The sequence below is a fragment of the Loxodonta africana genome, chromosome 18 (assembly GCF_030014295.1).
Source record: "Loxodonta africana isolate mLoxAfr1 chromosome 18, mLoxAfr1.hap2, whole genome shotgun sequence".
Classification (NCBI taxonomy): Eukaryota; Metazoa; Chordata; class Mammalia; order Proboscidea; family Elephantidae; genus Loxodonta; species Loxodonta africana.
Window position 1 is genome coordinate 11,739,285 of NC_087359.1, and position 139,750 is coordinate 11,879,034.

Consider the following 139,750-nt stretch of genomic DNA (forward strand, 5'->3'; position numbering starts at 1 on the left):
TCCTTCTCAAATCTTGAGCCAGACATGGTACCCAGAGCCACAGGGGAGACCTTCCAGAGTCATTGCCCAGGGATCTGAGCTAGGCTGAGAGAAGCATCAGTGGGAGTGGGGACAGGCAGAGTAAAAAGACCAAGGGGGGTGTCACAGGCAGAGGGGGCCAGGGAGGGCACAAGGGAGGCCTGATGGCCCATCCCCAGCATGGATGCACCTCATTGCTGCATCTAAGGGCAAGGCTGGGGTCACCCTTTAAATTTTGGGTGGATGCTGAGTGGGGAGTTACTGTGCTGGTTAGTAAGCCCCACCTCCCACAGGGCTTTGGGGCTTCGGAACATCTCCAACCCTGGTGAGGAGATGGGGTGCGGCTCACCTGGCCAAGCAGGGGGCTTATTTCCCCTCTCTCCATCCTCCACCAGAAGGGAAAGCCCTTAGCCCAAGAGTAGGGCAGGCCTTCCAGTCTCTGTGCCTCTCTGGAGCCTCTGCCAGACACAGTGGTCACAGGCCGATCATGTGAGGCATCACATTCTAGGACTTACAGCAGACTTGGCCTATAGAGATGCAAGTGGTCTTTCTTGCCCACCTGAGTCCTCGCCTGGTCTCTGCATAACCCCAGTGCCTGGGGTACTTGGGGGCTGGCCTCAGGAACACCATGCAGGGCCCAGCAAGGGGGGGGCCTCAGCTTTGCTCTGTCAGTGTTGTGGATTGAATTGTGTCTCCCTCAAAAGAAATGTGAGTCCTAAACCCTGTTCCTGTGAGTATGACCCTGTTTGGAAATGGGGGTTTTCTTTTGTGATGCTAATGAGGCCATAGGGGATGGAGTAGATCCTAAAGGTAATCACTTTCAAATCATATAAAGGTCAGAATAGAGAAACACTCATGCAGGGGGAGGGCAGACACCATGTCGCAGTGGAGACAGATGCATCTACAAGCCCAGGAAGGCCAAGGATCGCTGGCGGCTACAAGGAGTGCTGGTGGAGCAATGGTTAAGTCCCTAGCTGCCAACTGAAGGGTCAGCAGTTTGAACCCACCCAGTGACTCCTCAGAAGAAAGACTTGTTGATCTAGTTCTGTAGTAAAGATTACAGCCCAGAAAACCCTACGCTCTCATATGGGGTCACTGTCAGTTAGAATCGACTCGACAGCATCTAACAACAGCGTTAGGAGCTGAAAGAGACAAGAAGGACCTTCCCCTACAGCCAGCCCCTTTATTTGATAAGAGAAAGCAGGAAATAACCTTAACTGCAGTAGGAATAACAGGCCAAGACTGACTCTAGGTTGTCTGGGTAAGAAACTGGAGCACTATGATATCCTTGCAAATGAGATGGGCCTTGTTCAAAGTGTGCTGTCAAAATAATTCTTTGTGCTTTGACACTGTTGGGCTGCGACAAAACATCGCAGAAAACATGTCCCTCGTTTGAACCTCTTCCCCCAGTGTCAAGACCTCCACACCTGGCTCCCCTAGATGCCACCCCATCTTGTTGAACGGCTCCATTTCCACTCATATGTCTCAAAAACCTTGGTTCAGCCCTTTGTTTTTCTCCTATGCCCAGTTCATCAGCTAATCCTGTCATCTCCAGCGTTTGTTCTGGAACCAGCCACCTCTTGACCTTAGCTGCCTCAGGGGTCTCCCTGCTTGTCCTCCTGCCACTTCTCATCTATTCCCCATTTAGCCTCCAGAAGGATCCTTCTAAGATATAACAGAGAGCACGTTTCTCCTCTGCTCTCAACCCTCCAAAGGCTTCCCATCATGCTTACAAAACAAGATCCACAGGCCATTCTGCCCACTGTGGCTATTCCTTACTCAGCTCTACCCTTCTCCTCATTCATAGCCTGACAGCCACATTGTCCCCTTCGTTGTTCCCAGAGCATCCAAACACGTCCCACACCACTGGACCTTTATACCTGCTATGTCCCCATCCTGTACCTGCATAGGTCCCTTCATCTGGGACCACAAACCTCACCTCTTGGAGGTCTTTCTTGACCATCTTATTTAAAATAGCTTCATCATTCCATCCCCTTCCTTGCTTTGGTGGTCTGCATAGCACTTCTCATTATCCCACATTACACATTTATGTGCTGATCTCTTTATTGTCTGCTCCTGCTGGTAAATTTCATCAAGGCAGGGATTGCTCTGCCCTTTCCTCAGGATGCAGACATGCCACGCATGAAGTAGACACTTAGTAAATGGCTGTTGGTGGCACGAATAAGCCAAGTTCAAATAACTGCTGCAACCGAGGCCATAGAACAGAAGGTATCATCAACACTGACACTGTAGTAGTAATGAGTGTGAAAGAAACGAAGCAGTGAGGGAAGAGAAGGAAGTGACAGTAACAGTGTCCTGGCCCTTTCAGCAAGGGAGATAAGCAAAGACAATTTGAAATTGAACCAAACGCAGATTTTAATCTCTTAGAGGTTTTCATAACTTTTTAAAAATTGTTTTGTTGTTGTTAGGTGCCATCGAGTTGGTCCGACTCAGCGACCCTGCGTACCACGGACGGAAATACTGCTCGGTCCTACGCTATTCTTATAATCAGTGCTATGCTTGAGCACATTGTTGCAGCCGCTGTGTCAAGCCATCTCATTGAGGGTCTTCCTCTTTTCTGCTGACCCTGTACTTTACCAAGCATGATGTCCCTCTCCAGGGACTGATCCCTCCTGACAACATGTCTGAAGTATGTAAGATGCAGTCTCACCATCCTTGCTTCTAAGGAGCATTCTGGTTGTGGCAGATTTGTTCATTCTTTTGGCAGACCAGAGTATATTCAATATTCTTCGCCAACACCACAATTCAAAGGTGTCAATTCTTCTTCGGTCTTCCTTATTCTTTGTCCAGCTCTCACATGCGTATAATGCTGTTGAAAATACCATGGCTTGGGTCAGGGGCACCTTAGTCTTCAAGGTGACATCTTTGCTTTTCAACACTTTAAAGAGGTCCTTCGCGGCACATTTGCCCTAAGCAATGAGCCTTTTGATTTATTATGGTAATTGTTTTATAAATTAAAATTGTTTTATTATGGTAAAAATATACATACAACAAAGTATTTGCCAATTCAACATTTTTTACATGCACAACTCAGTAAACGTTGGTACGTTCATCATGCTGTGCAGCCATCACCACTATCCATTTCCAGAATATTCCATCACCATTAACAGAAACTCAGTGCCCCCTAAACTAAGACTCCCCCTTCTCACCCGCCCTGCCACCCCAGGTAACCCCTAATAAACTTGAGTCTCTAACATTTGCCTATTCTGATACCTCATATAAGTGGGATCACACAATACTTGTCCATTTGTGTCTGGCTTGTCTTGCTTGGCATAGTGGTTTCCTGGTTCATTCATGTTGTAGCATGTATCAGGGCTTTGTTTATCCTATGGCTTAGTATTGTGGCATCATGTGGATAGACCACATCTTGTTCATCTATTCGTCTGCTGAAGGACACTTGAATTGTTTCCATGTTTTGGCTCCTGTGTACAGTGTTCCAATGAACACTGATGTACAAGCTCTCATAGCTTCCCCCCACCAAGTATAGGCAAGATCAGCCAGTAGGTGCAAAATGAAAATGTGGGGCAAGGCCCTTATTCAATAACTATTAAGAATTTCAAGATGTTGTCAGCAGAGCATGAAACCAAGCACCAGGCTCTTCTAAGCAGCCCAGGTCACCAGCCCATGAAGCTCCCCCTCATTATATATTAAAAAATAGTTATGTTTTAGAATATTATACCGCTCGTGGGGAAGAAACATTTATCTCAAATTACATTTAGATTCATTTATTTTTCTTATGTCAAATTCAGGGGAAATACTTTTTTTAAAAAAATAGCATGAAGGTGTGATCTCACCTCCCTGAACCTTCCTCTATTTATACGCACATAGCACATGTTTTGAACACTATTTTCCCCAGATGTAACCCAGCAATGATTATTTCTGCGTGAGATTTCGCATGCTTGCTTTTGTTTCTTCGTTGGACTTCTCCGCATTGCTAGAATCTTTAACAACTGGCACATGTCATTAGTAAAAATTACGCCATCTTTCAAAATCGTTCCTCGTCGCGTGATGAGCTGAACTTCACGCAGCTGGGCGCCGCGGGCCGGGGCGTGGCCAGGCAGGGAGAGGGGCGGGGCCCCGCGGTACGGCTCCGCCCGCTGGCCCAGTGCCGCGCTGCGCATGTGCGAGCCGTTGGTGGGCCGGAACCTAGTTTGCGGGGCTGGGCGCTGGGGGGAGCAAGTTGAGCGAGGCGCTGGGACGTCGGCGCTGGTGGAGGCCCGGCGGGTGAAGCTGGAGCGGCGGTGGCGGCGGCGGAGGGAGGCCGGGGCCGGGGCTGAGGCCGGGGCTGGGACTGCGAGGCCTTCGGGGCGGCAGGCGGCGGCGGCGGCCCGGGGCTCGAGCCCGGAGGGAGGAGCGGCCGCCATGGCCGAGAGCATCGTGAGTGGCTGCGGCCGGGCGGGAGCGGGGCGCCGGGATGAGGCAGCAGATTTACCGGCCTCGGCCTGTGGGGAGGCGGCCCGCGACCCGGCCCGTTCCTCTTCCCGTCGGCTTTCTCCGCGGTGGCCGGGCTCCCCTCGCCGGCTTTGATTTCCCTTGGCTTCTGCGGTCCCTGACCCCCCAGCGGAGGATTAGCTGCCCGGGTTCTGCCCGGCTCTGCCCCGGGTGGGGAAGGGAAGGGCCGGGCCTCCAGCCGGGAGATCGATCTGCCCTAACGGGAAAGCTTGGTCCTCGCAGGCATCCCTGTCTGAGGAGACGTTCGCGGCTTCCACTGGGGTCCTCCCAGCCGCTCCTCACCCCTCTCACTCCCTTCTGCCTGCCCACCCCCGGGCCGGTAGGTGCCTCGTCGTGAGTCTGGGGGAGCAGCTTCCACAGACGGGGTCGACGGGCGTCCTCCCCGGGTCAGGGAGACCTTGACAACTGCTTACTTAAAAGGATTGCTGTAGAGAAAGTTGATTTCAGTTTTTACCTTAGAGTAGGAAGTGGCACGTTCTCCTTTCCCCTTAAGATGAAAAAGTCGGTGCGAATCAGAAAACAGACTGATGGTTCCTGAACTTGTGAAAAGTTTCCCTTCAGAAGTAAATGAGGCAGGAAAATGAAACAGAGCGTCAGGCCTGAAGAAGTGTGTTAGCATGAAGGACGCTGTGGGATTTCAGGGAGCACAGCAGGACGGGGTGACAGGTGGCGTCCAGACCTGAGCACTGCGACCCCACTTTGCCAGGTGTCTGGCCTGCTGTCGGTACTTGTTTCTGGGAGTCTTGGGTCTGCCAGAAACTCCAGTGCTCGGGTGTAAGCGTTTCTCCAATCCCTTCTTCTCCTTACTCAGCACTGCAGGGGCCTTGGTGTGTCCTCCGTGTTTCCCAACGTGGAGATGAGCAGGAGGAATAAATGGCCCAGAGGAACTTTAGAAAAGCTGACTTCTTTAAAAATCAGACTTACTTAGACTAGGAAGAGACTATAGGGTCACGATGAGTCAGAATCGACTCGACAGCAGTGAGTTTAGCGTCAGAACCTGCTTTCAAAATTTGTTTTTAACTGTGATACTTTAAACTGAGTTAAAGTAACCGGGCACAAATGAGTTCGATTATATAGGAGGCCAGGTTTTCTCACTGATAGCATTGAGTATCTTGTCAAATTTACTCAATTTGTGAGGAATTAAAACAGACCCTTCTTGTAAAATTCATTTCAAAAGGTTTTCTTCTAAAAACTTATGTGGGTATGATTGATTTTTAACTTATCAATACTTCGACACCCCCAAGAAGGATTCTGGGCTTATTATCTTATTAATAGGTTAACTGAGTTACCGAGAGGCTGTGCTCATCTGTTTAATCTGTGCTCTTAGGTCTGTTTCTTCTAGGGTATTTAATTTTGTAGCCTATGCCAGAGGCCAAGCCAGCTTCCCTCAGCACACATCTTTGTTTCTTGTTAAATGGTGGACTGGTCTTGGAAAGCTGGACTGTTGCAGGTGATCAGTTTGTAGAACTCTCCAGAAACATTCAAGCCAGACCTTTAGTTCCTCTGCATGGAGGACCTGCCCTCGTTCCTCCATGATCAAAGAAGCAGGTCACAGAATCCCCCACTAAGAAGAGAGACAGAGCTCTTTTCTTAACGTGCTTCAGCGTCGGAGACGCATTTCAGAAACGAGGGGAAGTGTTTCCCTAATGCCTGTGCTGTGCATTCTGAAAAATGCTTTTCCCAGGTACCGAGTCCAGGGTGGAGTGCCATGGAATCAAAAGCTAAAAAAATTAATTTGTATTTGTTCTCCACACAGATGAGTGAGAAAATTAAATTAAAAATATTCTGTGCTTTTCATCCTTGGAATATTCATAGGCATCATTGAAAACAAACTGTAAAAGTTGAGAACAACATGGGGCCCAAGTGTTTTTAGTCAAGTGAAAGTTTTCAGAAAACCAGAAAGACACAGGATCCAACCATTAAGAAAATTTATATTATTAGTTAGTTTGATCCCAAAATGGACAAGTTCAGAAGATCATAAGCTTTTGTGGCATTTTCCAATTTATCAGTGAGACTTTTTTCCTTACATGGCTTGTGACATTTTTCATCTGCAATTGTTTTAAATACAATGCCCAGTGCAGGGGCTGCCGAGAGTGCTGACATGAGCCCTTTTTGGCATGTTCTTGTCTGCTGTCCTCCCGTCCCTCTGGTGGTTGGAGCAGCCTTTGCCATGCTGTGTGCAGCGGGCATGCCCTTTCACGCTCCTCGACTTCAGAGCAGAGGCTTTGGTCAAAGTAAACGGCAAGTCATAGAGTGCGAAGCTTGTGCACCTGGAACATGACGCTCGTTGTCCACTGCTCTTCCAGGCCTCCCCCATTTCTGGCTGGCCATGAAAATACTTTTTAAAACCCACTAAGTTTTACAATGATATTAAAAGCCTTAATTTTCTTTTAATCTTTTTATTAAAGATAAATCACACATAACAGATTTTCTTTGATTTTTTTTTAAGTCAGTCTAGTATATGTGTGGAAACCCTGGTGGCGTAGTGATTAAGTGCTACGGCTGCTAACCAAAAGGTCAGCAGTTCAAATCCACCAGGCTCTCCTTGGAAACCATATGGGGCCGTTCTACTCTGACCTATAGGGTCAGTATGAGTCGGAATCGACTCGACGGCAGTGGGTTTGGGTTTTTTTTGGTTAGTATCTGTATATACATTTTGGAACAAAGTGAAATTGTTTTTAAAGAAGCCAGTCATTAATGATTTGATGGTGTTTGTCTTTGTAATTCTCAAAGTCTGGAGAGAAAGATGCTTTTTTTAGTGGTTAAAGACTGACGTTGTATTTTTCTGACTAAAACAGGCTAAGACTTGAGAATCAGGGCAGTACTCAGGCTGTCTTCTGACCTCTCAGATGCTGATGAACCACACCCCTCTGCTTTATCTAGAAAGATTGGGTTGGGTGTTGAAAGGGGAAAGGTGCTTTGACTTTCAGTTTCAGTGACCCAGGTGCCGAAAGGCTGTAGCACATTGGTCCTAACACCCAGTCAGGACCTTACTATTCCCTGCAGTCACCACCTTGTTTCATTTACAACAGATAATCCGTGTCCAGTCCCCAGAGGGGGTGAAGCGAATCACAGCAACAAAGAGAGAAACAGCTGCAGCGTTTTTGAAAAAGGTACCCTTGGCTTTGGCTTGCACCTGTTGGGCTCCCCCCCATACCCCCATCATCCCTACTCTGTGCCTTTTCTCCTTCCTCGGGTCCTGATCTCCCCCCAGTTCAGTCTCCTGCGTTGCCTTTCTCTGTGATGACTGGGTTGGATTGCTGCAGGATAAGATGTGTGTCTCAGCAGATCTCCACGTGAAATCGTGGGACCAAGTGTCCCGAGGCAAGTGTAAAAGTATTTCACTGGAGCAATAGATGTTTTTTTTTTGTGTGTGAAAATATGCATAACAGAACATGCCATCTCACTAATTTCTTTTTTTTATTATTTTTTTTTTATTGTACTTTAGATGAAGGTTCAGAGAACAAACTAGTTTCTCATTAAACAGTTAATACACATATTGTTTTGTGACATTGGTTGCCAACCCCAGGATGTAGCAACACTCTCCGCTTCTTGACCTTGAGTTCCTCAATACCAGCTTTCCTGTCCCCTCCTGTCTTATTGGCTTTGCCCTTGGTCTGTTGTGCCCATTTAGTCTCATTTTGTTTTAGGGCCCATCTAATCTTTGGCTGAAGGGCAAACCTCAGGAGTGAAGTGACTTCATTACTGAGCTATAAGAGTGTCTGGGGGCCATACTCTTGGGGTTTTTCCAGTCTTTGTCAGAACAGTAAGTCTGGTCTTTTTCTTTTTTTGAGTTAGAATTTTGTTCTACATTTTTCTCCATACGAGGTGAGACCAGTGGAGTATCTTAGATGGCCACTTACAAGCTTTTAAGACCCCAGATGCTATTCACCAAAGTAGAGTGTAGAATATTTTCTTTATAAACTATGTTTTGCCAGTTGAGCTAGATGTACCCTGAGACCATCTCAGCAATTTCTACGTGTACAATTCAGTAACATTGATTCATTCCTCAAGTTGTACAGCCATTCCTGCTGTCTGCTTCCAGATCATTCCACCACCATGAACATAACCTAAGTGCCTCCCCTTCCCCCTCTCCCCGTAACCACTAACGATCTTCAATTTCTATATGTTTACTTGTTTGGTATAAGTGAAGTTGTACAGCATTTGTCCTTCTGTGACTGATGTATTTTGTTCAGCATGATGTTTTCAGGGTTCGTCTGTGTTGTGACATGCGTCAGGACTTCATTCCTCTTTGTAGCTGAGTAGTAGTCCATTATGTGTATACACATATTTTATCTGTCATCTGTTGATGGACACTTGGATCGTCTCCAGAGTTTGACTGCATTGAAAAGTGCTGCGGCGAACACTGGTGTACGGGTTTTCATTTGCGTTCCTGCCTTCACTTCTTCTGGGTATATATCCAGGGTTGGGATTGCTGGGTCATATAGTACTTCTCTGTTCAACTTTTTGAGGAACCATCAAACTTTTCCACAGCAACTGTACCATTTTGCATTCCCACCAGCAATGGATGAGGGTTACGGTTTCTCTACGACCTCGCCAACACCTGTTTTTCATCCTTGCCGTTCTAATAGAGGTGAGGTGATTTGGACCAATATTTTTAAGAGCGGAAAACCTTAGTGGTCCTTTGAAGGGGTGGTTACAGTTCATGCTAGGGCAGGCCACACTCTTTAAAGAGAAAGATGTGGATCTGTGTATTCTGAGTGGATTATTGAGTGGGAAAAGCAGGGTGCAGAGAAAAGCCATGTGTAGAATGTTCCCACTCAGTTTTCTAAAAAAACAAAGTCACATGCACACGTCTGTTTGTGGGAGTGCAGAAAGGTATGAGAGAACACATGCTGAACTTGGGGTGACCCCAGTAGGAGAGGCCTGGTTTTGCTTTATACGTCATACTGGGGGTTGACAAACCACAGCCTAGGGGCCAGCCCCTAATTTTGTAAATGAAGTTGTATTGTAACCCAGCCACACTCACTTGGTTATGTATAGTCTTTGGTTACTTTTGAGCTACTATGGCAGAGTTGAGTAGTTGCTAGAGAGGCCGTATGGCCCGCAGAGATGAAAATATTTACGATCTGGCTCTTCAGGAAAACGTTTGCAACCCCTACTTTGTGCATTTCTGTGTCTGAATTTCTTGTGAGCAGGTGTTATCTTTGTAATGATAAAAATTAGCGTTTTTCTTGTTAAATGAGCAGAAAGAATTGTGGGGTCCTAGATGTTAGAGAGAGAGAGGGCATCTCAGGTGTTATAAGGTCTGATCTTTAAGTTTTCGCAAACGTGGAGGCTGAAGGCTGGAGGAGGAAAGAGATTTGCTGAGGGTCACATTGGGCGTGTGCTCTGCTCATGAATCCACAGCCCCTGTTTAGGACATTCAGTTTCGGAAAGGTGGTCCCTATCATGTTTCCAATAGCAGTGCTTAAGGGGCCGTTATAAGAAAGAAAGGAAAAAAAATTAGGTGCAGTAGACGGAGTGGAAGAGAACCTCTGAGTCTCTGAGACATTTGTACTAGCCCACTCTTTAGTCTTTCAGTAGCAGCTAACCACCGTCAATTTGCTGCTGGGGACAGAATTCTTGAGAGATCATCTGGGACCAAGATGAAGCATTTGGTAGCCGTTGCTGAGAAAATTGCGGGGGTATAATTAAACACCAGGAACATAAGAACTGCACGCAGGTCTTTACTTTCTTAGGCTCTGTGGTAGAGAAATTTCTTAAACGTAAATCTATGACAACTTTTTAGAGATGGTTTTGTTTTCAACTTGACACTTCTGTGCTTGGTATCAAACACAAAGTTGTCAGCAGGTTAAGTTCAGAAGGTTTCAGAAAACCCTAAAACTACAGACTTTGATTGGCTTCAGAAGCATTCCCCAAATTTGAGCTGATTGTTCCTGACCTGAGAAGGTGTGGACAGGACAGTTGTTACTGGAAGTGGTCGGAGTCGGTGAGGCATCACTTGGTGTTGACTGCTTCAACGCGGAAGGCATCATTAGCACAATAGTTGTTGCTTAGGAGATGCTTTTTTGGGGCTTTTTTTTAATAATTTTTATTGTGCTTTAAGTGAACGTTTACAAATCAAGTCAGTCTCTCACATAAAAACCCATATACACCTTGCTACATACTCCCAGTTACTCCCCCGCTAATGAGACAGCCCACTCTCCCCCCACCCTCTCTTCTCGTGTCCATTCTGCCAGCTTCTAACCCCCTCCACCCTCTCATCTCCCCTCCAGGCAGGAGATGCCAACATAGTCTCAAGTGTCCACCTGATCCAAGAAGCTCACTGCTCACCAGCATCCCTCTCCAACCCATTGTCCAGGCCAATCCATGTCTGAAGAGTTGGCTTCGGGAATGGTTCCTGTCGTGGGCCAACAGAAGGTCTGGGGGCCATGACTACCGGGATCCTTCTAGTCTCAGACCATTAAGTCTGGTCTTATGAGAATTTGGGGTCTGCAGCCCACTGCTCTCCTGCTCCCTCAGGGGTTCTCTGTTGTGTTCCCTGTCAGGGTAGTCATCAGTTGTAGGCAGGCACCATCTAGTTCTTCTGGTCTCAGGATTTTTTTTTTTTTTTTTTAATTGTGCTTTAGGTGAAAGTTTACAGCTCAAGTTAATTTCTCGTACAAAAATTTATACACGTATTGTTATGTGACCCTAGTTGCAATCCCTATAATGTGACAGCACGTTCCACCTTTCCACCCCGGGCTTCCCGTGTCCATTCAACCAGGTCCTGTCACTTTATGCCTTCTCACCTCTCATCCAGACAGGAACTGCCCATTTAGTCTCATGTATCTACTTGAACTAAGAAGCACACTCTTCACAAGTGTTATTTTGTGTTTTATAATCCAGTCTAATCTTTGAAGAGTTGGCTTTGAGAATGGTTTTAGCTCTGGGTTGACAGAGTATCCGGGGGCCGTGTCTTCTGGGGTTCCTCAGACCATTAAATCTGGTGTTTTTACTAGAATTTGAGTTCTGCACCCCACTTTTCTCCTGCTCCGTCAGGGACTCTCTGTTGTGTTCCCTGTCAGGGCGGTCATAGATGGTAGCCAGGCACCATCTAGTTCTGGTCACAGGCTGATGGAGTCTCTGGTTCATGTGGCCCTTTTGTCTCTTGGGCTAATTTTTCCTTGTGTCTTTGGTGTTCTTTATTCTCCTTTGCTCCAAGTGGGTTGGGACCAATTGATACATTTTAGATGGCCACTCGCAAGTTTTTAAGACCCCGGATGCCGCTCACCAAAGTGGGATGCAGAACATTTTCTTGATAAACTTTGTTATTCCAGTTGACCTAGATGTTTCTTGAAACCATGGTCCCCAGATCCTAGCCCAGCTACTTTGTCCCTCAAAGCGTTCGGTTGTGTTCAGGAAACTTCTTAGCTTTTGGTTTAGTCTAGTTGTGCTGACTTTCCCTGTGTTGTGTGTGGTCCTTCCTTTGCTTCATCTAAGATAGTTCTTGTGTACTATCTAGTTAGTGAGTTCCCCTCTCCCTCCCTCCCTAACCTCGTAACCTGTCAAAGAGTATTTTTTTCTGTATTTAACCCTTTTCTTGAGTTCTCTTAATAGTGTCCTTTTGTGACTAATTTCCCTCAGCATAATGCTGTCCAGATTCATCCATGTTTTGAGATGTTTCATGGATTCATCATTGTTCTCTGTCGTCGTGTGTAGGTACCATAATTTGTTTATCCATTCGTCTGTTGATGGGCACTTAGGTCGTTTCCATCTTTTTGCTGTTGTAAACAGTGCTGCAGTGAACATGACGTGTATATATCTATTCGTGTGAGGGCTTTTTATTTCTCTAGGATATATTCCAAGGAGTGGGATTGCTGGATTGTGTGGCACTTCTATTTCTAGCATTTTAAGAAAGTGCCAGATTGATTTCTGAAGTGGTTGTACCATTTTACATTCCCACCAGCAGTGCATAAGTGTTCCAGCCTCCCTACAACCTCTCCAACATTTATTATTTTGTGTTTTTTGGATTAATGCCAGCCTTGTTGGGGTGAGGTGGTATCTCATTGTAGTTTTGATTTGCATTTTTCTAATGGCTAATGTTCATGAGCATTTCCTCATGTATCTGTCAGCTGCCTGAATGTCTTCTTTGGTGAAGTGTCTGTTCATATTCTGCCCACTTTTTAATTGGATTTTTTGTCTTGTTGTTGAGGTGTTGCTGTATATTGTAGATTTTAGAGATTAGACTCTTACTGGACATGTTGTAGCCAAAATTTTTTTCCCAGGTTGTCTTTTTACTCTTTTGGTGAAGTATTTCTATGAGCATAAGTGTTTGATTTTTAGGAGCTCCCAGTTATCTAGTTTTTCTTCTGGTGTTTGTGCGGTGATAGTTATGGTTTGTATTCTGTTTATGCCATGTATTAAGGCTCCTGGCATTGTCCCAATTTTTCCTTCCATCATCTTTATCATTTATATTGAGGTCTTTGATCCATTTTTTGTTAGTTTTTGTGCATGGTATATGAGGTATGGGTCTTGTTTCATTTTTTTGCAGATAGATATCCAGTTATGCCAGCACCATTTGTTAAAGAGACTGTCTTTTCCCTGTTTAACGGACTTTGGTGGACCTTTGTCAAATATCAGCTCCTCACAGATGGATGAATTTACGTCTGGATTCTCAATTCTGTTCTGCTGGTTTCTGTATCCATTGTTGTACCAGTACCAGGCTGTTTTGATTACCATGGCAGGGTACTAGGTTCTAAAATCAGGTAGTGCGAGGCCTCCCACTTTGTTGTTCTTTTTCAGTAATGCATTATTTATCCAGGGCCTCTTCTTTTTTTTTTTTATTAAGCTTCAAGTGAACATTTACCATTCCAATCAGTCTGTCACATGTAGGTTTACATACATCTTACTCCCTTCTCCCACTTGCTCTCCCCCTATTGAGTCAGCCCTTACAGTCTCTCGTTTCGTGCCAATTTTGCCATCTTCCCTCTCTCTCTATCTTCCCGTCCCCCCTCCAGTCAAGAGTTGCCAGCACACTCTCCAGTGTCCACCTGAGTTAATTAGCTCACTCTTCATCAGCATCTCTCTCCCCCCTCACTGACCAGTCCTTTTCATGCCTGATGATTTGTCTTCGGGGATGGTTCCTGTCCTGTGCCATCAGAAGTTCTGGGGAGCATTGTCTCTGGGATTCCTCTAGTCGCAATCATACCATTAGGTATGGTCTTTTCATGAGAATTTGGGGTCTGTATCCCATTGGTCTCCTGCTCCCTCAGTCCAGGGCCTCTTCTTGATCTTACCAGTGGGGCTCAACTGCCAAGGCTTGGACCCCCTCCTTGACGAATCATTAAATGGCTTGTTTGACGGAAACGTTGAGGGGTCCAGCTGTGGACCTTGAATGACAAGCAGTTTGACATCAGCCCAGGTGGGGAGAGGTGCGTCACTGCTGATGCCTGGCAGGCATGCTTGTAGGACGCAGTTGACTGTGAGATGTATCCTGATGGCTAACAGTAGAAAGAAGACGTCTTACATGTGACCATTTGTGACCTGCTGTTTTTCACTTGACAAGAGGTTATGGACATGACTCTGTGTCAATAAATGTAGATATACATTGTTTTTTAATAATAAACCATTTCTCTGTCCACATATACCTTGTAAACTGTGCTTTAAGATGACCTTCCTCTCCCCTCACCCGTTTCTTAAAAATGTGAGCTGATACGGGAAATGTTGGCAGCTGACTCTTGTTTCTTCGCTTAGTAACCTTGAGAGCTGAGTTAATATGAGGCATTCTGTCTTCTGAAGAAGTTGATGTTTGCAAGTGTGATAAAATGACTTATGTCATAAATATCTCACAGAGCCTTAGAATTATCAGTTCCTTTGGGTTCATGAAATACTTCTCAAAATTCCTTCTCTCTGAATCATCAAAAAAGCTATGAGGACAAGTTCCTCTGTCTCTTTCGCTGTTGTCACAGCCCTGGAGTGAGTGTCTGCGTGCTCAGCCTATCCCCTGCCCCCGTGCACTCTTCAGCTTGCACTTCCGCAAGCTGCCCAAGCTCATCAGTCATCCAGGCCCTCCTGCCCACCATGGTAGGCACTTCTTACCTCCTGTGACTTGAGCCCTGTCTTAGTCATTTGGTGTTGCTATAACATAAATACCATAAATAGGTGGCTTTAACAAACAAAAGTTTATTCTCTCACATTCTGGAAGGCTAGAAGTCCAAATTCAGGGTGGCAGCTCCAGGGGAGGGCTTTCTCATCTGCTGTGCGTGAAGGTCCTGGTCATCAATCTTCCCCTAGTCGAGGAGCTTCTCAGCACAGGGACCCTGGGTCCAAATAATGCACTATGCTCCCGGGCTTCTTTCTTGGTGGTATGAGGTCCCTGTGTCTCTCTGCTCATTTCTGTGTTATATATCTCAAAAGAGATTGGCTTAATGGCCATCTAAGATGCATAAATTGGTCCCAACCCACTTGGAGCAAAGGAGAATGAAGAACACCAAAGACACAAGGAAAATATGAGCCCAAGAGACAGAAAGGGCCACATAAACCAGAGACTCCACTAGTCTGAAACCAGAACTAGATGGTGCCCGGCTACCACCAATGACCTCCCTGACAGGGAACACAACAGAGAGTCCCTGGTGGAGTGAGAGAAAAGTAGGGTGCAGAACTCACATTCTAGTAAAAAGACCAGACTCAATGGTCTGAGACTGGAGGGACCCCAGAAGACATGGCCCCCAGACTTTCATTAGCCCAAAACTAAAACCATTCCCGAAGCTAACTCTTTAGACAAAGATTAGACTGGACTGTAAGACAGTGAATGATACTTGTGAAGAGTGTGCTTCTTAGTTCAAGTAGATACATGAGACTAAATGGGCAGCTCTTGTCTGGAGGAGAGATGAGAAAGCAGAAAGGGACAGGAGCTGGTTGAATGGACAAAGGAAACCCAGGGTGGGAAGGAGGAGTGTGCTGTGACAGGGAGAGCAACTAGGGTCACATAACAATGTGTGTGTAAATTTTTGTATGAGAAACTAATTTGAACTGTAAACTTTCACTTAAAGCACAATTTAAAAAAAGATTGGCTTAAGACACAACCTAATCTTGTAGATTGCCTACCATCTCCTTAACTGCCACCAATCCCATCTCATTAACATCATAGAGGCAGGATTTACAGCACACAGTAAAATCACATCAGATGACAAAATGGGGGGCAGTCACAATACTGAGAACCATGGCCCAACCAAATTGATACACATATTTTGGGGGGACACAATTCAATCTGTGACAAGCCCCCAACAGTGTACGATTCCCTCCTTAGAACACATAAGCTTTTCTTTTTACACCGTGAGCTAAAATATAGGCAAAAGGTGCTTAAGATACATGCAGCCCAGTGACCTGTTATAAAGTGAAAACCCAGGTCAAGACTGCAGTCCCAGGCTCCAGAAGCCATCTGAGGCCCTGGTTCCAGCCCTGCCCCCTCCCCACCTTCTTACTGCCTTTCTCTTCACTGTGTGGATTGCCCCCTCCCCTTTTTTTAAAGTCTCATAACCTTAGTATGCCTTCCTAAACCCCTACATTTTAGCTTAGTTTTGCCTGTTTTTTGAACTTAACATAAATGGACTCACGCTATGTATTCTTTTTGTTATCCTTCACTGTAAACGGTAACCTTAGTTTCTGTTCCATACCGTTTCTTGTTTCACTCCAGTAATTATACATCAAGGTCACACCAGGTGTGAGCGTAAAGCTGTAAGGTTTTAATTCTGCACCTGTGAGGCTCTGCTAAGCTGTTTTTTTACACACTCTGTGCGTTATGTTAGATTTGTCGGTAGATAAAAATATCACAGAGTTCACAGAAACAGCCATTTTTGTAGGAGTACCACAAGAAAGCCTAACATATGTATCTCTGCATTCCTTCAAAATGGAATTCAACGTACATGAAATGCTACTGCTGGTTATCATATTTGAAAATGCAGTTCCATCTCATAGAAACCATGTATAAAATGTGAAACTCAGCCTTATAGTCACGTGGGAGTTAGGTTTATTTCATACTCAAAGGGGGCTGGTCGTATGGTCCTCACCCCGCTTTTTGGATTTTGTATTTATTTATTTATTTTTAGTCTAGGAGTGTTGTGGTCACTTTCATAAAGTTAAAGCTCCTGGTAAAAGATTTCTCATTCTTGGCAATAGTTTGCAATGCTTGTCTACAGAAAAGCATTTTATGTTTTTGTAGAATAAACGAAATATCAAAATTTGTTGGTTTGTATTTAAGCTATTTGACAGAAAAGAAAAATTAAAGGTATTGTTTTCAGTCTTCTATACAAGCAGAATGCTCCTTAGAAGCAAGGATGGCGAGACTACGTCTCACATACTTCGGACATGTTACTAGGAGATATCAGTCCCTGGAGAAGGACATCATGCTAGGTAGAGGGTCAGTGAAAAACAGGAAGACCCTCAACAAGATGGATTGTTACAGTGACTACAGTAGTGGGCTCAAGCATAATAACCATTGTGAGGATGACCCAGGACCAGGCAGTGTTTCATTCTGTCGTACATAGTGTTGGTATAAGTTGGAACTGACTCGATGGCACCTAACACCACCAGAATCATACCTTTTTTTTTTTTTTTGCCTGTGGGAAAACAAGTTTCATGGCCTTCATTTTCTGACGCTGTATTTTATTTTATTTATTTATTAATATTTTATTGTGTTTTTGGTGAAAACTTACACAGGAAATTAGGTTCTCATTTAACAATCTCTATACATATTGTTCACTGACATTGGTTATACTCTTCACAATAAATCAGCGTGCTTGTTATTTCTGCTTAGGTTGTTCTGTTTCTGTTAATCTAGCTTCCCTGTCCCCCCTTGCCTTCTCATCTTTGGTCTATGGTAAATGTTGACCATTTGGTTTCATCTAGGTGATTTTTTTGAGGAGCACGGTACTTAAGGGTGACAGTATTTATTTTATAAGCCAGCCTGTCCTTTGACTGAAAGGTGACCTCTGGGAGTAGTTTGAGTTCCAAGTTTAAAGAGTATCTCAGGGTGATAGTCTCGAGGGTTCATCTAGTTTCTACTGGTCCAGTAAGTCTGGCCTTTTTTTTTTTTTTAGGAATTTGAGTTTTGTTCTACATTTTTCTCCCATTCTACCTGGGACCGTTTATTGGGTACACGGTCGGAATGGCCGGTCATGGTAGCCGGACACCATCTAGTTCTTCTGGTCTCAAGGTAGATAATGTCATTGTTTGTGTAGACTGTTGGCTCTGTGGACCAGTTTCTTTTTGAGTCTTTGGTTTTGTTCTTTCTCCTTAGCTCTGGATGAATAGAGACAGATCAGTAATTGTATCTTAGGTGGCCGCTCACAAGTTTTTAAGACTGTAGATGCTACTCACCGAACTAGGACGTGGAACATTGTCTTTATGGACTGTATTATGCCAGCTGACTGAGTTGCCCCATAAGACTATGGTCCTAAGCCCTCAAAACCAGTAGACCCGATGAGATTCCATCTCACACCAGCAAGGCTGGCATTAATCCAAAAAACACAAAATAATAAATGTTGGAGAGGCTGCGGAGAGATTGGAACTCTCATACACTGCTGGTGGGAATGTAAAATGGTACAACCACTTTGGAAATCTATCTGGCGTTATCTTAAACAGTTAGAAATAGAACTACCATACAACCCAGAAATCCCACTCCTCGGAATATACCCTAGAGATACAAGAGCCTTCATACAAACAGATATATGCACACCCATGTTTATTGCAGCTCTGTTTACAATAGCAAAAAGTTGGAAGCAACCAAGGTGTCCATCAACGGATGAATGGGTAAATAAATTGTGGTATATTCACACAATGGAATACTACGCATCGATAAAGAACAGTGACGAATCTCTGAAACATTTCATAACATGGAGGAACCTGGAAGGCATTATGCTGAGCGAAATGAGTCAGAGGCAAAAGGACAAATATTGTATAAGACCACTATTATAAGATCTTGAGAAATAGTAAACCTGAGAAGAACACATACTTTTGTGGTTACGGGGGGGGGGGGGGGAGGGAGGGAGGGTGGGAGAGGGTTTTTTATTGATTAATCAGTAGATAAGAACTGCTTTAGGTGAAGGGAAAGACAACACTCAATACATGGAAGGTCAGCTCAATTGGACTGGACCAAAAGCAAAGAAGTTTCCGGGATAAAATGAATGCTTCAAAGCTCAGCGGAGCAAGCGCGGGGGTCTGGGGAACATGGTTTGCGGGGACTTCTAAGTCAATTGGCAAAATAATTCTACTATGAAATCATTCTGCATCCCACTTTGAAATGTGGCGTCTGGGGTCTTAAATGCTAACAAGCAGCCATCTAAGATGCAGCAATTGGTCTCAACCCACCTGGAGCAAAGGAAAATGAAGAACACCAAGCCCACATGACAACTAAGAGCCCAAGAGACAGAAAGGGCCACATGAACCAGAGACCTACATCATCCTGAGACCAGAAGAACTAGTTGGTGCCCGGCCACAATCGATGACTGCCCTGACAGGGAGCTCAGCAGAGGACCCTTGAGGGAGCAGGAGAGCAGTGGGATGCAGACCCCAAATTCTCATAAGAAGACCAAACTTAATGGTCTGACTGAGACTGGAGGAATCCCGGCGGTCATGCTCTCCAGACCTTCTGTTGACACAGGACAGGAACCATCCCTGAAGACAACTCATCAGACATGAAAGGGACTGGTCAGCGGGTGGGAGAGAGACGCTGATGAAGAGTGAGCTAATTATATCAGGTGTACACTTGAGATTGTGTTGGCAACTCTTGTCTGGAGGGGGGATGGGAGGATAGAGAGAGAGGGAAGCCGGCAAAATTGTCAAGAAAGGAGAGACTGAAAGGGCTGACTCAAGACGGGGAGAGTAAGTGGGAGTAGGGAGTGAGATGTATGTAAACTTATATGTGACAGACTGATTGGATTTGTAAACGTTCACTTGAAGCTTAATAAAAGTTATTATAAAAAAAAAAAAAAACCAGTAGACCAATCCCGTGAGTTGTTGGTTATATCTAGGAAGTATCCATAATTGTGCCCCCTGTATACTTTATTTTGTGCTTGAAAATACATGCAGCACACATAAACATGTTTATACATATGCCTGCAGTTATTCATATATGCCTTCTTCTACATATTTATAGGAAACCCTGGTGGCATAGTGGTTAAATGCTACGGCCGCTAACCAAAAAAGGTCAGTTCAAATCCACCAGGCGCTCCTTGGAAACTCTACGGGGCAGTTGTGTTCTGACTTATAGGGCCACTATGAGTCGGAATGGACTCCACAGCGATGGGGTTTTTTTTTTTTTTGGTTACATACTTATGCCTACTTATATATCTATGTAACCAAACACTTTTTTTTTTTAATACCTCAGATGAAGCTTTACAAAGCAAACTAGTTTCTCGTTAAACAGTTAATACTCATATTTTTTTGTGACACTGGTTGCCAACCCCACGACATGTCAAAACTCTCTCCTTCTCAGTCTTGTTGTTGTTGTCATTGTTAGGTGCTGATGAGTCACCTAACAACGACAACAACAAGATTGAGGAGGGGAGATAGTTGACATGTCATACTTGAATCTTTTCTCTGTTTATCATGATGTTGCTCACTGGTCCAGTTGTGAGAATTTTTGTTTTCTTTATGTTGAGGTGCAATCCATACTGAAGGCAGTGGTCTTTGATCTTCACTAGTCAGTGCTTCAAGTCCTTTTCACTTCTAGCAAGCACGGTTGTGTCGTCTGCATAACGCAGGTTGTTAGTGAGTCTTTCTCTCATCCCGATGCCCCATTCTTCTTCATATAGTCCAGCTTCTTGGATTATTTGCTTAGCATACAGATCGAATAGGTATGGTGAAAAGATACAACCGTGACGCACACCTTTCCTGACTTTCAACCAATCAGTATCCCCTTGCTCTGTCTGAACACTGTCTCTTGATCTCTGTAAAGGTTCCTCACGAGCACAATTAAGTGTTCTGGAATTCCCATTCTTCGCAGCGTTATCCATGATTTGTTATAATCCACATAGGCGAATGCCTTTGCGTAGTCAATAAAACACAGGTAAACATCCCTATCAGAGCAGTCAATGATAGTAGCCAGGCACCAACTAGTTGTGCTGGGCTCAGTCTGGTGGAGGCCGTGGTAGTTGTGGTCCGTTAGTCTTTTGGACTGATCTTTCCCTTGTGTCTTTGGTTTTCTTCATCCTCCCTTGCTCCAGATGGGGTGAGACCAATGGAGTATCTTGAATGGCTGCTCACAAGCTTTTAAGACCCCAGACACTACTCACCAAAGTAGAATGTAGAACATTTTCTTTATGAACTATGTTATGCCAGTTGAGCTAGATGTTCCCTGAGACTGTGATCCCCACAGCCCTTATCCCAGTAATTTGGTCCCTCAGGGAGTTTGGATGCAAGGACATATTTTTTTAGTTTTTTTTTTTTATTGTTGCGAAATTGTATGTTCCCCAATGACTTTTTTTTAATACAAATTTCCAGATAAATTGTTTATTCACATTGGTTACATTTATCACAGTTAGTGTTGTCTTTAACTTTGTCTGTACCCATCTGTTTGTGCTCAGACACTGGTCTTTGCTCTGCCCACTATTCCACACTCATTAGGGTTGCATTTCCCATCACCAAAAGTGACAAACCTCTGAGTTCTAAAGTGATGATATATTTCATTAATATTAATAAAAATACACAAAGGATGGGCATCAAGCACTCAAAATTGTTACAGTACATCTGATACAGAGTCTTAGCTTTGTCTTAAAGGTCTTTTCTTGGCCCCACTTTCAGAATGACAACATGAATCTATTTTATTTTTTCACTGGTAGCAAGCAGGGATAGTATATAAAGTTCGTCATCAAACTCTTTTTCTCTAACAGTAGATGCTTTTTAGGTCTTTACAGCTTAGTTCCACATTGGAGGATAAATCAGTCATAGGTAAAAAGCAGTGGAGCGAACGAGGCATGTGTCGTAGGTAAGCTCCTGACTCAGACCTGTGCCTGCCTGTTCGCTGGCCTCTTTTCTAACCTGTATTGTCTCTTGGAGGGATTTCCATGGCAAGTCTCTGTTTTTAAACCAATCACAAATTTTCATTTAATGGGATAGCTCTTGTACAATTTAGAGTGTTCAGCTTCGTACCCCTGCTCTGCTCCTCTCTCCCGTACTCTTCTGAGGATCGTCCTTCAGCCTTGCCTGCAGTGGAGGCTGCTGATGCCGCGCTCTCAGTTTTTGCTTACCGGCAGCTGTTTTTATCCCTGGATACGAAGGATCTAGCCACTGGATATAAGATTCCTCCCATTCAGCACTTTAAAGATGCCACTCCATTGCTTTCTGGTCTCATTGTTTTTCTTACGAGAAACCAATTCTGACTTGTATGTAAGGTGCCTTTTTTCATAGGTTGCTTTCTGGATTTTCCCTTTATCTTTGGTCTTCAGCATTTTGACTGTGGTGTGCCCAGGAATTGTTTTCTTTGTGTTTATCCTATTTTGGGGTCTGCTGAGCTTCTTGGACTTGTTAGCTGGTGTTTCTCATCCATTTGGGAAGTTTTCAGCCATCCTTTCTTGGGGACGTTTTTGCTCTCACCTCCTCCTGAGACTCCTCTCACACCTGCCTTATCCTTAGACCCTCCTGAGGCTCTGGCCCTCCTGTCACACCTCTGTCCCCACCTTTACATTCACTGACCTCTTCTGGCGTCACGAGGCCTCCTCCAGCCCCGGTCAGGGGTTTTTGTTTACCTACTGTGTTTTTCAGTTCTAGAATTTCCATTTGGTCTTTTTTTTTTTTTAATCATTTCCTCTGCTGACATTTCCTGTCTCTTCATTCACCTCTGTTTTCCTTGAATTCTCTGAATGTGTCTCTGTGGGTCCTTGGAAATACTTACACTCCAGTACCAGTTACTCTGGCATCCTTGAAGAAAGCGCTGCTGTCTTTTCAGCTCAGCCTCATTGGGAGATTGGCTTGTGCGTGCTTCACTGTTCTCACTGCTGTCCAGTGTGTTACTGAAGAAACGAACCCCTGTGTGGTTGTCCTCTCTCCGGATGGTGAACATTGGGGACATGTCTGGCCCTTGGTGGTTAGGAATAGTGCTGCTGTGGGCTCCCTGAGCATTTTGTTCACTTGACTTCCAAGGCGCCTTCCAAGATACCGTGTCCTGTAGTTTTCTTGCTGCTGTACTGGCTGTTTTTCCTGGTTTCCTTTTTGGGCCCCCTCTTCTTCCTGACTTCCTATTATGGGGCCAGGGGCTGTGCTCTGACCCCTTGGTTCTGTCTGCATCATCTCAATGATTTTTTGACTTCAGAAGCTGCCTATTTACTGAGCTCCTTCAACGCAGACAGAGCTCCAGCTCTGGCCTCTCTCCTGGGCGCCTGGAGCTTCTACTAAGTTTGATGGTCATCTCAAGTCTGGATGTCCCATGGAGCCCTGGTCTTGCCCTCCAGGCTTTTCCTCCTCAGCCTTCATGGTCCCCTTCTGCCCATTTATTCAAGCCAGAAATCTGGCCTTGACTCTGGTGTCCATCCTTCCCGCCCCTCATCCCATCTGTTATCAAGGGCTGTAGGTGACACTTGCAGAGTAAGACCCGGACGCTGTGCTCCCTTCTGTATCTCCATTGTCACTGGCCCAGTCTAAAGCACCCTCACCCCTGCCGGAGCTCCTGACATGCGTCCCTGCTTCCACTCTTGCCCAGCCGAACCCTGTTCCCACCTGTCCCAGAGTGGGGCTTTAGACGCAGGACAGGCTCAGTGATGCCCCAGCCCTCAGCCCTTGGTGGCCCCCACTGCTCTTGGGATGGGATACAGACTCCCCTTCCCAGCCGCTGGGTCTCCGTCTGCAGTCTCCTTGCCCTGCTGTACTTGCTCATGTCCTGGCTTCTCTGGGCTTTCTGGCCAAGCCCTTCCTGCTCCCCGATGTGGTCCTGGCATCTCCTGTCAGTGGTGCTCTTTCCAGCTGTCAGTGGCCTGGAGTATGCTCCCGTTTGGGTCTCTGCTCAGGTGTCCTCTTGGAGAAGCCATCTCTGACCGCCCACCCAAGGCCACGCGTTCTCTGCCCTGCTCCTCTGTTGCAGCACTGCCCTCAACCGCCAGTCTCTCTTGTCTACTCTGTTTCCCGCATTTGACAGCAGGAAGCTTGGGGGTTCCAAGCACCTAGCACAGTGCCAGCACAGCAGATCCTTGTTACTGAATTCATGGCATCCTCCCACACTTCATTTTTCTTCTCTTGTCAGGTTTCAGAATTGCACTTAGGTTTTTAGAATTCATTTCAAAAGTAGAGTTAACCTTCCCAGACGTGGCCGTGACTGTCAGCCTGCTTCACACTCTTCCGTGTGTCCTACTGTCTGTCTTCTGCACAAGCGCCTTGCTTCTCTTGGGCCACCTTTCTCATTTTAATCACCATCGGTGTGAGCAGTACCATTTCCCCAAAGGAGAGCGAAATAGCAAGAGGAGTCCAGTAAACGAGGGGCAGTTTCTAAATCCACGGTGCCGGGGACTGAGTCCCAGCAGTGCCTGCCATGCTTGTTGTGTATGTAGAGATACTGACGTATTTCACTAAACCCCTGTTGTTTTGGGCTTGTTTTAGGTTGCAAAAGAATTTGGCTTCCAAAACAACGGCTTTTCAGTTTACATCAATAGAAACAAGACGGGAGAGATAACAGCATCATCCAACAAGTCCCTCAACGTGCTAAAGATCAAGTGAGTGCCAGTGGGGGGACGGGAGCAGAGAGGAGGGATGGCAGCAGCTGTCCAGCTGAGGTGCCGTCCTCACACCACTCAAGTTACATCCTGTTAATTGCCCAAGATGCAGGCCGTTGTATTTCTCACCAGTCCTTGGCGTCTTCCTGAGTCTTCAATTACTGTCGGCCAGACTTTATTGACTTTTTAGTATTCGGGTCACGTCATTGAGGAGAGAGATTTACTATCCGGGTCTGGGTCCTAAGAGGGGTAGGCTGCACACTCAGCTGCTTTTCGGCAGCGAAAGGCCTTGAACAGAGCTCTGGGGCAGAAATCATGTCAGCTGCTGTGCTGCCTCAAGACCTGTCTGCTGGGTGAATGGGAGCCCAGCGACACAGTGGCCCCATACCCAATAATTCCTGCTGGCAGTGTCCCCAGTGCACATGTTCCCTGGATGAGTAGTGTCCTTAGGGGCTCCAAGGTGCAGAGACCTGTTTTGTCGTTCTTTGGAACAGGGGGTGGGAAACTGCAGCCCACTGCCTGTTTTTATGGGTTTTATTGGGATGCAGCCATGTCCGTTTGTTGACGTGTGGTCGGTGGCTGCTTTCGTGCTACAAAGAGCTCTCACTGGCTGTGTACCTTGGGGAAGCTGCTTGACGTCCTTGCAGCTAGGATCAGTGCCTGCTCCCTTGCACGGTGTCCGCATGTGGTGGGCACTCAGGAAATGGGGACTGGGTTTAACCACCCTGATGGCTGGACACAGAGTGGGAGGTCACAGAGTGAACAGCTTTGGACAGCAGTCAAATGGTGCTGGTGTAATGCCAGCATTAGACCAGTGCTCCTGGACAGTTACAAAATCCCAGAGGTGGCACCTCGCGCACCTATTTTTACCTGTTTTCTAGAGAATATCTTTTTAATGGTAATTGTAACCCTTCCTGACCAGTGTGGATATAGACTTTGAGAACTAGACCACTGTTTGAGATTTATTTATCTGAAACATGTCTTTATTTCGCTCATGTTTTTAAGAGACTTATAGCTCTCCTCTTTGAGCTCCGGGAAGATGGAATTGCACTGTCTTCTGTCTCACGGTGTTGCTGTTCAGCAATCCATCATAACTCTAATTGTTCCTTTGTAGGGGATCAGTTTTCTCTGGCTATTTAAGGTCTGTATGTCTTGTTTAGCCCACCTTAATTTGGAAACCCTGGTGGCGTAGTGGTTAAGTGCTACAGCTGTGAACCATAAAGGTCAGCAGTTCGAATCCACCAGGCGCTCATTGGAAACTCTATGGGGCACTTCTACTCTGTACTATAGGGTCGCTATGAGTCGGAGTCGACTCGATGGCAATGGGTTTGATTTTTGGTTTTTAATGTAACTTTGGCTTTTTGTATCTGCAGATTTGTGTCTTTGATCAGTCCTTATCTTTGATCCATTGTTGGGCATTATTTCTTCAAATATTAGCTCTCCCCCATTTTTATTATGTCAAGGAATAGAATTTTTAAAACTGAAATTACATTTTTAAAAATTCTGTTTTATTTCTTTAAAAAGTTTGGTTGGTCATTAAAAAAAACTTTAATGTAGAATATTTTAAACATATATAAAATATAAAATTAGACTAATATAACGAATCCGTTCATATTCTCTCCCATCTTGAAGAATTATCAGTTCATGGCCAGTCTCCTTTTGTCTGTACCTCATCCAGCTTCCTTATCTCCCATTGCCTTTTCTTAAAACTCCTTTTTATTATTAAATAAGACATACAGAAAACCTCATAGAATATCGTGTGGCTTGATAGATGGTTACAAGATGTCTGCCTTTGCACATATCACCAGGTCAAGACAGAGAGCCCACCAGCCATCCGGGCCGTGTCCCCCTCTCAGTGTCCGCCCCTCAGCTTCCTCGATAGTCACTGCCCTGCATGTCTTGATTGTCTCATTGCCCGAGTGTCTGTCCCCAGACACTGTAGTTTGGTTGTGCTTTTTTTTTTCTTTAATTCATGTCTTTTATGACTCTGGAAACCCTGGTGGCATAGTAGTTAAGAGCTACTGGCTGGTAACCAAAGGGTCGGCAGTTCGAATCCGCCAGGCACTCCTTTGAACCTCTGTGGGGCAGTTCTACTCTGTCCTGTAGGGTGGCTATGAGTTGGAATCAACTCAACGGCACTGGGTTTGGTTTCTGGTTTTTATGACTCTTTTAATCTTCAGATTTCCCTTCCATCCTTTTCCTTTCTGTGGAATTTCCTGCCCTCTGGGTTTTGCTGCTCACCTCATCACGGGATCCTAGTTTCCTGCAGATTGGACGCTGGTGCAGAGGACCTGCCCCTAGACCACAGGGTGGTGTGCTGTTTCATCGAGGGCACATGGAGCCTGGTTTTCCCTTTTTGAAGTTAGCTGCCGCTGCTGCTCCGTGGCTCCATCCATTAACACATGGTGTTTAAAAAATGTGCTGTTCGGGCCTCATCATTCGGGTTCCGTTTGTTAGCCGGATGCTTCGATGCTTCCCTGTGTCCATCCCTGCCACCTGGGACACGGCTTGTGGAAGGGAAGGCGTGCACTATTTTGGGCTGGTCACTGTTCCCAGACCTTTTCGGTGGACAGAGCCAGGGAATTTTAAGAGACGAAATAGCTCATGAGTTCGTGCTGATATTTCCTGTTCACAGTCAAATCTTCAGGGCTTTTATGGATTTCTTCTCTATTCCATCTGTTTTCTTCCTCACTGAGTGCATTTTGGTTCTCCAGGACATGACAATGGAAGTAGAATGCCCACCGCCAGCCCCACAGGAATCTCAGAGTTGCAGCTTTCCTGGCTCTGTTCCCTACCCCCACCTCGCAGGGTTGGGCCTTCTGGCTGTTACACCGTCCTGTTCTGAGCAGGAGTCCTGGCTGCTGGCGTTGAGTACTCATGGGGCTGCACTGCTCCAGTCTTCTTCCCAATTCCAGCTTGGCTCTTGGTTTGCCCCTGGCTTCTGGTAAGCTCCAGTGTCATTTGGAGGCTCTCATGTGTTAGCGCGTTCGGCCTTGAATTGCTTCCCTCTGCTACTTCCACACGGATGCTGGCATCTCATGGGTCTCGGGCTGCTGGTGGCTTGTCTCCCCCATGGTGTTTTGGGGTGCGTGAGGACACCTTTTCTATCTTGCTGACTAGTGTAAATGTCATGTGCTGGCTGATTGCTCTGTTTGTATGACGAGATTGGGAAGATCCGGCAGCTAGGTGGCCTCTGCTCCCCAGAATCCCACCTGGTCTTTTTTTGTGTGTGTTTTAGGTGAAAGTTTATAGAGCAGTTTATTTACTCATTAAATAATTAACACACGTATTTTTTTGTTTTAGATTGGTTGCCAAACCTACCTTGTGTCAACACTCTTTCCTTCTCAACATCAGGTTCCCCATTTCCATTTATCCAGCTTTCCTGTCCCCTCCTGTCATCTCATCCTTGCCCCTGGGCTGGTGTGCCCGTTTAGTCTTGTATAAGTGGTTGATCCATGAATGTTAAAATTGTTTACTTTATAGGCCTGTCTAATCTTTGGCTGAAGAGTGACCCTCTGGAGTGACTTCGGTACTGAGTTAGAAGGATGTCAGGGGACCACATTCTCAGGGTTTCTCCAGTCTTTGTCAGACCAGTAAGTCTGGTCTTTTTTTGTGAGTTTGGGTTTTGTTCTACATTTTTTTTGCAGCTCTGTCCGGGACCCCCTATTGTGATCCCTGTCAGAGCAGTTGGTGGTGGAGCCTGTGGTAGTTGTGGTCCATTAGTCCACCTGGTCATTTTGGGGATAGTCTCTTGTTAATTGCACACATCCTCCTTCCATCGTTTATTTATCGTTTCATATATGTGTTTATATTCTGTGTCTCATAATTACAGAATCCAAAGTCCTTGGCGTTTTCTGGATCTGTTTGTTGTTCCTGCCTGCTCTTGCTCGCAGTAGCTTGTTTCTCGTGGACATGTGATTTTCTTATTGAGAGCTTGTATTTATTTGATAAATTTCCGCTTTGGGAACCCTGAAGGATGACCTTGTTTTAACTGCCTTTCCATAGGGAAGGTTTGTATTTGCTTCTCTTGGCACAAGAGGGCGCCATGGACCTAGGATGACCTTGAGTCAGTTTCCTGCCTTTGGGTTTCCTGAGCCGAGTAGCACCGGTCCTGCCTCCAGATGCATGCACAGCAGGCCTCTGGTTGCAGATTCTCAGAGGTGGATTTTTCCAGCGGCTCAGAGGTCCCTCAGACATGCTGGTTTGTCTGGGAGCCTCGGACTCGGTGACTGGCTTGGGGAGGCTGGCTCTTGACCTGGCTCCCACTGCCCAGAGAACTCTTGCGAGCTCCTCACACCAACAGCCCCGCTCTGAAGTCTGCTCCCTCCCATCCTTGTGTCAGTATGCTGTGTGTGCTTGGGACCCTTGGGGATTTCCTTTACTTTCTCTGGAGCTCAGCAGTGTGCTTGAAAATGTTTTTGTTAAGATTAATTTCTGTGGTCTTTATTTTTATTCGTTTATTTTTGGTGAAAATATGCACAACAGAACACACCCATTCAACAATTTCTGCATGTACAGATTAATGCCATTGATTACATGCTTCACATTGTGTCACTGTTCTATCTTCTCATGTGTGCTTTAGAGTTTCTGTTGTTAGTCTGATCACATATAGATAATTCTTTAGAAGAATGAACTGTTCAAGGCAGACATTCTTTATTGAGTTAAACTGTTGTTGACAGATGACTTCCTGGGGTACTTTTGGTTCAAGGTTTAAAGATTATTTCAGAATGATAGATTCAGGGGTTCCCTTGGTCTCAGTGGATCCGGTAAGTCTGGTTTTCATAGGCATTTGATGTTCTTTTCTACATTTTTCCTCCTTTTGATCAGGATCCATCTGTTGGGTCCTTGATCAAAATGTTCAGTAGTGGTAGCCACCGGGCACCATCTGTTTCTTCTGTCCTCCTGGCAAAGGACGTGGTAGTTCATGGAGGCAATTAGACCTGTAGGCCATTTCTTTCTCTAATTTCTGGGTCTCCTTCTTCTGCTTCTGCTCCAGGCAAATAGAGACCAATTGTTGTATCTTGGGTTGAGCCAAGTATCTTATAGCTGGAGGGTGTTCTGGAATATCTAATCTGCCACTAGAAAGAGATGTCTGTGATAAAGATTTGGCAGTTTTATCACCCCTAAATTATAGAAGAAAGTGTTGAGGGAGATACGTGGTTAGGGTGAAAACAGGCAAGAACAGATAGATTGAAGCGCTACGCTGGAGCCTCTTAATCACGTGTCCTCACAGTTCTTGTGCGTCTGCCTTCTGCTCTCCTTCCGTTCCTTGGTTTACTGCAAGGCAGTCTGTTATTTCCGTCTTTTTTCCTGGATATGTATCTTGTTGACAGCAGTTAAATATTTATCACGTGGCAGTGCTGTGGTATTTTCCTCTTGGCCTTGTGTTGCATTTTCAGCATTGGAGACCATCTCTGTGGTCTTAAAGTAGCAGAGAATCAGGAGCCTGCAGTGCTTGCATGAACTGTTCTGAGTCAGAAATGTTTACTTAGCACTGGTCTGGCTGTGTCGATCGGGTCCTTCAGTAAGTCCGCAGAGTGAGTCTGATCAAGGGAAGTATGTAAATAGAGAGCGAAGGAACGAGAAAAGGAAGGTGGGGGCCAAGTGGGAACAGGGCGGCTGCCCCAGACCCAGAACATGGTGTGCAGTTTCATATCCGCTCCTGTAAAGCCAGATATGTTCCAGGATGCGTAGCATGAGTTTTAAATAAAACTGATCCAAGACTGCAGCTGTGGAGAACTTGCTGCCGGTCTAGTCAGGAAGCAGACGAGACAAGGCCACAGACTCCTGCTTTGTGCAGCTGTCAGGGACCCCCACGTCCATGTCGGTGTCCGTGCAGTTCCCTGGGGGAGAGCGAGGAAGGCACCCGCCTAACGTGTGTCGTTCGCACAGACATGGCGACCTGCTGTTCCTCTTCCCCTCGAGCCTCGCTGGGCCCTCGTCTGAGATGGAGACGTCAACCCCGCTGGGGCCGAAGGCCTTTGGGGCGCCCAGTGTGGTGGAAGATGAGATCGATCAGTACCTGAGCAAGCAGGATGGGAAGATCTACCGGAGCCGCGACCCCCAGCTGTAAGTGCTCTGCGTGCCGTGGGGGCCACTTCCACGCCCCTGGACGCGTGCCCGCTGGGTCAGTAGGGCGCGCGGTGTTTGCCACGTGGCCTGCTTTAGTGTCTGAGGGAGAGATGGACATTTTGAGTATGACCATCTACTTCCAGATGAAAAAGTTACCGTGTTAGCTTTTCTCGTTTTTGGAATCTCAAAATATGTTCCATATGTACTTTAAAAATTTTTAAAGTATTTGGACATTAAGAGATTTGAAAAGTGCCCAAAGAAGAAGGAGGAGACCTTAAAAGCAGGTGTTTACTGTGCTATATCCCAGAGGTATGTGATTGCCCACGTGGCGGAAATGGGTCCTCGAAGTGTCAAAGGGCAAGAAAAGGAAGGAATGAAAGGAATTGATAACCTGGGTACCTGCTAACCAAGATGCTTCTTCGTATCATCTCCCTGAGTACTAGTGGAGTGGTTTTATTCCTGTGTACCTGTTACTGGTGGAGTGGGTTTAATACCATAGACCTACCATGGGTTTCCTGTCCTTTCAGTGCTGCTCTTTCTGTGACATCCGCTTTCTACCTAGGATTATATAAAATCCTTATGTGTGTGTACATTTGTTTATTTTAGCTTTTTTCATTCTTTTTAGAGAAGCCAGTTAGAAATATCTGAGCTCACACCTAGTGCTGCAAAACTCTGAGGGCAGGTGGCTTTTGTCTGCACTGGTGCCTTTTTTTAACTGCATAGCTCTGTCAAGATGGTGGGGTGCTGACACTGAAATACTGGGTTGCCAAATTCTGCATTAGCAACTTCTCTGTCTTAGGTTGAAGAGTCACAAATGGCGCTCAGCTGCAGCTGGCACGGGGCCACTGCGCAGCCACAGCCATTAGCTGGCACGCCTCCTCCATTTGCGTGCTCTCTGGGGGACCCAGTGCCGTCTTTCCCTCTACGGCCTGTCTCCGCAGCTTCGTTAGGAACCTTTAAGAGTGTCTGTGCGTGCGTGTGCACGCATGTTTTAATTCTGACATGTTATCTATAAGAGGCTGCCTGTTAGGAGCCACAGAGCCCATCTTTACTCTGAAGATGTTAAACTCATGTGCCTCTAGGAAGAATCCACCCTGGTTTAGAAGGTGGTCCAAGTGAGCCCCAAAGGAACTGCCAGCTTGGCTCTGCCACAGACCCCACCACTTTTCCTCACGTAAGGATGTCTCTGCTTTTAAGTTTTACATGTTGAGTTTCCAAGTTTTTACCAAAATGCACATGAATGGGTGCTTGCCAGATTTGAGTGGTGATGGCCCACCCTCAGGGTGTCTGCCATATCCACCTTCCAACCTTCTTATCATTTTTTTTTTTTTTAATTTTTATTGTGGTTTAAGTGAAAGTTTACAAATCAAGTCAGTCTCTCACACAGAAACTTGTATACACCTTGCTACATGCTCCCAATTGCTCTCCCTCTAATGAGACAGCCTGCCCCCTCCCTCCACTCTCTCTTTTCGTGTCCATTCCGCCAGCTTCTAACCCCCTCTACCCTCTCATCTCCTCCTCCAGGCAGGCAATACCAACATAGTCTCAAGTGTCCACCTGACCCAAGAAGCTCACTCCTCATCAGCATCCCTCTCCAACCCATTGTCCAGTCCAACCCCTGTCTGAAGAGTTGGCTTTGGGAGTGGTTCCTGTCCATTTACGTAACATTTTGATAAAACTGGTTTTAAGTCCCCTAGCTTTCACCTTTAACTGGTGTCCTTTAGGTAACGACATCAAGGGTTGATGTGTTGGCGAGTGTTTTCTGGTGGACGTGAAAACAAGCACCAGACTATTTAGAATGAAAAACACTCATTTGGAACAGTCTAGGATAATTTCACGTGGGTAGGGAAGCCCTTTGGTAAGTAGGAGGCATGTTTTGAACATCAGGGAAGCCTGATGTGTGTGTCTTTCTGCACAGGTGCCGCCATGGCCCTTTGGGGAAGTGTGTGCACTGTGTCCCGCTTGAGGTAAGAGTCTGACATGGGCCCCGGGGCAGGGGGGCTGGGCGGCTGCACAGAATTGTCTAAGCACTTCCCAAAAAGCTCTCCACAGCGGGAGGGGCTCAGAGGACTTACCTGTTTACTGCCCTGGGCCTTATTCCCACTGGTGAGCATATAGGAAGGGGTTGTGCCTTTATTTATAGGATTGACCTTCTTGGGGATTACAGATGGTTGGAGCATTTGTGTTGTTTGATAGAGGGGCAGCCTTCCTAGTGGCTCCCAGCCGATCCTTTTAAAGGCTGCCGTGGAGCCAGCCTGTCAGTTCGTGCTCGTCACTGTTTTGATTTACTTTGCCCAGAAACTCATGTCTCCTCTGCTGATCTGTCTGGTGAGATTGAGAGTTACCATAATAGTGCTTACCGGTAACTGGTGAGCACTGAATTTACGGCAGCAAGGCTGACCTGACTTCTCCACCAGGCTCCCCCTGCTTCATCTTGAGGCTTTTCCGTTTGCTAAATTCTCCTGAAACTTGTTTGACTTGGAACATTCTGTATTTGGTAGATAGAGATTCATTTTAATCTTGAAAAGATTACTGAAACGCAAAGGAAAACTTGATTCTGGCGCTGAATGCGTGTTAAAGCCAAGCACTGTTTCCCGTTTGCCCTCCAGGGCCTGGCCGGCCGAGGCCACGTGCCGCTCGTCTTCCTCCTGTGATGTGTGTGCCTGGCAGGTGCATGACCTTGTCGGTCTCTTTTGTTTTGGCAGCCATTCGATGAGGACTACCTGAACCATCTTGAGCCTCCTGTGAAGCACATGTCCTTCCATGCCTACATCCGCAAGCTGACCGGTGGGGCCGACAAGTAAGCACCCTGGGTGCGGGCTGTGGCTATCATCGCCTGTGGCCACTGGGTGTGTGTGTGCGAGACAAGAGGAGACCAGAGTAGGGCACCCTGGTTCTGGAGGAGAGCAGGGTGCTGGGCAACGCAGCTTTGTGGACACTGGGGTTCTTGGAGCGTTAACGGACTGTCCCATGCCACTGGTGCCCTGGCAGGTGGTCCTGTCCTGTCTCATGTCTGTGGGGTCTGAGTTCAACCTCTGGCCTTTAGAGAAACTGAACCGCCTTTGATGGTCTCAGCTCACCTATTTCAAGCCTGGGTTAACACTCTCCCCCTAGAGTGCTGCGCCTTTCCAGCTTAATTTTCACACCATAACGGGACCACAGCAGCAGCCTTGTCGGTGGATTTGGACCTGAGGCACCTTAGCAGTTTCAGCCCACAGGCTTGGCCAAATGAGTGTTACAGAGCAGGGCTGAGGCTGGGAGGAGGGTGGGGGGGGGTGGGGAGGGAACCCGGGGCTGGGAGGGAAGCTAGGATGATGAGGGATAAGAGAGGGACAAGTGAAAGCATTTTGACTTCTCCAAACCGCTTTAAGTCCTTGCCTGTGCAGTCCCCTTCATGGGTGATATGTCGCCTTACCAGAAACACAAGGGCTCCGTGCTGGTATTTATAATTCCCGTCAGCACCACAGAGGAGATGGTGGCCGCACCCGAGTCAGCTGCTTCCTGTGGAGAACTGCAAGTTCCCTGACATCCTAAAATGACTTTTTAAGAAGCTAGACCCCTGGGGAAAGCTGTGCCCTTGCCTGTAGGTGGGTTCTGGGGCAGCTTCCCTCACCAGACTTCCTCAACACAGGCAAGAGCCATCTTCTCCCTCGGGCGTCCCTGGGGCACCGAGATGAGGCTCCCTGTAGGTGTCACCCCATGACAGGCTTCCTGGGTGCCGTGACCCTGGCACATACTCTGGCTTGTGGAAGTGAAATGGGGTCGTGGGCGTGTTGTATGACAGGGTCACCGGGGTCAATGTAGGGCCCAGGGCTGCGCAGCGGCTGTCTCCTGAATATTATTTAGCAAACGCAGAGTGAAGGTGTCTTTGCCTATGTATCGTGAGCAGATCTCTCCACAGAGAGCGAGGGTGCTTCATGACTGGGAGCTCTGGCCTAACAGGGTCCTGTTGTTGCTGGTGAATTAGTGACGCGCAGGAAGAGGCTCTCTGCGTCCTCTCGGGCGTGGTGCAGACGTGTCATTTTCAGACAGTCATCAGTGTCAGAGACCGTCAAAGTAAAAGCCGCATGTCTGGGAAGGCGGTGCCTGTGCCCGTGCGGTCTGAGGGTTGGTGCTACAACTGCAGCTCGTTCTCATCACAAGGGTGGGGTCCTCACAGGCTATTTCCAGGCTCCTGCTCAGCCTTTCATCACTTGGACATCGCAGTAAGCTGCTTCTCTCACTCAGGGGGAAGTTTGTTGCCCTGGAGAACATCAGTTGCAAGATCAAATCAGGGTGTGAGGGACACCTCCCGTGGCCCAATGGCATCTGTACTAAGTGCCAGCCCAGCGCCATCACCCTAAACAGACAGGTGAGGGGTTGTCTGCGTCTGTCTCGACAGCTGCAACACCACAGCGTTATTTCATGGCTGAGGAATGAAAGTGTCTGGAAGCGACCTTCCTTGGGAAGCAATGGTCGTTAGCAGAGTACCTTACCTGCAGCAGGTGCTCAGAAAGTGTTGGTTCAATGGGTTGAGCTTTTTGTGGAAATCATATGCTGGGGACATAATTTGTAAGGTTTTTAGCTCTTGAAGCGGGAGCCTTGGGTGGGTGGATGCAGTGTTTTCTTGAGGACAGTGTAAAGTGCTGAGTGGTTGTGATCCTGCCTTTCTGAGGCTCTTGGAGCTGCAGCCCTGTGGGTGTCTCCTCCCCAGTCAGGGCTGTGACAGGTCCTCTTGGGATGTGGAGTTCCTTTCCTTAGCCAAGAGAATGCCATGGCCTCCTTGACTGGGTTTGAAACCTTCAGGACTTCATTTTTTTACCTTAGAGTTTGGGAAAACCTGCCTTTTAGGTGAAATCCCATGAGATTAATTCAAATCTATTGGTTGGTGACTCACTCACACTTCCGCCCACCCCCAGGATCTGCAGGTCAGCTGCATCAATTTGATAGGGTGCTCATTAGCAATGTGATGGCTGCAACCACCAGCCTGGGCAGCCTGCTTCTGAAGCATCTGAAGGGCAAAGTATGTGTCTTAAAACCTTTTTAAGAACGAAGTAAAAGGTGCTTACATACTAGACAAGTAGATTGCACTTGATGGCATGTTTTCGCAGCCCTTTGTTGTTGCTCTCCTCTGCAGAAGTACAGGCATGTGGACAACATCATGTTTGAGAATCACACTGTGGCAGACCGCTTCCTCGACTTCTGGAGAAAGACGGGGAACCAGCATTTCGGGTACCTGTATGGGCGGTACACGGAGCACAGAGACATCCCTCTCGGCATCAGGGCGGAGGTGGCTGCTATCTATGAGCCCCCCCAGGTAGGGACGCACGGGGCTGCCAGTGGAAACTTAGGAATGTCTATGTTTCTCTGATGGCCACCTGGGCGCCCTTTTCATATTGCGTGTCACCCATTTGTATTATCTTTTGCTCCTACTCTGTCTGTCTCGACACACAACGTACTTATTTCCTGAATTTTTGGAGAGTAAACACCCGGCGTGTATTTCCTAAGAATAAGTATCTTCTCCTCCTTACCGGTACCTTTATCAATAATAGTAAACTTAGTACTGATGAATTATTTTTATCTAATCTACCATCTGTATACCCATGGAAGCAGCAATCAAGAAATCAAAAGACACATTGCGTTGGGTAAATCTGCTGCAAAGGACCTCTTCAAAGTGTTGACAACCAAAGATGTCACCTTGAAGACTGAGGTGTGCCTGACCCGAGCCATGGTGTTTTCAGTTGCATCATATGCGTGGGAAAGCTGGACAATAAGAAAGACAGAAGAATGGACACCTTTGAGTTGCGGTGCTGGTGAAGAGTATTGAATGTACTGTGGACGGCGAACAGAACGAACAAATCCGTCTCGGAAGAAGTACGATCAGAATGTTCCCTAGAGGCAAGGATGGTGGGACCACACCTCACAGACCGTGGCCGCGTCGTCAAGAGGGGCCAGCCCCTGGAGGAGGACGTCGTGCGTGGTGTCAAGGACAGGGTTGGTGAGGAAGAGGAAGACCCTCAACGAGAGGGACTGACGCCGCGGCTTCAACAGTGGGCTCAAGCACCATGATTGCGGGCGTGGCGCAGGACTGGGCCGTACTTGGTTCTGTCGTATGTAGGGTCGCTGTCAGTTGGAACCGACGAGACAGCACGTAGCAGCAGCAGCAGCAGCCACCTACACGGCGTTCCAGTGTTGTCAGCTGCCTCAGCAGTTACTTTGGCTCTTCTCTGACATTTCTGTATCTCATCCATGTGACAGTCCTGTTTCTCAACTATACCGGGAAGGATAGAATTAGAATATCACAGAATTACTCACTTCTTTTTCTCATGCTACTTGCACAACAATCTCAGAATAACCGTACCAAAACCAGCACCAAAATAGGACAAAACAGTGCGAGATGGGAGGAGGGGGGTTGTCCTCAGGTGTGTTCCACTAGGGATGGCTGCTCAGTGCCTGTGGTGTAAACTAACTGGGGTAGCTCCCTTTTGTGTGGTTGTGCCACAGCTAGCTTGTTTTGTAGTTATACACATACTTACATGGTGCATTTCATGATATAGAAATCTTACTACAAAAGCAAAAACTGTAAACATTCAATTCTAGGTAATGATATATGTGCTGAAGTATTTAGGGAGAAGTGTACTTTTACCTGGAGCCTTGTTGGTGTAGTAGTTAAGAGCTCGGCTGCTAATCAAAAGGTCAGTACTTTTTTAATAATTTTTATTGCACTTTAAGTGAAACTTTACAAATCAAGTCAGTCTCTCACATAAAAACCCATATACACCTTGCTACACACTCCCAATTACTCTCTACCTAATGAGACAGCTCGGTCTTTCCCTCCACTCTCTCTTTTCATGTCCATTTTGCCAGCTTCTAACCCCCTCCACCCTCTCATCTCCCCTCCAGGCAGGAGATGCCAACATAGTCTCAAGTGTCCACCTGATCCAAGAAGCTCACTCCTCACCAGCATCCCTCTCCAACCCATTGTCCAGTCCAATCCATGTCTGAAGAGTTGTCTTTGGGAATGGTTCCTGTCGTGGGCCAACAGAAGGTCTGGGGGCCATGACTACCGGGATCCTTCCCGTCTCAGTCAGACCATTAAGTCTGGTCTTATGAGAATTTGGGGTCTGCATCCCACTGCTGTCCTGCTCCCTCAGGGGTTCCCTGTTGTGCTCCCTGTCAGGGCAGTCATCGGTTGTAGCCGGGCACCATCTAGTTCTTCTGGTCTCAGGATGATGTAGTCTCTGGTTCATGTGGCCCTTTCTGTCTCTTGGGCTCGTAATTGCCTTGTATCCTTGGTTTTCTTCATTCTCCTTTGATCCAGGTGGGTTGAGACCAATTGATGCATCTTAGATGGCTGCTTGCTAGCGTTTAAGACCCCAGACGAAAGGTCGACAGTTAGAACCCACCAGCCATTCCTGTCGGGCAGTGAGCACTCTGTCCTATAGGGTCGCTATGTGTCGGAATCAACTCAATGGCATTGGGTGTATAAGTCTGTGGTTTACTTGGAAATGCAAGAACAAAAAAAATTAGATGGATTGATGGATTTGGATAGAGAGTTGGATAGAAACCCAAAAACCCATTGCCATCGAGTCGATTCTGACTCACAGCGACCCTGAAGGACAGAATAGAACTGCCCCATAGGGTTTCCAAGGAGCAACTAGTGGATTCAAACTGCTGACCTTTTAGTTAGCAGCTGAGCTCTTAACCACCGTGCCACCAGAGCTCTCCGTTTGGTTAGCAACCACAGCAGTTAACCACTGTACCACCAGAGCTCCCCAGTTGGTTAGCAACCACTACATTTAACCACTGCATCACCAGGGTTTCCAGGTAGAGAATGGTAAACGTTAATGGCAGAATCTAGGATGTGGGCCATGGTGTTCCCTGTAAAATTCTTAAAGTGCTCTGTGCTTGAAATTTTTCATAATAAAGTGTTGGAAAAGAAAAGAAGGCGCCTAGTTCTAAAGTCAGACCTGTCAGCAAGGCGTATCCTATGCTCGCCGTTCCCATCCTCTCCGCACCTTAAACAGTTTTTTGGTTTACACTCCTTTGGACTTCTAAAGGTTTATTTTTTAATGTAAGTAGATGCACATGCACACATACACTCATGCTCCCGTCACAGGTCAGCAGGCTGCGTGTTCTCAAGTCCCTCAATGCCAGTACACTCTGGCCGCCTTTGAAATGCCAGGCAGGGGATGGGTGCTGCTCTCTGTTGCTGCTGGCGCGGCTGTACCGGCTCCTGAGTGGCAGGCCCTCTGCGGCTCCTACACAGATGCCACGCTCCTTCCCTGGCTCTGTTTAGACAGGTTTTAAGTGTAGTTTAACCCCGTTTGACATTTTGAGTATCTCCGTAGAGGGTACCTGTCGTGTTTCCCAGGCCTCGTGCGATGGTGCATTGTTTCAAAAGAGACACCAGATGTCTATAGAGACGTAACTACAGAGACCTGAAGACCCAGACTGAGGTGCCCCGGGTCCCTGTGACCCTGGTACTGCTGTGGACATGCAGAAGGTGCAAACTCAGTTCTGTAGAGGGTCTCGAACAAGAGCATTAACAGCTGTGTAAAAGAGCTATGAGAAAAAGGAGACAGAAGCCTGTGGTGGTCAGACCTCGAGGACAGCACCAGCTGAGTTCCATAGGCCCTGGAGGTGGAACCTTTGACCTCCAGCTCATTAGGAGCTGAAGCTCGTGCTGCCCTGCCAGTAAGTAGATATTTCTTAGGTGTGGCCTGTGCCCGAAGGCATTAGTTGTCTCCATATGGGTAGTGCCCAGCAAACAAAGTTCTTTTGTTGTTTTGCTAAAATTTGACTAATTTACAAGGATATACTCAATTAGTATAACTCAATTTGGGATGACCATCACCTTCCTATTCCTATGTTTGGGATTTCTGTTAGGTATGGTACTTATTAATAACCCTCTGGCTGCATTTAACTGAACATTAAAGTTTTTGGAAACGTTGTCAACTCCAGAAAGTTGGTATCTTGTAGCAGGTTCACGCTGCATGTGAGCAAGCATAGCCAAGCTCATGGAGCCCAGAGCCAAGTGTTCTGCTGACATCAGAATATTGATTTTTGGTGCCTTTCAGATTGTTAGGGTACAGCATTGGTCTCTCCCTTAGGTGCATACTGCCTTTTTAACACGGTATCTTGACTGTGAAATTTAGCCTTGCCCCTGCAGGAGCTGCTAACAAATTTTGTAAGGCTGTTTCCTGGGGACAGTGTGCTAGAGCTTTAATCTTGCCTTATCTAGCCCAGCCTGGATGAAGTGAAACTACGTATCCAAGGATGTTTTGAAAACAACTTCATTTCCCAATGAAGGAACCTTTAAAACAAGATCTAGAAAGCCTTCTTTGGTCCTAGAAAAGCACTCAGTAAAGAGCATTGACAAGAACCAGTCCGAGTATTGCCTCTTCATGCTCTCTCCTCCAGTCTTGCCTGAAAGAGCAGTGCAGTCTGAGAAGGGAAAGCACCAGGAGGGGTTTGGGTTATGTTTTATCTGATTGCCCGGTGGCCTTCTGCTGCCATAATTCCTCTTTCTGGCACGTGGGAGGCCCCGCGCTCCTCTGTGGCCCTGAGGTGAGGAGGAAACAAAGCAGTGCAGCTTCCCGCATCTGAGCTTTTAAAATCCGTCTTCTCTCTCTCTGATCCCCCTTCAGATTGGTACACAGAACAGCTTGGAGCTTCTTGAAGATCCGAAAGCTGAGGTGGTTGATGAAATCGCTGCCAAACTTGGCCTGAGGAAGGTATTGAGGTGTCTGTCAGCTGGGCTGGAGGGGAGGAGCCTGCGCTCTGTGTTGGGCTTTCCAGGCAGGTGGCGCAGACCGGCCTCCCTGCTGTGCAGGGCCAGGCGCAGGCCTGACACCTTGAAGCCCCACTTGTGTTTATTGGGCGCCAGTAGCTTTTATGTTTTCCAGACCTGAAATAAAATGAGAAAGTTTCCTGGAGCATAAAAGAAATGATCCAAACGCAGGAGCTGTTAAGTTGAGGGCCGTCAGCCACGTTAATTGAAGGCTGTTCCAGAGCAGGGAAGGGGAAGCAGTGGGAATACGCCCAGGCTTCCTTGCCTGGGGGGCACTAAGCTGCCGTGTATGTTTCAGCCCATCCACCTCACGCATCCCCTTACGTGGGAGCCTCCCTGGTGTTGTGCCAGATCTGAGTGGACATCGAGGTTCACGCCAGGTCACAGCGCGCTCCTCCTGTCTTGCTTGCTCGCAGCTCCCAGTTATTACTTCAGTCACCTCTGGATTTGCCTCTGAGCCCGTTAGCCTTCCTCGGTTCACTGGGCAGTTAGAAGACAAGGGATTTTCTTTTGAGTGTGTTGGCGTGGCTTATCCCATGCCTGTGATAGAGTTCCCAGGAGCTTTAAGATAGGTTTTCACAGATGCATGTTTGCCTGTGAATTTGAAAACATCTCAGCCTCAGACATGCAATAGTAAGAGATACATAAGTTTTAAGATTTATTTTTTTATTTCCTAATCAATTTAGATGGTGAAAAATATACTCTCTATAGATGGAGGGAAACGGGCAATGTGGTTTAAACCTGGGGATGTCACTGAGCAAGCCTCTATTTTACAGGTTTACCTTTTTCAGAAAACGTGCCCGATTGTTTCTAACGAGGAGTCGCGATCTTGATTTAGGGTTGCATTTTGGTTCAACTTCTGGAACTTTCTTTCAACAGAGAACTTAGTGCGATTTTTTTCCCGTGTTATATACCATAAAAACTATAAAGTTCATAGTAACCATAGTTTTGACAGAGCATCTTGAAGTTGGTTGCTTCGTCCAAAGCACAGGCTCCTTAGCTGTCATTTACCCCAGCTTGAGTTTGGTTCTGCTGTTTCCTACTTAATTATGTTTATCCTTTCAGCCGTACTGTCGGCTGCCACCCTCCTTGGATTCTTTTGTTCATGTGGGCATTTTTAAAGAAAAGTCCGTACGTTGGCCAGGTCGTATCTGCAGGAGATGGACTTGAAGTGTCCTGTGCCTGGGCCCTGCTGGAGAGGCCAGGGCGCCCTGTGGTTGTTGGGTGCCACTGAGTCGATTCCAACTCACAGTGATCCTGTGTGACTGAGTAGAAATTTTTCTTTTTAAATGATAGTTTATTGTGTTTAAGTTGAAAATTTACACAGCAAATTAGGTTCCCGTTAACAATTTCTGCACAAATTCTTCAGTGATGTTGGTTACATTTTTAGCAGTGTGTCATCGTTCTCATTCATCCTGTTCTGGTTTACCGTTTCCAGTACTCTAGTTTCCCAGCTCCCTTACCTTCTCATCTTTGCTTTAGAGTAATTTTTGACCATTGGGTCTCATACAGATGATTTTGTAAAGGAGCTTGTTACTCAAGGGTGATACTCTTATTTTATGAGCCCATCTGTTATATAGCTATAGGCTGTAACCTTTACAGGAGCAGATTACCAGGTCTTCTCTCCTGCGGAGCTGCTAGGTGGATATGACCCTCCCACTTTTCTAGTTGTTCACTGCCTAAAGGAAAGAGGGAAGAAAGTACTTTGCTAGGAGGGGCTGGACCCACTACACAGCTTAGGCAGGGTTAGTCGGGGTTCTGATTTGGGAAGATCAGGAAGTTTTGGGGCGGAGGTGACCAGTGATCATGGAGCTCAGGGCAGGTGCAGATGCTGCAGCAGGACTGCCTTTAGGGTGCCTGGCAATGGGGCTTTCAGCTCCTGTTCCCTCAGAGGCTTCTTTCCAGCCCTGCCTCAGGGCTTCTGGGAGCAGCTGGTAGAAGTCTCCATTATTTCCCCTTTTATTTTAAGCACCGCTCACTAGGGATCCTGTTCTCTTCTCTAATGGAGAAAAGCTCCTGGAGCTGCTGCTTACTCGTTAGCTGTTGTCTTGCTGAGAATGTTAGTCTTAAACTCTGGGCAGAAGCCTGAAAACACTTGTCTTCTGTGTCAGGGGCACACTTAAAGGCATTTTCCTTTCTGATTAAGGTTGGCTGGATATTTACAGACCTCGTCTCCGAAGATACCCGAAAGGGCACGGTCCGATACAGTCGAAATAAGGTGAGGCAGAAGCAGAAGTCGCTGGCCCAAAGCCTGGTCTCCAGCCGTGGGGACCTGTGTGCGCAGGCTCTCTGAGCGACTCGGCCTGGCTTCCAGACCGAGTTGTGTTTTCAGGACAGTTCTTCCGATAAAGCAAGGCTAGGGCTGCTGATTCTAAGAGCAAAGCCTACCTCCCCGTTGCAGCCTGTGGCCCTTAGAGGGCGGGGCCAGCCTGTGGGCCTGGGCGTCTGGCTATACTTATTTATGGTTTATTGGAAGATGTCGTAATGGCTGGCGACTGTAGGCATCCTGTTTCAACATAGGTTTTGAGAGTTGTATACGTGTGTTTTGGCGTGATGCCATAAAATTTGACGTGCTGGTTCTCTTGTCTTAGGACACCTATTTCCTGAGTTCAGAAGAATGTATCACTGCAGGAGACTTCCAAAACAAACATCCCAACATATGTCGGCTCTCCCCAGATGGACACTTTGGATCCAAGTTTGTCACTGCAGTGGCTACAGGTACAGACCTGGACGGAGCTGTGTGGTGAATATTACCGCGTGATGAATAGATCTTGTTTTCTGTTCCAGTAGCTGTTCACCCTTAACTTAATTATACTAGCTTTCTTAGTAGATCTGTGAGACTTGGACTCCTCTTTTTAGTTTATGGTAAAAATTCCGAACTTATCAGAATCACCCACAAAACGAATAACAGAATTGGGACCTGGGCTTAGCTTTCCTCTAGCCCAGAGCTTTCTTCCCAGGTCTGTTGCTTTGCCAAGTTAACTGTTGGCCCTTGGAATCTGAGCTTGGGGGTTCACCTCCACCCCTTCCTCCCAGTAACCAAGGGTGACTATAAAGTCAGCTGTGCAGAGGGGGCATTCGCTGTCTCCATGGATCACTGGTTTAGTGTGACATCATGGATGGGAGCGTCACTTCCACTCCACAGCTTTTGTGGGAATGAAGATTCTGTGTTTGTCCGTGATGGTATATATATTACACATCATACAATACACACAGAGTACAGTAAAACCAGCGAAAGCCAGAACCTGTGTAAGGAGGAAGCCTGTCAGAGAAGGAGCACTCAAATATTTTTCACTATAATGAGTGATGGAAAGGCGGCAAGACGACTGTCAGAGGTGGAAAACTCGCAAAACCCAGAAAAATGAGGCAGTCCCATCTACTCTGGCGCGCACAGGTTTCACTGTAGTAAAAGCTGTGCAAAGTACCACCAGAGCTTGTGCCACACACTCGAGGTGCTGCCCGAGAGAAAAGGCGGGTGTAAGAGGAGCTGGAGAACCGATTCATAAAAACAAAGTCTGTGTGGCCAGGTTTTTGCTATGTGAGCACTGATCTCGCACCATGACGACCTGGCTTCTACCCTCCTAAAAATCAGCCATCCTTCTGGATCTGTGGAACTGCTCCCCACCCCATCGCCCCTAGTGTAATTAACAAACAGCCCAAGCACGTGAGTAACAACCCACCATTAACCGGTTGACCCTGTCTGCTGCTGTGAGACCTGTGTTGACCAACTTCTACCCACTGCCTGAGTTTTTAAACTTTGCTTTGTGTTACTGTGCCTGAGGTCCCTTGATTTAAGATCCATGTGGACTCACAAGCATCTGGTTCCTGGGGCATTAGGAGTGAGGGGCAGTGGTAGCATCTCTCACATGTTAGTGTGAATTAGTTGGATTAGATTTCTCTTCCTTAGTTGCTGCAGGGTACAAGAATGAAGGAGATTGGTGGGCGTCTGACTGGGTCAAAGGAGACAGGTGCTTGTGCCTCACAGACTGCTTCAGCCAGGGCAGCCCTGGGCAGGGGAGAGGTTACAGCGGGAATACTGGGCCGCAGGAGAGCAGCTGCGACGCCAGAGGAAGAGTCACTGGACACCAAGGAGGAGGCAGGCCTGCGGCTGCAGGAGAACCACTAGACGCCAGGGAGGAGGCAGAGAAGAGAGACATTTTACGTGGTTTAGAATTTTGCCAAGCCAGCCTACCACTTGGAGAGGGAGAGAAAGTATGGCCTTTCTATTCCCTGCGTCACGTGATCCCCCAGCCCTATCCCGAATACAGGCTGATCTTCTGGGCACAGCATTGTGGGCTGGGAGGTCTCAATCCCGTCAGACGAACACCGCCTCCGTGACATTTTGTGACACCCCTTTACCATCCACAAGGAAACCTCCTAGAGGTACAGCCTGCTTGCACATGTCATGCTAGGACAGCAGAGCAGTGCCCTTGCTCTCGTTTAAAGGAGAAAGGATGGGAAAGAAAAGTGTGTCAGTGCCTCTCAGCGTGTCAGTGGTTGGGGACGGACCTTGTGGGGACAACATAGCGAGGTTAGTCGGTGTGGACATGTGGCGGGGGGCAGAATTTGACCAAGGGGACTGCCGGAGCACCACCTGCCAAGGCGGGTGGGACTGCTGGTGACACACCGCCGCTGCTCTCACTGTTTGTCGTGTCGTTGCCTGAGAGGACCAGGAATGCTCAATGGGGTTCTGAGCAGAGCCGTGAGCCCTGCTTGAGCCCTCCCTGTGTTCCCAGGGAGCTCCCTGTGTAGTGACTGTGCATGCATTTCTGCGGTCTTGGAGAGGGTAGAACTGACTACTCCTGGATCACCACAAGGAAGGGTTTTTGCCTACTGAGTGTGCAGGTGACAGCCAGAGGCCTGTGGAACAGGGGCCATCTTTGTTCTGTGGGATACTCCAGGATACACCAAGATGGCCACGTTCGGGCTCCAGTCCCCAAGTCATCGATACAATAACCCAAACCACTTGTACAGGTTTCCAGAACCAGGGCCCTTGCTGGCAGCTGCTGCTTCAGACTCTTGTGGGCTCCTGTGGTAACTCGACCTTTTAGTGGCTTCTTTCTGTGGGGAGGTTATTCCATGGGCACAAAACGGGCAGAGTTTTAGAATTGTTAAGTAGCTTCTAAGTTGGGGACTGCCTGTCCCTCCAATTATTGAGTCCTACCTGTGGTTGGGGGTCTGAAGATAATACTGGTTGTCCATGGAATTTTTGCCTCTGGAATTGGCACGTTACTGAAAAATTTTGGTATCCTGAGACCAATAAACAACTTAATTTCTGAAAATGTCTGTAGCTAGGTCTTCCTGTGCTCACGTGCCAACCTGTTCTCTTCAGTGACGTGTGATATGCTCAGGACGTGTTGCTCCTCTTTCTCAAGACAAGCCCGTGGGGGAAGGGTGGTGCTCCGAGATGAATTAGACGCCATTTGTATTTCATAAGGCTCAGACACGGTGGTCCTGTCCCTGCCCTGCTGTTCTGTTTAATACATCTCAGACACGCAGGCTCTTGTCCCCGCTGGGCCGTTCTTGACCAGGAGAGCGCAGCAGGGTTCTGTGGTGCCTCTGAAAATAGACTTGCCTGGGTACCATTCCCAGTGACCCCAGCTGGACAGAAGGGTCCCGCCCTGCTGTTTGTAGACGTCTCCCAGGAGGCTCCAGTGGGGGCGGTGTAGCTGGGGCCTCAGCCTCCCCTGAAGCTGCTGTGGAGGCTGGGAGCTCGGTGTTGTCTAAGGCCTCGCTTGTGTCTGTAGATCTGGCTCTCCCTCTAATTGTACATAAAACTACTCTGGCTTATTTCAGGGGACATCTAAGTCAATTGGCATAATAAAATCTTAAGAAAACATTCTGCATCCCACTTTGAAGAGTGATGTCTGGGGTCTTAAACGCTAGCAAGCAGCCATCTAAGATGCGTCAATTGGTCTCAACCCAGCTGGATCAAAGGAGAATGAAGAACACCAAGAACACAAGGTAATTACAAGCCCAAGAGACAGAAAGGGCCACGTGAACCAGAGACTACATCATCCTGAGACCAGAAGAACTAGATGGTACCCGGCTACAACCGATGACTGCCCTGACAGGAAACACAACAGAGAACCCCTGAGGGAGCAGGACAGCAGTGGGATGCAGACCCCAAATTCTCATAAGACCAGACTTAATGGTCTAACTGAGACTGGAAGGACCCCAGTGGTCATGGCCCCCAGACCTTCCATTGCCCCAGGACAGGAACCATTCCCGAAGCCAACTCTTCAGACATGGATTGGCCTGGACAATGGGTTGGAGAGGGATTCTGGTGAGGAGTGAGCTTCTTGGATCAGGTGGACACTTGAGACTATGTTGGCATCTCCTGCCTGGAGGGGAGATGAGAATAGAGGGAGTTAGAAGGTGGTGAAATGGACATGGAAAGAGAGAATGGAGGGAGAGAGCAGTCTGTGTCATTAGGTGGAGAGTAATTGGGAGTGTGTTGCAAGGTGTATATGGGTTTTTGTGTGAGAGACTGACTTAATTTGTAAACTTTCACTTAAAGCACAATAAAAATTACTTAAAAAAAGAAAAATTCTCTGGCTTGAGACTCTGGCGCTTTGCACAAATGAGCCTGAGAAGCCTTGTGGAAGAACAGTTGTAAGGCATCACACCCACTCCCTGCCGTGACGTGAGCATCTCCACATCCTTATCATTTGGTGCACGCAGCGCTCTGGACTTTGAGGGCTGCATCCCAAGGACCTGGTTTTGAAAACAAAAAATGCAAATTTAGTGACAGCTTGGTTCCTCTGTCATTGTTCCTTGCAAGGCCTGTGACCCATCCCACACGTGGATTCCTGCAAGGCCGGCTTGTGGAGAGAGTGGTGGTTAGCTGGCCCAGCTTCCTTTGCTTCTGGCCAGTGTTGTTTTCCGGCAAGGTGAACGAGCCTTCAGGACTGTGGTTTCTTGCTGCTCCACCTGGAGAGGAGTTTGCAGCTCATCTCAGTGAATTTACCTTTGGAGAATATCCCTATGGATTAATTTTCCTTTTTTTAGCAGCTTTCAATTTTACAAATACTGCTTTCCATTTTCCTCTTATTCTCAGAGGCCAGATTTTTCCTTCTCTAATGACCTATCACACTTTAATGATCAATCTAAAATCCAGTGCAGGTTTACAACGCCCAAAGTGAAACACTAGCCATATGCACATGCTACAGTCCCCTGCTCCTTCTGAGCCAGCGTCTGCATTTGTGTGGGATTTGCTCAGCGCCTGCTCCCTGCTGCACGCACCCAAAAGGTGATGTGTCTGTGCTGCCGGCCAGGTCACGGTCAGTGGATGTTTGCCCAGAGTTGGCTCCCTTTCCTGAGTTAGGACTAGAGAGGAGATGCTAGACTGTCGTAGAGGGGGCCTCTAGGCCCAGTTGAACCAGAGCATCTTGAAGCCAGCTGCTGCCTCCTATGTGTAGACAGTCCTCCCCTCCATGGGACCTGGCCCAGTCTCCTTCCTTTATATCTCCAGTTGCCAGTTAATCCCTGCTCCTGACAAACACTTGAAAGCCAAGTGGGTGACATTTCTGTTCCCTGATCAGTGAATTACTCTTGGTGTTTTTGTCAGAGAAACTGAGATAGAGATGTTGAGAGTGTAAACTAGTAGTGTCAGGGCTTGTCTAACATCAAGAGGAGGAATGAGGATCCAGATCAGCCCAAAGCTGGTTCCTGTGAGTCAGAGGTCAGCCATACCTCTACTCGCCAACTTTTTCACCTTTTCTGACACTAGCCCTGGCCTCCCCACAGCACACTCTACTTCTCTGTGGGTTCCATGATTTGTTGCAGTGGCCACACAGAACTCACAGACCATACTCACAATTATGTCATTTATTAGGGAACTACAACTTGGGGTCAAGATCAACTTGGAAGTAACAGGATACAACTCAGGTGACAGGATACAGTTCTTCAATCAGGACAGCTTCCAACCAAGACAGCTCTTACCTTCTCAGCTGTGCCAGCAGACAGTCAGGCCTTCTCTCGCCCGTGCCCTGCTCGAGCAAGTGTTACAGCTCTAGCTTCACCAACAAGTGCCCAGAGGCACTTAGCTCTGTCTCAGTCTATGGGTTGGCAAACCCACTGCACCTGCCTTGTGCTGGTCTTCTTTCTGGTTCCAGTTGCTCATACTGCTGCCACCGTTTCTTTGCCGCTTGTTTCGTGCCATTTTCAGTGTTACAAGCTGTCTCCCGTGTCTAGGATGTTCTCAGCACGTGGTCCTGGGTCCAAAGGATGTGCTCCACCCCAGACTCTTCCTAGTGGTAGTGAGGGCCCCCTCAACTTCTGTGTAGTTGGCCCTTGTGTAAGCCTACTTCTTGTCAATTTCAAGTCATGGCCCTCCTACCAGACCACAAACCAACCAATCGTCTTGGTAGGCCATAGTCACTTAATTTGCATAGTAATTGACCAATTCTCCCAACAGTTACTTAATCCTATTGGGTGGTTTTACATACCCTATTTGTGTAGTAGACGGACCAATTCCTTGTAAGACTGTGGCCCAGCCAGTCACTTTGGCAAAATTATAAACCCAAGGCCAGAAAGGCCATAGATAAGAGAAGCCCACTGCACTAGAGAAGGTTACTTTTTATTCCCTAAAGCCAGTGTGGCAGTTGGTGTGCAGCACGTGGTCGTCAATGAGTAAACCTGGGCTGGGGGACTTTGACATGTTGCCCGCTGCACCTCCAAAATGTGAGGGTTGTCCCCTCAGTGGGGGTGAGGCCCTGTGGCATTGGTTAAATGTGGTAGCTGTGTAGGGTTTTGTAAAGTAGAGACTGTTCTGTGTGCAATACAAATGCCAGTAGCTGTTTTTACTTAGAGTAGTTTGTCTTGTTTTCTTGTATGTACTCCCCGTACCTCTTTCCACCTCCAGATGCATTTGTATCCCCCTGCCCCTCATTCTTTCAAGAACAAAAGTTTGCTGTACTGTAGGACTCTGTCATTTACATCTCTTGAGCTAGTAAAAGCCAGGAACCTAAGTGCTTGATGTCACCAAGCATACCTCTGGGTGAATGTTGGAGAATGTTGTTTAACAATCCTGTTTCCTCAATTCTGATAGAATGTACCACTGGGGAGACGTGTTCATGGAACCGAGAGGCTGTCGATGAGAGCAGCAGAGTCTAGATGTTCTGTGTCCAAGGCCTTTGTGCTCAAGCCACTTGTGAAACTAGCGTTGAGTGGGTTTGAATTCTTATCCAAGAGCGTATTGTTTCTGTTGGTCAGAAGTGAAGAGTAACAGATAGGTGTTTTGAAGTTCCTTTGGTAGATAGTTTTCTGAAGATCTGTCTGTCTTGCAGGTGGTCCCGACAACCAGGTCCACTTTGAAGGTTACCAGGTGTCCAATCAGTGCATGGCCCTGGTCCGAGACGAGTGCTTGCTGCCATGCAAAGACGCCCCTGAGCTCGGCTACGCCAAGGAGTCCAGCAGTGAGCAGTACGTGCCCGATGTGTTCTACAAGGTAAACAGCATGGTGGTAAAACGAGGAATTGAGCAGATGGAGAACAGTGTGAACATTTGCCTGTTCTGGAGTTTTCTAACCCATTTATCCACCGTGGTTATTTGGAACCCTGGTTGTGACTAAATGCATACTGCATTCCATAGCATTTCCAGGGCTCATTATTGGCTATCCAGGCTTTTGTGATGTTAGGCATTATACCCAGAGCTAGAAAAACACACACTGGGTTTGGGATGTACAACGCCAAGTCAAACCATGGCAACACACAGTTACAGTTTCTAAAAATGAAAAGCAGTGTGTGCCAGGGCCTCACCAGTAGTAAAGAATGGAGTTGTGTGGCCAGTAATTAGGCTTTCCTGAGGAGACCAGGGTTTAAGCTAACATTTTAGACAAATAACTGTCTATTTCTTAATCTTTGCTTCTTGTGAAAGCTATAGAAACTATATTTACTGGAAAATGTTGTCAGCTTTGAACACGTAGGAGTGGGATGGCTCTTCTAAGACTAGCTAGAGACACGGTTTATATCCTCGGGAGTTGTTCCACGTTGTGATAAAGGCACCAACCTAGGTACCGTTTATGGTAGACTGGGTTTCCACCTGACACCACTTTTCCTTCTGCCTGAAGGACTTCCTTTGGTACTTCTTAGAGCGCAGGTCAGCCTTTGTATGCTTCTATGGTATTTTCTCTGTAAAGAATTCTGGATTGATGGGTTTTTGTACCACGGTTGTCTGGCTCACATTGTTGCCAACAAGAAGTCTGATGTGTTCTTTATCTTTTTCCCTCTGACTGTAGCGTGTCTTTTTTCCCCTGGCTGCTTCAAAATTTTTCTCATCACTGGCTTTAAGCTGTTTGATTGTGACGTGCCTTGGTATAGTTACTTTCCTATATCTTGTGCTTGGGATTTGTTGAGCTTCTTGAATCTGTGGGTTTATAATTTCCATTGTACTTGGAAAATGTTGTGCCACCCAGTACTCGCTGCAGATAGAGTCCTTGATTCTCCACATCCTCACCAACACCTGGTGTTACCCAGTGCCTACATCTTGCCAACACCTGGTGTTATCCAGCACTTACATCCTCCCAACACCTGGCATTATCCAGCGCCTACATCCTCCCATCACCTGGTGTTATCCAGCGCCTACATCTTGCCAGCACCTGGGGTTATCTAGCACCTACATCTTGCCAACAAGGTTATGGAAAGTAGCATCTTGAGGTGTGAACATGCACTTCTTCAATCACTAATGAGTCTGAGTATTTTCATCATACCAGAGTTTATTGTCACTGAGAGTTCTCTTTATGGCCATTATACCATGTCTAAGATACGTTTGAAAATCTAGTTTCTTTAAAATGATTTGATTTTTTTCAACAGTTTTTAAATCCATGTGTGCACTTTTGGCCATTGTTTTTATCATTCCTACCAACTTTTAATTTTTATTGTGCTTTAAGTGAAAGTTTACAAAATCAAGTCAGTCTCTCATACAAAAATTTATATACACCTTGCTATATACTCCTAGTCGTTCTCCCTCTAATGAGATAGCACACTCCTTCCCTCCACTCTCTATTTCCGTGTCCATTCCGCCAGCTTCTGACCCCTTCTGCCCTCTCATCTCCTCTCCAGACAGGAGCTGCCCACATAGTCTCATGTGTCTTCTTGATCCAAGAAGCTCACTCTGCACCAGTATTATTTTCTATCCCATAGTCCAGTCCAATCCCTGTCTGAAGAGCTGGCTTTTGGAATGGTTCCTGTCTTAGGCTAACAGAAGGTCTGGAGACCATGACCACCAGGGTCCTTCTAGTCTCAGTCAGACCATTAAGTCTGGTCTTTTTATGAGAATTTGAGGTCTGCATCCCCCTGCTCTCCTGCTCCATCAGGGGTTCTCTGTTGTGTTCCCTGTCAGGGCAGTCATCAGTTGTAGCTGGGCACCATCTAGTTCTTCTGGTCTCAGGCTGTTGTAGTCTCTGGTTTATGAGGCCCTTTCTGTCTCTGGAGTTCCTAATTACCTGTGTCTTTGATGTTCTTCATTTTCCTTTGCTCCAGGTGGGTTGAGACCCATTGGAGTATCTTAGATGGTCACTTGCTAGTGTTTAAGACCCCAGACACCACTCTCCAAAGTCGGATGCAGAATGTTTTCTTGATAGATTTTATTATGCCAGTTGACTTAGATGTCCCCTGAGACCGTGGTCCCCAAACCCCTGCCCCTGCTATGCTGGCTTTCACAGCCTTCAGTTTATTTGCTTTTGGCTTAGTCCAGTTGTGCTGACCTCTCCTATATTGTGTGTTGTCTTTCCCTTCACCTAAAATAGTCTTATCTACTATCTAGTTAGTGAAAACTCCTCTCCCTCCCTCCCCAGTCTTGTAACCATCAAAGAATATTTTCTTCTCTGTTTAAACTATTTTTCGAGTTCTCGTGGTCTCGTACAATATTTGTCCTTCTGCAGCTGACTGATTTCATTCAGCATTATTCCTTCCAGATTCCTCCACGTTATGAAATGTTTCACGGATTCATCATTGTTCTTAATCCTTGTGTAGTATTCCATTGTGTGAATATACCATAATTTATTTATCCAGTCATCCATTGATGGGCACCTTGGATGCTTCCATCTTTTTGCTATTGTAAACAGTGCCGCAGTGAACATGGGTGTGCATATATCTGTTTGCATAAAGGCTCTTATTTCTCTAGGATATATTCCACGGAGTGGGATTGCTACATCGTATGGTAGTTCTAATTCTAGCTTTTTAAGGAAGCACCAAATCGATTTCCAAAGTGGTTGTACCGTTTTACATTCCCACCAGCATATAAGTGTTCCAGTCTCTCCAACCTTTATTATTTTGTGTTTTTTGGGTTAATGCCAGCCTTGTTGGCATGGGATGGAATCTCATTGTAGTTTTGATTTGCCTTTCTCTAATGGCTAATGATTGTGAGCATTTCCTCATGTATCTGTTAGCTATCTGGATGTCTTCTTTAGCGAAGTGCCGGTTCATATCCTTTCCTGATTTAATTGGGTTATTTATCTGTTTGTAATTGAGTTTTTGTAGTATCATGTAAATTTTAGAGATCAGATGCTGATCACAAATGTCATAGCTAAAAACTTTTTCCCAGTCTGTAGGTAATCTTTTGACTCTTTTGGTGAAATCTTTGGATGAGCATACATGTTTGATTTTTAGGAGCTCCAAATTATCTAGATTCTCTTTTGCATTGTTAGTAATGTTTTGTATACTGTTTATGGCATGTATTAGGGGTCCTAGCGTTGTCCCTTTTTTTTTCTTCCATGATCTTTGTTGTTTTGGATTTTATATTTAGGTCTTTGATCCATTTTGAGTTACTTTTTGTGCATGATGTGAAGTATGGGTCTTGTTTCATTTTTTTGTAGATGGATATCCAGTTATGCCAGCACCATTTGTTAAAAAGACTGTCTTTTCCCCGTTTAATTGCTTTGGCGCCTTTGTCAGAGCAGTCATCGGTTGTAGCTGGACATCATCTAGTTCTTCAGGTCTCAGGCTGACATGGTCTGTGGTTTACAGGCCCTTCCTGTTTCTTGGGCTCATAATTACCTTGTCTTTGGTGGTCTTCATTCTCCTTTGTTCCAGGTGGGATGAGACTCACTGACGGATCTTAGATGGTCGCTTGCTAGTGTTTAAGACTCCAGACACCACTCTCCAAAGTAGGATGCAGAATGTTTTCCTAATAGGTTTTATTATGCCAATTGATTTATATATCCCCTGAAACCATGGTCCCCAAACCCCCGCCCTTGCTACGCTGGCCTTCGAAGCATTCAGTTTATTCAGGAGACTTCTTTGCTTTTGGTTTAGGCCAGTTGTGCTGACCTCTCCTGTATTGTGTGTTGTCTTTCCCTACACCTAAAACCGTTCTTATCTAAAATTTAATTAGTGAAAACCGCCTCCCTTGCTCCCTCCCTCCCTCTGTCCCTCTCCTGTCTCGTAACCATCAAAGAATATTTTGAAGAGTGATTTTTGAGGCTGGAGACAGCCTAGCTGGCTAACAAAGAACTCAATTTTTTCTCAGATCAGAAGCAGCTGATCACTGTCTGGAGAGTGGACTCTGTCTTTGGAGCCTGTGTTAGCGGGAGCAAAGCGCTACACGTGGGAAAGGAATGAGGGAGTGGGGAGTCCGCTTGTTCCCTATCTGCAGAGCGGTGATCCTGGCTCCCTCTTGGTCTCCACCTCTAAACCCTGGAGTGAGTCTTTACTCCTGCTTCTTCAGTGGCTGTGGCTTTTCTGCCCAGGTCTCCTCTGGTGACTGTTGGGGCCTACCACGTGAGGTGGGCCAAGAAGCATTCATGTCTCCTTGTCAACTGTCTTAAGAATTGCATGTAGGATGAAAGGTAGAGGCTCTGTTTCATAGCACAGACCAGACCTTGGCCTTGGACAGAATCTTGTGTTTATGCAGGAATCCAAAAAACATCAGGTACTTTGAAGAATCTTTAGTTTTAGAGGGATTTTTAAATGCTGACACATCAAGTCACTCTGTGCTAGGAACCAGTATGTGGTGGCTGTTCCAGGAAAGTGCTGCCGAACTTGTAATGCTTACTGTAACAGGAGGTTTTGTGACGTAGAACAGTTTTTACTCATTTTTCAGACATGAGATTAGCTGCCATCTTGAACACTAAGCATTAAGACTGGATTTCAGTTGACCCTTTCTAGAAAAGCTTGCCAGTCTGTGATTGATAACAAGATCCAGCATCCTCATGGAAAAGCCCACTGCCATCAAGTCAGTTCGGGTTTCCAAGGCTGTAAATCTGTATGGAAGCAGAGTGCCACATCTTTCTCCCTCAGGGCTGCTGGTGATTTCGGACTGCCAACCTTGTGCTTAGCTGCAGGTCATTTTAACTACTCTATACCACAAGGGCTCCTTAGAAACCTAATAAAAAAAAAAATAGGAATGAATACTTCAGTTTAGATTAATCAAGTATTACCATCTAGTAAACATTAAGTAGATACAAAAGAATATTTATAAAATATATTTAAGGAATAAAAGAAGGCATAATACCAAATTTCTGTGGCTCTGCAACTGAGTATAAGAACTTGACCATGGCCTATGAGACCCCCTGGCCCTCCTCTCCACTTCCGTCTCCTTTTCTCCCCCTCAGAGCTCACCACTATTTTGAATTTATGGTAGCATTTTCCTGCTTTTCTTCATAGTTGTACCTCACGTGTTTGTTTTCCTGAACAGCATACTGTTAGTTTTGCATATTATCAAACTTGATATATCTGGAGGCATTTCTAGTCCTCAGAGATGTCTGTCTTCGCAAGTCGTTGTGTTTGTCTTAGCCGCAGCACGGTCTTCCACCTCACGAGCAGATGTCATTCATTTCTCTCTCTTTCCTGGGAGTTGTATCTTTTTTTTTTTTAATCTTAGCAGAATTACCACTGACATCATTGCTCACATGTGCAAAAGTTTCTGTAGGAGTAGAATTGCTGTCTTTTGGGGCGGGTGCATTGCTGTGTAATCCCAGCTTGTTTCCAAAGGGATTGTACCAAATTATACTCCACCTGCCATATCTAGTTTTTGGGTTGCTCCACACCACACTTCATATTCAAACTTACTTGGTGGGTGTAAGATGGTATGTCACTGAATTTGTACTTTGCATTTACCTGATTACGAGTGAAGTTGGGATCTTTTTGTCTGCTTATCGGCTCTTCCTGTTTTCTGTTCTGTGGAGTGCCTGTTCAAGCTTGTTTCCTGTTTTTCTTTTGGGTTTTGTCTTTTTCATGCTGATTTGTAGGAGTTCTTTGTGTGTTCCGCATGCTAATCCTTTGTCCGTTTTACATGTGGCAGATAACCTCTCTGAGTCGTAGTTTGCCTTTTTACTCTCTTTATGTCTTTTGATGCAGAAGTTTTAAATTTTAATATAGTCAGATTTATGACTTTTTTATGATTGGGCCTTTTGAATCATAAAGATAATCCTGTTATATTGTCTTCTAAAAGTTTTACGATTTTGCGTTCCACATTTAGGGTGTTAGTCTAGTGTATGGTGTGAGGTTGGGGTTCAGTCAGTTTCTTTTTTTTGTTTGTTTAATTGTACCTTAGATGAAAGTTTACAGAACAAACTAGCTTGTCATTAAACAGTACACATATTGTTTTATGATATTGGATAACAACATACAGCATGTCAACACTGTCCATTCTTGACCTTGAGTTTTCTGCTACCAGTTTTCCTGTCCCCTCCTGCCTTCTATTCGTTGCCCCTGGGCTTGTGTGCCCCTTTAGTCTTGTTTTGTTTTATGGGCCTGTCTAATCTTTGAAGGGTGAACCTCAGGAGTGACTTTATTACCGAGCTAGAAGGGTATCTGGGGCCATACTCTCAGGGTTTCTCCAGTCTGTGTCAGGCCAGTAAGTCTGCTCTTTTTTTTGTGAGTTAGAATTTTGTTCTCCATTTTTCTCTATCTCTATCTGGGACCCTTTATTGTGATCCCTGTCAGAGCAGTCGCTGGTGGTAGCTGGGCACCATCTAGTTGTACTGGACTCAGTCTGGTGGAGGCTGTGGTAGTTGTGGTCCATTAGTCCTTTGGACTAATCTTTCTCATGTCTTTAGTTTTCTTCATTCTCCCTTGCTCCCGAAGGGGTGAGACCAGTGATGTTTCAGTTATTTTTAACCATGTGGGTAATCAGTTGCCCAAGCACCATTTCTTGAGAAGAGCTGTCCTTTCCCAGGTAGTGTACGAACAGCTCTGTCACCCACCATTTCTATAAATGAAACGTGTGTTTCTGGACTCTGCCTGTTCTGCTGGCCCGTTTTTCTCGACCAGTACCAGTGCCCTGCCGTCCTGATTGCTGTAACTTCATGTTGGGGGCTTGCCTGTTTCTCTTCAGGAGCCCTTACTGGTCCTGGCCCTTCATTCTTCTATGTGAATTTTAGAATTGACTGGTTAAGTTGCAGTAAAACAGACACAGAATTGCCCCCCTGGGGTCTGCACTGACATCTTTCCAGAGTTCAGTCTTCCTCTTAGCTTGGTGGGCTCTGCGCTTTTTTGGTGTTCTTTCCTGTCTCAAAGCTTTGTGGTTTCCTCCATGAAGGCCTTAGACTGTTTCTAGCTCTAGCTACTCTTTGTTGTTTGTGTATTGTAAATACATCATTTTCAAATTACATTTTGAAGCTCTTTATTGCTGTTTGAAACAACAGCTAAATTTCTGTATCCAGCAACCTCTTGGCTATCTGTTGTTAATTCTCATCATCTGTATGTATATTCTTTTTGAGGTTTTTACATAGATAATCTCGGTATCCCTGAGTGACAGTCTTTGTTCTTTTCCAACTACTGTCCTTTCCAGTCTTTGTCTTGGCTTGCTGGGCTGGTGTCTTAGGCTGGGTTCTCTAGAGAAGCAAAACCAGTGAAGCATAAAAATAAAAAATTTTATATGTGTATGTGTTTATATATCTATATGTATGTAGGTATGTATACAGATGTATGTATACATGGAGATTATCTCAAGGAAATGGCTTGTGTGGTTGTAGAGGCTGGCAAGTCCCAAGTCCGTGGGTAGGTGTCAGGCTGGAGGCTTCTCCTGACTCACAGAGCCGCGGAGGCTAATGAACCCACGATCCACAGGTCAGGCAGCAGGCTGCTGGCCTAAGTCCCGGGGCCTGGAGGTCAGGTGCTGACGGGCTGAAGGTAGAAACCAGAGCGCAGCAAAAGCTGGAGAGCTTTGACAAAAAGTCCGTATGTATTGGGTGCCGGCCACAGCCCCAAAGAAACTGCCTTTCAGCTGACTGGCTGCCCGTAGCAGGTCTCCTCATGGAGGCGATGACATCATATCGGACCTCGTCATAGAGGTGACTGTATCATTATACGACTGCCAGACTGTGTCATAATTGCCAGACCACTGAGACTCATGGCCCAGCCCAGTTGACACAGCCTTAATGGTCGCAGCTGGCTCGGACTTCCCGAGCGGTGCCGAGTGACGTCAGAGGTTACTGGTACGCTTGATCTCATCTCTAATTGTAAAGGAGGTGCTTTCAGGATTATGTCATTAACTAGGTGTTTGCTTTCTGTTTTTTAAATATCCTTCACGAGGCAGGCATTTGCTTCTTTATTTCTGTGTCTCATATTAAGTTTCTTTAACTTAAGAATTGAGCTTTGCGTGGGACATGTGCTGCTTCCTTAATCATTCTCTCGCCTTAAGAGATGGCTTGCTTGCCCTCCCTGTATAGCCCTGTAGGATGAGAGGCGCTCGTTTCTGCTGCTTCAGGAAATTACCAGTTGAGGCAAAGAGAACAACAAGGGAAACATCACAGCGGTCCTCTTAGTCTTGCGGTCTCTGACTTTAAAACACATGTTGTAAACAGATGTGCACAAGCATTTATCCAGGGTTGTTCATCATGGTGGTGTCTGCGTAATAAACATTGGAAGCACCTAGAAGCCCAGCACCAAGGGAGCAAGGAAGAATGAAGAACACCAAAGACAGATGGGTTGAGACCAGTTGATGCATCTTAGATGGCCGCTTGCTAGCGTTATAAGACCCCAGACGCCACTCTCCGAAGTGGGATGCAAAATGTTTTAATAGGTTTTATTATACCAGTTAAACTAGATGTCCCCTGAAACCATGGTCCCCAAACCCCTGCCCCCGCTATACTGGCCTTCGAATCATTCAGTTTATTCAGGAAACTAGTTTGCTTTTGGTTTAGTCCAGTTGAGCTGACCTCTCCTGTATTGTGTGCTGCCTTTCCTTCACCTAAAGTAGTTCTTGTCTATTATCTAATTAGTGAATACCCCTTCCCCCCCTCCCTTCCCACTCTCGTAAGCATCAAAGAATATTTTCTTCTCTGTTTAAAGTATTTCTTGAGTTCTTATAATAGTGGTCTTGTATAATATTTGTCCTTTTGCAACTGACTAATTTCACTCAGCATGATGCCTTCCATATTTCTCCATGTAATGAAATGTTTCACAGATTTCATCGTTGTTCTTTATTGATGTGCCAGTATTCCATTGTATGACTATACCATAATTTATTTATCCACTCATCCGTTGATGGGCACCTTGGTTACTTCCATCTTTTTGCTATTGTAAACAGTGCTGCAGTGAACATGGGTGTGCATATATCTGTTCGTGTAAAGGCTCTTATTTTTCTAGGATATATTCCAAGGAGTAGGATTGCTGGATCATACGGTAGTTCTATTTCTAGCTTTTTAATAAGGAAGTGCCAAATCGATTTCCAAAGTGGTTGTACCATTTTACATTCACACCAGCAGTGTATAAGTGTTCCAGCCTCTCCACAACCTCTCCAACGTTTATTATTTTGTGTTTTTTGGATTAATGCCAGCCTTGTTGGAGTGAGATGGAATCTCATTGTAGTTTTGATTTGCATTTCTCTAATGGCTCGAGAGCATTTCCTCATGTATCTGTTAGCTGCCTGAATGTCTTCTTTAGTGAAATATCTGTTTATATCCTTTCCCCATTTTTTAATTAGGTTATTTGTCTTTTCGTAGTTGAGTTTTTGCAGTATTGTGTAGATTTTAGAGATCAGGCACTAGATGTCATAGCTAAAAACTTTTTCCCAGTCTGTAGGTAATCTTTTGACTGTTTCAGTGAAGTCTTTGGATGAGCATAGCTGTTTGATTTTTAAGAGCTCCCAGTTATCTGGTTTCTCTTCTGGTGTTTCTGCATTGTTAGTAATGTTTTATATACTGCTTGTGGTGTGTGTTAGGGCTCCTAGCGTTGTTCCTGTTTTTTCTTCCATGATCTTTTATCATTTTAGATTTTATATTTAGGTCTTTGATCCATTTTGAGTTAGTGTTGTGCATGGTGTGAGGTACGGGTTTTGTTTCATTTCTTTTGTAGACGGTTATCCAGTTATGCCAGCACCATTTGTTAAAAAGACTGTCTTTTCCCCATTTAACTGACTTTGGGCATTTGTTATACCATGTGGTTTTTAAAGCACTTGTTTTAAATCCTAGGAGATTTTGTTTGCTTCCAGCATCTTTCACAAAATTGATCAAATAGTCAAGAAATTGCCCACAGAGAAGAGATCCTGAATGACATATTCACGTAATCTCAGTTTTGGAAAAAGGATTTTGTGGCACCCAGAATCTTCAGCTGCTTAAACCCCAACTTGGTTTTTGTTCCTTTCCTTGCGTGGGAGGTGGCACCTTGCTCAGTGTGTCCATAGCCGGATTTGAGCCTGGACCTGATCTCAGGTACCCTTGGCCTTGTGGCATCTAGCTCTGGGCTCAGGAACAGAGCCAGGTAGGGCTGTTGTTCTGTGTTTTGATTTTAGACAGATGTGGTTTCTTGTCATCTTGCCTTTTCCAGCTATTAGATCTTGGGGCAGTGACGAATCTTAAGCCTTCCTTTCCTCATCCTGAACTGAGGGTGTGACGTGCCTCTGACTTCCACACACAGCCCTTAGCCTGGGTCAGGGAGGCAGTGAGCCCCCAGTCACTGTAAGCTGCTGAACCTTTCTGTGGAGCCAGGCACAGTGAGAGTGCTTGCTAACTGGACTGTTTCCTGATGATCACTCTTCAGGAAGCTTTGTTTTATCCTGTGGCTTCTCAGATCTGGTGCCTCTTGTTTCCCATCTGGCTGGTTCTTTGAGAGAAAAGCAGCACTTTAGGGATTTTGTTCACCATCCTTAAACAAGATGGTGTCGTCCAGTCGATGAAATGTGCTCTGCAGCTCACAGACCTGGAGGTACCTGGGTGTCTCCCTGCTGTCAGGGCTGCAGCCACCACATCCCCATGTGGCTTGTGGCAAGGCAGTGGGCATTGGGGACCGCAGCTTCTGCCCCTCCCTGCCAGCTTCTGTTCCCCGCCCCCCACCACCAAGACTTCCCGTGCCAGGTGGAGATAGAACTGCTGACACTTTGGCGGCTGCCAGACTTAGAATTCAGACATCTTCCTCCTCGCGTATTCCATCTGACATTTGTTAAGGCCCATAAAAAGTAATTGCCTTTTAAAGTGGTGTGCAAGGCTCAGAATTGGCTGGCAAAAGTGTTTGAGCAAAGGCATGGGGGAGAAATAGAAGTTACCTGTTTTTTCCCCCAGGGAAGAGAAGGGGGTACAGCACCTTTATTTTCTTGAGGAACATAGATGGTGCAGTTGGGTAGTTAAATTTGAGAGAGAATAGCACAACACAGAGAGAGGGGCATTTAACAGGGAAGTCCCTAGGGGGGAAGCTTAGCCGAACAGGTGCTGGGAAAATGTTTCTGCATATTAGAGTGTAATTAGATTTGAAGGTGAATTCCAGATGGGCTAATTATGTGTGAATTGTTGCAGGCTATTTCATGTACGGGCAAGAGTATATTTTTGGAAATGGTGACTTAGTTTGATTGGCTTTGATTCCTGCCTCCTACTCCATCTCCTCAGTCTGGAAGTTGCCTCTTCTGGGGCCCAGGATCCCACTCACTAGGCCTCATTTCTCAGCTGCCCCTGTTGAAGGGTGGATGGCTCATGGCTCACCTGCACTGGCTGGAAAGAATCTCAGCTTCTGAGGGAAATAGGGAACGAGGCTGTGTTCACACAGGGCCACTTCCTGGAGGCGGCTCCGGGTGTGAGTGGAAACAGGAGGGGGCGTGGAAGAATCAAGAAAACTTCAGACCATGCTGAACATAGCCTGTCACCTCCCATGAGGATGGTGGCCTGGGTGGCTGGGGAGCAGCTGGTGGTGACGGCCTGAGACAGTGCCCAGCGTCCCCAGGGCGGTACTGGTGGGTTGGAGGTGGCACGAGTCACCCTGTGCACTCAGGAAGGTCTGTGTAGCACCCACTTTGGGCCTGAGAGCTTTAATAAATGTAAACTCTTGTATGAGGCCCTGTAATTGGGGATTATGGATGTGTAATTTATATATGACTCGGTGAACAATTTATGTAATATTAAGTGATGATTTAGGTAGAAACTATGGCCCTGTCTTGTAGAATCCTTAATGAAAAGCGTCGGTTCTTAGGCATTTATTTCTAGAGCTCTGTTTGAACTCAGCATGTTTGACATAAATCAGATCTAATTGTCATCTTATGATTAATGAACATATGCTGGCCGTTTTTCCCCGTAATTAAACTTTATGTTCCATGTGTCTGACAAAGCAAAACAAGCGGAGACTTTGATAGATTGGTGGTGGGCTCTGTGTCCACGTATTTGTGTATGTGTGTACTCGTGTGTGTGTGTGTGTGTAGTCGTGTGTATACTCAGTTTTGTGTGTACTGTACTTGTGCATACGCTGTGTGTACTCAGTTGTGTTTAGTTGCGTGTGTGCTTAGTTACGTGTGTACTCATGTGAGTGTATCCAGTTGTGTGTACTCAGTTGTGTGTATGTGTACTCTTTTGTGTGTGTTTATGTTATTAACATACAAGTATGAAGTCTCCAAAAGGTCCATTTCAGAAGTGTGAATGAGATGTTTAAGAATTTGCGCTCACCTGTGAGGTTTAAGGAAGGGCTTGTAAAGGACAGAGCAGGGCGCTCTGACCAGAGGGAGGCGTGCCCGCCCCGTCGAGCCTGTCTGTCCTGCCATCTCACAGATGGAGCAGTACTTCTGGCTGCAGCTGCGGGGGAGGGAGTGGCTTTATTGCGTTCTCCCATTGGAGATCCTCATTAGCCAGGAGCATACCGCTACCTGATGTTACGGGCGTCATAAAGCGCTCCAAGGAATGATGGCAGCTGGACTCATTGCAGAGGTCTGCACATCTGTCTTTCTGCTTTTCATGCAGTTTACCAAGAACTGCCGTTATTTCACAGGTGAGACAGGTTTGTGAGAGGAAGGCTGTGTTTTGGTCGGTGCGCTTTGGCTGATGGGAGCTAACCTGGGCTTATTTCCCACTCCAGGACATCGACAAGTTTGGCAATGAGATCACCCAGCTGGCGCGCCCCCTGCCCGTGGAGTACCTGATCATCGACGTAAGTGGTGCTGCAGGGCTGGACCAAGCAGACCCCAGGCAGTGTTGGTTGGGTCTTCCAGCTCCCAGAGGTCCTGAGGGGCTCATGGTTTTCAGGGCTTTCCTTGTAGTTTCAGGTTTTTATTTCCTTGGAAACAACTCAGGGGCTAGCCATCTCCATATGGGTTTGCAAGCAGACCGAGGACTGTCTTCCCCCACAGGCAGAGAGGAGCCCAGGGGCTCTGGTCATATGTCCCCGCAAGGGTGCCGAGCAGTCTGGTCCAGTGGCCACGGGCAGGGTGTGACGGGGGGGTAGCATGTGTCTTCCTGGTGGAACTCCAGGAGCCACGAAGGCACCTGGCCCTGCTGGCGGGCTCTGCACATCTCAGTCTCCTCTGAGGGAATGTCATGGTTATGTACATGTGGCCTATGGGGACTCAGACTGGCCATCAGCCTGAGGGTAGAGGGTACCGCTGAAGTGAGAGCCATGACGGCATTGTCTAGAGGGGCAGGAGCGCAGACCCTTGTAGGCAGAGTGTTTCCTGCACCACGGCCGTGCCCAGTCTCCCTCGGAGTGGCATTTGGACTCAGGGTGGGCATGTGATCCAGGCTGTAAAATATCATTGCATTTGGAACAGTGGGCCCCTGCAAGCTGAGCCCATCGATGTTCCATTTCAGCTGACAGCTCCAGAGAACATATTTATTACCTAGGCTGTAAAGGCATCTGGTTTGTAGACTACCCGGGGTGTAATTAAGACGAGAACAGATTGATGGAACACACACTTAGGAGGAGTCAGCCTGATTGAAAACCGGCTTTCAAAGGTCTCCTCCCCGCCACAGCCTCCCAGCCCTGGCCTGCCTTTTAGGAGGGAAGTGAGCTTCCTGCCCTCATGAGCTTTGTCAGAGTCGATACTGCATCTTGCATGTGTACTGGGGTGAGCGTTCCGCCTGTGGTACCCAGCCCCGTTTCTGGGACGTGAGACAGGTGCCCCGTAAGCGTGTCCACACCTCACCCCCTCACAGGCTGAGGGTCAGTCTCTACCAAGACCGACGGAGGCTCACGGAGTTCAAGACCGGGTGCTGGGCAGGGGCAGGTCCAAGCCAGCATCCATCCCTAGGGCATCAGCTCCATAACAACCAGGCAGCTCATTGGGGGTGGAGTGGGCGCAAGGTGATGTCTGTGCACGGCTGCAACGTTGACCTCTGGCTCTCCAGGGGACCTACCATGTCTGGCACGTCCTCTCTCACTGCCAGTGTGCTGTGTGCCTTCTGGCACAGGGACCCAAGCGCCCAGGCTTTGTCTCATGTTCAGAGACTCTGGTCTCTACAGCATATGGTGCCACAGCCCTCACCCTGCCCCTTGGACGCAGGCTTGTGGTCTCCTTTGCTGTGCAGATAAGAAAGGCGAGCTGCGGACAGGAGCTGACAGCGGCCCCGAGGCTCACCTTCACTACACAGCTCCATGTCCCGCCAGTAGTGATGCGTCAGGGTGCCTGGCGTGGTCATGGCAAGAATCCTGGCCAGCTAGCCTGGAAATGGCTCACTACCTCTCCTGATGCAGAAAACAGCAGGACAGCATTGCAGTTCTTCAGAAATAGTCCCAAAGGAGCCAGAATAGCCCCCGAATCTGGACGAGGTGTAATCTGCACTGCCGGGTGTCACATTGCACAGGAAAAGCTGTGTCAACCCAAAGGTGGAAAGAGCGCCCATTTGGATGCTCTGGTGGAGGGGCATCTGCCAGGAGGAATAAAAACTGCGTGTGTTGACGCTACACATTACCCGCTGCCCGCAGTCTCTGTGGTAGATGGTGGGTTTAGGATGCCCTCTGTTGTCAACAGGAAGGCAGGATGGAGCCTGAGGGAGGATGCGGGCTCCCCTTGAATGGCAGCACTCAGCTCCAGTCTGCCTGTCTGACTCCAGGATGTGACACCCTGGGGTAGGAGAGGCTTCGCAGGCTGGCAGGAGTGCTGTGTGTGACCTCCAAACCCAGTGACAGGGTTGCCCACAGGGCCCCTCCTGCTCTTGCCCTGTGGCTCCTCAGTTCCAACAAAGGGTTTGGGGTGGCGGGGGGAGTAGCTGCCAGGGAAGGCCTGTCATGAGGGGGCTGCTCCCTGACAGCAGGGGCCACTGTTCACAGCCAGAGACTGCACAGATGTGGTGCAGTTTCCAAGTATTTTACTTCCCAGTTTCAGTTTTCACATGGGGGTGACTCTCCTTGGATGCAGAGCTACTGTGAGCGCTCGCCCAGTGCCAGGAGGGGTCCTCCGGGCTGCCTGCAGGGGTGGAGGGCCAGTGCCCACAGGCAGCACTGCTCACCCTGGCCTGTGTTTCCATCCTCAGATCACAACAACGTTCCCCAAGGACCCGGTTCACACGTTTTCTATTTCGCAAAATCCATTTCCCATCGAAAACCGGGATGTGTTGGGCGAGACACAGGTAAACCTTTGTCTTTAGACGTGTAATTTAAAGGAGCTGTGATGGTTTATCTAGTGTCAGTATTGTTTTTCCAGAAAGTGCCAAGCTTTCAAACTCCCCAATTCCTCCCCATGACAAAGTCGTTTGAGGCCTCTTCCTCAGGCACTGCTGATCACAGTGGCACCTGGCTGGGGGTGACCAATCCCCACAAGGACAGGTCCCATGTGCCGCAGGCCTGTGGGTGTGCCAGAGCATCACTCTCCCCTGGCTTCTCCAGAACGTTTGTATCGTGTGCCTTGCTGGAGTGGGTCTTTTGTCACAGTTTTTTCAGTCCCATCCCCCTCTGCATTCCCAGGCCACCTGGGTGTTCCAGAGCGCAGCGCTGACCGTGGCAATCTTCAGACCCCACTGGAGTTGCCTTGTTGTCCTGTGCATGTCATGTAGGCTGTGCACACACGTGTCCTGAACCGTAATCTGACAGGCACTTCAGGAGGTGGTGTGGTTAGGAACACCTACAAGGAGGTTTTCCTCGATGTAAGCACGCCACCCCTCTGACACCTGGGTCTGTTGGTCTACACGCTGGCCCGGGGCCTGTGGGGTGCAGAGGTGACTGGGCAGCATAATGCCCCCACCGTCACCCTCGCACAGACTTCCTCCTTTTCCCCTTGAGCTGCCCAAGGTCAGGGACAAAGCAAAACAAACCTGCACACGGGTCTCATCCTGCCCCTGAAGTGGGCCCTTCCTACCCCCATGTTGTCACAGAGGTTGCCTGACTCTGAGGGAAGGGGGCATTTCCCACCTGTTTGGATGGCCTCTCACTCATGGGCCAGCTTCACACACACCTGCTTTCCCACACACCTCTGTACTTCAGGCACCCAGAGTGTCTTCCTTGGGGGAAGGGGCCAGCACTGATTATGCTGATGATGCAGCTGCTGGCTCCTTTGCCTCTGGGCTCCACATCCAAGGTCACAGAAGGAGAGGGAGGGGCTTCACTCAGCCAAGTGCCTCCATTTGACCTGGGGGAGGGGCCCCTTTCTGGGCATGGCATTGGGGACCTGCAGAGGGACTGACGTGTTTCCTTCCCTCTGCCCACACGTCAGGACTTCCACAGTCTGGCCACCTACCTGTCCCAAAATACCTCATCCATGTTCCTGGACACCATCTCAGACTTCCATCTCCTGCTGTTTCTGGTCACCAATGAGGTCATGCCACTGCAGGTAGGGCTGGAGCATGTCCCAAGCCAGGCATCTGTGCTGTGCGCAGGGTGGCTCAGAGGAGTGGTGCCTTTTGTCTGACTTCCTTCCCCCCAGCCAGCAGGTGGGTCTGGAGCTGGATCAAGCTTGGCTCCAGAGGTGTCTCCCACTCAAGGGTCTGGCACTGAGAGCATCTGGCCCAGCTTTCCTTCCGCAAGGGGCTTGCTATGGGAAGAGGTGTTTGTCTCTCTTCGGAGCTTTCATCCTTTGTGATGTGGGACAGTGTCTGTTCCAGTCACCATCCAGGGACCTCCAGGCAGCAGAGGTGTTTAGGTGTGTCCCCTACTGGGTCTGGGCTCTACCAGGGAACAGCGAGATCCTGTCTTCTCCCGAGGCAGTGTCTGCTTTGTTGCCTGGCCCAAGGTGCAGCAGCCAGGTGCACGGTTCACAGCTGGCATGTGTAGGATGTACTGGAAGGAGAAGGAGGGAGGTGTTTTTAGTGACAGTGGCTGCTCGTGGGGCCATGGGGCCGTGGGACTGCCTATGCCGGGGTGCCTCCCCCCGCCCCGGCCCGAAAGGGGAGCGGCCTCTCTGAGCCATCGGAGGTGACGGAACAGATGCAACAAAGGCAGCCTCCAACGGACTCTTCTCGCATCTGTATCCAGTCAGGCCCACCCATTTCTGACAGTCACCCATGGCTCCCACAGTCCCAGAGGGCAACACCCTGCTCTCAGCCCAGGCGCAGCCTTGAGATGGGCAGGCTGGGACAAGTGTAGGCATCCGTGAGGAACCGTTGCCGGGAGGCCCCTGGAGGATTGGATTCTTGTTACATAAACACTTTGATTTCTCTGCATTTCTACCCTGGGGGCCTGGGATCCAGTGTGCGGGTTTCAAGACGTGATCCAGAAGATGAAGAGCCAGAGTGTCTAAGGGAGACTGGGTTCACAGGGCCCTCACTGCTGTGTCTGTCTGAACCCTGGATGAGGGGAGCCTTTGTTTTCTTGAGTTACTGAGTACGCTGTGGCCAGCTTGGGGGCTATTTTTGAAGAATTTAAATTTTAGCTCAATTTAGCACTCACGTTTGGCCTAAGTGTGTGGCATTTTGAGTTTGATAGTGACAGCCTGGAGGGTCTTCTAAACGCCCTCTGGATGTGCCTTGATGTTGGAGAAGAAACCTGTTAGCAGAGCCCGTCCGCCACAGCAGAGCAAGGCGGACCTTCTTGTTTGGTGTCGCGCAGGACAGCATCAGCTTGTTGCTGGAGGCCGTGAGAACCAGGAATGAGGAGCTGGCACAGACATGGAAGAAGTCCGAGCAGTGGGCCACCATTGAGCAACTCTGCAGTAAGTGCCACCTCTCCTGGGCCAGGCCACCAAGGGCCATCCCTCGTGAAAACCAGAGCCCTGAGCCAGGAGCATCCTGGGGGCTTCGTGGGCAGCAGGACGCCTTGGAGGTCACAGGTGCTTTCACTGCTGTGTACGTGCTGTGCAGGCCCCAGGCTTCATGTGCACGGCTCTGTGAGTGTTTACAGTGTGCACACCCAGACACGCGCTCCTCAGGGGTCGCGGGTGCTTTCACTGCTGTGTACGTGCTGTGCAGGTCCCGGGCTTCACGTGCTGTGACTCAGCAGCTTGAGAACTTCGCCTGCAGGTGCTGTGGTAGGCTTTTACTTGTGGCTTTGAGAAGTACCAGAAAGCCCTAGCAAGACAACCTTGAACATGTGTGTGAAAATGTTTATACCATTTTCTCAATCTGGGGGGATAGATAATAGAGCCAAAGTTAGCCAAGGAAGACCTCACTGAAATCTAAGCCGTGAGGGAGCCTGGTGGAAAAAGAGTCTTACTGTCTCTTGACACCAGAGTGCCTAGAAGCTCAGTGGTCTTCAGAACTAGAGTACTAACTATGCCACACGTCTCATTTTATTAAGCGTTCTTTTTATACGGTTGAGCTCAGACAATCAAACCCTAACGCAGTGGGCTCTCATGTGCTGAAATGTTGCTCAGATGCCCTGAAACGCCCTAAATCGGGACCCCCACGCCTGTGTCCTCACAGCGGACCAGGCAGGGTGGTGTCTGCAAAGACAGGGCCTGCTATGGTTGGCCGCCCCGGCATCCAGGCATGGCTTCGGCCCTGGCCGATGGCAGACACTCGGCAGCCACTCGGTCTCTGCAGTGAGCACTCTTTCCTGGTCTTCCTTCTGGGTCTGTCACACAGAAACATCCCAGCAGCAGCTTTGGTATCTTGGAGTACTCTCTCTCAGCCCAGGAGGGTGCTGAGAGGCTGAGGGGGTCGTCCTGCCAGGTGATCCTGGACGTGCATTGGCCTGGTTGAGGGAAAGGATGGATGGGTCTGAAAGGTGCCGCTGAGTGTCACCGTGTCTCTGCTCCTTGTGGGCACTAAAGTAGAGGCCTGTGGGAGCTGGAGGCCATCAGCCACACTCCCTCACACAGACCTGGTGAAAAAGAAGGCCAACCCGGGTAAGTGGGAGGCCCATGGGCAGCAGGGTCGCTGTGTTTGGGTCTGTCCTGCAGTGTCTACCAGGGGCATCTGCTTTGCTGAGCTTATGATGTGCTTGTTACACCCTGTCGACTTAGGTTTCTACCCCAGATTTCAACTGACCATGCATAGGGGTGAATTCTTATTACACTCATGTTAGAAATTAATATTAATGGGCCATTTACCAAAGGTCACAGAACGTAAACTACTTGGGGTAGATTGAATGGAAGCTGTGGGAGACCACTACGTGGAATACTCACACATTGCTAAGGACACTCCTCTGTGTGTGTGGATTGGATCAGTGCAATCCCAATCAGAATCTCCACAGACTGTGTGTATGTGTGTGTGTGTAAAAATTAACAAGTTCTAAAATGTATCTGGAAATGCACAGGACCTAGAATAGCCAAGACAGACTTGAAGACCCCTTGGCCTCAGTCTGTCCTGGGAGCAGCGCCCTCCTGGTGTACCTGGTGCCTGCTCACAGGGTGGCTGCTGTGCTTGCCGGCTCCCCTGGAGGCCACAGACACTGTGCAGCGTCCGTGCTGCAGGTGCTCTGTGGGCTCACTTGCTGGTGTGGCCTGAGGGGCATGGCCTCACTGGTGGCATGTGCCACCAGACCACAGCTGTGACCACACGTGCTGCGCCCACACGGGCTGGCCCCAGCTGGCTGCTCCACCCTGCCTTCGCCTGCAGCAGCTGCTTTCAGAGCTGCCTTCATTGTGCCAAGCAGCAGCAGCATAGAGCTCTCAGGGGGACGGTGTGTGGAGACTCGCAGGTGGGCTGACCACTTGCTTCCTTTTCCTCGCCCGCAGGCACTGTCGGTGTGCAGCTTCCAGGCCTCCAGGAGTTCGGTGCTGTCGGGGGCTCCGCGCACACTGCCACCTCCGCCGCCATGTGGGCCTGCCAGCATTGCACCTTCATGAACCCGCCGGGCACCGGGCACTGCGAGATGTGCAGCCTCCCCAGGACCTAAGGCCGCTGGCGGGACAGGCGCCCAGCCCTCAGGAGCCGGGGTCACGCACGGTGTGCTCCCACAGTGATGCCTGAAGTGGGCAGGCCTGAGGGCGTGGGGCTGGGGGCTCTGACCCAGAGCTTCTCTTCCCAAAGGGCGCCCATTGGAAAGGAAACCAGGGCAGCCTTCCTCCAGGCTGTTGGGTGACCTGCCAAAGGATCACAGCGTGGCCCCACCTGGGAAAGCCTGACAGCTACCCACGTTACCCCGCTGTGCTCGGGTGCCTGGCGCCTCTGCCTCATCTGGAGCTGGGTGGGGCTTGCTGCTGCCCTCAGCGTCCATCTTTCCTTCTTCCTTTAGTGCTCTCCCTCTGCTCCCCCCGACCCCCCGTTTTTGGTTTGGAGCTCTTGGCCCTGTGTCCTCTTGCTCTAGGCTGAGACCCTGCCTGTGAGGCCCTCCTTCTCTTCAAACAGCCATCGTCTGGTGGACACGCAGGGGCCTGCCACCGCCCCCCCACCAGACCTCCACGGGGTTTAAAGTTGGCATCAGCTGTAGTAAGAGTTACTGGCAGTTCCTGCCCAGAGGACTTCTATTTATTTTTCTAAGATAAAAACTGCACAAGAGGGGAGTGACAGACTAGTTTCCATGTCCTTCCTCAGTGGATCCCTCTGGGGGTGTGTCCTGGGTGAGCAGTGTGGGGGACCCACCATCACTTACCCTTCGATAAACCTCAGTGCCTGAGACATCCCACCACACTGCACGCTGACAGCTCCAGACATGCACGGGCTGCGCAGAGCAGGGCACGGGAGTCCATGCGAAGGCTGGCGCCACATCACGCCAGATACCGCCCACCCTACCCCTGGTCCTCACCTGGCCTGGCGCAGTGACTAAGCAGACAGGCCTGGGGAGGGAGTTTGGGTCTCACCCAGCCCAGATCCACCTGGGCCACTGTGGAGACTGGGAGGTTGCTGTGCTGCAGGCTGTGGGCCAGGCCAGGCGGAGGCCAGAGGTGCATCAGCTTTGTCTCCTGTGGTCCTGAGCTCCCTTCTCTGGGTCATGAGGAAGCCCTCCCTTGGGGGAGTTCTGGGCCTCTTGCTGCTTCTTTGCCTTAACACTGCGCTGTGCCCATGAGAACGGTCAGCCTCTCCACAGACGGCCTGGGATCCTGCCTCCTCGGGACACTAGGGAGAGGATGCCCCTGGCGTGAGAATAGGTGCAGGCACGGCAGCTGTCCTTGTTGGCCAAGGGTCCCTGGCTGGTCCAGCCTTGGCAGAGCTGCCCAGCCAGCATGACCGTCAAGAAGGGTGCAGAGGCCGACTGGTCCTGTGGTGGCCACAGCCTCATTCTCAGCAGCCGTGGGAGTGCGATGGGGCTGCCCGCCCTGTGCTCAACTTCCATGCATTGCCATCGCTGTTTCCACCCTGGGACGTGCTGGCAGCCCATCGGCTCTGGGGCTGCGCTGCCACCGCCTGCTCCTTTTCTGCTAGTCTCTGCCGCCAAGTTCCTGCCCTTTCCTCTTCACGCTGAAGCTTTGGCGTTCACTTCCACACCTGTTTTCCTTCGCCTTCTGGCTGAAGAAAAAGCATCGTCAGTTCTCTGACCCTTGGTTTGAGCCACTCTCTGTTCAGTAATGCACTTTTCTTCACTGTCTAGAGGGAGTGCTAAGCAGGAGGGGTGCCCCGCAAGCTCCATCCTTGCAGGTTGAGCCACCTGCACAGGTGTGATCCGCCGTCTCCTGAACCTACTGGTGAACAGGTGGCTGCAGTGCCCACCAACTGAGGGCACTCTCTGGGGACCAGGTGCTCCTGTTTTGCCTGGCCGCTTGGGCTTGAAGGGATGCCTGTGGGCTTGGGTCAGAGTTCCCGGCTCCGGCCCTGCAACGGAACCTAATAAAAGCACCTGAAGTGTCGTTCGCGCCTTCATTGTCATTCCTGTGCTGTGCACCTCCATCGCTGGCCAGGGTCTGGGGTCTGCCTTGTTCAGGTGCCTCGACAGCGTTTCTTTCAAGTGAAAGCCTGAGGTGTCTGTGTCCTCAGCTGACGGTAGACACTGGAAGGTTAGGGCCTGTCTCCCCAGCTTGCATATCCCCTGCCTGGCTGCCTCCGGGAGGACTGTCCCTTCCCAACGCACAGGTGTGGGTAGAGGCTGGCAGAGCCTTTCCGTCTGAGCAGTGTGCCTCAACTGTATCACCTTGTCACCTGGCCAGAGAGTGTTCTAACCTGCTTCCTCCGATCTTGAGGCACCAACCTTTGTGTCACCTTTCCGCACCACTTGGCCTAGGTGACTCATTGCTCTTTTAACAGTGACTTAAAAGACTGTCCACAGTGTTTGGCAAGATCCTTAGGAATGAGGCAGGCCAAGGATCCCCAGCACCTGTGTCCGGTCCTGCTCCAGAGGCAGGGCTTCAACAGCAATGCACATGCATCTTGAGCTGTGCCCTCCCTCATCTGGCATCCTCTGAGTGCTGACCTTGGCTCTAATGCAGCCTGCCCCTCTTGGCAGCTTAGGGCCCCTTGGCGAAACCCTGATGTGAGAGGCAGTAAAGGTCATAGAGCTTTAGCTTAGGTCCCGCACAGTCCAGTGATACAGCTCTGGAGCCCACCAAGCAGTCAAGCAATTGAGTGTACGGCATGGGAATAGCACCCAGCCCAGCTGCTGTGCCCTTGGCCCTCCTGACTTGTTCCACGTTGGCCGCCCTGGCTGCCTGGGAAGCAGCACCCGGGCATCCAGCCTTGCTGCCACACAAAGCTGGCACTTCCGCATGGGCCGTGGGTGGTTTCTGTCCCCATCTGATCCTGTGATTGTTCAGCTCCTCATATAACTTCTGTCTGCCTCCAAGCGTGGCGTCCATACGTCCTGGATGTTGGAAATTTGGTCGGCTGTGAGCGTGCACACCCTTCTCACCATGAAGACTGGCTCTCTTGCTCCTTGCTCCCTGGTCATCAGCTTAGGTGGGGACCAGCCCTGCCTCTGCATCTCTCTGCTAGGATCCTAGCACTCATGTGGATAAAACTGAAACCAAACCCGTTGAGTCTGTTCTGACTCACAGCAACCCTACAGGACAGAGTAGAACTGCCCTGTAGGGATTCCAAGGTTGTAATCTTTACAGCGGCAGACTGTCACATCTGCGGAGCGGCTGGTAGGTTTGAACTGGCATCCTTTCAGTTAGCAGCCAAACGATTCACACTGCACCACCAGGGCCCCTAAGTGTGTGGATCGGGCATGTTTATGATCCTTGTCTCACAGGATATTGGGCTTGGTTTGGGGCGGGGAAGGACTGCTGGTCATCCAGCGCAGAACAGAGTGGGGCAGGAGTGCCCTGAATTAGCACAGCACCACAGGCTGTCCTGCCCAGGTTGGCGGACCTAGGCTGCTGTGAGGTCACTCAGCTCCACCGGAGCCCCGTCTTCCGCCATCTTCTCCAGGGCAATCCTGGCAGATTTCCCCTTGTGGGAGTCCCTGGGAGGATTGAGCGGGAATCGGTGTCGAAGAGCTAGTGACGCAGGACAGGTCAGTGTAGAGTGTTAAGATGGTCAGAAGACCCCTGTCCCCGACATTAGTGCAGGGAGGAAGGGGTAATGTGGGTGGGGAAATAAGAGCTGCTTTTTTTAGAGGAGTGTGGTCTCCCTGGCCCTCTGCTCCTGCCCCAGCAGCAAGGGCAACACCGGGAGAGCAGAGGTCCAAACCACAAACTGCAAATGCACTGTGGGTCTGTGTCCCACCCTGCCTCCAGACAAACCAATGGCTGGCTGGCTATCAACCCGGCTGGGGTGGGGCCTGGGTGGCTTTCAGTTTGTAGTGGTAGAATTGACCTTTTTCCGTGAAAGGAAGCTCTGGGCCTCTGGTCAGCACCGTATCCAAAACCTGTGCCCCCCTTCTGGCTGTAGTCTTTGGGGGAAGTCGTGAGGCGCCCCCCGTGGACCAGGGGAGGTGTCTTGCCTGGCTTCGCCCTCACCCCTAGACTCATTCGGTCATCAGCTTAACCTGTTTACTGTCCTCTGGCCCCAAGGTGAGTAACCCTGTGCCTTATTCTTGTCCACATTGCCCGGCCCAAGCCTCCTCTGCTGCAGACAGCAGTGCTTAGGCTAAGGGACTGGGTGTCCTGGGGATGAGGAAGAGACCCACCGAGGCTGGGAGCGCTCACTCCCCTCCTCCGGGCGTGGCCAGCCTCTTTCCCAAGACCCCAGGAAACGGAGACCTCCACTCTAAGACGCCAGCTCTAAGGGCGCGTACGGACGGAGCAAGCCGGTTCCGGGCCAGGAGGGCGCCTCCGCGGAGGGCGGCGGGCACGGACCGCAGGCCAGTGTTCTGCTCAAAATAAGGTGACCCCTTTGCTAAGTCACTCTGCGTCCACTGGCTTTGCCGAAGCGGCGCGACCTCCAAGTCTCTTGGCTGGAATCGTCCTTTCTGCGGGTCCGGGGCACGCCACGCCCCCGGGACCCGCCTCCAGACCAGGCCACGCCTCGGACCCGCCTCCAGGTCAGACCACGCCCTCGACCCGGGACCTGTCACGCCCCCCGGGACGCACCGCTCCTCCGGGCCACGCCCCGTGCACGCGCCAAGCTCTCCGGACGCCGGACTCGCCCCCGCCCACGCAGCTCCGCTTTACGGCACAGGTGGCGTCGTGGGCGACCGTAAAGCGCAGCCGCCGTGCCCCCAGGCCGGACTGTGGGGCGTGCGCCCGGCCGCCCGGTCTCACCATCCTCTCCTGCCGCGGGCACAGGATGGCTGGCGCGGCGCCGCGGGTCGACTGCCTAGCGGGCTTCCGCTGTTCGACCGGGGGCCTGGCGGCGGGCCGGCCGTGCGTGCTGGCCCTCGGCGCGGAGGTCTTCCTGTCCACCGGGAGCGAGCTCGTCTACGTCTATGACAGGGAGGCCCGGCGGCCGAGAGTGAGCGGGGTGCCCGGAGCGGGGGGCGAGAAGGAGGGGGTTTGGCGGTGCAAACACCAGCCTGACGCCGCCCGCCCACCTCCAGGCGGTCTACGAGTTTCCCGGGCAGGTGTGGCATCTGGAGCTGCTGACCCCCCGCCGGGCGCTCTGTGTCCTGTGCGCCCGGAAAGGCGTCTACTGCGCCCCGCTGGACACTCCGAGCAGGTGAGGCGCGGGGCCTGCTGCCCAGGCAGATGCCGCTCGCGGTGTCCCAGGTGGTGCACCACGGGCCAGGGCTGGCATGGCCTCCGTGCGTCCTGATCTCTGACATCACCCATCCCGCACCCCATTCTCTTCACCCTGGTTCTGTCCCTCAGCATTTAAGTGGTCATCACTCGGGAAAGGGGCTCCGGGCGGCTCCAGCTCTGGGCGCCATCTGTGCCCTATGTGGAGGGGCCCCTCCTGTGTGGCCCAGGGCCGCTGCACCTTCTCCCAAAGTCTCTGCTTGCAGAACGCTTAGTGACTGGGGTTTTGGCAGCCGTGAGGGGTGGAGATGCAGCATGGCCCTGCGCATTTGGTGTTCCTGGGCTATGTGTCCTCGCAGTAACTCATTTTGGAGCTGTGTTTCTAGAAGGGGGAGGGGCTCCAAAGAGGGTCCCTTTTGTGGTTGGTGGCACCAGCAAAAGTGCCGTGAACCGTGGGCCAGTGTTTAGGGGGCTATCAGCAGCCCCATGTCTGTAGGAAGGAACTATCAGCCTCCCCCAGTCGCCAGTGCAGAGCTAGGCAGTGCACCTGGCTCGTGACATAAAGAGGCAGTAGAAGGACGGGACACGTGGCCTCAGAGTCAGATACTTCTCTGCACTGAGAATTTCTTGTCCAAACCCTGTTTCTGGAGCTTGCCCACCTGGTCTTTCTGCTTTGTGTGTCTTTGGTGGTCGGTGCTAGGCAGGTAAGAAGCAGCCTGGCAGCAGCTGGGAGTTGGCTCCTTCAAGGGGCTGTGACGGTGCCACTGCAGGGACCCTGAAGAGGGCTCCCGGTGAAGACCCCAGACACGAAGTGATCGCGACAGCTGTTGCTGAGGAAGTATGTGGATCCCTCTTGCCTGTCCTGACTGAGGTTCTCTATCCTGAAGGTCAGTAAGCCAGGCCAACGGTGCCAGCAAGGATGATGCGCCCCCTTCTGGTGTGATCCCCGTGGGCCCAGACGCCTGCATCCTCCCTGATGCTGCACTTTGTGCTTTCACCCTGCTCGACAACATGCTTGTCACCGTGGCACAGGGCCCAGCTACGTGGAAGATCCAACTGTTCAAGCGGCCATGCCTAGGGCAGGACCTGAGGCCAGCAGCCCAGATTGGCGAGGTGGTGTTTCCTACCGGTGCTCCCCTGGCTGGGGGCCCTGAGGAACCTCCAGCCCCCCACTTCTTCCCAGTGCTCTGCTATGTGTCCCCACCAAACTCCAGGGCCCCTCACAGTCGCCTCCAGGGCCCTGGGGGCTTCACGCTGCAGGGGGTCCTCTTTGGTCTGCTCTTTGGGGCTGACGCTGCCCTCCTGGAGTCACCTGTGGTCCTCTGCGGCTTCCCTGACGGCCAGCTCTGCTGTGTGGTCATCAAGACGCTGGTCAACTCATGGGCAGCCCCTGGGGACCCGAGGGCCCTGGTTAGGATCCTCCACCACTTAGAAGAGCCCATTGTCTTCATTGGAGCCTTGAGAACAGAGCCTTGGGCCCCAGAGGCTGTGGGGCAGGAGCTGCCGGGCAAGGACACACATGCCGACTGCCTGGTGGCCCTTGGCCACCATGGCCGGACACTGGCCATCAAGGCCATCGAGGATAAGGTGGGGAATCTGGTGCCAGAGCTGCGGGAGTACCGCCTCCCAGGGCCTATGCTGTGCGCTGCCTGTGGTGGGGGTGGCCGCATCTACCACAGCACCCCCTGGGACCTCTGTGTTGTGGACCTGGCCCAGGGCATTGCTCCCGAGGGTGCCATGCAGCCTGGCCTGCCCCCCATTCTGTGTCCGGCTGGCCTGAGTATTTGCAGCGTTGTGGCCCTATCGGTGTCACCCGGGATTGCCAAAGGTATGCATCGCCAGCTAGACTGCAGATCTCACCCGGGAGGACAGCATAGTCTGTCCCCACCTTGCCCTCCTCCCACGTCTGAGAGCTGCCAGCTCAGCCTCTCGCAGGCCCCATGGCTCCAGCCCCAGGAGGTCGTGGGTAGTGCCTGCCAAGTAGTGTGTATGCGTTCGGCCATGGGGTTGGGACAGGAGAGGTGTGCACCCCACCTGGGCTGGGGATTCCTGTGTGAACCCAGAGGGTTTCAGTGCCGGGGGAAAGAAGGAACAGAGCGCCCTACCTTTATGTATTCCCCACTAAAATGGCTGTGAGTACACCTGTGAGAAGCTACGTGGCAGAAGCCAGGCGGTCACGGGAGGGCGGAAATGGAAGTGGCTGGAGCTGGCTGGGCCGTGTGAACTGATGCCCACAAGCAGCTGTGGGGCCAGTGGCAACAGCTTCTCAGGGACGGGCGTGAACGTCTGCCTGGCTCTGTCCAGTGAGGGTCTGAGGGGGTTGAGGCTGGGAAGCAACCTTGTGTGTCCCCGAGAGCCCCTTTGTAGTCCCAGAGCTGGAAAAGGAGGCAGGATGTTACTGGTGACAGCCGGACTTCCAGAAAGGTCCAGGGAGAGCAGGAGTAGAGCAGGGCTAGGCAGTGGAGCACCTGGGAACCACACCTCTGGAAAGACCAGTTCTGTGAGGCACCCAGAGGTGTGGCCCACCCAAAGTGGGACCTTGTTTACCTTTTCTGTGCTACCCCATATGAGAGGCCTGGTGCTGTTGTGGTGTGCCGCTGTGCTGTGGACAGGGCTGTGGGGACTTGAATGAGATAACCTGCAGAGACTCTGCCCAGGGCATCTCACAGCCCCCCACCCGGGGTCTGCTGTTCCTCACTGACTGGGCTTGGCCCTTCACTAACACGCTGCCCTCGACTCCCTGCCCACTCACCAGCCCCTCCTATCCCCCCTCAGAGGACACCGAGCTCCTGGTCCTGTCCGCCAGAGGCCGCTTGATGGCCTGCAACCTGGCCCTGGACCCCACGGCGGCCTGCCCAGCCAGGATGACAGCAGCTCAAGCTGGCCGGAAGATCAAGGACCTGCTCTCGGGCATAGGCAGCATCTCTGAAAGGTGAGCACCTGGCAGGCCTCAGCAGAGACTGGCACCTTGCTGGCAACACTGGTCTGCGTCTAGGCCGCAGCTCTGCCTCTGGCTCCCTGTCAGGGGCCCTGACACCACTCTGCTCGGGGAGTGGCCCACCAAGTTCAGCCGACTCACTGGGGAACCAGGAAGACAGGGACCCCACCCCGTTCACAGACAGGGCCTCTGCCCTTACCCATTCTCTGGTCCTGAGAGCGAGGGGCCAAAAGCTCCAGGTTCCATGTGATTAAGGGTGTTTCACAGGTGCCTGGGCCTCCTGGCTACCCTGCAGATCACCATGAAGAGAAGGGCCAGTCGGGCACAGCTGTGAGGTGGGGTAGGCAACATGAGGCCAACCCACCAGAGGCAGCCCTGAGCGGCATGGCGCACCTGCCCCACAGACAGGTGTCACCTTGATCCCATCCCCTCCGCTGCCTGGAGGGGGTTGCCACTGGGGTCGGCATGCCGTCACGGACAGGTACCGTGCCCCTTTCCTGGCCCTGGTGGGTTCCTTGCTCATCAGTGCTGACCTGTTCTCCCCCAGGGTGTTCTCTCTGAAGAAAGCAGTTGACCAGCGGAACCAGGCCCTGATGTGCCTCCACGAGGCCCTGGATGTGAGCTGTGCCTTGCTGTCCCACCAGAGCAGCCCTAAGCCCATCGCGTGCAGCATCACCACCACCTGGAGCCGCCAGGGCCTATGCAATGAACTGATGGCCACCTGCCAGCTGGTGAACCGTGGCACTCACAGCCTCGGCCCTGGCTGGGCCTGGTGCATCCAGGTGGTTGCTAGCGCCCGCGCCTTCGAGCTGGATGCGGCTGGCACCACCACCACCTACACGGTTCCGGTGCAGCAGCTGGCCCCTGGAGCCCAGCGTGAGGTGACGCTGTCTCTGGGCTTCGGCGAGGATGGCGTGCCTGAGCTGCCCGTGACCATCTCCTGCGCGCTCTTCTACAGCCTCAGAGAGGTCATGGGTGGGGCATTCACCCCCCTAGGCGCCACAGAGGACCCCCTCTGCCAGGCACTCCCCCTAGACCTGCTACCCACACGGGACGGTATCTGCCTGCCCCTGGGCATGCACACCGTGGGCCTTTTGCAGTGCCTCCGCTTTCCTGGCTTGGCTGTGCCCGGCACACAGGCAGCCCGCCTCACCATGCTGCCCACTGACCCTGTGGACACCTTCCTAAGAGCCTGCCACCAGCAGGGCAGTGTGCTGGTGGGACCTGCCACCCTTCGGGCCAAGTACCTGTCCCCGTCTGTGGCCTCCATTCAGGTGTCAGCGGAGCTGCTGAGGGCCGCTCTGGACGATGCGTGCACAGGTGGGTTGCACACCTGGGCCCAGAGGAAGCCTGAGCCCCGGACGCAGTCACCCTCCCCTCCCCCAAGCCCTGGTCCCTGTTGGGGGTCTCCCAGCGATTGCCCTGCTCTGCAGTGCTCTCCTAGATCCATATGTTGAGGCACGACTCCCGGACAGGAGTAGATGTGTACTGGGGGCTCAGGCGTCCCCTTCTCTGGGCCGGTTACCAAGCACCTCACCGTGGGGCAGCCAGGTGCTCTCCTGCCAGGTGCCTGCACGTAGGGCCTGCTGATGCTCACAGGCACCCTCTGCAGGTGTACCCCTGTGCTGTGCCACCCTATGGTGGTTGCTGGCCGAGAATGCTGCCGTGGACGTCTTGAGGGCCCGAGCGCTGTCGTCTGTGCAAGGAGTGACCCCTGATGGCGTCGACATCCTCCTCACAGTCCACGAGGCAAGTAGGAGTCTGTCCAGCTGCTCTGGGGTCCAGCAGGTTGTACACCAGGTTCCTGGGCCTGCAGTGGTGGCGTCCCAGAGCTTGAAGAAAGCTATCAGCAGTGCAGAACCGCTTGGCACTGGGGCGGGTTGTGGTCAGTCCTGGCCTCTTTGCCAGGTCCCAGGGCTGGGGTGGCTGTTGAGGGGCCAGAGGCAGCAGTGGTGGCATAGTGCTCAGGGTTTTTGCGAGGGTGGGATGCTCTGCAGGTGTTCCCTGATGCAGTCCTCGCTGTCCTCCCTGTCCCTCCTGGAACCTCGGCTGCACCTGCGGAGCCAGAGATGCTGACAGGCATGGCTGGGAGGCCACCCAGTGTGCATGCTGTACCCTCAGGGTCTGTGCTTGCAGCTCCAGGAGCCACCAGGGTCTTCCCTGCAAGATCTCTGGCTTCGGACCTCATCAGAAGCCGTGTACCAGGGCCTCCTCAGAGGAGGCATCCTGCCACTAACACGGGGGGATGCTGTCAGTCCCCAGCCCTCCCTCAAGTGTCTCCTCCTTACACACGCCTCCATACTGTGGTGCTTCTGGACCCAGCTGGCCACGGGCCTGCATCCACAGGCCCTCAGGTGCAACAACCAGGTGCTGCCAGAGCAGCCAGGCTGCCGGGACTATCCCCGAGGAGCGCTGCTGGGCCAGACCAGCTGGCATCTAGGACTGGGATGTCCCTGGCCCGTGGTGCTGGGACCTGGCCCTGCAGGCAGGCAGGGGTGGGTGTTCCAGTACCCTAGGAGGCACTGTCTAGGGAGGGCCAGCCAGAAAGTCTCTCGGCCTCTCTCTGCTGGGCCCGTCCTTCAAAGCAGACCCCCAAGGCAGCACTCGCAGGTCACAGTCAACTTCCTGTGCCCAGCCTGGCCCGGCTCTGCATCCAAAGGGGACCCGGGATGCTAAATGGATGTGGGGCAGGGTCTCCTGGGAGATGTGGTGCCAGTAGCCACTTCATTCCTCGGGTGGGCAGTAGGTCTGCTTCTGGCCCTAGCGTATGAGTCCTGCGTCCTTGGGTGGGCTGTTCAGAGTGAGCAGACTTTTTCCCTCAGTGGCTGGCCAGCCCCAGGTGGGGCTGATGTTACGTAGGACCCAGGCTTAAGGCCCATCTGCACTGAGCCGTGAGAGCTGGGGCAGCCATGAGCCTCCTGCCCGTGTTACAGGTGGCCGTGACCGACCTGTGCCCTGAAGGCCCCATTCAGGCCGTGGAGATCCAGGTGGAGAGCACCTCCCTAGCCAACATGTGCCGGGCACACCAGGCAGTCATCAGCCGGATCCAGGTAGGCAGCATTAGCTGGGCTCCTCACTGGCGGCAACCACACTCAGGTGCAGGAGACCCTCTCTCCAGCTCTCTTCTGCTCCCACATGTGCCTCTCTGGAGCTGAGCTCCGAGTAGGTGGGCCTGCTGCATCTCCCCAGGCTGGCAGATGCCCATCTGTCCACCCATGTATCTTGCAGAGGTGCCCACAGCTGCAAGGGCTGGGTGAGCTGGGCGGTGGTTTCACTCCCCGCTTCAATCCCTGGCCAGGCAGAGACCATGCCCTGAGTCAGCCACAGGTGCAGGTCGTAGGATGTGGCACCTCCAGCTCTGAGCCTCCTGTCTTTGCCAGGAAGGCAGGAGGAAGCAGCTGGCCAGTTCCCAGCTCCTAGGGAAGGTGGCTTTCTGCAGGCCCAGGAGTGGGCTGTTCCGAGCACTGTGCCCAAGCAAGGAACACTGGAATAAAAACCTCTAGGATTTCCTTTTACGTATATTCAGAATCATCGAAAGGTCAGCAGTTCAAACCCACCAGGCGCTCCTTGGAAACTCTATGGGGCAGTTCTACTCTGTCCTATAGGGTCGCTATGAGTCGGAGTCGACTCGACAGCATTGGTTTGGGTTTGGTTTGGTTGGTTTATATTCATAATCAGTACACGTGGAAGCAGCAGTCAAGAAATTAAACACTGAAGTGCATTGGGGCAGTGGTTTTGGTTTTTTTAGGGTAGCGCGTTGGGCAAATCTGCTACAAAAGACTTCTGTAACGTGTTAAAATGCTAAGACGTCGCTTTGCAGACTAAGGCGCACCTGACCCAAGCCATGTGTTTTCAGTCGCCTCGTGTGCTGTGGGAGCCCTGGTGGCACAGTGGTTAAGCACTTGTCTGCTAACAAAAAAGGTCAGCAGTTCTAACCCACCAGCTGTTCACAGAAAGGTGAGGCTGTCTGTTTCCGTAAAGATGACAGCCTTGGAAACCCCATGGGGTAGTCCTACTCTGCCCTGCAGGGTCTTTGTAAGTCAGAATTGACTCAACGGTAGCAGGTTTGGTTTTATTTTGATGATATACGTGCAAAAGCTGGACAGTAAGTAAGGAAGACTGAAGAAGAATTTACACTTTTGAGTTAAGATGTTAGTGAAGAATGTTGACTATACCATAGCTTGTCAGGAGAATGCACAAGTCTGTCTTGGAAGAAGTACAGCTAGAAAGCTCCTTAGAAGCAAAGATGGAGAGATCACATCTCAAATACTTGGAACATGTTGTCAGGAGGGGTCAGTCCCTGGAGAAGGACGTCATACTTGGTAAAGCAGAAGGTCAGCGGAAAAGAGGAAGATCCTCAACAGATAGATTGACACGGTGGCCGCCAACAACGCACTCAAGTATAATGACAACTGTGAGGACGGCACAGGCCTGGGCAGTGCTTTGTTCTGTTGTATGTGGGTTCACTGTGAGCCCTCACTGACCGGGTGGCATTTAACAACAACAACAGGTTAAAATTGGCTTGGTGCCCCGCCTGCTCTCCAGCAAGATGTGGCCTTGGCCCTTGAAGTGGGTTCTGGAGAAGCTGCCATTAGTGCATGACCCCAGGCCCCGCCAGGCACCCTGAGCCTGAGAACCTGCCGTCTGTTCCACCCAGCCCTTCTCCAGGTGTGCCCACGTGCCTGTGGACAGCCCTAGGGCAGCCCGGAGTGGGCAGCAGGTGCCATCTCAGAATGCAGAGTGGCAGCCCCAGTGACCAGGGCCGCGCACAGTGGAGCCCAGGGCTCATGCCCAGGGTGGGGATCCACTGCCAGGGCCTCCAGCTGGTGGGTGGTCTTGGGGCTCCCCATCAGGAAGATGCTGCTCACCAGAGACCCCACCTCTGAGAGTGGTTCCCCCCGAAAGGACCTGTGGTTTCACACGTTGTGGGGCCAGGGATGTCTGGGAGGCGGGGTAGTGGGAAGCCAGGCCTTCAGGGAGGAACATGCTGGCACGATGTGGTCTCTGTGAGGTGTCCTGAGATGCCAGTCCCCGTGGCCCCAGTGAGGGGGTGACCACAGCTGGGAGACCAGGGTGTTTGCAGGGACCTGGCTGGGCTGAGCCAAGTGGGTGAGCAAAGGGGCATCATGGCGACCTGAGTCAGGACCTGGCTGGGGCAGGAGTGGCAAGCATTGGCCTGAAGCCAAGGGCAGGAAGAGGGGAAGCTTGAACCCGAGTGTGAAGCAGCAGTGGTGGGGGGCAGGGTCGGAAGGAAAACCAAGGGAGGGGTCCTGCCTCTGCGAGGGGTATGGGGCAGATGCCAGGAACCCCCCTCGCCTTCCTAATGCCCTCTGTGTCCCCAGACGATGGTGGTGGAGCAGGCTGCCCGGGGCTCCAGCCCGCCTGACTTGCACACGCAGTGCCTGCACCAGATTCACGCCAACTACGAGGTGAGTCCTGCTAGGCCCCCGGGCAATGAGGACCACCAGGACCCCTACCCCCCACCCCCGGGGCAATGAGGACCACCAGGACCCCTACCCCCCACCCCCAGGCAATGAGGACCACCAGGACCCCTACCCCCCACCCCCAGGCAATAAGGACTGCCAGGATCCCCTACCCCCCACCCACGGGCAGCGAGGACCACCAGGGTCCCCAACCCCCCACCCCCAGGCAATGAGGACCACCAGGGTCCCCAACCCCCCACCCACAGGCAGTAAGGACCACCAGTACCCCTACCCCCCACCCACTGGCAGCGAGTACCACCGGGACCCCCTACCCCCCACCCACAGGCAGTGAGGACGACCAGGGCCACCTACCCCCCGACCCATGGGCAGCAAAGACCATCAGGACCCCACCCCCACCCACCGGGCAGCGAGGGCCACCTACCCCCCCATCCACTGGGTGGCGAGGGCCACCAGGACCACCTACTCCCTACTCACTGGACAGTGAGGACCACCAGGGCCACCCCAGCCACCTCTGGGCACAGCACACACTGGCACTGCCTAGTCCTCATGCAAGAGATGGGAGTTGGCTCAACTCCCCTGACCCAAGGATGGCAGATAGGGCAGGTCAGGGCCCCCTCTGGCTGGGTCAGTGCCAGCAAGAAGGGAGCAAGCCCTTGTCTCCACCATAGCTGTGAGGCCCCCAGCAGTAGTCAGAGGCACCTCAGGGCACCCTGCTCCTGCCACTCTATCCCCACATGGCTCACCTGCTGTCCTACCTTGTCTGGACTCTTCCTGCCACCTGGAGGTGTGGTCTCCTAGTCAGCCCATCCCTTCCAGCTCCTGAGGTCGAGCGCATGTCCCTCACTAGACTTGACACACTTTAAGGTCACAGACAAGAGTCCCCAGCAGGATTTGCATATGGGGTGTCCCTATTGGAGGTGCAGCCCTGGCAGCACGCCCTCACCTGCCACCCGCCTACCGCAGGCACTGCTGAGGGAGGTGCAAGCCCTGCGTGACCGGCTGTCCCTGGAGGACGAGGCCAGCTCCCGCGCCACCGCTGAGCAGCTCCTGCAGGTGTACCAGCAGCTGCGCAGCCCCAGCCTCGTCCTCCTTTGACCACAGGTGTGCCCCACCCGCACTCCCGGGCCTGCTTTGGTCCTTGACAGTGGGCAGCGCCCTGGGGCCTTTGCAGAGAAAGAGCCAGAACAAAAAGGCTGTTTTCCTGGCCCAGGTGCTGGCCCTGGTGTGAGCTACCTCAGGGGTCTTTGCCTTCGGTCTGAGCAACAGAGCACAGCCCTCATCGCCCACTGGGCCCTGCCCACCCAGCTCACATGGCCCTCACTGTCCACTGGGGCCCCACTCGCCCACATGGCCCTTTCCGCCCCGGGGGCCCCTGCTCCCACTCCTACGTGGCCTTCATCCACTGGGGCCCCGCCTGCCCACATGGCCCTCACTGTCCACTGGCACCCTGCCTACACTGCAGCATGCTCCTCCTTTAGTCCGCCCACCACTCTGGAGAGTGCAATGCAATGCAAACCAGCCCCCTAGCTTTTCAGCGCCCTGTCACCCTCCCTCTCTCCCAGCAGCTGCCTTTGCATGGGATGTCACTGCTGGCGTAGCCCTCGAGATTGGTGCTGAATCAAAACCTCCCCTTCGTGAAGGAGCTACAGTGCCCGCGCCCAGGACACAGTGTTGTGGGCCCTTGGAGGCCGAGAGAGGCGGGCTGGTTGTGACTTATCCTCCTCTCTGCTGCTCTGGCCTGCAGGATTTCCCCACACTTGTCCGCCTGTCTGCGGCCTCCCTCGAGCCACAGCCCTGCTCTCTGTGGCTCCTGGGGTCCCTGGGAGGTGCTCCTGTGACTGAAGCACAAAGACCAGGGAGTCCTCACAGTGCCCAGTTCTGTCAGTGGGCTCTGGGCCACCCCAGGCCACAGCATTCCACAACCAAGTGCCTCTTGGGGCTGGTCCCTAGCACTGTGTGGTGGCACCCCAGGGCCACCGGGGGTGGGGACTGTGGCCCAGGGACACCCACGCTCTGCCTTCTCTCTTCTGGTGCTGGTGTTGCATTGTTTCAGAGGGATAGGAGGGGTGGGCATCTGCGGATCTCCACTGGCTGGTCCCCCTGCTGTAAGCAGCACCCTCCGGGCGTGTTTTGCAGCCATACAAGAACTTCTGTTTGAGGATCTCCAGGCATGACTGGTTTTTTCACTCTCCAACATCTGTCCTTGGAAACCCTGGTGGTGTAGTGATTAAGTGCTGCGGCTGCTAACCAAAGGGCTGGCAGTTCGAATCCGATAGGCACTCGTTGGAAACTCTATGGGGCAGTTCTACTCTGTCCTATAGGGTCGCTATGAGTCGGAATCAACTTGACTTCACTGGGTTTGGTTTTTGGGTTTTTCTTCGGTCCCTGGGGCGTCCCAGGGTCACATGGAGCCGACCCCTCTGCACTCTCCTTCAGTAGCTGACCCCTGCAAGGGGTCTCGGTGCTTGGGGTGCTCTGTGGACAGGGCCCCTCGAGCCCAGACTGTCCTGTGGTCGATGGTCACCAGGGAGGACAGTACACCCTCCCCCTCCAGAGGTGCTTCAGGTCCAGGGTCTCCCTCAGAAACCTGTCTGCCCTTGCTCCTCAGACCTGCCCACGGCCTCACTCACCAGCACAGGCTGCATAGGGTCCCCAGCCACCCACAGGGCTCACCTACTTGGGTCCCCACGGGGGCCAGCAGGACACAAGGCCTGTGAGCCAGAAGACTGTTCCCCAGGCGCTCTTCCCCCCCGCCCCGCCCCCACAAACTCCTGTCTGTCCCATGTGCCCCCACGGCCTTTCCCCTCCAAGAGACTTCACTGCACTTTTACAGCTGTCTGGGCTTGCAGGAGGGGGCGTCCCCCACCCACCATTTCCACAGAATAGGGGGTGTTGTGGGGGACAAGGGTGCCCCCACTTTCTCTGTACTGGCCGCACTCCAGGCCTGGTGCTGTGGAGGCGGCCAGGGCTCCCAGCTCCACTTATTCAAGTGTCCGAGGCCAAGGGCACTGTCTAGCCAGGATCAGTGAGACCCTGTCCTTGAGGTCCCACGAAGCGGGCAAGCCGGCAGGGGTCCCTGGCAACACATCCCTGCAGGTGGGCCCCAGCCTGCCCGCCCCTCGTAACACGCTTGCCCACCCGGCCGCCACCAGGGGCAAGGCGGGAAGGGGCCGCGAGGACTCCGCTCCCCGCCCGGCGCACGCGACCCTTGGCCACCTCGGGCGAAAGAAGCCGCCAAGCTAGCGCCGGCCGCCAAGGGGCCCAGCCCTCTTACTGTACCTGTGGGGAGGGGACAGCATCCGCCCCTCTCCCAGGACCTGCTTTGCACCCTGACACACACCTCTTCCTTTCCTAAAACATCCTCATTCCTGGATGACCCCTCCCCGCTTCTGTCCACCCTGCCTTTCTGACTCAAAGGTGGCGCTGGAGATGCCATCACTTGCCTTCGGAGCATCAGAGGGTGGGACCGGCGGGGAGGGGTCAGGCTCCCAGCAAAGGCAGGGGTTCCTGTCTCGGGTGAAGTCGCCTGTGTTCGTGCCCAGCGTGACCCTTCTGCTGGGCACACCCTTACCCCTATCCTCACCCCCAACCTCAGGGCCAGGCAGATCCCATCTCTGAAGGCGTGGGTCACCTGCGCTTCCACAAGGCGTCCTCCTGCCCAGGGGTCCTGGTGCTGGCTGACGAGGCGGGGAGCTGTGGGGCCCCTCTGTCCAGGCACCAGCAGGGGTGCCGCCATGTTCCCGGTCCCAGCCAGCGGGCAGGGGTGGCAAGGAGGACATGGGTTCCCCGAGGGCAGGGAGGGGCTGTGAAGGGCCCTCTCCCCAAGACCAGGCCACACCGGCGCGGGTCGGGGGGTGGTTTCCATCCAGCACCTCCAGAACGCCCTAAGATCCTGCCCCTGGGGGGAGGGAGCAGCTCCATAAAACACGCGGACCCCGAGGACCGCCTAACCGGCTTTGCCCTGCCGGCCGGGGCCTTTCACGGAGGTGCCCTGCTGGGTGGGCAGCGGTCTTCCCCCTCGGTTTCCAGGGACTGTGAGCCAAGGAGTGGCGCGAGGGTAGTCCCAGAGCAGTGGCTGCTCCGGACAGGGGTGGTTTGGCTGGACGTCCACCCCCCGCGCCGTCCCTCGGGATTCCTGGGGGTCCTTCTCGGGGAGGGCTCCGCGCAGAGCAAGTGCTGACCCGCCCGCCCCAGCAGCGCCACGGAGCCCACGAGCGGCTGCGACACAGACACAGTTTAATGGGCGATGGGGCGCGGCCAGCGGCCTCAGTACTCCCAGAGCGCGACCCCCGCAGGCACGTCGGCATCGGCGCGCAGCAGCCCCGAGGCGCCGCCGCGCAGGTACTTGCCGCTCCGGGCGCGGATGGCCAGGCGGCCGCGCTCGCGAAACTCGAAGAGAAAGTCCTCGGCGCGCTCGCCGTCGCTGCGCACGCTGCCGTGGCTGCCCGTGTTCCAGAACCCGCCCCCGCGGCCTGCGGGCAGGGCGGCACGAGCGCGTCGGCCGGGTCCCACAACCCGCCCCGCCTGGTCCCCAGCTCTGACCCCCACCCGGCGCCTCGACCCACACCCGCCTGCGTCCCCGCCGCCTGCACCTCGGATCTGGTAGGCGCCGTCGCTGAAGCTCAGGTGGAAGACGTCGTAAACCGAGCGGTTGGAGTCCAGCTGGTTGGAGCCTCGGCGGTGGCAGACGAAGCCGTCCAGGCCCCGCAACACCAGGATGGGTCGGTTGATGAGTTTAAGGGTGAATTCCTCGTCCTCGCCTGGGGGGACAGGGCAGTGGTGTCACTAGGGGGGTGCAGACCGCACCCAGTGACACTGTCAGAGGGGTGACACCAAAATGACTGCCTGTGAAATTTTTGTGCAGTGTTTCAGCAGAAATTTATCATTTTTTTAATAAAAACATCCCTGTAGTTTTTTTAGTTAAAATATTCTTTGTAAGCCTCCTTGCCCCCTGATTTCAAGAGCCATTGGCTGGCCTGGCAAGCAGGACTGCTGCCCCACGCAGCACTTGGGTGGGCAGGGTGGAGACCCAGTCTCTGAACTCTTGTCAGGTGCCCTTACTACCCAATTACAATGATGCCTAGAATCATGTTTTGTCTGCACACGGTATAAACGTGCACTGGTTGCCGCCGGTATTTTTATAGCCAATGGTTTTGTGAAATTTTCTGGTGTTTTAGCTCCAATATTGTGGTAATTAGTATTTGTGGAACCAGTTCCTGGAGAAGAAGAGGAAGACCCTCAACCAGATGGATTGATTCAGTGGCTGCAACAGTGGGCTCAGACATCGCAATGATTGTGAGGATGGAGCAGGACCGGGCAGTGTCTCACTCTGCTGTACATAGGGTCACTAGGAGTCAGAACTGCCTCGACAGCACCTGACAACAACAAGTACTTGGGAAGCTGCAGCAACAACTTTTTTGAGACTGAAGTAGTAATTAAAGGAAAAGAAGGCGTGATACACGAGAATTACGATTTATGAGTGACATCAGTACAAAAATCAATGCTAAGGATTCTGTGTGGCCTGGTACAGGAGGAGGTCCTTGAGGAGGTGACACCAACCCTAGTGACACCATTGGACAGGGCACTGCTGAGGGCACTGCAGGGCCTGGCCAGTGAGGCAGGGACAAGGCTCCCAGGAGGTATCACAGGCCCTGACTCAACCACTGAGTGTGTAGACCCAGAGCTTCCATTTCCCTATCAGTGGCCCAGGTGGTGAGGCCACCACACCTGGGTCTCATTCCCCAGTGTGAGGGGAGACAGGGATGTTCTTGAGGTTTAGTTGCCCCCTGATTTCAAGAGCCACTGCCTGACCTAGCAAGTGAGACAGCTGCTGCCCCACACGGCATTCGGGTGTAAAGGGGTGGAGACTCAGGTCTCTGAGCAGCCCTTGTCAGTGCGCGAAGACCCCAGCCCCCCAGGCAGACAGGGAGTGCTTCTCACCCACAAAGTCGCTGATGGCAGCCAGCTGTCCATTCTTCTTCATGCACACATAGCGCCCGTTGCTAGCCTTGAGTGCCACCCGCCGGCCACGCCACTCCATCTCAAACATGGTGTTGGCAGAACTGGAAGGGGCAGGGCAAGGCAGACTCAGAGGGGCAGGAGGTAGGGAGTGTAGGGTCTGGCCCGCCACCACCACCCCGTGTTCCCGGCACCCCACACCACCCCAAGGGGAGGGATAGGCACCTCCCTTCCAGTGACATTCCTACCATCACTAGGAGCTGCCTGCCTGCCCCGTACCCCAGTGAGCATTCTTCCCTGGCTGAGCTGCTGCAATGGTCTTCATGGACTTTAACCCTGAGCCTAGAGCCTTCCCCACCCTGCCCCACACCAAGCTGTCCCTTTCACCTCCACCCCAGCATGAGCAAAGGGGAAGGGACTGAGTAGTGACGATGGCGGAGGTGGGAGAAGCGATGATGGAGGTTGAGGCGGTGGTGGAAGTGATAAAGAGGAGGTAGAGGTGATGGTAAAGGTGGTGCTGGAGGAATCGGTGGAGGTGACAGAGATGGAGGTGGTGATAGTGGAGGTTAGAGTGAAGGAGGTGATAGTGGAGGAGTGATGGGGCTCTCACACTTGTGTGCCTGTGGCCTGGATGCCCCCATGGGTGACCAGGGTCCAGTAGCCCCCTGTGCTGGAATAGAAGGTGCACTTCTTTGTCTCCCGGTCAATTTGCATCAGGAAGGTCTCATGGTCCAATTCTTCATCCTGATTGGCTGAGACATTGACCCCTGGAGGGAAGAAATGGGGAAGCCCCTCACTCTTCTCCCTGAGGGGTAGGGAGGCTTGCTCTTGGGGCACCCCCAAAGATAGAAGGGCCTCATCTGGAACCCTCTGGACTTGAGAAGATGTGGAAGGCCCTCTCAGATGGTGTGGGGACATACTGTGAATCCCACACACACTGCCACCTTGGGGGTCCTTGACCCCCCCCACAGCAGCCCTTTCCGTGCCAGCAAATCCCCACTCTGCTAATCAGCAGGTAATCTGCTTCCCCCTACCCCCCAGACCTGGGATTTACAACCGGCCTCTATTTATACCTCGCCTTAAGCCGATAGGTGGGCACAGCGGGGTCTCTGTCCTTCCCAAGCCAAGGCTCAGGACACAGCCAGAGCCTAGAGACTGCCCCTGGGCACCAGTCAGAAGCCAGTGCTCTGTCACCTCCGACCTCCCTGCTTACACATGATGGACCCCAGGAATCCTGGGGCTCTGCCTGCTTCTGGGGGTCATCTATGCCTGGGGTGGGGCAGCAGGCAGGCACTGGGCCCCCCCCCCCCCAACATTTGCCCATAATCGTGTCCCTGTTTCTGTGGCAACCCTCTAGCCTGAGTCAGGGGCAGACCACAGAGCCCCCATGCAGACCTGGTGCCGTGTGAGGAGAGGTGGAGGGCCAGGCAGGCAGAGCCCCACAAGGGCCTGAGAGCCATGGTGGTCAGCCCTGCCCCAAGGGGAGCAGGGTGCCAGGCAGGGACCCTCAGCAGAGAGGCTGGGACCAGCTCCCAAAGACGTCTCCCTCCAGTGCTCCCCCCTGGTTGCCTCCCCACCGGTGACACTGACCACTGCTCAGATTCAGTGATCCAGCCGTGTGCCCGTTGGAAGGCGAGCCAGCATTTACCGCTAACCCCACTGGCAGCCAGCAAGTGCTGCACTGAGTGAGCCCCTCCACGCCCCGGCACATTCTGGTCCAGCATTCCACAGTAGACACAGCAGCCCTACCACATGTCCATGGCCCCTCGCCATCGCCAGGGAGGACGCTGCTGACATCTCCCCAGCATCACTCATGTACTTCTGTCTCCAGACAGGACGCTGTCCTGGGGCCACCCTCTTCACTCAGCCATGTGCTCCTGGGACATCAACCTTGTGGGGGAGGGGGTTTGGGAATCCCCATTAGTCCCTACAAACCTCTGTTTCCCACTCCCTGGCCAGGGATTGGCTGAGCAGCAGATGTGTGGCTCAGTTCTGGCCAATGGGAATGAAGGGATGTCTGCTGGGCCTTATGGAGAAAATTTTCTTAGCTCCTAAGAAGATATAGGAGCCCTGGTGGTGCAGTGGTTAAGAGCTATGACTGCTAACCAAGCGGTTGGCCATTCGAATCCACCAGCTGCTCCTTGGAAACCCTATGGGGTGATTCCAACTCTGTGCTATGAATCAGAATCTACTCAATGGCAATGGGTTTTGTTTTGGTTTGAGAAGAGCCAGTGCCCGTTTTCCCTTTGTACTTTCTACCTGTCTGGATGTGAGGCCTGGAACAGTAACAGTCTTCTTATGACCATGAGGGTGACAGCTCGAGGGCAGAGCTGACCCAGGAAAGTGGCAGCTCAACAAGGAGAAAGCAAGAAGGGCCTTGGGAACACCACTGAACTGGTGCTGGAGTCCTGCCTGGGACCCTGCCACCCCATGGCCTCCAGGCTCCCTGTTACAGGAGATCATCAACGCCCTAATATGTGAGCCAGTTGGCAGCCACTTTTTTGTGACTTGCAGCAGTAAATACTCTGACTGAATACTGCCCGTCAGCACTACCACAGCAGCCAGGGCTGATAGGGCAGCCAAAAAAGTGATTGACAGAAGAAAAACAGCCAACGTGGGGACTCAGGCAGGCTCAGGGGCCGCCCAGCCAGGAAGATGGCCCAAGCCCAAGCACTGACACAGTGCCACTCTACAGATGCTGGGCAGGGACACAACTGGGTCAGGACCCACTGCTCCAGCTGCCTTGGAATATAGGGGTGCATTCCTCCATCTTCCGCCAGGACTGACAGCCCACATCCTGCTTCCTTGCGTTGCTGGTTGTAAGGTCAAAATCCAAAATGCCTAGGGGCTGGGTCCTATGCCCTCAGCCTTATTACAAGGGAAGCAAGGAGGCAGGTGCTTGGCGCTCCCAGCCTCTAAAGTAGGAAAAGGAATCTGCTGAGGAGAGGATTCCCTCATCAAAGGAAGAGGTTCAGACTCAGGCTGGTCATAAAGAATGAAAAACAGTTCCTGCAGCCACCATCTCTCTACCACCACCATCACCACCTATCACCACCACCACCATCGCCACCACCATCATCACCACCACCACCACGACCGTCACCACTACCATCAGCACCACTGTCACCACCACCACCCTCACCACCACCTTCACCACAACCATCATCACCACCACCACCACTGTCAAGACCATCACCACCACCATCACCACCACCACCACCACCACCACCATCACCATCACCACCATCATCGCTACTACCACCATCACCACCACCATCACTACCACCATCACTGCCACCACCACCACCATCATCACCATCACCACCATCATCGCTACTACCACCATCACCACCACCATCACTACCACCATCACCACCACCACCACTGTCAAGACCATCACCACCACCATCACTACCACCATCACCTCCACCACCACCACCATCATCACCATCACCACCATCATCACCATCATCACCACCACCACCACTGTCAAGACCATCACCACCACCATCACTACCACTGTCACCATCACCACCACCGCCACCACCATCACCACTACCATCAGCACCACTACCACCATGACCATCACCACTACCATCAGCACCACTGTCACCGCCACCACGCTCACCACCACCCTCACCACAACCACCATCACTACCACCACCACTGTCAACACCATCACCACCACCACCATCACCACCATCATCACCATCACCATCATCACTACCACCACCATCACCACCACCACCACCGTCAACACCATCACCACCATCATTGTCACCATCACCACTGTCATCACCATCACCATCATCGTGACCATCACCACTGTCATTGCCACCATCACCTCCACCACCACCACCACCACTATCACCACCACCATCACCACCATCATCACCACCATCAGCACCATCACCACCACCACACCCATGGTTATCCCCACTATCCCCAATATCATCACCATTACCTCTACCACCATCTCCACCACTCCACTGCTATCATCCCCATCGTTATCCCCATTATTATCACCAGAACCATGACTGCCACCGCTACCACCACTACAACCATCACTGCTGCCATGAATCTCCTCCACAGCCCTGTATGTTCACCATCTCCTCTGACTCACAGCAAGTCTGTGGGGCTGGAAGAGCCTTACACTACCATTGCCCCTGTTTCACTGATAACCAGCTAAGGCTTGATGTACAAGGAGGCCTGCTCTAGGCCAACTGTGGTGTGGCCAGACCTGTGATGACAGGACCATGGCTGTCTGCCCGCCATGGTGCCCAGGACCTGGCAGCAGGCCTGGACAGCAAGTGCTCACCAGATATCTGTTCAAGGCACATTGAACACCAGGCCCATTGTTCCTATAGCCACAGTCAGGCCTGTCCTCTCAGGTGCTTGGGGCTGGGCCAGCCTTCCCAGGGTGGAACTGTGAGTGACAGTGTGAGGGTGAGGTGCCCAAGGAGGCTGGATGGTAGAATGCCCTCAGCCTCCCTTGGCCTGCAGTGGACACGCGGAGCTTCTCCTTGGCTGATGGGGCTGGCCCAGGGAAGGCCCGAATGGAGGGGGCTCCACGCACCAGACTCTCTTCCCTGCTCCCCTCAACCCCTCCTGCCCTTAGACTCAGACCCCACTGGGGCTCGTGGAGCTGGCAGCCCTCATGGGGACTTGCCGTGGGTGCTGGCCTTGGCAGGGGCACTCCCCCCAGCTCTGGGCCACCTCATACCCTGGGCTTCCTTGCAGGAGGGGGGAACTACTCACCTTCCCATTAGGGGTTCTAAAGGATGTCACATGAAGGGCCCACCAACCACACGAGGGGGTGGCCAGTGACTGGCAAGTCTAGGCCTTACCCCTGAGCCAGGCCACACCCATGGGAGGGAGCCAGCATCCTCCCACCCAGGGGGCTATTGTCCAACTGGGCTGGAGAGGACCCCACTACTCACTCTATGAGGGTTCCCATGGATGCGGCATGCCCTGCTCCCCTCCCTCCCCCATTTCCTTGAAAGACCAAAAAGTGGAGGGTTGCGGCCAAGTGGGGCACCTCAGTGCTGGGGTGAGGCCCCACTACCCACTCTGCCCACTCAGGCCTACACTGCCTTGTCAGGAACTCAGTGGCTGACCTGTGGGCCCAGCACTCGAGGGAGACATTCCCTGGATGTCGAGACAAGCACCCAGAGAAGGGCCACCAGCCTCGAGGCCCCCCCACACTGTGTGCAGCCACACTTGTGCTCCCCCACAGGCACAGATATGATACACATGTATCCCCACCCACACGGACACAGACACACATGTCCCCACCCACTTGGCTACACAGAGCCATATGGACACACACATATCCCCACCAACACAGACACACACGCATCCCACATACACAGACATATGCGCACACAGACAATCCCACAGAGTCCATGGCAGCTGGCTCGGTGGGCACCACGCCCTGATCACCTTGCCGCACAGACACGTAGCGGTGGTTGGCGGCCACAAGCACCACCTGTGGGTGGCTCTCCTCCAGGTCGAACAGCTCGTCCTTGCTGGGCCGAAGATTGCGGCCAGCCCTGAGGGTACCTGCAGGGCCCATGGGCGCCAGGTAGCGGCCATCGCAGTCCTTGAAAGCCAGCTTGCCAGCCTTGAACTCGAGCGTGTAGCGGGCACGGGCCTCGGGCTCCCAGACGAGGCAGCCATCACTGCGCAGGTAGCGGCTGTCACAGGCACGGAGGCAGTACTGGCGGCTCTGGAAGGTGAGCATGACAAGCGCGTCCACGCCCCACGGTGTGTTGCTGTCTGCCGCCATCTCCTCCTCCTGGGGGCACAGGTGTACGTAGCGCCGCCGGCTCACGCTCAGCAGGTGGGCCTGTGGGTGGATGGCCAGGTGCACCGTCCACAGCTCGGCAGAGGAGATGGCAGTGGCGAAGCAGGACAGCCGGTCCTCCGTGCCGCCGAAGAAGCGGCCGTGCGGCTCCGACTGCAGCACCCAGCGCCCATCGGGCTGCGGCCGCACCAGGAAGCAGCAGTCACGGCTGGGCCACTCAGCCTCACAGGACACACGCCCGTCCTCCTCGGCTGCCAGATAGCGGCCCAGGTGGCTGCTGCGGAACAGCACCGCCGAGCTGTGCCCGGGGTCTGGCTCCAGCACCCAGATCTGCTTCCGCTTGAGGCTGGGCGCCGAGGCATTGACCTTAAAGCCAAAGCTCTCTGCCGTCAGGTAGCGGTCTTCGTCGTTGACGAGGCCAAACTGGATCTTCAGCACCTGGTGGAGCCCATTGGTCGGCATCTTCTCACCTGGGCTCAGGAGGGGCTGTGACACTGGCCTTGGCGTTCACGGCCCCCCCGAGGCCCTGCTCCACTAGGCTGGCCTGCCGCCCCCAGGCCCGGCCGTCATGGGCTCACTCCCACGCAGCTCTGCCCTGGCCCTGGCCTTGGCTCTTACATGGCCAGCAGGCAGCAGAGGGCGGGTGAGGAGGCGGATCCGAGGGTGGCCGCTTAGGAGCTGCCACCGCCTTTAATTACCCCCGGCTTGGATTTCAGCCACTCCCAGCCGCCCGGTGGCCGGAGGCCCACAGCCCGCAGGCTGGAGGGCCGGCGCACTGGCTGCAGGCGCTGACCACCACCTCCCGTCTCCACCACGCCCCCAGCACAGGCCCCCGCCTGCCACGCAGCCGCACCTTTCAACCTCTCCCCTTCCCCCCATCTCCAAGCTCCTGACCCCCGAAGCCCTGCAGTCTTTCCTGAAGGAAGAGCTGCCCGTGGAAAACTTGCAGCACAGCCGCAACCCGATCACAGCCCTGCACTGCGGTGGCCGCCAGCTCACTCCTTCCTCGGGTGATCCAGTTACTGGGTCTCTGATTCCTGCCGCCAGGAGCTGGGAAGGCCCCACCCCAGGGGCTGCAGCCCACAGCACCCCCTGGCCTCCAGCCCACAGCCCTGGAGACGGACATCCCCCAGTGGCCCCTGGGACAGCAGCAGGCAGGATATCCAGGCCAGTGAGAGGGCCAAGACCGGGCACCTGACTCCATGGTACCTGGAGCCTGTGCCAGGGTGCGTCCACACTCAGGCACTGGCCCTGGGTCAAAGCCCTCTGGTTGGACAAGGCATTGTGTCCAGCGGAGATGCCCACTTCATGCAGGAGTGGGAAGGTGGCAGGAGGTGATTGTGGGGCCTGTGGCTGGCATGCACAGGGCAGACAGATGTTAGCCCAAGTGGCTCAGGCCTTCGGCCAGGGCTCTGAGGACAAAGGTTCTGCCTCCCAGCTGACTCTCATGTGTCTGAAGCAAGTACTAGGGCCCAGGGACCCTGCTGTCTGTTCTAAGGGTGCATCTGGGTGACACAGCCCTCTGCTCACGGCAGACCTGCTTAGTCTTGGGGACCAGACACTGGGCTAACTGCACCAAGTGGCCAGTCTGACTGTGGGAACTTTATGGAGTCTGGTCTGGGAGCCAGGTGAGGTGAGCCCTCCCCAAGCTCTGGAGGCAACCCTGGAGTCTGGAAGGCAGAGGCCAGCAAGTGGGTACCTCTCCAGGGCCTGCAGTGGCCCTGCAACCCCAGCCTCAGCCACCTGCTGCTCCGATGCCCGTCTTCGGCACCTGCCTCGGGGGCGGGGAGCCAGGAGTGGAAACCAGAGCCACCCATCCTGGGCTGGGGCCAGTGCAGTGCCCTCTTCCACATCACAGAGTGTGACCCTCAGGCTTCCCTAGGACCAGGGTGAGGGCCCACAGTACTTCCAGCCACACCTCCAGAGCTCCACTCATCCTTGTGGGTCCTCTGTGGCAAGGACCCTGAGGGGTCCCACAGAGTCTGAGTGGGCAGCCTCATGGCTTCCTGGGGGGCAGAACAAGGGTCCTTCCTCTGTTCTCCAAGCCACAGAGGGGCAGAGGTGGAGGGGACCCAATCCCCACACTTGGAGGCCACAGTGTGGTGGGGGAGAGAGGCGTGGCCCACCTGCTGGGCCCTCCCTGATGGCTAGCTAGCTTCATCCACTACTCCTGCAGCAACGTGAATTTATGGGGCACTGACTGTGTGCCTGCTGAGCTGCATGCCAGCATTCTACTCAGGAAGATGCAGTCTGGGGCCAGCCCCTCCCAAGTCCACACAGTATCCCCTCAGTCCAAGCCTGGCCTGGATGGGGTGTAGCCCCTGGTGTGGAATAGCCAGGATCCTGTCCCTGCACCTGCCCACATTCAGTCTCCCCATGGGTCCCCTCTGCCGCCCCCTCTGGAGCTGCCGGGAACCCCACAGGGCACACATCCTTGCCTGCCATGTGAGGACCTCACTCCTCTGCACTCCCAGCCCCCAGCCAGGCTGCGAAGGAGTGAATGTCCCGTTCCTGTCCTCTGATTATCATGATGGCCTCGTTAGTGCTGACTGGCGCTGGCATCAGGTGCCTGGAGGAGGAGCGGGCCGCCAGGCGCTAAGCGGCCTGGCTCTGGGCAGCCTCTTGGTGGCAGAGCCAGGAGTGGCTGTAGCCCCTCGGCTCCACGTGGGGCTGGGGTTGCCTGGTGCTGACCAGGTGCATGACTGAGGGGGGCAGGGCTCTGATAGGTGGCCCCCAGCCCAGGCATTGTCAGGGGAAAGGTATGCAGTCCTGCCCTGCCCTCAGGCCCCAGGCTCTTACCCAGCTGCCTGCAGGTACAGTTTCTTTGGGGATTCCCAGCAAGGTTTGTGGCACACAAAACCCATTGCCATCCAGTCAATTCTGACCCATAGCAACCCTATAGGACAGAGTAGAACTGCCTCATAGAGTCTCCAAGAAGCGGCAGGTGGATTCAGACTGCTGACCTTTCGGTTCGCAGCCGAGCTGTTAACCACTGCACCACCAGGGCTCCACAGTCGGTACTTAATCAGTGGCTGGGATCATTTGAGGTGGTGCTGGTGTGATGGGCTGAGCCTCTGGGAGCTGGTGAAGTACTGTGCATGCGTGTCTAGGCACCTCTGTGTGTGTGCATGTACGTGTGTGCATGCAAGTGCATTGTGCATGCATGTTGGTTCATGTCTGCATGTGCACATGTGTATGTGTGAGCCTGTATCAAGTGTGTGCAAATGTGTGTCTGTGTCCGTGTGTGTGGATGTGCACTGGTCACCCCCTGGGCACTCTGGACCCAGCCTCCAGCTATCTGGTCCACTTCAGCCCGGCACAGCCATCAGACCCTGCAGTGCACCCCTTTGGGGTGTCTCTCGCATGGTCCAGCCTCCCTGCTTCACCTGCAGGCAATAGGAAGCACCCCTCCTGGGACCCTACCTTGCCTAGGACCTCCCCTCAGCTCAGCCATCACCCCTGCTCTGTGGCCCCGCCCCTGCCTGTGGCCCCACCCCTGCCGAGGAGGGTGCATGGATGTGCCCACTGCTGTGGCCTGTCCAGGCTACCCAGGGGTGCCCCATGAACCTGCCAGTTTCCAAACCTGACTGGCCCGTCCTGGAGGTGGGAGTGTGTATCCCACCTTGCTGCCTCGAGACCAGGTCCATGCACAGTTGACGGGCAGCCCCATGCATGTAAATGTTTTTTATTTGAGGAGGGGGATCCTTTTCCTGAAGAACACTGAGAGGTCATTTTATGGAGCAACGCCCAAGGGCTCTACTTCAAGGACACAGCCAGATGGACGTCCCTTGCTGTAGCTGGGCCCTGAAGGCAAGGGCTGCCTGAGCTGTGGAAACCCCCAGCAGACAAGGCCAGAGGCCCAGCCTCAGCCCCCTGCCCATCTGTGAGGGTCCCACCAGGGACAGGAGCAGAGAGGGCCTTGAATGTCCCTAGCCCCTGGTATCTACCCCACCTGGTCATGTCCTTCCCCTGGGGCTCTCGGGAAACTTCCTTTCCCAGGACTTCCCTGGGGACACTGGGGATGGGCAGGCCTGGCCTCTGGAGGGTCCTCCTGCCTCTCCCCACCCAGACAGGCCCTTGGTAGGGCTGCAGGGAAGGACCAGGTGGCCAGTGCAGACTACTGGCCCTGGACACAGGAGCCCAGCCTGGGCTCTGCCAGCATGCTGCCCACTGCCATGGCCACCAGCACTGTCACCAGACCCAGTGCCCAGGCAACGCGATGCTGGTGGTGTGAGCTGGCACAGGCCGTGTGTGTGCATATGGTTGGGGGAGGGGCGGCCTGGGACCTGGGAGCCCATGCGACCAGACCACAGCAGTCCACTGCCAGGGAGTTACTTTGTACTGGGCTTCCAGGGGTCAGAGGACAGATTCTCCACACCCCAGCCACTCTCCAGAGCCCCCACCCCAGTCCCAGCCCTGGCCATGCTGCTCCTGTTGGTGTCTTTGCCCTGGGCTTTCTGGCCATCCTGCCTCCCTCTGACCAGGCCCTCTTGGAGGCCTCTCTTGGGCCTGCCCCCAGCAAGGGCCGAGCTGGCTGGGGTGCAGCTGGGCACCATCCAGGCCCTGATTTCCTCACTCTGGGCCTGGCACCCACTGCCCAGGTCCAGCTTGGCCAGCTCCCAGGTCGGCCTCCTCATTGTTCCTGAACGCAGGCCCGGGGTGTGGTGCCTCATGATTTTTTCATGGTGGAGCTCTGTGTTCCTCGCGGTTCTGCTTACATGGTGGGCGGGCAGGTGGTGGGAGGCACCTCGCTCACTCTGGCCTGGGTTGGTTTACCTGAGGCCCGCTGCCTGGTTTAGGGTGACAGGTTGGAGGAGGGGGCCGTGCTGGAATGAAAAGCCCTGAGGAGGGGGCTCCCACGCCCAGCCTGTGCTCCTGCCTGCTCCATGTGAGTGTCGTCTGTGGAAGCAGGTGGCTCCATGTGTGGGTTCCTCTCCTGTCTGTCCCCCTCCTCGCTCCCCTCTTCAGCAGGAGCTCTTCCCTTCGGGACCTCAGCATGGAGAGCAGATTTTGTCTCCTGGGTTTTGTCTCTTGTAAAATCAAAAAGTCATGCGAGGGGGTGTGCCTGGCAGGGGAGGGGGGACACCTTGCCAGAACTGTGAGGTGGGGGAAGGGAGGGCGAGTCCAGAGGTCTCTGGACCCTTCCAGAAACCCCAGGCTCCAGCATGGCCGGAAGTCCCCAGAGGGACCACAAAGGCATCTCAGCAAACCCTGGTGCCCAAGCCCCCTGGGCCATCCTCCAACAGCAGGGTGTTGTGGGAACCCCAAGACATTTGCACATCCCTAGAACAGGAAGAGAGAGGACCAGGTCAACTCAGAGAACATTGACGACTACCTATGACCCCTCTGGACTTACAGACATGCGGTGGCCACAGATGTGCCAGGACCTGGCATGGTCACGAGCTCACAACCCCGCCGGTGACTGTACAGCCTCCGGCCAGCCCCCTTCCATGCGTACCTCCACACACAGAGACACATGCAGACACACACGCACAGTGCTGCATCTCTGCATTGGCTCAGCCCATTGCACCAGAACCAGACCCCACATCCAGCTACCCCAGGCACTCAACAACTACCCATTGTGTGAGGCTCCAGAGGAAATGAAGCCCGTCCTTGCCTTCTGAGACCAAACAGAAAGGGACAATTCCACACCCTGCCATGAGACAGGCTCTGCACATGGTCGCCTTCACCGTGTAAAAAGGCTCCCATGACGACAGGGCCACATCAGTCCTCTCAAAACATCAGCTCTGATCTGTTTTTTAAAATATTGTATCTCCTTGTAGTTACAGCTATGATTGGTACAGAGAACAAGAAAGAGGACTTGGGAATTAAACACACAATAGTTCATGACGACACATATACGTGATCCTGAGTTAGATTAGGGAACGGTGCCACTTAGGACCCGTGGGGACAACGGGGGCCATTGTAACGTGGGCTGTAGGTTCAACGGTATTGTATCAATGTTCAGTTGCCAAATTTGATCAGTGTGCTGTGGTCATGTGAGACAATGTCCTTGTTCTGAGGAAACATGGTTTGAAACATCAAGGGGTGAAGAGGCATCATGACGGAAACCTCCTCTCAGACGGTTCAGAGAGGAAAGAGGTGGATTAAGGGAACGATAACTCAAGGGGGGCAAAACCTTAAAAATGAGGTAAGTTTGAAATTATTTTCAAATAAAAAGATTACAAACTATGATAACTCAAATGAAGTTTAACTGATGGGTTAGAAGATATCAAGGAAATACCCCAGAAAGATTAAAAACCAAGTGGGGGAGTGGGGATGGAAGAATACCAGAGGTTTAATCTAGGAGGCAAAGCTTCCAGCCTCAAAGCAGCCGCAAGCCCCCCCAGTACAACAGACTGACAGAAACATGGGCTCGTCGTACTGTGGGGTCTGCGTGTTGCTGGAAGCTATGTCACCGGTATTCAGGTACCAGCAGGGTCACCCATGGCGGACAGGTTTCAGCTGGGCTTCCAGACTAAGACAGACTAGGAAGAAGGACCCGGCAGTCTACTTCAGAAAAGCACTAGCCAGTGAAAACCTTATGCATAGCAGCGGAGCATTGATATAGTGCTGGAAGACGAGCCCCCCAGGTTGGAAGGCACTCAAAAGATGACTGGGAAAGAGCTGCCTCGTCAATGTAGAGTCGACCTTAATGACGTGGATGGAGTCAACCTTTCCGGACCTTCATTTGCTGATGTGGCACGACTCAAAATGAGAAGAAACAGCTGCAAACATCCATTAATAATCGGAATGTGAAATGTACGAAGTATGAATCTAGGAAAATTGGAAATCATCAAAAATGAAATGGAACGCATAAACATCGATATCCTAGGCATTAGTGAGCTCAAATGGACTGGTATTGGCCATTTTGAATCATATGGTCTGCTATGCCAGGAATGACAACTTGAAGAGGAATGGTGTGTTGTACTCATCATCAAAAAACCCCGATAGGGTTTCCAAGGAGAGGCTGGTGGATTGGAAGTGCTGACCTTTTGGTTAGCAGCCGAACGCTTAACCGCTGGGCCACCAGGGCTCCGTATCTGCCCAAAAGAAATGAAAATTGGTCCTCAAACAAAATATATGTCCATGAATGTTCATTGCAGCACTATTCACAATAGCTAAAAGGTGGAGACAGCCCAAACATACGTCAACTGATGAATGGATCCACAAAATATGGTCTATCCTGCGATGGAATATTATTCACCCATGAAAAGGAATGAAGCTCTGAAACCTGCCAGCGCAACAATGAATTTTGAGAACACAAGGCTCAGTGAAAGAAAACAGACAAGAAATGTCACATATTGTATGATTCTATTTATATGGAACATCCAGTAGAGGCAAATCTATGGAGGCAGAATGCCGACTGGTGGTTGCCAGGTGCTGGAGGGGAGGAGGCGGTGGGGAGTGACTGGGGCCTCCTTTGGGGATGAAGAAAACAGACTAGATACAGGTAGTGGTTGCACAACACTGTGAGTGTACTAGAAGCCACCGAATTGTCCACTTTAACTGTGAATTTCACCTCAGTAAAAGAGACAGAACCTGATGGAACATCACTTTCAACTTGAAATTTCATCCCCTGCCACACTACCAATCACAAAAAAAACCCAAAAACCTAATCCATTGACATGGAATAGATTCTGACCCATAGTGACCCTATAGGACAGAGTAGAACTGCCCCATGGGGTTTCCAAGGAGCAGCTGGTGGATTCAAACTGCCAACCTTTTGGTTAGCAGCCTTAGCTCTTAACCACTTCGTCACCAGGGGTCCATGCAAGCATAAAACAAAGGACTCTGCAGACAGCAGACTCAGCAGTTACTCTGGGGTACAGTCCTGCCCCTTACTAGCTGCATGACCAGGGTGGGTTCCCTAGCCACCAAGCCTCTGTCTCCCCATGTGTAAAATGTGGGGCCTGTGAAAGTGCTCCGCCAGGACAACCCACTCCTAATAGTGTTGCCAGCCCACCGGTTGGGTTGACCAAGCTGTCCAATCCAGGGAGGTGGAGGCACTGCCCAGCCCCCACTGTGGAGTGGTCTGTCCTGCCCTAGGAATGCCCCTCACCTAGCTTGGCCCACCCCACCCCTCCACCCACAAGGCCATCTCCTGTGCCTACCTCTGCCCTCCCCTCCCCACTCAGAGCTCTAAGTGGCTCCCCACTGCCCCAGGAGAAAGTGTGATTGTCCTGGAGTGGCACTCCAGGCCCCCCGAGACTGCCACCTGCCAGTCCCCCCCCCACCTGTCCTTGAACCAGTCCAGCCCCACAGCTCCCAGCCCTGCGACTCAGCACTGGAAAGCAGGACAGACTGTCCCTGTAGCCCCCACCACACCCCCAAGGCCGCACACAGAGGAGCAGCAGGAGTATGTTTGGGGGAGGGGCTTGGAATGGCCCAGACCTGGCCTGGCCTGAGTGCTCTCTGAAATGGTGGCAGAGCTCCAGCGTGCAGGATGCAGACAAGGCAAGTCGTTGCCATCCAAACCTCCGTGGAAAAATAAACAGCACCTACATCAGGGCCAGGGACTGCCCTTGCCCTGGGGTCCCTCCGTGGGTGCTGTCTGCCCCTGAACAGATACCGGTGTACAGGACATCCGGGTGCGCGGAAGCCCTGACCCCCGCCTTCCCGGGGCTCTGGGTGTGGGCTGACCCTGATGTCACCTCTTCCCCGTGCGTCAGTCCTGGCTGTGGTCACGGACCACCCCAGCCGCTCCTCCGCAGCCCGGCCTCCGTCATCCAGGGACGGCGGTGATTCAGCAGCTGTCCGGGAGCGCGGGGCCCTCCCCGGCCCGGGCAGTGGCCTCAGGTGTCACCCCCGGCGCCGGGGGAGCCAGTCCCAGCTGAGCACGATACCGGGCGGGGCCACAGGTGCGCCAACACCCCGCCCGCCCGGCGCCTGTGGCGATAGCGGTACCCACCTGGCGGCCCAACCGAGAATGACACGGCCGCCTCGGGGCCGGGGCGCCACCTCCTGGCCCCGGGCCGGTGCGGCAGGGGTGTCCTGATCCCAGCCGGTGCCCGGTACCCGGGGAGTGCGGGCGAGGAGGCGCGGCCCAGACCAGTGCCCGAGGGCCCTCGCCGGTCCTGCGCTGCCCGCCCGCCTCGGGCAGAGATGGGGCGAGTGCGGGCGGGGAAGGTGGCTCTGTTCCGGGTCTGAAACCAGCTTATAAGGGTGGCGGGGTGCGGGGGCGGCAGGGTGGCGGGGTGCGGGGGTGGCAGGGTGGCGGGGTACCGGGCAGCAGGCGGCCCCGCCCACATCCCCGCGCCGGCGGGTCAGGACCCTCCAGGCCTCGGGCCCAGTGTTCGCTCTTCTTGGGCAACTCCTCCGCACCCTGGCCGCTGGCCCATCACTTGCCTCGGACTCCGCCTCTCTGCGAACACGGACTGAGAGCCCACAGGGCGCAGGGCAAGCTGGTGCCGTGCCAGGGAGCGGGGGGGAGCCCCGAACAGCCCCCATAGGACACAGCGGCCGCGGGGCTCCGGGAGGCGGGGGCTCCGGGCTGGGAGGGGCCCGCATGGGTCCGTGTGGTCCGGGTGCCCCCGCCCCGCCGCCCGCCCCGCCGCCGGAGCCCGACCCCATTCCCGGACCCAACCAGGAGCCCCGGGCCGGGGTCTGGGAGCGGGCGCCCGGGCTCACGCCGCCGAAGCCTGAGCCACCTTAGGGTGGGCGGGGCCGCGCGTGGAGACTCCGCCCCCGGTGACGACCCCACAGCCGCTTCCCGGCGGCGGGTGCAGGCGCGGCGGTGGCGGGGGCTGTCCCGACCCCGAGCTCGACCCGGCCTGCCCCCCTTTTCTGCCTACACCGGCCGCAGCTTCAGGCCGGTGTCCGCCCTGACCCGCCTCACCGCCTCAGCGTGGCCAGGTGTCCGGGGGTGGGGACAACTGTGCGCGCAGGGCCCTGACCGAGTCCAGCTCAGGAGAGCTCCCGGCAAGATGGCCAGAGCAGAGCGTAAGGGTTAAACCTTTCCCTCTGTCCCCTGCAGCCCCATCATCCAGCGTCAGTCCTTGTGTGGCCACTGCTCCCTGGTCTGGCCGGGGTCGAAAGAGCAGGAGAAAGCTAGCTGCTGGGGGCCGGGAGAGGTCCTCTCTGGACCCCTCTTCCCCCCATCCCTGGCTCCGTCCCTCCTTTGTATTCCAGAGTAAAGGCAGAGAACTGGGCGGGGTCTGCCCACTTCCTCCTACCCTCTCTCGCCGGCCCCTCTGCTCTGTCCAGAGGCTCCTCCCCTCCAGGACTGGGCCCTCCGTCTGTCTTCATCCCGCTGTACGTTCTTGCTTTCAGCCAACAGCTACACAGCCGGCACTCACTGTCCCATGTACGGGGAATCCGAGCTTCAACACGGAGGACAAGGCAGCTGTGCCCAAGAACCTACATTCTGGGGTGGAGGGCAGGCATAGACAAATACATAATCGGCACTCAGGTGGGGGACTAGGTGGGGCTGCTTGGTGGTCTGGAGGCCTGCCTGGAGGAGGCAGCCAGCAGAGAAGAGGAACAGCCAGGAGGTGGTTCAGGGTGAAGGGCAGCAAGCAAGGGGTGCAGAGGTGGAGGGGCAGGCAGGGCCACCACCCAGCACCAGGTGAGGGGTGTAGATTCCCTCAGGAGGCGGGGCCCCCTTTCAACCACCCCCCCCCCCCACCTCTATGTGGAAGCAGTGCCATCTGACTTGTAACATGGAAGTTAACTGTAGAGAAGAGGCCAGTGGCCGGGGGCAAGGGAGAGAGACAAAGGGCTGGACAGACTAGACAGGTCAGGGAGGTGCTGGGTGAGCTGCAGCCCGGGTGGCAGGGGCTGGCCTCTGGCTTTGGCCTGGTGCTGAGACCTGGGACTGTGCTGTGCAAAAATAGCATGTGGAGCAGGGGAGGTCAGCACAATTGGACTAAACCAAAAGCAAAGAAGTTTCCTGAATAAACTGAATGCTTCGAAGGCCAGCGTAGCAGGGGCAGGGGGCTGGGGACCATGGTTTCAGGGGACATCTAAGTCAACTGGCATAATAAAATCTATTAAGAAAACACTCTACATCTCACTTTGAAGAGCGGCATCTGGGGTCTTAAACGCTAGCAAGCAGTCATCTAAGATGCATCAATTGGTCTCAACCCACCTGGATCAAAGGAGAATGAAGAACACCAAGGACACAAGGTGATTACGAGCCCAAGAGACAGAAAGGGCCACATGAACCAGAGACTACATCATCCTGAGACCAGAAGTACTAGATGCTGCCCTGCTACAACCGATGACTGCCCCGACAGGGAACACAACAGAGAACCCCTGAGGGAGCAGGAGAGCAGTGGGATGCAGACCCCGAATTCTCATAAGACCAGACTTAATGGTCTGACTGAGACTGGAAGGACCCCGGTGGTCATGGCCCCCAGACCTTCCGTTGCCCCAGGACAGGAACCATCCCTGAAGCCAACTCGTCAGACATGGATTGGACTGGACAATGGGTTGGAAAGGGACGCTGGTGAGGAGTGAGCTTCTTGGATCAGATGGACAATTGAGACTATGTTGGCATCTCCTGCCTGGAGGGGAGATGGGAGGGTTAGGGGGTTAGAAGCTGGCGAAAGGGACACGAAAAGAGAGAGTGGAGGGAGAGAGCAGGCTGTCTCATGGTGGGTGGGAGAGTAATTGCGAATATGTAGCAAGGTGTATATAAGTTTTTATGTGAGAGACTGACTTGATTTGTAACCTTTCACTTAAAGCACAATAAAAATTTTAAAAAAAAGGAAAAAAAAAAAAAAAAAGCATGTGGACTGGGTCCGAGTGCCTCCTCTAACTTCACAAAGGGGAGGAGAGTTGTTATCAGCATCAACGCCCCAAGACTGATTCCTATGAGGTGAAGTCAGACATACCTCCACCCTCCAAACTTCTTACAAATTCTGACACCAGCCATCCCTTCCACACCACTCTCTGCTTCTCTGCTGGGTTCCATAACTTGCTGCAACAGCCACACAGAACTCAACAGACCATACTCAGAGTTATGGGATTTATTAGGGAAGTCACATGTTACAGTTCAGGATCAGGAACAACTCGGGATAGAGTTCTTCCATCAGGACAGCTTCTCAGCTGTGCCCACAGGAAGGCCTCTCTCTGGCCCTCGGCCTCTCAACCCAGCCTCTGCCCTGTTCCGGCAAGTGTTACAAAGCCCTTTTAGCTCTGCCGATAAGTGCCCAGAGGCATCCCACTCTGCCAGTAAGCCACAGCCTGAAGGCATTCAGCAAATTTGATCCATGGTTCGGCAGGCCTAGCTCTGCCAAGTGCCCGGAGGCACCCCACCCCACCAGCAAGCCTCCTGCCTGAAGACACTCAGCTTTCTCACTCCATGGTCTGGGAAGCCCACCACGCCATCTCCCTTCAGTCTCCTTGTTCTGCTGCTGCTGCTGCCGCCATTTCTCTGCCACTGCTTCTTGCCCCCTCTGGTGTTCCACCTTTCCCTCTCTGTTCTGGTTCTGCTGCCTCTCTCTGCTGTCTGTGTTACAGCTCTTTCTCTCTGTCTCCTGGGTCTAGGAGGTTCTCAGCGCAGGGATCCTGGGTCCAAAGGAGGTGCTCCACTCCTGGCTTTTTCTTCTGGGTGGCTGTGAGTTCCCCCCTTTCGCCTCTGGGATGGCTCTTTTTAAGCTAGCAGTGTGGCAAAACTGACCAATCCCCTTGTTAGGGTTCTATACACCTCATTTGCATGGTGGGCAATGGTGCCATGCACCTTACTTACATTATTAACAAGCTATCATTTTACTTGGATCCACAATCAACAGCCATGGAAGCAGCAGTCAAGAAATCAAAAGACGCATTGCATTGGGTAAATCTGCTGCAAAGGACCTCTTTAAAGTATTGAAGAGCAAAGACATCACCTTGAAGACTAAGGTGCACCTGACCCAAGCCATGGTATTTTCAATTGCATCATATGCATGTGAAAGCTGGACAATGAATACAGACGACCAAAGAAGAATTGACGCCTTTGAATTGTGGTGTTGGCGAAGAATATTGAATATACCATGGACCGCTGGAAGAACAAACAAATCTGTCTTGGAAGAAGTACAACCAGAATGCTCCTTAGAGGCAAGGATGGCGAGACTGTGTCTTAGATACTTTGGACATGTTGTCAGGAGGGATGAGTCCCTGGAGAAGGACATCATGCTTGGCAAAGTACAGGGTCAGCGGAAAAGAAGACGACCCTCAACGAGGTGGATTGACAGTGGCTGCAACAATGAGCTCAAGCATAACAACGATTCTAAGGATGGCTCAGGACAGGGCGGTGTTTTGTTCTGCTGTGCATAGGGTCACTATGAGTCAGAACTGACTCAATGGCACCTAACAACAACATCTAATCCCCCTGGTGGGCCACAAGCCCCTCATTTGCATAGTTCCAACCAGTCATTGTGTGGGAGTCCCAAAGAGTATGGCTAGAAGGGCTAGAAGGGCCATATCAAGTAATTCACTTCACCACAGCCGGGAAGCAGTTGGAGGCTGGTACCCCGAGTTTAACTCCTGGCTTTCCAGCTGTGCAATCTGTGACCGCAGGTCTGCTGAGAGCAATCACCTCAGCAGTGATGGAGGATGAGGTCACCTCTGGGGGTGGAAGGGGTAGCAGGCTGCTCCATGGGTGGGGCCCATGGGAGCATGGGGATGTGGCCCTCACTAGCACAGGTGCAACGTGAACAGATCCGCATTCCCTTCTGGGACCTCCCTGCCCGACACCTTGGTCCGCGGGCAGGAAGCACAGTCACCCGTCTGTCTAACGGGGTCCAGGGCTGTGATCTTTTGGCTCTTCTCACCCCCTCTGGGTCTGCAGGGGTGCTGTGGAGGGCAGGCTGGTCATGGTGGGCCTGGGGTGCAACCTGAGCAGCAGAGCAAGGCACCAGCTGCCTTCTGGGTGGTAGCTGGGGCCAGGCAGGGTGCTCCTGGGAGCCTCTAGTCTGACACTGGAAGGTGCTGAGCAAGTGCTTCTTATCATCACCAAAAACTAATGCCTGGGGCCACTGAGGCCAGCAGCCTGGAAAACCCCAGCATGGAGGCCTGGGGACGGCTCACCAGACCATCTGGTGGCCTCCTGTCCCCAGACCCTTTGTCCAGGGAAGGAGTGCACCAGTCTCACAACCCCTGATGGGCGACACGCCCCTCACATCACTGACTCAGCCTTCTTCAGGCAGATGAGGAAACAGACACAGCAAGACAAAGGATGCCATGTGCCCGGTTCTAGCTCAGCCATACCCAAACGGCTGACTGATGGCAGAAACTTCACAAGCTTGTTTCCCTTTGTGCATGAGAACTGGATAGCACAGGAGAGGCCTGACACACGGAGGGTGAATGACAGCCATGAGTGCACAGACCGAACCAGATCCAACTCACTTAAACCTGACTCAACCAGGCAGCCATGATAAGGGCTCTGGAGGGGCCCGGGAGGGGCCAGAGAGGTCCCTGGTGTTATGGGTTGAATTGTGTCCCCCCAAAACGTGCATCAACTTGGCTAGGCCATGATTCCCAGTATTGTGTGGTTGTCCACCATTTTGTGATCGGATGTGATTATCCTGTGTGTTGTAAACCCTAACCTCTATGAAAAGGGGCCCTGGTGGTGCAGTGGTTAAGAGCTATAGCTGCTAACCAAAAAAGATTGGCAGTTCAAATCCACCAGCTGCTTCTTGGAAACCCTATGGAGCAGTTCTACTCTGTCCTATAGGATCGCTTTGAGTCGGAATCAACTCAAAGGCAATAAGTTTATGATGTTAATGAGGCAGGACTCAATGTACAAGATCAGGTTGTATCTCAAGTCAATCGCTTTTGAGATACAAAACAGAGAACTGAGCAGAGAATAGAGGACCTCCTACCATGAAGAATGGAGAGCTGGAAGCAGAGTGTGTTCTTTGGACCCGGGGTCCCTGTGTTGAGACACTCTTAGACCCAGGGGAAGATTGATGAGAAGGACCCTCCCCTAGAGTCGACAGAAAGCCTTCCCCTGGAGCTGGCACCCTGAATTCAGATTTCTAGCCTCTTAGACTGTGAGACAATAAATATCTGTTGTTAAAACCAGTCACTTGTAGTACTTCTGTTATAGCAGCGCTAGATAACTAAGCTACCTGGTGAAGCGGAAACAGACTTTGCCAAGATGAACGTGAGTGCCCTTGTGTGGTTGGCAAGTTCACTGTAGATTGCTACGTCATCCTTACGCAAGTCCCTGGCATGAACCCCTATTGTCCACTGCCACTATAAAACCTCTGCCCTCCCGCTGCGGGGCATGGAGATCTGCTCAAGTTCTGCAGCCACCCAGAATTTGACCTCGTATATAAGTCTCCCTAATAAACTCTTTCACCACCACACTGGAGTTCCCTACCTCTTTCTTTGGTCTCTCAGTGCCCTCCATTTTTGTAGGCAAATTTTACATTACTGGTCCATGCCTGGACACCTGCGCAGGCCTCCCCACCTGCAGGGCTTTTATATAGCCTTTCTAGCGATGGTCTTTTAACTCTCACCAAATGATTGAGTGGAACTATGCAAATAAGGTGGTTGGAGCCCACCAAGGGGATTGGACAGCTTGCCAATAATGCAAATAAGGTGCATGGCTCTCCTGTGGGAGTGTTACCATGCAAATAAAGTGTATGAAACCCTAACGAGGGAATTGGTCAGTTTTTCCATCCTGCTAGGCTTAAAATGAGCCATCCTAAAGGCAGAAAGGAAACCCTCGTGACGTAGTGGTTAAGTGCTATTGCTGCTAACCAAAGGGTCGGCAGTTCGAATCCACCAGGTGCTCCTTGGAAACTCTATGGGGCAGTTCTACTCTGTCCTATAGGATCGCTATGAGTCAGAATCGACTCGACAGCACTGGGTTGGATTTGGTTAGGTTTAGAGGCAGAAAGGGGGGACCTCGCTGCTACCAAGAAGAGCTGGGAGTGGTGCACGTTTTTTGGACCCGGGGTCCCTGTGGTGAGAACCTCCTAGACCCAGGAGAAGCAAGAGAGAGAGCTTAACACTGGAGATGGCGCAAAACGTTGAGAAGAAGTGGCAGAGAAACGGCCACAGCAGAACCAGGAGACCAGTGTGAGCAAGGTGGTTACAGTCAGCTTGTCAACCCTCAGAGCGAGACAGCTAAGTGTCTTCAGCCAGGAGGCTTCCTGGTGCAGTAGGGTGTCTCTGGGCATTTATCAGGGAGCTAAAGAGCTTTGTAACTTTTGCCCTAGCAGGGCAGAGTCCAGCCCCAGGGACCCAAGGGCTGAGGGAGAGGCCTGCCTGTGGGGCACTGCTGAGGAGCTGTCCTGACGGAAAGAACTGTATCCTGAGTCATTCCTGATCTTGATTTGTAATCTGTATGTAGTTTGCAAGGCAGTCATTCCAACAGAACAAAGGGGTACTGTATGATTTAAAGTTAGGAAAGGTGTGCATCAGGGTTGTATCCTTTCACCGTACTTATTCAATCTGTTGCGAAGCAAATGATCCGAGAAGTTGGACTATATGAAGAAGAATGAGGCATCAGGATTAGAGATTTATTAACTATGTACAATATACAGATGACATAACCTAGCTTGCTGAAAGTGAAGAGGACTTGAAGAACTTATTGACAAAGATCAAAGATTACAGCCTTCAGGATGGATTACACTTCAACATAAAGAAAACAAAAATCCTCACAACTAGACCAATAAGCAACATCATGATAAACAAGGAAAATATTGACACTGTCAAAGATTTCATTTTACTTAGATCCACAATGAATGCCCATGGAAGCAGCAGTCAAGAAATCAAATGAAGTATTGTGGTGGGCAAATCTGTTCCAAAAGACCTCTTTAAAGTGTTAAAAAGCTAAGATATCACTTTGAGGACTAAGGTTTGCCTGACTCAAGCCATGGTGTTTTCAGTCACCCAATGTGCACTCAAAACCTGGACGATGAACAAGGAAGACCAAAGAAGAATCGATGCCTTTGAATTGTGGTGTTGGTGAAGAGTACTGAATACGCCATGGACTCCCAGAAGAATGTATAAATCTGTCTTGGAAGAAGTACAGTCAGAATGATCCTTACAAGTGAGGATGGCAAGACTGCATCTCATATACTTTGGACATGTTATCAGGAGGGACCAGTCCGTGGAGAAGGTCATCATGTTTAGTAGAGAATCAATGAAAATGAGGAAGACCCTCAATGAGATGGATGGACACAGTGCCTACAATAACAGAATCAAACATAGCAACAATCGTGAGGAAGCCACAGGACCAGGCGGTGTTTTGCTCTCTTGTACACAGGATTGCTATGAGTAGGAACTGACTTAACGGCACCTAACAATTCCTTCAAACCCCATAACTGTGAGTACGGTCTGTGAGCTCTGTGTGGCCATTGCAATGAATTATTGAACCCAGGAGAGAGGCAGAGAGTGACGTGGGAGGGATGGGTGGTGTCAGAACTGGCAATAAGGTTGGAGAAAGGAGGTATGTCTGACATCTGCCTCATAGAAATAAGCCTTGGGCTGTTGATCTTGATTCTCCTTCCACTTGTGAAGTTGGAGCTTAGAGGTCAGATGACCCCAGGCCACCATTTGTACAGGGCCATCTAGATCACCTGTGCTTCAGCCTGCGCGGTGACAACAGGAGAACTGAGGCATGCCTAGGCAGCAGGCGGGAGATAGGCTTGGCCTTGCCCTCCCGGGCAGACGAGGCCCATGCCAGGGGCTGCCCCTGCCCTGTAGGAGTGGGCTCTGGGACCTGGAGAGGGCATCAGCAGTCAGGAACAGGGCAGTCACCTTACATTTGATCTGTCCACAGAGGCTGGAAAAAGGTTAGGAACATGAGCTGATGTAGGTACTTTTTTTTTCCCCCTTGGACGTTTTTATTTTGGAATAATTTTAGGTTTACAGAAAAGTCCAAAGATCCTGCAGAGTGCCTTATACCCACCCACTAGTTCCCCCTAAAGCTAACATCTTAATCACAATCCAGTCGTCAGCACTAAGAGGTTAGCACTGGTATGTTACTATTAACTCCAGACTTCATTTGGATGTCACCGTTCCCCCCACAGTGTCCTTGTTTTGTTACAGAATCCAACCCTTGGAACTTGGTGGGGAGACTGGGCCGACAGAGACAAAGGCCAGGATGGGCAATCATTCCCGAGGTCCTGCCTTGTCTGGTGGTCAGCTGGGGGGCCATGTTACCAGGTGCAGAGGTGACACGGATTCCAGGGCTGGGACAGGGAGATGACAGGCTGACATCAGTGTTGGAGGAACTCATGGGAAGGACCCTAAGCCGGGGTGCCAGAGGGCAGTGCCCAGGGCCTAGAGGGAGGCCCCAGGCTATCTTAGGCCCAGCACATTGCACAGCAGGACGACACTACCTTCCCAGCCACTGTCTGCTCATCTGTTAAATGGCTGGGAAACATACACAGCAAGGCCACAATAAAAAGCCACCAAAGCCAGTACCAAGCTAATAGTGGCACAGTGGCTAAGCACTCAGCTGCTAACCGAAAGGTGGGCTGTTTGAACCCACCAGCAGCTCTTAGGGAGAAAGATCTGGCAGTCTGCTTCTGTAAAGATTACCGCCTTGAAAACCATATGGGGCAGTTCTACTCTGTCCTATAGAATGCCAATGAGTTGGAATCAACTCAACGGCAGCGAGTTTTAGGGGTTTTTTAGGAGGGAAAAAAAAGGCCATTTCTCTGAGTCCTAAGCCTTCTTCCTGAGAAGGGACACTCACACCCCTTCAGCTTCAATTGCCGGCTCTCCCTCCCCCAGCCCTTCCCAGAGCCTCCCTGCTCACCCCAGCCAGGGGCTGCCACCTCCATACGGTCCACGGACGGCCTCTCCACTCCAGCTCCTGGAGGGGTGGGGTCGGCCTGCGCCACCCACTTCCAAAAGCACAGTTCTGACCGCCCCAGCAGGTAACCTTGGGCGAGGCGGCGAAACCACATCGCAGAATACGGTGCCCACCGCCGTCCTCCGCCCCAGGGCTAGGAGACCTGCTACACCTGGAGCCACGGTAGTCCCAGCGGCGCCCGGCCTCCGCGCCCCTATGCGGGCATCCAGCTGCGCACCCCCAACCCCTCTGGCCATCTGACCCCCACCCCCCCCAGATCCTCGCCTCTGGGGCCTCGACACCCAAAACCCTGGTAGGCCGAGCCGGGTCCCCGCCGCGGGTAGGCGTGGAGGCCGCCGCCCAGCAGGGCTTCCCCGCACCACCCCTTTGTCCTGCGGGCCAATCCGCGGCCTCCTGCCTAAATAAGGCGAGGCGCGCCGGCGCCGGCCGTTACTTCCGCCCCGCCCGCTCGCCCGTGACTCAGGTCCCGAGGCGGGCGGGACCGCGGGCTTCCCGGCGGCGGTGGCGGCGGGCGGGGCGGCGGCACCGAAATCGCCAAATATGGCCGCGCCGCGCGCCACCGCCCCCCGCCAGCGCACCTGGGGCCGCACCTTGCCACCCCCCGCCGGTGACACATCGCGGAAGGGGAAGTAGCTGCCCCCCTAGCCGGCCGGCCTGGGCGCCCCCTCCGCGCCGCCCTGGCCCTGCCGGGCGGGGGGCTCGCGGCCACCGCCCCCACGGCCCACTGACCTTGCCGCGGCGTCCTGTCCTCCCGGTGGACGTGCGGAAGGAAGGGTAGGGGCGGGGATCGAGGGTCCATCTGTCCCCAGAAGCAGGCTGGGAGTGGGCCGCAGCCCGCCTCCCAGCACACACAAAGGCGTTTGAGAGGAAACCCGAGTCCGTGGAGGGGACAGGCGCCCCGCCCCCACTGGGAGCCGAGGGGTCCTAGCAGAGCAGAGCGTGGGCACAGGCTGAGGCGGCTTTATCCTTACATCTCTCCTCTCCTGTTCCCCTCGTGTGTGGCATAGAGTTTGGGAACCCCCAAGTGGAACGGCCGTACCCCCACTGTTGATGCCTACCTAGCAGGCCTGTGGTTGTGCCCAGGACAGGGGACAGGAGTCGGGTGACTTCTTGGAGGCCCAGCTCGGGTCGTCCCCTGGTGGGGCCTGGACCCAATGGAAAGCAGCCTTGAGAGTGCCCCTGTAAAATCTAGGAGGCTGGGGATCCTGCACCCTGCCTTTCAGCCTGGTGACCTGTTGGCCATGGGCACAGGCCTCGGCTTCTGGTGTTGCCAGGGCCAGCTGCTCTGCCGCGCCTAGCCCGGCGTCCTCACCTGAGAAGTGCGGTCATGAGGCTACCTTGCATGGCTAAGGGCACCCAGAGAAGATGTGTGCTGTACCTGGGGAGCCAGGTACTGGCTATCAGTGTTCCCCCAGGGTCACAACTTCGGAGGCAGGCATCCAAGACCCGACTCTGAAAACCTACGTGTCCCGTGACCTTGGGCGAGTTCTTTCCCATTCTGTGTCCAGCCCACGGCCACCCTTCTGAGGGATATGCCCTTTTATGCTTTCTCTGAGTAGTTCCAAGGGTTTCCAGATAACCACAAGGAAACCATAGTACCTGGCTCCACAGTATCTCAGAGTGTAACTGAAGCATCTGCACACACAGATGGGGTCAGGACCCTGCCAGGACAGGGGACAGGTCTTTCAATGCAGGTTCCTGCTGAGAAAGGTTCGCCCTGGGCTGGGAGAACTCCTAGCGCCAGGACGGAGGAAAGGGGCGCCTGCCTGGAGGAGCTGGGGCTCAAGCGTTCTGCGGACCCAGGGCCCAGAGCACCAGGCAGTCTCTGCCTGGGAGCTCCCCGACTTTCCTAGTTTCACAAGCAGACGACAGAGGAGCAGGTGGCACCCCCCCCAGCCCATCCAGGATCCGGGGTCGATCGTTCAGGGAATGGGGACTCCCTCCCCCTGCCTCTACTTCCCTATAACGTGCACCAAGTGATAACATTGAAACAAAGGCGGGCGCCCCGCGGATGGGGCTTGACCTCAAACCCGGGTGGGGCCGGCGTCCAAGGACAAGCGGGTCTGCTTTTGGGGGAATGTATCGCAGGACGTGTCGGGTGTGGGGAAAGGGGCCTCTGGCTCACACCCCTGGGGACCGGGGCCGGGCGCCCCCTCCTCCCGCAGCGGGGGCCTTGCACCGCGTTAGGGGGCGGACGGATCCTTCCTATGGCTCAGAAGCGAGGTCACGGCTCCCCTCGGCCTCGGGACCCAGGGCGCTGGGGACCCCAATTCCGGCTCCCTCCCCCAGCCCAGCACCAGGAACCGGCCTTCACGGCCACGGGTCTCAGTGCAGCCTGAGAGGAAGGCTCCTTGGGGGCGCCTGGAGAGTAAAGCCTCCAAACAAGGCCCAACCGCGGGGACACATCCCGGCTCGGGGCGCGGCCCAGGCCCGGGTCAAGCAGTTTCGGGGCGCAGCCCGGCCCCTCCTCCACGGCGCGACAGTCCCGAGGTGGAGCCGGGTCGGTCACCCCGCAGCCCTCCTAGCGACCCCCGCAGGTCACCCGGATAGCCGCACCCCGCGCCCTGCCCCGCCAGTCCGTCCCTCCGCCGGCCCGGCTCGGGGTCCCCGGCGCCCGGGGCGGCGCGGGCGGGGCTGTTGGGGGGCGGTGCGGGCGGGGGTAGGGCGGGGCGCGGGGCCCCACGTGCCCCCGCGGGAACGGCCAATGGGCGCCCGGCGTTCTCCAAGATCGCCATATATGGCCATGTTCTGGGCCGCGCGCGCCGCCGCTCCGCGCGCGCGCCCCGCGCCCCCTTAAAAAGCGGCGGGGGAGGCCGCGCTCGGTCTCACTTTCCTCCGACGCTCAGGGCTCGCCTCTGTCTGTGGTTAAAGCTCGCTGCTGCTTCCTTGTTTTTCCGGTAAGGGTCAGGTCTGTGCGCCCCAACCCAGCGCCGTCGTCTCCGCGAGGTCCTGGCGGCGCCCTCCGCAGGCCGCTCCGGCCAGAGAGGCGGCCTTTTGTTCCTGGGGTGGCCGGGCTGGTGGGCTGCGCCCGGGGGAGGGGCGGCGGGCCGCATTGCGGAGCCCCGGGCCTCGCGCCATGAGGGATGGTTCCATCGAGGTCTGGAAGCCGGGTCTTGGCGGTTGGGGGCCGGCCGTCCTTCCGGGCTGGGCTGCGCGCTTGGGGGGCAGTCTGGCGTCTTGGAGCGCGAGGGCCCGCCTGATCGGTAACGTCTGTAGATAGATCGCCATGGAAGAAGAGATCGCCGCCCTGGTTATCGACAATGGGTCTGGCATGTGTAAAGCTGGCTTTGCTGGCGACGACGCCCCCCGCGCCGTCTTCCCCTCCATCGTTGGCCGCCCCCGGCACCAGGTGAGTAGAGGGCGCTCTTTTCCATGGGGTCCCGGGCACTCTGAGCTGCGGGAGCTGACCCGGTCGGCCTCTTGCAGGGCGTCATGGTGGGCATGGGCCAGAAGGACTCCTACGTGGGCGATGAGGCCCAGAGCAAGAGAGGCATCCTGACTCTCAAGTACCCCATCGAGCACGGTATTGTCACCAACTGGGACGATATGGAGAAGATTTGGCACCACACTTTCTACAACGAGCTGCGTGTGGCCCCCGAGGAGCACCCGGTGTTGCTGACTGAGGCACCCCTGAACCCCAAGGCCAACAGGGAGAAGATGACCCAGGTGATTGTCTGGTTTTGTCAATGAATCCCTTTTTTCTATCTTTAGAATCGTGTTTTGCCTTACTGTTTTTATTTTCTGAAATTCAAGTGTTTCTTTCGCTGTTTCCAGGGTTCTGTTCCTCTTCTGGCATTTCCTCCTTGAAGCCTCCAGGTTTCTCGTGTGTTTCTGCCTGCTTCCCTCTCCTTTCTTCACACATCACATGGGGGGCATGTGGCATGTAGCGTGTAGCACGGGGCATTAGCAGTCGTTGTTTCTGACTAACGTTCTGCTTCCCTTGCAGATCATGTTTGAGACCTTCAACACGCCAGCCATGTATGTGGCCATCCAGGCGGTGCTGTCCCTGTATGCCTCTGGCCGAACCACCGGTATTGTCATGGACTCTGGCGATGGTGTCACTCACACTGTGCCCATCTACGAGGGCTACGCCCTGCCCCACGCCATCCTGCGTCTGGACCTGGCAGGCCGAGACCTGACTGACTACCTCATGAAGATCCTGACCGAGCGAGGGTATAGCTTCACCACCACGGCTGAGCGTGAGATTGTGCGTGACATCAAGGAGAAGCTGTGTTACGTAGCCCTTGACTTCGAGCAGGAGATGGCCACAGCCGCTTCCTCCTCCTCTCTGGAGAAGAGCTATGAGCTGCCAGACGGCCAGGTGATCACAATTGGCAACGAGCGTTTCCGGTGTCCCGAGGCCCTCTTCCAGCCCTCCTTCCTAGGTAGGTGGCCGGTGCCTCAGCCTTGAGGCTCTTCACGTGCAGTAGCCTGAAGAGGACAAGCAGTGTGGCTGTTGACCACTAAGGGAGAACTTTGTTTCTTAGGTATGGAGTCGTGCGGCATCCACGAGACCACTTTCAACTCTATCATGAAGTGTGACGTGGACATTCGGAAGGACCTGTATGCCAACACGGTGCTGTCTGGCGGGACCACCATGTATCCCGGCATTGCTGACAGGATGCAGAAGGAGATCACAGCGCTGGCGCCCAGCACAATGAAGATCAAGGTAGGTCCCCAGGGGGCTGTGACCTAGGCGTGGGCAGGCAGGGCCCAGTGTGCTGCTAACGCCTCTCTTGTCACCCGTGCAGATCATTGCTCCCCCTGAGCGCAAGTACTCGGTCTGGATCGGCGGCTCCATCCTGGCCTCGCTGTCCACCTTCCAGCAGATGTGGATCAGCAAGCAGGAGTACGACGAGTCGGGCCCCTCCATCGTCCACCGCAAATGCTTCTAGACGGACTGCCAGCAGGTGCCACCACCTGCCGCATGAGCCCATTCCCGAGTGCAGGTTGCACACCTGTACGCCTCATGCTAGCCTCGTGAAACTGGAAGAAGCCTTTGAAAAGAAATTGTCCTTGAAGCCTGTATCTTGATATCAGCACTGGATCATAGAACTTGTTGCTGACCTTGACCTTGTATTCAAGTTAACTGCTCCCTTGGTCTGTGTTTAATACCCTGTACATATCTTTGATTTAAACCCCTAGTTCGTGTGATCTGGTCATCCCATGGCCAAGGTGAGGGATGACATGGTGTGGTGAAATTGTTGGCGTGGCGAGTGTCTGCTTCACTGACCTCGCGGTCTGTGCAGGGTATTAATGCGGAGAGCTGACGGTGCCAGGATTTCCAGAGGCTGGCAAGAGTTGGAAAGCAGTTGTCATTTCTGTCTTGCCAGCCTTGACAGGGTTGGAAAAATCTGAGCCTTAGGACCCAGTTTCCTCTCTTAGCTGATGTTTTCCCGTTGGAACACCGTGGGTTGTTAAAACTTGCCTTGAGTTGGAAGATGATTTGCATTTAAACCTGTAAATTTATTCATCCTTTTAATTTATGTGAGGTTTTTGTACGCAGTTCTCAACTCTAAGATGACAACAAATTTTGGTTTTTCTATTGTCATGTGCGAACATTAGGCCCCAGCAACGCGGCGTCGTGTTAAGGAGAAATAAAGTGCTGCAGTGAACCGGTGACTGGCTCCAGTTCCTGGGGGGCGCGGTGGGCGGGCGGACGGGTGGGAGGTCTCTTGAGCCACACTGGGCTGCATACTGGACAACTTGGCAGCGATTTTGGTTTAGTATAATTAGCATTTCAAGACAAGCACTAGTCTCTTTGGACCTTTATTGAACCCAGCTGAATCTTGAGCACCTGCAGGTGCTGGTTGAACTGACAATCTGGAGGAGGTCCTGAGGTGCCTTTCTTGAGGCCATTGCTTGGCCTTATTGCCTTGGGTCTGCACATCTGGCATAAGGGCATGGTCCCAGAAAGCCCTTGAAGGAACAAAGGAGAGGGGCAGAGGTAGCTTTGCAGCTGCTCACATATGCTTACCCACCCGCAGGTAGGGAGGGTGTGGGCAGCAGGGATTGCTTGGCTTGAACTGAGTGTAAATGGGACAGTTGAGGGGCTTGATTACTGAGCTGTGGAGCTCACTGAGGCCTTCACGTAATGGGGATTCACCTGGTGGTACAAGTCCTTCAAATCCAAACCCAGACTGGAAAGCTCCTGTGACTTGAGGTTGGGTCAGGGAAGTAAGACTTCTTCACTAGATTCAGCGTTTAGACATCGGCAAGAACTTCGAAATGTGGAGATGGGAGATTCCATACTGCTAAGGGTCAGTTTTGCTGACTGTAAGCAGGGGTGTGGGGGGTGGTCCCCGTGTGCACGGGGAGCGGGAAGGAGTTTAGAGGAGGTCTTCACAGGAATCATGACGACAGGCTCTCAGCTGGTGTGGTGTGGGGCCATGCTGCTGAGTCCTGATCCCAGCCCCACCCTTGTTGGGGTTGGGGCCAGTGGGAGGGGGCCCTCAACTCTGCTTCCTGTCCAGGCTAACGTGGGGGTGGGGTAAGGCTCTCAGAAGCCTGCCTGGCGCACACAGCGGGTGTCGCCCCTTCACAGTGGAGCAACAAGATTTCTGCAGCATGGAAGATGTATTGTGGCACTCTGAGGGCAGTAATTAGGTGTCTGACGCAGTCACTGTGTCCACTTGTTAGGGGCTGCGTTGTGTTCCTCCAAAACATAAGTTCAAGTCCTAGTCGTAAGACTTGTAACTACGACCTTATTTGGAAATAAGGTTTTTGCAGATGTAATTACCTAAGAGGAGATCATGCCGGACTAGGGTGGGTCCTGACCCAGTGACTGCCGTCTTTATAGGAGAAGAGACACAGACAGACGCTGAGGGAAGACGGCCATGTGAAGATAGAGATTGCAGTCATCCGGCTACAAGCCAAGGAATGCCTGGAGGCTGGGGCCACCAGAAGCTAGAGAGACAAGGAACCTCCCCTAGAGGCTCCGGAAGGAGCAGAGCCCCGTCGACACCTTGATGTCAGACTCCAGAGCTGAGAGACAGTAACTTTCTGTTGTTTTAGGCCACCCAGTCGGCGGTACATTGTTACGGCCACCCCAGGAAGCTCACGTGGCATTCTATGGCTGTGGATTTCTGTGTACAGCCCAGATGCTGCTGCTCGCCCAAGCTGTTAGAGGACACAGCGTGCGGCCGCTGTTGTCCGTGGCCGCCAAGTCGACTGCACATCATGGCGACCTCTGGTATTACAGAGTAGAACTGCTCCATGGGGTTTTCTAAGCTGTAATCTTAACGGAAGCAGATCTCCAGGACTTTATTCAGCGGTGCCACTAGGTGGATTTGAACCAACAACCTTTAGGTGAGCAGTTGAGTGCAAACTGTTTGTACCACTCAGGGACCTTTTCGTAGCCTACTCAATAGCATTGATTCTCCCACCAAAAAGTGCTAGAGTGCCTGAGAGATGACCCTGGGGACCAGGAGGCTTCCTGGCCACAGGGAGGCTGAGGTGGGAGGCCTGTGATGATGGTGACCCCACCCAGAGCCTCGCCAGGATGTGTGATGTCACTTCAACCCACTATGGAGCCTCTCAGCTATTCTGGCAAAGCCTGCCTTTGCCCGTTGCCTTTGCATTGATGCCGACTCACTGCGACCCTATAGCACAGAGTAGAATGGCCCCATGGGGTTCCCAAGGCTGTAATCTTTATGGAAGCAGACTACCACATCTTTCTCCCATGCAGCGCTGGTGGGTTCAAGTTGCTGACCTTCTGGTTAGCAGCCGAGCACTTAACCACTGAGCCCCCAGGGCTCCTTCAAGGCTTTCTTAGCCAGTGTCATTTCTCCAATTACCTCTTTGTGCTGAGGGTCCCAAAATGCTGAGCTTTGAGAAAGCAGGTGGAACTTGAGGAAAAAAAAAAAAAAAAAGATAAAACTGTAGCTTCCATGATTCAAAACTGCAAATCTGCTCAAATCAAAGCAGGAAATGGATAGTTTTTGATGACAGGTACAAAAAAGAAGAAGAAACCCTGTTGGTGCAATGCTTAAGTGCTTGGCTGCTAACTGGAAGGTCAGTGGCTCAAACCCACCCAGCAGCTCTGTGAGGAAGTCCTGTGGGTCTGCTCCTATAAAGATCACAGCCTAAAAAACCCTGTGGGCCAGTTCTGCTCTGTCACGGGGGGTCACTATGAGTCGGGATTGACGTGACAGCACCCGTCAACAACAACACACAAAGGAAAAGGAGTGCTCGTCCAGGAAGGACATCATCGACAAAGTCAACAGGCAGGGAGCTGGGAAGCAAGATCCTCAGTCTAAAACGAGGGATTTATGCCCGGAAAACACAAGGATCTGTACTCCAACAGGAGTCAGGAAATTCTAGAGACAAATGACCCAAGTGGATCAACAGGCAACTCGCAGGAAATGGGGCCACAAAGCCTAACAAAGCTGAGGACATGTTCACTAACACTCGTCAGAGAAAAGCAAGCTAAACAGAAATTAGAGGCCAGTTCACACCTCTCAGTTGGTCAGAAATCAGAAATAGAGAACTCCAAGTGTTGGCAAGGACACCACGTGCCCCTGAGCCATTGTAAACTTCAACAGCTGTGCTGGAGAGCCGTGCATGGTTCCCAGGGAAATGCAGACTGAGTCTATCCTGTGGCCTCAGACCCCACTGCTGGGCATATACCTTAGGAAAACTAGCATGTGGATGAGGGCATGCAGCCACTGTGTGTGTGAAGCAGGCACAGGGCAGTGGGTGAGTGACCTGTGGTGGCCACAGGTGCCATGCAGGATAGAAGAGCAGCAAACCAGTCGTTACTCTGCAGCATGCTGGATCTTAACACAGCATGACAAAAAGTTAGAAACAGATCTATCCCAGAGCTCCAGTGTTACGGGCTGAGTTGTGTCCTCCCAAAAATATGTACCTGTGAGCATGATCTTGTTTGGAAACAGGGTCTTTGAAGATGCTGTCAATTAATATGAGGTTGTACTGGAGTAGGGTGGATCCTAGTCCCATCTGAGTGGTGTCCTATGAAAGAGACCAGAGACACACAGAGAGGAGATTATTAATGTACACACAGCTCCAGTTTCTCTACATCCTTGTCAACACTTGTTTTCCATTTTTCTGATGATAGCCCTCCTGGCGGGGGGTAAAGTGGTATCTCATTGTGGTTTTTATTTGCCTTTCCCTGTAGGGTTGCTATGAGTTGGAATCAACTCAACAGCAGTGGGTTTTTTTTTTTAATGACTAATGTGGAAAGCCTGGTGGCGTAGTGGTTAAGAGCTATGGCTGCTTTACCAGTAAGGTCGACGGTTTGAATCCACCAGATGCTCCTTGGAAACCCTATGGGGCACTTCTACTCTGTCCTGTAGAGTCACTATGAGTCGGCATTGACTCGGCAGCAACTTTTTTTTTTTAATGAGTAATGAATGAAGGAGTGCTGGTGACGCAGTGGTTAAAGCACTTGGCTACTAACCTAAGGGTCAGCAGTTCAAACCTACCAGCTGCTCCGAGAGAGAGAAAGATGTGGCAGTCTGCTTCTGTAGAGATTTACAGCCTTGGAAACCCCATGGGGCAGTTTTGCCCTGTCATATAGGGTTGCTACGAGTCGGAATTGACTCGATGGTACACAACAATGTAACTAATGACATTGAGCATCTTTTCATGTGCTTATTGACCATTTGTATATATTTTTTGGTGAAATGTCTAAGTAAGTCCTTTGTTCATTTTTTGGTTGGGTTCTTTGCCTTTTCACTGTTGAGTTGTTGATCTTGTGCTCTGCTACTTTGCTGAATTCATTTATTAGCTTTCATAGCTGTGTATTACCACTGCTGTTCGATATTGTACTGGAAGCCCCAGCCAGAGAAATTAGGCAAGAAAACAAAATAAAAGGTGTCCAAATCAGAATGGAAGAAGTAAAACTATTGTTATTTGCAGATGACATGATTCTACACACAGAAGATCCCAAAGAGTCCAAAAGAAAGCTACTAGTCAGCAGCTGAGCCCTTAACCGTCGCACCACCAGCATTCCTTTTTCTCTTTGTAGTTGTCAGAATTATCCATTTCCTTCTCATAAGACCAGACTTAATGGTCTGACTGAGACTAGAAGGACCCTAGTGGTCATGACCCCCAGGCCCTCTGTTGCCCCAGGACAGAAACCATTCCCGAGGCCAACTCTTCAGACATGGATTGGACTGGACAATGGGGTGGAGAGGGATGCTGGTGAGGAGTGAGCTTCTCGGATCAGGTGGACACTTGAGACTATGTTGGCATCTCCTGCCTGGAGGGGAGATGAGAGGGTGGAGGGGGTTAGAAGCTGGTGAAAAGGACACGAAAAGAGAGAGTGGAGGGAGGGAATGGGCTGTCTCATTGGAGGGAGAGTAATTGGGAGTGTGTAGCAAGGTGTATATGGGTTTTTGTGTGAGAGACTGACTTGATTTGTAAACTTTCACTTAAAGCACAATAAAAATTATTAAAAAAAAAACTAAACTATCCATTTCCTGCTTTGATTTGAGCAGGTTAGCAGTTTTGAATCATGGAAGCTACATGTCAGATATATGGCTACCAAACATTTGCTCCCATTCTTTAGGTTGTCTTTTTATTCTCTCGATGGTGTCCTTTGATGCACAGAAGATTTAAAATTTCGAGGCAGGCAACTTATCTATTTCGTCTTTTGTTGCTAATGCTTTTGGTATTTTCTTTTTTATTTCTTTTATTCTACTTAGGGTTTAATTTGTTTTACGTTTTCTAGGTCCTAAGATAGAAGTATATATAGATAATTGATTTTGGACCTTTCTTCTTTTTAATATAAAACCTGCTGCTGTCAAGTCAATTCCTACTCAAAGTGACCCTATAGGACAGAGTAGAACTGCCCCATAGGGTTTCTAAGAAGTGGCTGGTGGATTTGAAGTACTGACCTTTTGGTTAGCAGCTGAGCTCTTAAACACTGCACCACCAGAGCTCCACCATCTTAATATAAACATTTAAAATTATGAATATCCTCTGAAAACTGTTTAGGAGCCCTGGTGGCACAGTGATTACGTGCTCAGCTGCTGACAGAAAAGCAGTGGTTCAAATCCACCAGCAGCTCCGTGGGAGAAAGATGGGGCAGTCTCCTTTTGTAAAGATTTATAGCCTTGGGAACCCTGTGGACCAGTTCTACTCTGTCCTGTCAGGTCGCTCTAAGTTGGAATTGACTTGATGGCAATGGGTTTGGTTCGATTTAAACATTTAAAACAATCCTACATCCCATAAGCTTTGATATGATGTATTTTTCTTATACAGTTAAAAATGTTTTAATTTTCCTTGTGGTTTCTTTTATAATCCTGATTATTTAGAAATACGTTGTTCAATCCAAATATATTTTTATTTTTCCAGATATCTTTTTGTTATTGATTTCTGCTTTAATTCTATTGTAATTAGAGAACATACTCTACATTATTTCAAACTCTTAAAATTTATTGAAGTTTGTCCAGGATTTGGCCTATCTTCGTAACTTTTCTATGTACACTTGAAAAGGATGTGCATTCTGTCATTGTTGGGTGTGGCATTCTATAAATGTCAGTTAAGTCAAGTTGGCTGATAGCGTTCACCACTTCTATATCCTTACTGGTTCTCCCCGCCTCCATTGTTCTCTCAATTACTGAGAAAGGGGATTGTTAAAATCTCCAATTATACTTGTCAATTTTCTGTCAGATTTTGTCCAATACATTTTGGAACTTTATACATTTAAGATTGCCATGTCTTTATCTCTAGTAATATTTTTTGTCCTTATCTTCTTTGTCTGATGTAGCAATTTCCCTTTCTTATGATTACTGTTTACATGGCATAACTTATTCCATCATTTAACTTTTAACCTATTTATGTTTTAAGTGTTTCTTGTAGACATCAGTTGTTTTCGTCTTATTTTTTCATCCAGTATGACAATCTCTGACTTTTAATTGGAGTGTTCAGACCATTTATATTAAACACAGTCATTGATGTGGTTGAGATTAAGTCTACCATCTTGCTGTTAGATATTTCTTAGTATTCCATTTTATCTCCTCTATTGGCTTATTTAGCCCTGGTGGCTCAGTGGTTAAGAGCTCAGCTGCTAACCAAAAGGTCAGTAGTTCAAATCCACCACCTGCTCCTTGGAAACCCTATGGGGGCAGTTGTCCTGTGTCCTATAGGGTCGCTATGAGTCGAAATTGACTCGACGGCAACTTTTTTTTTAATTTTTTGCCTTAGTCAGTAGACCTGTTCCCTCTATCCTGTCTCCTGTCTTTTCCTCTCATCTCTTCTTCTCTCTTCTGTTCTGTCTCTAACCCTCCCTCTTACTCTTAACTTTACAATATACATTTTTTAAACATATCACAGTCTACCTTCAAATAATATTTTAGCAGTTCACATATAATGTAAGAACCTTACGATAGTATACTTCCATTTCCTCCCTCTTATTTTTGTATCTGTTTTACTTCTAAATACATTAAAGCCTGATGATGCATTGCTATTATTTTTGCTTTAAATAGGTAATTGTATTTTTTAAAGAAACTAAAAACAGAGACAAATTATTTTCTGCTTACTCACATTTTGGTGCTCTTTGCTTCCATTTGGCATCGGTTTTCTCCAGTTTGCAGCTCTTCCTTGAACATTGTTGTAGAGCAGATCAGCTGATAATAAATTAGCTTTTGTTTGTCTGCAAAAGTATTCATTTTGACTTCATTTTTGAAGGACAATTTTCTGTTAAATATGTCATCCCATTGTCTTCCGGTATGCATTGTTTCTTACAATAAGTCAACAGTTGTTCTTGTCTTTGCTTCCCTAAAAAAACATGTCTTTTTCTCTGGACGCTTTTAAGCTTTCTCTTTATCATCGGTTTTTTAAAAAACTGGTTCTAATGTGCCCTGATGTTATTTTCTTAATATTTATCCAGCTTGGGATTCATTGAGCTTCCTGGATCTGTGGGTTCATAGTTTTCAGTAAATTGAGAAAAAATATCAACCATTATTTTGAGTTTTTTTTCGGTTCTCCTATCTATCCTTTTGGTATTCCAAGTACATGTTAGATTTATTGGTATACTAATAATTAACTATTAGTATACAATAATACTTTATTATTATTATATAATAGGTCACAAAGATTCTGTTAAAATTTTAGTCTTTTTTTCTCTCTGTGGCTTAATTTGAATATTTTCTACTGTCATATTTTCAAGCTCACTTATCTTTTGCTTGTCTAATATGCTGTTAAATCCATTTAATTTTAAATTTCAGATACTGCACTTTTCAGGTTTAGAATTTTCATTTGGGATCTTTCTTTCCTCATTATGTTTATATTTTGCTTTATATTCAGGAACATATTTTTAAGAGCTGTTTTAAAGTCCTTGTGTGCTAATTCCATCATTACTCTCATATCTTGGTCTGTTTCTACTGACTCATTTTTCTCTTGGCTATGGGTCACATTATCTTGCTCAATCACAGGTATATCAATTTTTTATTGAATGCTGGACATTGTAAATGTTACATTATTGAACCTCTGGATTTTGTTGTCTTCCCCTTAAAGAGTGTTGAAGTTTATTTTGGCAGGAAATCAACTCACTTACAGAGCAGCTTTATTTATTTATTTATTTTGAGGCTCATTTTTAAGCTTTGTTAGAGTGGCTCTAGATTAGCCTTTTATTCTGGGATAGTTTAGCCCTTCTATTAAGTTGTAACTCTTATGGGATCTCTGCTAAATGCCCTATGTGCTGAACACGGTCTTTTGGGGACCCAAATGTCTCAGTTCTGTGTGACTTCTGGGGACTCGTTTGCCTTTATAGCTGTCCAGTAGTTGTTTTTTCCCAAGTCTCGTGGGATTTTCTTGTACACATTCACCATTTTAAATTCAGCAACATTCTCGAGGGGACCTCTATATAGATTTCTGGAGCTTGTTATCTGCATAGCTTCCTCTACTTGGGTACTCTACCTTGAAATTTCCAAATGTTTCAGCCCCTCCAAACTCCAATCTCTGCTTCTTCAATTTACAAGACCTTTCTGCTGTGTGCCAGAGTCCAGAAAGTACATCCAGGCAGAAAGCCAAGACAGTTGTAGGGCTCATCTCATTTGTTTTCCTCCTCTTAGGGGTCACAGCCCTGGGCTGCCTATTGTCCAATGTATCAAAGCAGTTGCTTTGTGTTTTTTTCCTTTGCAGTTTTCTAGGTGTTTATGGCAGGAGGGTAAGTCCTAGACCGGTTCCTCCATAATGGCCGGAAACAGAAGTCCCTTCTGCACTTTGCAATATATGTATATTAACACATTCTTACACACAAAGGATCTATTCATTTTTCTCTTATCAACATATTAGTGACAGCTTTCCATGTCAACACGTTTAGATATACCTTCTTCATAGCTACTTAGCCTTCTGCTGTGTGTATTGACCATAAGTTAACTGTCTCTTTACTAATGGCCTTTTACGGGGGTTTGAGTATCTTACTGTTAAACGTAATACAGTCATGAGCATTCTCATTCGTGCACCTTTGTGAATTTGTCCGGGAATGCCCAGTTCTTCAAACCTCTCAGTCAACTGACCTCCAGCTGTATTTTCATTTTAAAACTTTTCCTAATTTTGGGGGGAAATTTCTGTTTAAATGTTGGGAATCTCCCAAAACTTTCCGCCTGATTGCATCTCGTATGTTCTGCATCTTGTACGTTCTGCCATCTAAGCTACAACTGGCCTTAAGGTTTCACTAAATATCATCTCATAAGATTTTGCCAAGACAACATGTATATCCTACTTTCTTCACTTGGCCTTACAGCCTAAGAATTTCTCCCAGGTTATTAAATATTCTTTGTGGGACAGCTGGGCCAAGATTCACTTAACCTCCTTGTTGGACATTTCAGTTGCTACCACATTTGTAGCTAGGTGTTACAGCTTCCTCACCTCTCCTGCCTCCATCCCTAAGAGAGATTACCTCATGTGAAATTATTGGACCAAACGTTGTTAACAATTTTTAGTCTGTTCATTCATCTCGCCAAATTACTTTACAAAAAGTTGTGTCAATTTATGCACCCAGCTGGTAAAAGGTAATTTTTTTCCTTCTTACATGAGGTCAATCCCCAGTTCATGAGGCAGAACCTACCCCCCAGTATAAAATGGGAAAATGTCAGGTGCTCACTTTCCCAGCATCCCCTGCTGTTAGGACTCAGTCACATGACCCAGGTTCCACCAATCAGGTCCATCCATTTCCAACCCTGAATCAGAAGCTTATGATGTCTTTATACTATAAAGAGGGGCAGCACAGAACCTCCTTGGCAATGGGGGTGACAGGGATGGTGGAACGGGTGGCAGTGGGTCTAGTGAACTTTGGGGTCTGGCATTGGTGGTATCCATGCCACAGCTGAGCGGGCTGGAGCCAGGAGCAGCAGCAGCAGGCAGGGCTATTTCTTCCTGTCCTGCTCTGCTGTGGAATCTCAGGCCTTATGCACCACTGCTCAGCCTTTGAGCTTGATTTCCCCCACCCCTGGGTAATCTGTGAGTCTCCCAATATCTTATTTCAAAACTCCTCTTCTGCTCAGATAAGCCAGGGTCCTCCCACCTGTGGGAGGCACACATGTTGCCCACCCAGTAGTGACTCCCTGCTAATCATGGCCTATGGAACCCTGCTTTTATGGGAACTGTCAAGCCCCAGGGAGTGGAGCATGCTTGGCCAATGCCAATCATGACAACCTGGTTCCTTACTGTCCCATAATCCTTTGCAGCTGTGAGTGGGCATGTGGCCTATTCCAGCCAATGAGGCCTAAGGGGAAATCTCCTGCAGGGGCTTCTGGGAGAGGTTTACTTTTCCCTATACAAGGGGGCAGATGTGATTGGCCATGCCCTGTCCTTTCTTCCTGTCTCGACTGTGGAGGTGGATGCAATGTCTGGAGTTCCAGCAGCCACCTTGCAAACCATGAGGACAAAAGCCCACCTCCCAAGGAAGATTGTTGGAACAAAAGAAATGAAAAAGCCTGGGCCTCTGAAGAGGTCAAGAGCTCATCCCTGGATTTCTGGTTATATGAGAAAACAAGCCCCTGTGGGTTTAATCTCCTATTAATTGGATATTTTGTGACTCGCGCCTGAATTCATTCCTAACTAATACTCCTTCTTACCTGGACACACCTTGGACTTGCCTCTGCTGATCAACACCTGTGTTTCCATGACCCTTTGTTGCTTAGAGTCTCACTGTGTTTAGTTCCCACAACAGGCATTTCAGGAGCACCAAGATGAAGCTGTAGTGTCTTTTATAACCTATATATTTTTTTTTTAATAATATATTACTGTGTTTTCGGTGAAGGTTTACACAGCAGTTTAGGTTCCCATTCAACAATGTCTACACAAATGGTTCAGTGACGGTTACATTCATCACAATGGGTGAATATTCTCATTATTTCTGTTCTGGTTGCTCCCTTTCCATGAATCTAGTTTCCCTGCAACCTTACATACTTGTCTTTGTTTTAAAATAATTATTGACCATTTGGTCTCCTATTGGTGATTTTTAAGGGTGTACAATGGTTATGGGCGATATTCATTATTTTGTGAGCTTATCTATTATGTAGCTACAAGGTGACCTCAGGGATTAGTTTCAGTTCTTGAAAGTGACTTCTGTTGAATTCTGTTGGCCAAACAGACCAGCCCTGATGCAGAGTGGGAGGGGCTACGCAGGATGTGAATATCAGAATCCCCTTGGAGGCTGCTGGCTATATAAATGGTTTCTGTTCTGTCTCTGTGCTCTGTGTGTGTTAGCCAGTTTTGTGATTGTTGTTGTTAGTTGCTGTGGAATCAGTCCCAGACTCATGGTGACCACATGCGCAATGGACTGAAATGCTGCCCAGTCCTGTGCCATCGCCCTGATCAGTTGGGGATCAGACTGTTGCGAGCCAGAGGGTATTCACTGGCTGATTTTCAGAAGTAGATTGCCAGACCTTTCTTCCTAGTCTTTCTTAGTCTGGAAGCTCTGCTAAAACCTGTTCAGCATCACAGCAACACGCAAGCCTCCACTGACAGACAGGTGGTGGCTGTACGTGAGGTGCGTTGGCTGGGAATTGAACCAGGTCTCTGTCATGGAGGGTAAGGATCCGACACAGAACCACCACCGCCCCCAGTTTTGTCATTAAGATGCCTCTTGGAGCAGACCGAGAGCTGCATCTAGAAAGCAGAATGGGGCTCTCAGGAAATCCTTCGTGGGGGTTCCCTCGGGCTCGGGTGGCCTTGGCCTGCCCAGTGCAAACATGGAGGCCCAAGGATCCTCTCTCCAGACTGCTTTTTGCTGAAAATACTCATATTTGCTGAAAATAACTCCCTTTTGGCAACCCTCCCAGACCTTATCTGCCTTGGTGATGTAGGCAAAGGAAGACCAGGGCCCCACTGTCCCCAGGAGCCACCACCCCGCCCCCATCAGGCCCAAGGAGAGGTCAGCCTCCACCACGCTCTGAGACCCCAGTCCACTCGGGAGACACGGGAGCGCGGTGGTGCTGCCCCAACAGGTGATCAATGGATGGCTAGGGCAACAGAAAATGCCACGGACCCCACAAGCTCCTACATTACGGCAGAGCCAAACCGAGGAGCAGCCAGAAGATGGGACACGGGTCTTCTGCACGGGACCCACACGTTAGCCGTCCGAGGGTTGGTGGGGTTCAGTGAATTACTTAACATGGCCTTCTAGCCATAGTCCTTGTAACTTGGCTAGGCTTGCTGATCCATGGATCAAGAGAGCTGGGCGCTTCTGGGCCGAGGCTTAGTGGCAGAGTGGGGTGCCTCTGGGTACTTATTGGCAGAGCTAAAAGAGCTTTGTAACACTTGCCTGAGAGGCCTGCCTTCGGCATGGCTGAGAAGAAGCTGTCCTGATAGACGAACTCTATTCCGGTGTTCCGAACCTGAATTGTAGCCTGTTTACTTCCCTCACAAATGCCATAACTGGGAGTACGGTCTGTGAGTTAGTTCAATGTGGCCATTGCAATGAATTATGGAACCCAGCAGAGGACTAGAGAGTGCCCTGGGAGGGAGGGCTGGTGTCAGAACTGGTGAAGAGGCTGGAGGAGGTGTGTCTGACCTCCACCTCATAGGAATCAGCCTTGGGTTGTTGGTGCTGATTTCCCTTTCCCTTGTAAAGTTAGAGGAGGTCAGAAGCCCCATCACGTCATTTTTACAGTTGGGGATGCTCTGTTAGCTTTCTGTCCCGCAGGCCTGGTGGAGGTCCAACGAGCAGTCGCTCCCATATTTAAAGACAAATTAAGTTAGTGAAGGATTCCATGGGGAAAATATTAAATGATGCAGGAAGCATCAGAAGAAGATGGAAGGAATACACAGAGTCATTATACCAAAAAGAATTAGTCAATATTCAACCATTTCAAGAGGTGGCATATGATCAGGAACCGATGGTACTGAAGGAAGAAGTCCAAGCTGCTCTGGAGGCATTGGCAAAAAACAAGGCTCCAGGAATTGATGGAGTATCAATTGAGATGTTTCAACAAACAGATGCAGCGCTGGAGGTGCTCACTCGTCTATGCCAAGAAATATGGAAGACTGTTTCCTGGCCAACTGACTGGAAGAGATCCATATTTATGCTTATTCCCAAGAAAGATGAACCAACTGAATGTGGAAATTATAGAACAATATCACTAATATCACACTCAAGCAAAATTTTGCCGAAGATCATTCGAAAACGGCTGTAGCAGTATATCGACAGGGAACTGCCAGAAATTCAGGCTGGTTTCAGAAGAAGCCGTGGAACCAGGGATATCATTGCTGATGTCAGATGGATCCTGGCTGAAAGCAGAGAATACCAGATGGATGTTTACCTGTGTTTTATTGACTATGCAAAGGCATTCGACTGTGTGGATCATAACAAACTATGGATAACACTGCGAAGAATGGGAATTCCAGAACACTTAATTGTGCTCATGAGGAACCTTTACATGGATCAAGAGGCAGTTGTTCGGACAGAACAAGGGGATACTGAGTGGTTTAAAGTCAGGAAAGGTGTGCGTCAGGGTTGTATTCTTTCACCATACCTATTTAATCTGTATGCTGAACAAATAATATGAGAAGCTGGACTATATGAAGAAGAATGGGGCATCAGGATTGGAGGAAGACTCATTAACAACCTGCGTTATGCAGATGACACAACCTTGCTTGCTGAAAGTGAAGAGGACTTGAAGCACTTACTGATGAAGATCAAAGACCACAGCCTTCAGTATGGATTACACCCAAACATAAAGAAAACAAAAATCCTCACAACTGGACCAATGAGCAACATCATGATAAACGGAGAAAAGATTGAAGTTGTCAAGGATTTCATTTTACTTGGATCCACAATCAACAGCCATGGAAACAGCAGTCAAGAAATCAAAAGACGCATTGCATTGGGTAAATCTGCTGCAAAGGACCTCTTCAAAGTGTTGAAGAGCAAAGATGTCACCCTGAAGACTAAGGTGCACCTGACCCAAGCCATGGTATTTTCAATCACATCGTATGCATGTGAAAGCTGGACAATGAATAAGGAGGACCGAAGAAGAGTTGATGCCTTTGAATTGTGGTGTTGGTGAAGAAAATTGAATATACCATGGACTGCCAAAAGAATGAACAAATCTGTCTTGGAAGAAGTGCGGCCAGAATGCTCCTTAGAGGCAAGGATGGTGAGAGACTGCGTCTTACATACTTTGGACATGTTGTCAGGAGGGATGAGTCCCTGGAGAAGGACATCATGCTTAGTAGAGTACAGGCTCAGCGGAAAAGAGGAAGACCCTCAATGAGGTTGATTGACACGGTGGCTGCAACAATGAGCTCAAGCATAACAATTGTGAGGATGGCGCAGGACCGGGCAGTGTTTAGTTCTGTTGTGCATAGGGTCGACATGAGTCGGAACCGACTCGACAGCACCTAACAACAACAACAAATGCATCAATATCAACAATGTCAGGCGCCATGCGGAGGGATGAGGTGGGAGCCGATGGAGCTTATTGGCTCTTGGTGTCTCCGCTGCCTGGCTTTCTCCTGCTGATGTTTCAAAGATGTGGTAAAAAACAGGTGAAATTGTGTGCTACGCATTAGGAGTAAGCACAATTAAGCCCGTGTGTACCTTACTTGTTGGGTAGTCCCTGTGTGAGGGCTGAAAGGTTAAATAGGGGCAGGGGAGGCTCCTCTGAGAAGAGAAGATCTGAGCAAAGATTTGAAGGAGGAAGCAGACATGGGAGAAAAGGTCCCCAGAGGGATGGGTCGTGCAAAGGTCCTGGGGATGGTGCAGGCCTGGCATATGAAGCCCATGTGATGGGCCAAGAGGCCACCGGGAGAGGGCAGGGGTGCTCAGATCATGTGGGGTCTGTGAGGACGTTGGCTTCTTCCATGCGTGGTGGGCTGGCAGGTGTCAACTCCCAGCCGGGCAGGGAGGTGATGAGTCCCAGTTTGCACTGAAGAGTGCTGAGGCTCAGAGCTGAGTGACTCACAGAGGCTTTTGGCACCAGTCAGAGGCAGGGTGGGGCCTGCCCTGGGTCCTCTGAGGATGCAGGCATGGTGGGGCCACTGTTCCCCTCCTCACTATCCTGGGACAGGGGGTTTCAGATTCACATGCAGCCAGCCCTTGAGGAGCACAGGCCCAGCTCAGGGTCTGACATTGCTCCTTGAGGGAAGAGGGGAGGCTGGGCGAGTTTTCTTCTGCTAGTAGGAAGCAGTGGGCCTGAGAGATCTCTGCTGTCCTTGAGGTCACACATCTTACCAGCCTACTCCATTGCTGAACCAGGGTAAGGAGCTGGCCCTGCCACCCGTGTTCCTTCCTCCCTACAGCGCTCCAGTACCTCAGCAGGTTAGCGGGGAGAAGAGGAAAGGAGTGGGAGCAAGGACTGGTGGGCAGCAACTGCTCCACTGTCAGCCCCCCATCATCAGCCAGCCCCCCAGGAGGGCTCTGCACTCCCAGCTGCCCTGGGGTTGGCCCTGGCTTAGCTCTTGGTCGCTCAGGTCTGACCAGGGGCTGCGGGAGGCCGCGGCCGCGTGGTCACCGGGAAGCGTTGTCACAGGGAAGCGTGGTCACCGAGGCGGCCGACCGACTGAGATGGCAAAGCCGGGTTTCAAAGGGAAGGCGAGGTACTGTGCTGGGAACTCCCCAGGGTCCCGGGGCCCTTTCAGCCTGTGAAGGGCCCTCTCCTGGAAGAGCAGGGGTCGCAGCCGCAGAGATTCTGAAGCTCCTGCCTAAGCCTTTACTCTCACCTCGCCGCTCTGCTGCGGGCAGGTGGGGGTGGAGCAGGGAGGGAAGAACGGGGTTGGGGGAGGGGAGAGCAGGGAGGGGTGGGGAGGGAGAGCAGGGAGGGGTGAGGGGAAGAGCAGGGAGGGGTGGGGAGCGGGAGCAGGGAGGGGTGGGGAAGACCGGAGGAAGAGCGGAGGCAGAGAGGAAGAGGAGGAGAGAGCGGGGCGAGGCGGGGAGAATCGACGTGGGGGGGAGTGGAGGGGTCCGGCGGGGCGCCGGGTTCCAGGCCGCTGGGGATGCGCCCCGACCGCGGAGAGACCCTGCGCACCGGGTCCGCCGCCGTGAGCCAGTGGCTGCAGGGACCCCCGCCGCGGAGGCATTTCGGCCCGGGACTCTTTTGTCTTAGGATAAAGGGACCCCTTCTCGCCGATTGCCGCGGCCAGATGTCGCCCGCCAGGCCCCCGAGGGTCCCGCCTCGTAAACTCTGCTCCCTTTTGTGTGACGTTTATTCTCTCACAATCGTGACAGCGCCGCGGAAACAGAGCTTCCACGCCGCGCTCTGGGCGGGGTGGAGGGCGGGGGTTGCGGGGAATGGCGGGGTGCAGGGAGGGGACGGCGGGGCGTGCGGGATGAAGGGGTGCGGAGCGGGGGCACGGGAATCGCAGGGGGATGGAGCAACGCTGGGCGGGGGCGTGGGGGACGGAGGTGTGCAGGGCGAGGGGTACGGGGAGCGGGAGGCGCGCGGCTGGAACCCTCGGGCCCGGGGCGGGTCCCAGCGGGTCGAGGAGGAAGCGGCCCGTCTGCAGGGTGTCCGTTCCGCGCCCCCGGGGAGACTAGAGTTGCTCATCACCCTGACACGAGGGGCCGTGCCCGGAGGCTTGCAGAGAGGACAGTCGGAGCGCCCCGCGTGGAAGAACCGGGGGGCACTGGGGTTCCGCGAGCCACTGGGGCGTGCAGGCCGGGCGTGCGCGCGCCCGCCTGCCGCCAATGCCCGCCGCGCTCCAGTTGGGCGCTCGGCCTCCGCCTCCTGTGATTGGTCCGGAAGGCCGCGCTCTCGCCCAATGGACGCGCGTCTCCACGCGCGGGCTCCCGGCGCCCGGGTCAGGGGGTGGCGACGCGTAGGGGCCAGGGTTCGGGCCCCGCGCCCCCCAGCTCCCCAGCCCCGCCCCTCGGCCCAGCGCCCCTCTGGTCCCTCGGCCCCGCGCTCCCGGCTTGTGTGCGGGGCTGTACGCGGTCTGGGCCGACGGCCTCTAGCTTCCCATTCCTGAGCACCCGACAGTAGAGCGCGGAGCTGGGCGGGCGAGCGCAGACCTGCGCCGGGTTCTGCAGAGTTCTCTCTGGACACTCCCGCGGCCACATTAAGGATAAGGGAAGTGAGGCCCCCCAGATATGATCCTGTGCACAGAACCTCAGTCTGTGAGACATGCGGCCCCCGCCCCGGAGGCAAGACCTACCCCACGCTGGTCGGGGGCCTGCCCTGGGCGACCCTCTGCCATCTCCGCGCTCCCCCGCGCTCCCCCACGCTCCCATCCTGCCCTCCAGAAACACAAGGCCTTCGAAAGCAAAGCAAACCCAACACTTATCACCAAAAATTAGTAGTGGTCATCTCCAGATGGTGGGGCTGGGGGTAAATAGAAAATATTTTTCTTCTCCGTATTCTGTAAATTATTCTCAACGAATATATAGCTTTTGTAATAAAAATAATGTTTTAAAAATTGAAGTTGTAGTATTGGAAACCGTGCCTGCCCCTCTTGGATGGGAAAGCGCTCTTGGCAGGATTTACATTTAGAAAGAAGTGTTGATTACTTCTGGGCGAGCTAAGAGGCTGCTTGTCTCAGAGTGTAACCACGCTGTACCCAGTGTGTGCGCCTTAAAGCTAGTTCTCCATCCCACTCATCACTCAGAAATGCACTGGATCCAAGGCTGTGTCCATTGCAGAGAAAGCCAGAGCACACCCCTGCAAGTGATGGGAAAATACGAGCGTGAGCTTCCGGTCCTGCTCCTGTTAGTGCCTGACCCTATGCCTCCTCCAGCTCCTGACTGTACACTTCCTCAGCTCCCTACCCCGTGCTCCTCCAGCCTGGTGCTCCCTCCAGCTGCTGAAGCTGTCCTCCTCCAGCTCCTGGGCAGATGCTCCCCACGGGTGCTCCTCCACCTCCAATGGGGTACTTCTGCCAGCTCCTGGCCGAGTGCTCCCTCCCCTCCCGGCCAGGTCATCCTCGTCGCCCCACTCCCTCGGGACTCCAGAGCATTTTGCTTTTCACCGACTACTCTTTTTAGTTCCTAAGTTACTTTCAATCCAATCAGAAACACAGGACCTCTCCGAAAGGGCGCGGGCGCTCTCTGCACGGCGCCAGCCCTTGGGGGCAAACAGGTATCAAGGCTGAATCTGGAGGGGCGTTCATCGCCCGCCTCTCCTCCGCCGGCGGGGGCGCTTTCTCCGGACCTTCAAGTCGGCGGGGCTGAGCTCCGGCGCCAATTCGGACGTGGCCACTGGAGGGCGCCCCTGCACCGCTCCTACTGGCCGGTGGCTCACACCGAAGGGCCCCTCTGGCGGGCACCGCGCGTTGATCTCGTGGTTCAAGCCAGGACTGTAAATCGAGGGCGGGGGCGGGAGCGGGAGGCCGCAGTGGCGGGTTCAGACTGTCCCCTGGCCTCGGGGCGGCCACTCACCGGCCCAGGGCAGCACCGCAGCTCGGGAAGGCGACGCGAAAATAAAGGAAGTGTTTGGTGGCCCAGTTAATCCGCTGGTCAGTTCTTCCAGGGCTGTGTACCTATCCGTTAGCTGGTTGTTTCCGCAGCAATTCTGTCGGCCACCTCAGCCAAGTCAAATACTGGCTCACTCCTCGGAACTGTCACCCGGCTGCTCGGAAGAAAAGTGGAAGGGCGGGGATAATTCCCCTTAAGACACAGCACAGACCACAAGGACCCAGGCTTCCCTCTTGGGCCCCACAGCCAGACCCTCATCACTTTCACCACCCCAACATCTCTGTGCCTCCAAACTTTACCCAAAAGGAGGGGTGGGGGCCCAGGGCTGGGGGTCCCAAGCAGGTTACATCCAAGCAAAAACCAAGGGAGCAACTGTCACCCCTCTCCCCCCCCCCACCCCCCGCCGTGGTCTGGGCAGTACATGGTGGCTGTGAAAGAAGGCTCCTGACTGGGGGCTGTGGCATCTGTGAGGACCTCATCGTCACCCTCTCTAAGTGCCAGGGAACCTTCATTTCTAGCCCTGGTCCAGGCTGTTTCCTGGCGCTGCCCAGAAAGTGAGACCTTCAGCCAAGGCCGCGCCCCAGACAGCAGCCTTCCAGCCTCAGGCCACTGTCCACTCTCTGTGTGCCCACCAAGCTCCATCTGCCCCCTGCACCATGAGGGCTGGCAGATGAAGCTCTCCTGCTCTGCCCTCCTGGGAGCCCACTGGGGAGACGCCTGTCTGCCTTAGGTGGCCCAGTACCCGTCGCTTGGCATCAGGGACAGACATGGTCTGGCATCCTGGATGATGGTGAGAGCACATTGCCGTGGCGTGGGATGAGCAAAGACACTTTGGTGTCTTTGCCAATGTGGCTCGCTGGCAGCTGGGCGGGGACCCTGCTCCCCTGAGCAGCCAGCTCCAGAGACCCCACCAGTTCCCGCTTGATGGGAAGGGTATTTGAGGAGGGGGCCTGGCTGTCGTCCCCTAGCACGGGGGGCATGGGGAGTAGACTGGGTAGGGGGATGCTTGACAGCTGGTCAGGCTCTGTGCTGGGTCACTGAGCAGCCGGTTGTGAAATCACTCTTGGCTGCTGAAGGAGTGGCTTCTGCTCCAGGTGGGTGACCGGCGCCCTCACTATCACCCCACAGTCTGTTTCCTCTTTCCTCTGAGACTCCTCTGGCCTCCCCGGGCAGTGGCCTCTCTCTCCTGTTTCTAGAGGCTTCCTCTGAGGGCAACAATGCACCTCCGGAAAGGGACTGGGGTGGCTTGGGAACTCTGGTTCCCCAAGAGGTCAAAGGGCAGAGGCTGAGTGCACAGAGGGCCCTGCATCTCGGGTGGAGAAATGGGCCTTGGGTATGTCAGCAGACAGGGCAGGACTCGTCCCTGGGGTGTGTCTTCTCTTGCCATCAGAGTAACTCAGCCCAGCACCCTGGCTGGCTTTTGCCTTATGCTGTCATCCAAGCTGCGCCTCACCGTCCAGGGCTTTAGTCAACACAGGGGGCTCCTGCCGGCAAACAGCAGGGGAAAAGGGTGTTCCGCCTTGCTCTTCATCCTGCACCCTCACCCAGTGGGAACCCTCTCTGAGCCCAGGCTGGGTTGCCCGCCTTCTTGCTCACCCAGCTCCCAGCCATCCCAATGGGGCCTGCTTAATTGATTCAATTTGTTTGCAGTAAAAACATTGCAGGTGTCAGCCTCCCAGTGCCCTGTCCCCAGGGAGCCTTGCAGACACCTGCTGAGGCCCTGGGGCTGGGAGTTTTTCCAGGGGCAGCAAAGGCAGGCTGCGGGGAGGCTGGTACCCATGCTGCCAGGGAGCTGGGGCAGGTGGCTGGTGAGCCAGAGCAGAGGAGCCAGCACAGCTGAAGGACAGCCCCGAACACGACACACAGTGGCATTCTAACACTAGTAGGACTCCAGCCTGTTATTCTCAGACCTGAGCATGTGATCTTGGAGATGACCCTTTCGTTTAGGTCAGGCTGCCACCGCACTTCCTGGTCCACATCAGGTCTCTATCTTCTCCATCATCCCTGGCTGGGGGCTTCCCAGGCGAATGGGGAGAAACGTTGAGGACTCCAGCAGCTGGGCCCCTCCTCTGCAGGGGCCCCACCCTTGCTTGGTAGGTAACCTTGGTTGCCACCTGGTGGCAGGAAGGGAGCTGAGCCTTAGGGAGGGGACTGCAGACCCTGTGGCAGGTCTGGTGCTCTCTGTCCACATGCATGCCCACCTCCTGGGATATACTTGGTCAGGAGCAGGTTGTTCTGGTCTCCCTGGGAGACACTTTCAGGCCGTTTCTGGGGGAGGTGGTGACTGGGAGGATGACAGTGCTGGGCCTGAACTCCTTACCCTACTCCCCTGTGATGACCCCTGGCTCCTGGGCCACCACTTTCCACCCCAGGGGGAGGCCCTTGCAGAGAGTGATGTTAGAGGGAAGGGTGATTTAGGGAGCATTTGCACAGCTGGCCTGGCCAGGCAGAGCTTCTGCTCATTCAGGACGAAGACTCCTCAACCGTTAGTGAAGGGACCTTCACACTGAAAGCGGTCTGGGTTTGGCAAAAACCTGGCACCTTGTCTCTGCTCCTCGGGAATCCCCACGTACCCCCTTCTAGGAAAAATTCAGGATCTCCTTATCATTAT

At 52.0% G+C, this 139,750-nt stretch overlaps 4 protein-coding genes and 1 long non-coding RNA gene across 8 annotated transcripts; 3 read left to right on the forward strand and 2 right to left on the reverse strand.

Moving 5' to 3' along the window:
- The first annotated feature begins 4,291 nt into the window (after positions 1-4,291).
- On the forward strand, positions 4,292-71,205 carry NPLOC4 (NPL4 homolog, ubiquitin recognition factor). 2 transcript variants are annotated; one of them, XM_003417367.4, is made up of 17 exons: positions 4,292-4,416; positions 7,524-7,604; positions 24,022-24,134; positions 30,027-30,203; positions 32,125-32,173; positions 32,912-33,006; positions 34,434-34,557; positions 35,323-35,502; positions 39,836-39,922; positions 42,125-42,196; positions 42,570-42,696; positions 49,269-49,429; positions 62,193-62,264; positions 64,583-64,678; positions 65,758-65,874; positions 67,089-67,191; positions 69,157-71,205. In XM_003417367.4, the coding sequence occupies exons 1-17, from the start codon at positions 4,402-4,404 to the stop codon at positions 69,315-69,317; spliced, it is 1,830 nt and encodes a 609-aa protein (XP_003417415.1). In that variant the 5' UTR covers positions 4,292-4,401; the 3' UTR covers positions 69,318-71,205. The 2 variants fall into 2 exon arrangements, with proteins under 2 accessions (XP_003417415.1, XP_023412566.1); XM_023556798.2 differs by lacking the exon at positions 30,027-30,203 and having other exon boundaries at positions 4,313-4,416.
- A 2,796-nt stretch (positions 71,206-74,001) lies between these two features.
- Positions 74,002-85,965, forward strand: FAAP100 (FA core complex associated protein 100). 2 transcript variants are annotated; one of them, XM_064270560.1, is made up of 9 exons: positions 74,002-74,185; positions 74,271-74,389; positions 75,297-76,237; positions 77,185-77,341; positions 77,895-78,667; positions 78,960-79,096; positions 80,281-80,397; positions 82,690-82,776; positions 83,755-85,965. In XM_064270560.1, exons 1-9 carry the CDS (start codon positions 74,021-74,023, stop codon positions 83,884-83,886), a joined length of 2,628 nt encoding a protein of 875 aa, XP_064126630.1. In that variant the 5' UTR covers positions 74,002-74,020; the 3' UTR covers positions 83,887-85,965. The 2 variants fall into 2 exon arrangements, with proteins under 2 accessions (XP_064126630.1, XP_064126631.1); XM_064270561.1 differs by having other exon boundaries at positions 84,357-85,964.
- Positions 85,966-87,017: 1,052 nt separating this feature from the next.
- FSCN2 (fascin actin-bundling protein 2, retinal) lies at positions 87,018-95,271 on the reverse strand. Its single transcript, XM_064270562.1, has 5 exons — positions 94,192-95,271; positions 89,360-89,516; positions 88,732-88,853; positions 87,384-87,551; positions 87,018-87,263 (listed from the first exon to the last, which is right to left on the reverse strand). Exons 1-5 carry the CDS (start codon positions 95,015-95,017, stop codon positions 87,058-87,060), a joined length of 1,479 nt encoding a protein of 492 aa, XP_064126632.1. The 5' UTR covers positions 95,018-95,271; the 3' UTR covers positions 87,018-87,057.
- Positions 95,272-104,326: 9,055 nt separating this feature from the next.
- Positions 104,327-113,526, reverse strand: LOC135228059 (uncharacterized). The gene is made up of 3 exons (XR_010318261.1): positions 113,262-113,526; positions 104,731-104,921; positions 104,327-104,576 (listed from the first exon to the last, which is right to left on the reverse strand). It is a non-coding gene; the product is annotated as an uncharacterized LOC135228059 (long non-coding RNA).
- A 2,558-nt stretch (positions 113,527-116,084) lies between these two features.
- On the forward strand, positions 116,085-118,937 carry ACTG1 (actin gamma 1). 2 transcript variants are annotated; one of them, XM_003417383.4, is made up of 6 exons: positions 116,085-116,215; positions 116,539-116,667; positions 116,745-116,984; positions 117,265-117,703; positions 117,806-117,987; positions 118,070-118,937. In XM_003417383.4, the coding sequence occupies exons 2-6, from the start codon at positions 116,545-116,547 to the stop codon at positions 118,211-118,213; spliced, it is 1,128 nt and encodes a 375-aa protein (XP_003417431.1). In that variant the 5' UTR covers positions 116,085-116,215; positions 116,539-116,544; the 3' UTR covers positions 118,214-118,937. The 2 variants fall into 2 exon arrangements, with proteins under 2 accessions (XP_003417431.1, XP_010595197.1); XM_010596895.3 differs by having other exon boundaries at positions 116,100-116,215; positions 116,535-116,667.
- The last annotated feature ends 20,813 nt before the right edge of the window (positions 118,938-139,750 follow it).

Bases quoted from the DNA above. Each gene is read 5' to 3' on its own strand.
- NPLOC4 (XM_003417367.4), top strand. The intron at 7,605-24,021 runs GTACCCTTGGCT...GGCTTGTTTTAG, and splicing joins CTGCAGCGTTTTTGAAAAAG to GTTGCAAAAGAATTTGGCTT. The intron at 42,197-42,569 runs GTGAGGCAGAAG...CTCTTGTCTTAG, and splicing joins TCCGATACAGTCGAAATAAG to GACACCTATTTCCTGAGTTC.
- FAAP100 (XM_064270560.1), top strand. From the start codon at position 74,021: ATGGCTGGCGCGGCGCCGCGGGTCGACTGCCTAGCGGGCTTCCGCTGT. The intron at 80,398-82,689 runs GTAGGCAGCATT...CTGTGTCCCCAG, and splicing joins CAGTCATCAGCCGGATCCAG to ACGATGGTGGTGGAGCAGGC. The intron at 82,777-83,754 runs GTGAGTCCTGCT...CGCCTACCGCAG, and splicing joins AGATTCACGCCAACTACGAG to GCACTGCTGAGGGAGGTGCA.
- FSCN2 (XM_064270562.1), bottom strand. From the start codon at position 95,017: ATGCCGACCAATGGGCTCCACCAGGTGCTGAAGATCCAGTTTGGCCTC. The intron at 87,552-88,731 runs GTGAGAAGCACT...CTGTCCCCCCAG, and splicing joins TGCCATCAGCGACTTTGTGG to GCGAGGACGAGGAATTCACC. The intron at 87,264-87,383 runs GTGCAGGCGGCG...CCCTGCCCGCAG, and splicing joins CGGCGCCTACCAGATCCGAG to GCCGCGGGGGCGGGTTCTGG.
- ACTG1 (XM_003417383.4), top strand. From the start codon at position 116,545: ATGGAAGAAGAGATCGCCGCCCTGGTTATCGACAATGGGTCTGGCATG. The intron at 116,985-117,264 runs GTGATTGTCTGG...CTTCCCTTGCAG, and splicing joins ACAGGGAGAAGATGACCCAG to ATCATGTTTGAGACCTTCAA. The intron at 117,704-117,805 runs GTAGGTGGCCGG...TTTGTTTCTTAG, and splicing joins CTTCCAGCCCTCCTTCCTAG to GTATGGAGTCGTGCGGCATC.